This window comes from Eutrigla gurnardus (assembly GCF_963514095.1).
Source record: "Eutrigla gurnardus genome assembly, chromosome: 6".
Lineage (NCBI taxonomy): Eukaryota > Metazoa > Chordata > Actinopteri > Perciformes > Triglidae > Eutrigla > Eutrigla gurnardus.
In genome coordinates, this window is record NC_139920.1 from 9,418,637 (window position 1) to 9,562,815 (window position 144,179).

Below are 144,179 nucleotides of genomic sequence, written 5' to 3' on the forward strand. Positions count from 1 at the left end.
TGCAACCACTGAAATCTGCAGAGAAGATTCTGATTGCATCGCCTCGTATTCAGACTCTGGCAATTCATTCAAGAGAGGCTGAATTAAATCCCTCATCTCAATCTCAATTTGGTCCTGCAGGTCTACCACTTCTGCAGATTCACACCGTGATGACAGAGAGCACTGAACCTCTGTAGAGTCTGTTCTTGTAGATGGGAGGTCCAGATCAAGACTCTTCCAAACGGGACGTGGTGTCAACTTGCTTTTCATTTTCCTCATCAAAGCCTTCATCATGTTGGCGGCGTGACTGACCATTTGGTCGAGTCGGCGAGGGGGTGTGACGTGCGGGATGGATGGAGAGCTTTGATTGGCAGATAGGGCAACATTGACGCTGATTGCGATATCTTTCCCAATCAAGTCTTCCAAGCTCCTGGCACTGTTGCAGTGGAGTTGCTCATCAACATCCAGGACATCTCTGAAAGTCTGTGTGACTTTGTTGCACAGGGTGACCTTGATCTCTTCCTCAGTCGGACTGACATCCCTACTCTGAGGAACATGAATCCCTTCCCTGGCCTCTGCTTCATTCCTGCACCTCACCTCTGACAGGAACGCCGATGACAGAACTCTCACAATGTCCAGAAGCAGCTCTGCCAGACAGATTTTGGTGCTTTGATCTAGATAATCAGATTTCAACACTGCATATTGTTCCTCTGTCAGCCTTTTAAAAAAGGATTCGATCAGCGGGCGAATGCAGGCTGTGATGTCTGGTAGTTCCTTCATGGCACTGTGTTGATGAGTTGTGTGTAGATGCTTGTTGGCTTTCCTCTTCAGGACTTCTCTGACTTTGATGCTTGCTTTGCTTGTATTCATAGACTCTTTGCCACGTCACACCTGACGTCACGGGTTTCATCAAAGCCAGGGCGCTGTCGACATGAAAGGTCCACTGACGTCACGGTCATCAAAGCCAGATTTCGGATGAGCATGGAACACAGAACGCAGCGCAGGTTTGCAGCCGTTGCTGGGCAACGGCGCCACCGACTCGCCACAGCCGATGGAAACTATCGAACGATGATCGTCTGCTGCTTGTGACCGAAGTCAAATGTTTGTGAATGCAAAGCATTTGTTTCCTCTGACTTCTTACAGGAAGCTCTACAGCTCCGTTTACACACAACGGGCCATTATATATCATTTATCTATGACCATTATGATCAATATCGATCTCTGCGCTAGCCTAATTAGCCTACCAAATGTTTCCAGGACTGAAATGTTAACTTTGGATGAAGCCAGAAAGTTCCTGTTTCATTTTGTTGACATACAGTATTAGAGTCAACGGTTTTTACACATGGTGTATGAATCCGAAAATACTGTCAACAGCCACAAAACAATGTTTTTTGGCTGAACATGTATAAAAAAATCAAGCTTACATCTCTGGTCATTTCATTTGACAACTTAATTTCGAAATATGCACCAAATTCTTTGATTGATGCCATTTGCTGGTTTGTTTTAAGTCTATCATCTCGTTAATGTGGATTGTTTTAATGTTGTTTTCAACTTTAAATGAAGGTTAAACAAATGAAATCACATGATTGTTACTGAATTTTAACACCACTTATACATTTAAAGAGAGAGTGAATTTGACAGCATCCACCTGCATCGCTGTCAGCTGAGCTTCATGATGTGGCTAGTTGTATTTTCTGATGCATTTTTGGCACAGGAACTTTTCTGGGGATTAATGAAGTTCAAACTTATGTTATCATAATAGCCGTGTAGCTCTTTTTAGATTAATTTAAATAACTTGGAGACACCTTAACGTTCTCCAGCACCATCAGCAGGTCCAAATAAATCCAACACCAGATTTAGGATCAAGTTCATTGCAAGTTTTCACACAGAAGGAATTGTCCTTGGTGTTTGGTGCAACACTGTATTGTTTTAAAAAAACGGTAACTATGCCCCCTTAAATACTTTCACTGACTGTAGGTCAAGTCTAAGAACAAACCAATGTTTCTATTGTCTCTAATATTATACTACAAGGTACTCTGAAGGAATGTGTTTTGAATGATATTATAGTATTCCTGTTTAACTCAGCCTCGTCAGCAGAGGGCGCTCTAAGCTTTACACTTGACTGGTGATCTGGAGCTGACGCCAGTAGGAGTCACGTGACAAGTGAGTTTAAGTGTACAGAGGAGAGCTCCTGATCTGACCTGAATGTTCCTGTTTCCTACAGGTACTGTGCCATTAACAGTGGAGCCATACTGTCTAAATGGAAAGGATCTATACACTTTTAATTTGAATTAACTGGATCTTGGACGATGTCTTTTTTTAATATAAAATAAACTGTGTGAGGATTTTAACCTTTTTATTATTGCTTCATTATTCTTACTTTGACATTTCCATCCAATTATGCAAAATCAAGCAAACCAGTCAACAACATACATTATTCATTCTTTCAGTATGCCTTCGACCCAAAAACTCCAGCTTTTCATGGTTCTTTGGGCGGCTGTGGATCAGAGGTTTAGCGTTCGAATCCCGGCTCTTCCAGTCTGCATGCTGAAGCAGCCAAGATGCTGAACGCCCTCGGCGTGTGAATGTGTATGAATGAGTTAGCTAACATTAGATCCTGATGTGCAGGCGGCTCCTCTGCCATCAGTATGCATGTGTGTGTGTGTGTGTGTGTGTGTGTGTGTGTGTGTGTGTGTGTGTGTGTGAACGGGTGAAAGTGACTGAATGTAGTGTGAAACATCTTGAGTAGATATGAATGCAGGTCCATCTACCATTTTTCCCTCCATGTCTTCTAACAGCCGAGCAACATTGAAAGCCCCAACGCTACAAAGACACACTTTGTCAAGGGGCGCCTTAGAAGATTTGATGGAAACATCACACCAAACTTTGAGCCTATTTAAAGGCAGAGTAGGACATTTGGAAAAACCACAGAGAATTTGGCATATCACTGAATCAACAAAGTCCCGCCCCCTTCGTTCAGACCTGTTTAAAGCCGCTCCCCCAGAACGCCAAACAAGTGCTCGAGGTCAGCAGAGTGCAATCAGGAAGTAAGGAGTGACAGACAGGCAGGCCGTCCAATTATTTTCTCTGGACAGACTTTTACAGTTTTTACAGTCCTCCCAGATGACATTAAAACAAATGTATGTGGTTACCCACGGACTTCTACTTACATCGTTAGCAGATTTTTCCTCTCTTGCTGGCAGTTCCACATTTCAGATAAGGTGACTGAGACTTTCTCCCTAAATAAAAAAGAAGAGTCTGTACTTTATAGTCCTCACATTTTCAAAAGCTTGGTTTGTTCCTTTAGTTTTAGTGCATTTGAGGGGAGTCATGTTTTTCTTATTAAAATGATAATGATAATAAAAGTGAGATTCAGTAGATCTGCACGGTGCCGTAGTGGTTAGCACTGTCGGGTTCGGATTCATTCTGTGTAGTGTTTGCATGTTCTCCCTGTGTGGGACATCATGTCTCGTTCCATCCACCAACGCCATGTCCCACCACAGACTGTCCAGGAGTTGACTGCTGCTCTGGTCCAGGTCTGGGAGGAGATCCCTCAGGAGACCATCCGTCGTCTCATCAGGAGCATGCCCAGGCGTGCATACAGGCACGTGGAGGCCACACACACTACTGAGGATCATTTTGACATGTCTTGAAAAATCACCACAAAAGTTGGATCAGGCTGCAATCTGATTTTCCACTTTGATTTTCGGTATGATTCTGAATCGAGACCTCCATAAGATGAGGATTTTGATTTCATTAATCATCCTTGTTGTTTTGTTGTCAACGCATTGCACTTTGTAATGAATAAAGATTTCCAACTGGAATATGTTATTCATTGAGAACTAGCATGCAGTGTTTAGGTGTTCCCTTTATTTTTTCGAGCAGTGTATACATCAGCTGCCCTGCTCATGGAATATCGGTATCGGCCATTGAAAACTCATATCAACCACTCATTTTTAGTGTCAAACAATGTGTCAAACAATTCATCAGATTGATCACATTATTACAAATTGATTCTCCCGAGAGTCAATAAATATTAAATAAACAATCAGCCCTTCAGGATGGACAGAGAAATGCCTCCTTTCAGAAAACAAACCTGAGTGGCTGAGAGCAGGGAGGCAGCCTGCAGGCTCAGGGTGCTCTATAGAGCACTATCACACATCCTTCATAGCATCCCTGAGTGAACTACTGTCTGGCCAGGGTCGAATTCTGATGGCACCATGACAGAACACAGCTACACCCTTTCCAACATTTGAATTTCTCTAGTCATTTATGTTGAGACAGGATAGTGACAGACCTTGTCAAGGGCCCTCATACAAGCAACCATTGTACACTGGCAACTTAACAGTTTGAGGAGATTTAATGGCCTCCAAATCTTTTATACACCTCCATAAGTGTTTTCACTTGTTCTGCCTGATTACACTCTTCTCAGGGCTCTGTGTATACAGACATCAGACATCTCCCGTGCTTCACTGACTGTTTTATTGCATCGGTTAGTTGAGTGGGACAACTAAGACCGTGACTAGTCATGCTATTGTATTTTTTATATATTTTAACTTGTCAAACACAGATGCAATTATTCCCATTAACAAAATAAAAGGGAGACAGCAGTAAAATATTGGTTTTGTTGGATGATTTCTTTCCGTGGTGTTCAAGAGTGGAACCATTATCCACAATTTTAAAGTTCTTCCAGCTGTGAGTAGCTAGTAGAAAATTGTGACGATTACAAGCTCATAAATGTTGCATTTTTTTGTATCGAACTGTTTCGAATATACTATATATATAAACCACATGTACCAAAAGCTTTTTAGAATGAGCGTGAGTTATGGAGTCAAAAACACACTTTGAGAAATAGGTCTATAGGGATTTTGGTGACTTGTCATAGCAGGAAAAACACAGGTATTACTGATAAGATTATCCATGGTTCCACTCTTTTCAAGTGTGCCAGTAAACCATGACAGTAGGCTTTGAGGTGAATGGATATTTGTCTGGAAAGTAGACAGGGGCAGTCGAGCTGCAGTCAACATGGAAAGTTTCCAACAGTCTCCACTGTCTAACGCCTGCTGCTGCACGGAGCGCCGGTTACTTGTTTATTCAAAGTCTGTCAATATTGAAAATGACGCACGTTCAAGTTGCACAAACTCTGACATGCAAGCCCTTGGTTCCCCAGCAAAACCTGCCAAGTGTGAAGTAGATCAGATGGACGGTTGTCAAGACATGCAAAGGAAACATTCCTCGATTCATAGTTCGATGATGCTGCTACAGCACCACCTATTGGCCAAATGGCACTAAATTTGACATGGTCACTTAGACATCAGATTGTTTGCTGCCTATGAGAAGAGTCTGTAATATAGGTTAAATGTATTAAGCCTTTCTGACTGATAAAATCCACAACTGGTTAATTATCTTGTATATCAAACTAATAAAATGTCTCCATATAGGTCTGACCACCTGCAGCCCGAACACCTGTGGGTGTTGCAGAGCATCTGGAAAGCTTTGTGTCCTCCACACATCATTCTGTTCAATTGAAGAATACATTTAATGTTTGAACATGAACCTGACCTTTAGAGCAATAGCACATTCAAAACGGAAGAATACTTATTTTCCTAAAGCTGAGATAACAATGTGATTGTATTTTAATCAGTCAGCTGCAACTTCCATCCATCCATCCATTGTCTACCGCTTATCCTGTATTTAGGGTCGCGGGGGGGCTGGAGCCGATCCCAGCTGTCATTGGGCGAAGGCAGGGTACACCCTGGACAGGACGCCAGTCTATCACAGGGCCGACATGTAGAGACAAACAACCATTCACACTCACATTCACACCTACGGGCAATTTAGAGTCATCAATCAACCTATCCCCATCCTGCATGTCTTTGGACTGTGGGAGGAAGCCGGAGAACCCGGAGAGAACCCACGCTTACATGGGGAGAACATGCAAACTCCACACAGAAGGAACCCAGGCTGACCCGGGAATCGAACCCAGGACCCTCTTGCTGTGAGGCAACAGTGCTACCCACTACACCACCGTGCAGCCCACCAGCTGCAACTTCTGGCCCATTATATCAACAGGTTCAAATGTAGGAGATGTTACTAGTTACTTGTTGAGGACTGTCATGTGGTTTCATTATGCCCATATATGGTAAAGTAGATGGTTACTCACAGACGTACTGTTAGATATGTACTTTGTGGTGAGCGAGGCGCAGGTGCAGTGCACAGTTGCATAGTCACGTGCTCACAATCATTTGGCTGAACCTTGACCTTTGACTGGATTGTTATTCTGTAATACAGTCATGTCAGTCAGAGACTTGTATACATCATTTGGATTATGTCACATTTTAATATGTATACTAAGTAAGTGTTTAATAATGTCAATTATATTTTCTTAAATATTTATCCATCAAAACCAGCGCTTATTGGGAAAATCCTTTCGTAAAGCAATAGTCAATATAATAATATTGAGCCATATTAGCCAGCTGTACAATTTTACTATACTGAAATAAACAAATAAACCATGAACCTGTTACAGGCCATCATCATCTGTGGAATTACTGTGGTAACGTTTCTGCATTAAAGCTCTAGTCTACGATTTGAAAGGTTTGAAAAAAGCACTCGGTGTGTTTCTCGGTGTGTTTCCCGGTGTGTCTGGGACTTCCACAACATGTACAAAGCAGTAATAGTGTTTATTACGGCCATGAATGATGACACATTATCGGTGTAAATGCAGCGGGTGCCGGTCGGATTTCTCTCTCACCCCGACTGCAGAACGTCCCCGATCCTAAACTGCTCGGCGATCGCTCGCCACAATCCAGCCAATAGTAGCCATGCGGACCAGATGGCTATTATTGGCTAAAGTTTGGCTCAAGTGAAAAATCGTAGACTACAGCTTTAATAGTGTGTCCTTTAAATGATATCATTTAGTGCTTTTTGTGATTGCATTTCTTTGTTGTGGCACTGGCATCAATGCAACAATACAAACACATTAGGTTGCACTTAAGGAAAGAGTTAGAAAAACAACAAGCTTAGTCAAAACATTTATTACCGGCATTAATCAAAAAATAACTTTCTTCATACAGAAACATCTGCATTATTTGCCATTTCAGAATATGAATGTGGTAAAGTCCAAATAGTACGATCCACCTTTGTAAAGATTGACATGAAAAAGGCTCAATACACTGTAATAGTGTAAAACATGTCAAAAAAACACCATGCCACAACGGGCTCTCACAGCAGAGTGCTAGCTAGGACCAGTGTCTGGGTTTCAGTTTTACTGGAAACTAAAACATGGCAGTTAGTAGAAATGTGCTGACAAAGCAGTTATTTGACCAGTTTCTAATGTGCAAAATGTCTGTCAAGTTCCTTTCCCTCAGTTTGACCAGAAATGTTTCTCCTCTCTGAAATCCTACTCAAATCTTCAGGTTGCGTCCCATTAAATGTTCCTCCAGTTTTTAAAGATGGCCCCTGCTGCATCGAGAGTGCTATCTTGCTGTTTAGAGAAAGACAAATATTGTGGTTTTCAGAGAAATGAGCATCTCGGACAGTAATAATCATTACTGGAGGATTTTGCATGCGGTTTTGGTTCGTAACAGACGGTGTGGTTTTTACCTTAATGAAGCAAAGACGAATATATTTCTCAAACTGCCTCTTGGACTCCTCTCCAACAAACGCTGTGACTGGAATGGCTGCCAGTTTCTATATAGAATATTAATATTAGGAACAATTAAAACTGCAATGTGAGAGCAACTCAAGAGTTAAGTATTGTATATTGTGGGGAACCAAATCAGATTAATTCAAGTTATTCACCTTTTCTTTAATCATCCACTTCACAAACTTGTAGTCGTAGGCGTCGTCATCGGCCATATGCGACAGGTCCTGATCTACAATCAACACAGAGCAGAGGTGAGAACCCGGCAGTGTAGGGTGGGGGTCCAACAGACGGCAAGTTATATATGTAATTACATTGAATTCATACCATGGCATAATGTGATAAGAATGTTCGAATGTCATGAACATCACACAGGCTTTAGGCTACTTGAATCATTAGAGAGGCTTCCTTCAGGCATTGTTACATTTCCTTGTGCACAGTCATTTTTCTGAAGCAAATATTTAAGCAGCAAAACATTTAGCTTCTCAAATAATCAGTGAAGTTGTTCAGCTGTTACTCGTTCATGAATGTGCACAGCACCTCTCAGCTGTGTGCTTGGCAGCAGATGGACAGCTATGATCAGAATCTTAATTTTGCCCCAGATATACCTGCAATCTGTGCATCTCTGATATCTTAATGTCAACATGATACAACAAATTAGTGCTGACAATTATTGATATAGGCCTAATAATTTGAGGTCAGTAACCGTTACAATACTATGTAAAAATAACTACAATTTATGAGCAAGTCCTTTTGATTATTCTAGCTGTGTGCACATCTCTTTTATGCCAAAAAGACTTCCACAAAAGGAAAAGGAAGCAGCAGTGTTTCCTCGCTCTCAGCTCGCCTCCTCTCTCCTCGAGGGGCATTTTAAAAATTGGAAGGTCCTCCATGGGTGACAAGCACCTTTTGGGTTCTGTTTGTTTTGTTTGATATTTTCACACATCCATAAATCAATGAACACTCTTTTTACAGGGTCCCCACTCTTTTCTAGAGATCATTTCTAGGACTGTTTCAGTTCTGACCTAGCTGGTGTGACTGACAGCGATTGTGCAACAAATCTCTCTGTCTAATGAAAAAACATGCTGCCTATGTCTATGAGATCATATCTGTTTTGGGGAGCTCTGATGAACAGTAGTTTATGAACAGTAAAATAGGATCAATTTTCCAGAATACTTGACTTTTTCTCTCATTTTCCATGAATGTGTGGGAACCCTGCTTTATAATATTATATATAGTAAGAGTTTATCCAAGTACAAAGCATAAGCCACAAACTTAACCCTCTAAAAAGAGACATTCAGAATTAAAACGTGAATTTACAAAGTTATAATAAAAGCTTGTTCAATGATTTTGTTCTATATTTGAGAGGTCTAGTAATAGTTTCCCCTGGCAAAACTTGAGTTTGAAGATTTATGAATGTTTGTTATTAAGTTGCGCCCTAAAAATATTTTAATTTTACTTCCACTTATTCCACGCTATTAAAATACGCATTACGTACATTAATGCAAATAGGTGTTGAGGTGCAAATAAACGTTTGGATTCACAGTAAAAATAAAAAACTTTTAATATGAATGCAGAGTGACTTCTTTTGCATATAAACTGATCCAATCTGCTTTACATATCTGGTAATTCTCCCATCACAAAAATAATAGTTTCTCTGTGAGATTCTTAAATCTATTCATTTCCTGGAAGCACATATCCTCAACTAGATTACATTGAGAATGAACTCCCACACTACTTAAGCAACAGCACTGTAGATGCACTAGTGATGTCACTGTGAATGTTCAGTAACTCACTGAGAGAGGAGACGTCCACCAGCATGAAGTAGCCTCCCTCCGGGATGACGGGACTCATACCAGCCTCTTGCAGCATGGCAGCCATGCGGTCCCTCTTGCCCTCAAGTTCTTCTGCCAGTGAGGAGAAGTAGCACTCCGGCTGATCCATCAGCTCAAAGTTGTGCAGCAGGCCTTGTGCCACAGCCTCCTGAGAAGAGAAACAGACAGCTACACGTTTTCAGACTGAAAACAGAATTCCATTATCCGTTGGATTCCCAGGAACATGTGCAAACTCGCCTGTAAAGGTGTCGGGCAGGTGTACAGAGTGTTCTGCATGACGGTCTGAAGATGCCTGATCAAGTGCTCAGGTCCTACAGACCAACCAAGCTAGGAGACAAGAATTTCAAGTACGTGATGCAAGAACTGGCTGCTGAATATCAGATATTGTGTTGTGAATCCACAGAGTTCTTACCTTCCATCCGGTAACACTAAAAGTTTTCCCAGCACTGCCGATAGTGATCGTTCTATCCCACATTCCAGGCAGAGTGGCTACAGGGAAAGAAAACTAGTAAAACTTCAGGAAATTAAAACATATTTTAAGGCCAGTAAAATCTTTTCTGTACAAAGTAAATCCTTTGGTTAGGATGAGGTAGTTTAAGGCTAAATTTACATGACATTTCATAATGAAATCATTATTGTACAATGGAAACACAGAAGTTTGACGATCACTATTCATCATCATTAATAGACTCCTGAATAAACTCTGTTGACTAGTCTGTTTATAGCTACTGAGCTCACTGACTTGCAGTTAACAAGCCGCCCACTACCTTGGCCAGTTGAAACTGGCTAGGGCTAGCATGCGACCAGTTAGCTTGCCAGCCACGGTAGCTCTTTTTCAACTAGTAACTCCAGTTGGCTGAGCGACTTCCTGCTGTGACTGGAGCCTGAAGCAAAGGCTGCTGATTGTTTTAGAGGTTTCCATGCCTGAAGCTGTGTGTAAAGAATGGAGGATCTTCTATTATTTAGAAGATGGATGCTGGCGTTTGGCTCCTATTTACATTTTTTCATAAAGTATATTGAGCGTACCGATTTTGACATGTTGGTGTCCTCTGTAGATGAGCCACTCATAAACCTCATCACTGAAGCACAGAGTGTCGTGTTTAATGCAGAGGTCAGCGATCATCTGCAGCTCATCTCTGGTGAAAACCTGCAGGAGGACAGGAAATACTGAAAGCGCCCGTTTGTCCTGTCACGTCGAGTCAGGGAGCGTTGGCATCTCCCTGACATAACCGCGGATGACTGTGATGCATATTTACCTTCCCAATAGGATTGTTGGGGGTGTTGATGATGATGGCCTTTGTCTTGGAGTTGAATTTACTTGAAAGCTCATCGGGGTCAAGGAACCAGTCGCCGCTTGTGATTGTCTTCTTTCCGTCTTTCTAAAATATTGCAGACGACATTTTGCGTCACGGCTCCTTCAAATCTACCAACATAGTGGAGATGTGCAGCAGGAAGAGGAAGTCCTGTACATGTGGAAGATGTGTGCCATCATCAGCTTTAGGTTCAACTTACAGGGCGTAACGGTATCAACACGGGCTTGGCGCCTGCCATTCGCACCATCGGTACATAGCAGTCGAAGAAAGGTTCTACGATGATGACCTGGAGAAAGAAACATTGCACGAAAGGCATACTGTAAATACTGGGGGCAAGTTTAAGTAAATATGGATTTCCATGAATAGAAACACCACTGGGTGACACAGTGAGGGAGAGAAATGTCCTGACCTCGTCTCCCTCTTCCACCAGTCCTTGCATGGTGCTGAATAAAGAACCGTAGCCTCCGACTGTGACCAGGATTTCTTTGAAGGGGTCAATCTGGCGATGACAGACCTTCCCGTAAACCTGAGAAAGGGCCTTCACCAAAGATGGGTGACCCTTGCAAATCAGCAGAAGACATACATTATAAAAATGACATGCAGTAACCTATTTAACAACATATGCCAAAATATGTATATATTTTAAAAATCTATTTCTTCATATTTGAACTTAAAATCCAATTTCTTGGATCCGTCCATCAATCAATCTGAATCAGAGCTAAAGAAGGCGGTGAGTTCACCTGCTGGTCCTGTTTCACTAGGATATACGTCGAAATATGGAAGATAAATACTCGCTCGAGTTCAAGTGTTCCTGAGTCGGAGCAGCCAGAGTTGTTACTAACTTCAGGCTAACCTTCACTTTCATCATCAGCTGGCTGACTACAAGTAGGGACCTATGATGTGTAAAAATTAAAACGGATTTCATAGGGCAACTTAGCCTTGGCCCAGGTTAACAATGGATGGGTCCGCTGCCACTGAACTAAAACAACCCTGAATTGACAATTTAAAAAAAGCTAGACAGACATCTCCAGACTTACTAGACAGACTGGAGATTAAAAAAAAATCTACCCAAAGAAAAACAGCACAAAATGTCTAAACTAAACGTTCTCAGCCAAAGCTCTAGCTTTTCATTGATGTCAACATTTCTTGTCTCCTAAGCACAGCCAACAATGTGTTTTCCATGCATGCTGTTCATACATATTATCATATTACAAACATTTAGTAAAGACTTCCCACTTCCTTTAAAATGTGTAAATGACAAATCAAATCAAAGTTAAATAGCATCAAGAATGCAGGGCTACTGTACATTACATGCCAGACTTTCTTTGCTCTTGTCTAACATCAGGAAGGTGGCAGGCTTTCATGTATTAGCAGCACGGTGTCAAACAGGAACCTGATCAGAGGGAACTTAGCTTGAGTTGTAGCATTTATTCACTGACAAATAAACTGTACCCAAAATGCACTGCTACATTCACAGCTCTAACATTACTGCTGAGTTCATACTCATAACACATAAGCTCGCTCTCTGGACCAGATACTTGCTGACATTAAACACAATGGTGGAAACCCTGACAGATAATGTCTGTTTAGCTTCACACTGCAGCTGGTGATTATGATGATTCAACATGTTTGTTCATCAGGTTATTGTTGCAGCTTACTAGGCTCCATGGTGAGAGGTTAACGTCACCATGCAGTGGGATCTGGTGCTTGTTGTATCGGAGGAGTTTACGAGTACCTGAGCACAGCATCGATACATGCCTAACAAGGAGTGGTAACATGTACATCCATGCATTTATTCTAAATGACAGCGTAACACTTATCATAAGAACTAATGAGAGTTGTGGTTTGTTTATAGCACCCACGCATGGTGACACACCACTCTGCTGCACAATTATTATTTATGGGTAACACAGAAAGTATCATGTTCAATCCTTCAGAAACACTTTTTTCTTTTCAAATTGATTGATAAGAAATGTTAAAGGAGAGTTCACCCCAAAATACACATCTGTTTCTCTTACTGCCAGTGCTATGTATCAATCTATATTGTTTTGGAGCGAGTTTCATGTTGGTGAAAGATGGTTGAAAGAACATAGTTCTGAAATGAACCTGCTCACAGAAAGGTCTGTGGATTGTCTTGAGTAAGTTCCATTTTATTGGAGAGAAGACAGACATCTCTGCAGCAGGTAGCTCCAAAACCAAGGCAGCTCACACCAAAACAGTCTGGATCGATACATAGCACTACAGGTTTGAAGTAAAATATGGATTTTGGGGTGAACTATATCTTTAAGATATGTGATCTAGCAACGATTCGCTTGCAGCAGTGGACCGTGAGTAGGTGGTTCCAGTGAGTTTATCGGTTCTTACAAAGCCTCTGGTGTACTGGTTCATCCGGTCCACTGAAGCAGCCTCCGCTAGAGCCTCTTTGACGTAAGAAGGTGGAGGGATGTCTGGAAAGCCTTGGCCCAGGTTAACAATGGATGGGTCCGCTGCCACTGAAGTAAAAGCAACCCTGAATTGACAATTTAAAAAAAGCCATTACTAGACAGACAGGAGATTCAAAAAAATATCTACCCAAAGAACACATTTCTAGTAAAAACAGCACAAAATGTCTAAACTAAACGTTCTCAACCAAAGCTCTTGCTATTGATTGATGTCAACATTTCTTGTCTCCTAAGCACAGCCAGCATAGTGTTTTCCATGCATGCTGTTCATACATATTATCATATTACAAACATTTAGTAAAGACTTCCCACTTCCTTTAAAATGTGTAAATGACAAATCAAATCAAAGTTAAATAGCATCAAGAATGTAGGGCTACTCTACGTTCCATGCCAGACTTTCTTTGCTCTTGTCTAACATCAGGAAGGTGGCAGGCTTTCATGTATTAGCAGCACGGTGTCAAACAGGAGCCTGATCAGAGGTCCATGAACAGAACACTTTCCTGCTGTAAGAGATGAATAACTTACCAGACATTCTTGTCCAGTCCCTCGATTCTTTTGGAGTGTGTGTGCCGTGATGCCATTGTCTGCAACACAAAAACGAACTACTTTACACCTAAATAACATCTTAAGTGGCTATTTAAATTGTGTAATACTAACTACCTACTTGCTTGTCCAGCTAGCTGTGTGACAAAAGTAAAAGAAGCAACAACCGTTCAATTTGGTTGCGTCCATGCTAGGACTTTGGTCAGTGGTTTCATAACTGTTGAGGCTCTGTCAGTGCATTCTTTGAATGCACCATCCAAGCATTTAATAACAAAGCTACGGCCTCACTGCACTGCACTCAATATGCTTTAAAAAGTAGTGGAACTCATATAGATACCACCTCTCCACCCTAGCACCTAAAACTTTTTTAAAACTTTAATTAGTTCATCACGAACAGCATTTCCAGAGTGTTTATCTTCCGTATGGTGATGTATTTCTGAGTGAAACAGGACAGACAAATATTGTTGGGAGGAACCTGATTTTATTGTTGAAAAGATTATATCTCGACCTTCTCCAGCTCTCTGCAGCACCTCAGTTTCATATTGATTGATGGATGGATGGATGTCATGATGTTATTGGGTGAAATTGGTTGCTACTAGCTGATGTAACAATGTGTTATATTTTTGCATTAACATTTAGGATTTTGATATAAAACTACAAAGAAATTGTAAAAATTTTATATTTGCATTCATTTTTCTGCATAAGTAGTTAAATGGGTGCATAATATGTATTGGGATGCGATCTAAAAGGGTTAAAAAGGCATTTCAGCTTGACTTTTAAGTGGACTTACCTGTGAAGTGCAAAATCTTCTGCAGTTTAAGTTGGCTGAATAACGTGCAAACTTGGAGCAATTCAGGACTTGTCGTGCTAAATTCATACTGCACAAAGAGAAAAAAGATGAATGTTGTTCCGGTCATCTTGTCTCCTGTGACAACCTCTACATACATGCTCCTGTCACACTGGTCTATGTTGCTCTGTGTTCATCTACTTGCAGTGCTGGGAAGGTCCATGCTACTGGCATACTGGCGGATCTGTGGAGGCCAGATCTGACTAATACAGTGTATGACATATCTGTTTCGACATGCATTTGAAGGAAAATCCTGACTGATGCTTAGGTCAGTTTGAACTGTGGAACTGGAAATTGAACGCCGACGACGAACAAGGAGAGGGCACCGGAAAATAACAAATATATTAAGTTAAACAGTACCCTGACAAGATATAAAATAACTTTTTTTTCAACAGTATCAATTATTATTAGCGTGTCTTATCTATAACAGTTATCCGTTTTAATCGTTTCAATATGTTTGGGTTAAGTAGTGTTTTTACCCCCAACAAACAAACAAGAATGTATATAAAGGGGTAATTTTATGCTTCGGGAAATAGTGAACAGTTTTTCCTCCAGTATTAAAATGTCATTCAAAAATACATAACAGCAACAGCAGATGGAGCAAGTGTGCTCCACAATAATCCTGCGGTCTGTTGACACAGTTTCGGCCCTTTCCACGTTCCCTTCTGCTAAACTGAACTCTCGGAGAGTCCTCAGAAGATGTTTGTTGGGCCTCTGTAACGTTACTACGGTAAACACCACAGCGCGCTCCCGTTACACGCCGCCCGTCAGAGACGTTAGCTAGCATATTATGTTAGCTAGCTTTAGCCGACAGTGGCAACGTTATGTTATGGCTGTCCAACGAGACGGCACCTGCGTTAGCTTGACATGAAACACGGTGATAACAGGCGCTATTATCGTCACAGGCGCTATCAGCGCTGCTTTAAGCAAGGCTTACCATGTAGCGATAGACGTAAAGTCACCAACAGGACAGCGACCACTACTTACTTGTCGTGACACCGTGTAGCCCACACAGAGCTCCAGCGGTCAGGAGGAGGAGACGTGCCAGACTGCTGGAGCAACGGTGCTGCGTTCGAGGTCTCGGACATTGGCATTATTTACATGACGATGGACATGAACTGAGGATGCAAATATGGGTTATATTAAAAAAAATAGAGTACTTGGCTTATATTGTTGTGCGTATTTACTCTTCAACATTGGCTGACTATTTCTTCATGATGGTTAAATCAACAAAAGGACAATAAATAATAAAGGTCTGACATTAATTAATTTATATTCATTTTATTTTTTCAGAGCATTAGTTGTTGACTTTTAGTTGTTGAGACAATTCTACAAAGGCCTCTTATATTCCATCACCACGGTGGGACAGGGGTCATAGTAGTGGACTTTACACGGTAACAGTGAAGGCAGCATCGTCCCGAGGAGGATCATCAGTAGCTGGATGGACGGACCTCTGTACACTGAACAAAGCTAATTCTGTAATTCTGCCATCAAGCTGTGCGTCATTACAAGGTAAAGCAATACGTTTCAGCCTCCCCCACAGACATTATATTTATACAGTCCCTGACATACACAACAGGTAATGATGGCAGAAACGTTTCACAAAATTGTGTCCAAGTGTGTCCACATTTCCTCCGTGTTGAAGATAACAGCTGATCAGCGCAAAACAAAGGTTACTACAGTTTCAAGTTGGAAAAGTATGCAAAAAACCCTAACCTCATTGATTGAAATGGGATAGACCTCTAAGCCAGAGATCTTCAACAGGGGGTCCGCGACCCCTAGGGGGTCTGCAGAGTTACTGCGAGGCGTACCCGCAATTATTTGATCCCAAACTTTTTTTTTTGTCCAAAAATTAAAGTATGTCGAAAAATACACATTAACACGAATACAACCTATAATAAGCAAATATAAATCTTCCTATTTGTCAAATGTTATGTTGTAAAATTGTGATGTAGAAATGCCAATATAGAATTAAAATGTGTTCTATAAATATGTGAATCTGTCAACAATTATTATTTAATGGCTTAGCATTGTATACATACATCATTACAAAGTACTTTGAGGCATGGCACTATAAGCTGCAATACACATTATTATTGGACTATAATAAACAACACAATTTTTTATATGTAGGGGGTCCCTCCACTGTGTCACTTTCAGCCATGGGGGCCAAGACCTCTGCTCTAAGCAAAACACTACGACTGTTGAAGCACAACAAGAAGCCCAAAATGACCAGACGGACCACCAGTGAAGTCAATACGTACAAGTCTCTGACTTCAAGCTTGAGAGATTGCCCTTATGTGTGTGTCCTTGACTTAAAGTAAGTGTGATGGCGAGAGCAGATTTCTCCCCGTTAGCAGAGAGTTCTCCCGTCTTCAACACATATTGTGTGCATCAGTGTCTACAGTGTGTACTTTAGTCGAGCAGGGTCAAAACCTGAACACGTCACTGTTGCCTGGCCGACCTTGGCTGCTTTTCTCCTAGGAGTGTTGCTGCGATTCCAGGAGCACGAAGTAGTCATAAGTGGAGCCATCAAAGGGATGTTCAGGTCCCAGTCCAGCTGGTCCTAAGAAGAGGTAAGGGACAGCTATCACAAGAGTTTCATCAATACGTGCAAACATATACAGATCAGTCAGAGCCGATTAATCAATCAGCCCATGGGCGACTTGATAATCTATTAATTGTATCCTTTAAGCAACCATAATCATAATTCACAGGTTCCAGTTTTTCAAATGAGACTATTAGCGCCTTCCTGAATATTTTGTGGTTTTAGACTGTGGGTCAGACCAAAAAGGGAGTCTGTAGGAATACGATTGTGATGTCATTTTCTTTTTACTATTTTTTTAAATGTTCAGACCAAACGATGAATTGAGAAATTATAAGACAGATGAATCGATAATGAAAATAATCCTTTGCTACAGCTCTAGTATCAATGGTAGAAGCATGAGGACAACAGAAGGACAGAAAAGTACATATGTGTAGAAGTACACCGTGTTGTTGAGATAATGAGTTGGACAACAGCCCTGAAGGCTCTGCTCATGAATTAGCTGATTAATCATAATTCACAATTATTAATCCAAGAGTGCTCAGTGCAGTGAAGCAGTGGAAATAGGATGAGGCTTACTTAAAGTCTGACTTTTACTTGTTGGAAATCCCCTGTACCTCCTTTTCTTATCAATCAAATTGGGAAAAAGGAAATGTTCTCTGAAAGAGTCATTAGATGACATTTGTTCTAAATGTCAAACATTCATGGTTAATTTCCACAACTTACAAACAGCACCTTAACTCACAACGGAGTGGTTGTTTAATCGTAATGCTTATAAGGAAAACACACTTTAGAGTGTTTTTCTGACATAAATGTGTTGATAGCAGTGAACATGAAAACATACACCTAATTGCCAGTAAGAGCCCGATTAACCACCCCCGATGAACCATCTTCACTGTTTAGTTTAGACACAAAGTTCAGCAGCAACATTGTGGGAGGATGACATCAATGCTGGAACAGTCACAGCTGCACAGAAGAAGCACACACATCTATTCTGGGTGTGTGTACTTTGTCCTTTTAGAAGTATTTAGAAGATGAGTCTGCACAGTCTCAGATGAATCGATTTGTTACAATGAATAAACAATGAACAGTCGGTGTGAGAGTTACAGTTGTCAGGCTCTGATCTGCTAATATGTTGATATGCTCGTGTTTATGTAACCTGTAGTAAATATAGATAGATAGAATTATCAGTGAAAAAAAATTGCATGACTTGTTGTACAGCAATTCAGGAAGGTCTGATGGTGAAAGCTTTGTCAGTCTGTCAATGGTGAAAAGCGCAGGTGTTGTCTTTATTGAGAGAACAATGCTTTACCCTTTTATAATGCATAGTTATAGATGCATATATATATATATATATATATATATATATATATATATATATATATATATATATAGATGTATTAGTGTGTGTTTGTCTTATTGTAACTAGAAAATGTATTTCCTGCGGAAATACGTGGAAATGCTTTATTGCTGAAGCAACACTGAAAACAAAGCTGAATATTTGAAGAAAATATTAAAAAAGCAGAATATTTCAAGAGAATATTCAAAAAGCTGAATAAGTGCAAAAGTATGAAAAAGCTGAATATTTGAAGAGAATATTAAAAAAAGCTGAATATGCAAAAAGTTTGAAAATCTGAATAGCTGAAGAGAATATTAAAAAAGCTGAATATGTGAAAAGTATGAAAAAGCTGAATGCAAAATTATGAAAAAAGCTCAATATTTGAAAATAATATTAACAAAGCTTAATATCTGCAAATGTATGAAATAAGCTAAATAGCTGAACAAATATGAAAAACCTGAATATTTGAAAAGAATATGAAAGGGAAAAAAATGTTGAAGACACGTTGAAATGTCCTTAAAGAGCTGAACATTTTAATATTTGAATGTTCTTTTTGTTTGTAGTATTAGTAGGGTACTAATAGAAGTAGTAGGAGTAGTATCAGTAGTAGTAGTAGTAGTAGCAGTAATACTAGTAGTATTAGTAAAAGTAGTATTAGTAGTAGCAGTAGTATTAGCAGTAGTACTAGTAATATTAGTACAAGTATTAGTAGTATTAATAGTAGCAGTAGTATTAGCAGTAGTACTAGTAATATTAGTACAAGTATTAGTAGTATTAATAGTAGCAGTAGTATTAGCAGTAGTACTAGTAATATTAGTACAAGTATTAGTAGTATTAGTAGTAGTAGAAGTAGAAGTACTAGTAGTAGTAGTCCTAGTACTATTACAAGTAGTGGAGGTAGTATTAGTAGTAAACTAGAAGTAGTACTAGTACTAGTACAAGTACAAGTAGTGGACATGGTATCAGTAGTAGGCTAGTAGCAAAAGGAGTAGTAGTACGAGTAAAAGTTCAAGTAGTGGACGTAGTATCAGTAGTAGAAGTAGTAGTAGTAGTAGTAGTACTACTACAAGTAGTGGAGGTAGTATCAGTAGTAGGCTAGTAGTAGTAGTAGTAGTACTATTACAAGTAGTGGACATAGTATCAGTAGTAGTAGTAGTACTACTACAAGTAGTGGAGGAAGTATCAGTAGTAGGCTAGTAGTAGAAGTATTAGAAGTAGTATCAGTAGTAGGCTAGTAGTAGAAGTAGTAGTAGTAGTAGTAGTACTAGTACTACTACAAGTAGTGGAGGTAGTATCAGTAGTAGGCTAGTAGTAGTAGTATTAGTAGTAGTACTATTACAAGTAGTGGACATAGTATCAGTAGTAGGCTAGTAGTAGAAGTAGTAGTAGTAGTAGTCAGACAGACAGAGAGTGAGACAGAGAGAGATAGACAGACTTGTGTATACATTTTAAAGTTTAAATGGAGTTTCTAGGTGAAAGTATACCTGAGCAGAAGATGTTTGACAAAAAAAACTACAAATCCCACTGACTGCCCCTGTCTGCCGCTCCTGTCCGCCAATCAGAGCACACCTGCTGTCACTTCTAAAGATCAGAGCCACAGAGATCAAAGCCATCTACGCGCCTGTGTAACTGTCTAGAGCCTGTCTCTATTCCTCCATTTCGGCTTTGCGGAGGGTCCGAACAAAAGCTTCTCACGCTCACACCGAAACTCGTATCGCCAAAATTTCCGCACCGTTAGCGCTACAAGACTCTGCTGAAGACACTGATCACTTTTATTTTTTCCTAGTCTCAGAAATGTGGACACTAGGGCGAGTTAGAAATGCTGCTCATTTCAGGTTTCTTTGAAAATCTGTTTCTCAATTAGTATTGTAAGTCAATGGGGAGAAAACCCGACGTGGCCGCGCTTAGAGGTTGCTAGTTCAAATTCTGTAAATCTCACAGAGTTTTTGATCACATTGTGAGAGACAGGACAAGTTTGTCTACAAAATTGGAAAATATCACCTCTGTAGACTGAAAATTGTGGCCGGGAGGAGTTTGGAAAGAAAAAAAAGCTGAAGTGTCTTGGGCTGTTCTCACACTCTAAGCGATGATGTCACCCACTCTAGCACGCGCAATACACACCCATTATAAACTCTGATGAGGTCTGAAAAAACCATAAAACATAAACTGTGATTATAGAAAAACTGTAAAAGATATCAAAAAACTGAATAAGAATTGAATAGTTCAAAGTCTTGTAGGTTGTTTAAAGTTTAAATCGAGTCTGTAGGTGGAAGTATGTGAAACTAGTCGGAGTTCAAAGATGAGGATGTTAAAGAGGTTTTTAGGCTGATCTCCATAGGAATGCATTGAAAAAAAAATATGGAAAAGGCTGAATATATGAAAAAGTATGAAAGGCAGAAAAAAGGTTGAAAATCAGCACAAAAGAGCTGAAAAAGCTGAACATTTTGATAGTTGAATGGTTTTTGTAGCTGAAAGTATGCAGAAGCTAGAGACGGCCAAAAAACGTACGGAAGAAGAATAATAAACAAAATGGCCGAACAGGATAACATAGGTTGGAAATGCTTGAAAGCATTTCCACCAATAATAAAGATTAGGATAACATAGGTTGGAAAGCATTTCCACCAATAATAAAGATTAGGATAACATAGGTTGGAAATGCTTTAAAGCATTTCCACCAATCAGGTATTGCTCATGTGGCTCCCCTGTATATTCACACCTAAGTAGAATGCAAAGGGATGAATGACATGTTGCCCCAGTGAAATGGGATATTTGAGCAGCGTACAGTTACATTATAAATGTGCTTAATATGAGAAAAGTGATGACAGAGCCAGCAGAGTTTACGGGGGGACTGGAGGGGCGGTGCTACACTTCTGCAATGTCACAGTCTCATGCCGAAAAGCGCCCTAAATATTAAAATATGCTTGCTTATTGACCATCATACACCATGTGCGTAATCGCCATGAGCACACGCCCTCCTCCGATATATATAAGAAATTCTGTAGATTCAGTTTCATTCTCAGGAAACTGCACCATTTTCAGGAACTTGTGTAGGATTGCACACGGGAGTGGGGTCAGAAGATTGCCAACCAGGTTACATGAGATATATGTGTATATGGGAACAGCAGTGGGAAGCTACAGAATGATTTAAAAACATGATAATCATAATGGTGGACCCGCCCTTTAAAGACAAGCTGAAATGAAAAACGTGATTTTAACCGCACGTACTTAAATCAGCTAGTACCAACGAGAGAGAGAAGGTGGTGAGCTAATCTTTTGAATCATCAAATTCCTCCCGACCTTATGTCCTGCCTGTGTTTCCTTGTTTCCTGTTTTACTGGGAAATAAGATTGTCTGTATGCCAGTCAATCTGAATGAACAAGGAGACAGGTGAATGATGATTCATGGTTGTGGTTGTACCCAAGAAAAAAGTGGACCGTGTATATACTGTATATACTGCATATACTGTATATATACAGTATATATTAAAAAAATGTGTGAAATGTTAACATAAAACAAATACAATTCTGGTAGACTTACTAAATAGTTGGAAATATTATATTATATCGACACAAGCTGAAGATTCCGTGCCATTCACACCCATTATAACATCTGAAACTTCACCAAACTCAAACTGCGATATCGGGAAAACCGTATGGACCATCGACATGAATGTTTGACCCAATAAAGTCCACAGTCTTGTGAACGTTTTAAATGTTTAATCACGTTTGGAAGTTAAAGTATGGCGAACTTTTGGGGTGCTGAAGTCGATGAAAAACCAAAAAAACAATGTACACATGTTTAAGGGCAGCGGTTACTATGACAACCTGAAAGTTATTTTCTTTTTTTTTCATTTTGGAATGTACAATGTGCTTTGATGTCTTGATGTCTTTGATGACTGGTGACATCACGTGACCCTGGACTGTATAAATACAAGCAGCGACCAGAACTCATCGTGGAGTTTTTGGAGTTTGGAGAGAGAGAGAGCTTTAGAGAGATAGTGATTGAGAGTGAATAGATAGTGATATTTTGAACTTTTTGCAACTTTGTGAGAGGAACGAAATTTCATCTACGTTCAAACAGATAGTGACAGAACTTTTACATCTGGAGCGGGCTGTCTCCACCAGTCTGCTCTTCTCGTCCATCTGTTCATCGGCGAAAGCCAGTTTACATTGTACCGTCTTGTAAACTATCATTCCTGCAGCCAAGATGCAGCAGGGAAACAGCAGGACTCGTGTCCAACTGACCCCTCAGGAGACCATCAACCAGCTGCGTGAGCAACTGCGTGAGCAGAAGCGAATCAACGCTGAAGAGTACGGCATTAGGATGGGGCTCACTGAGGAGCTCAAACGGCAAAAGACCCTGAAGGAAATGCACATCAATTGGGGCAAGGCCATCCGTGGCGAACTGGAGATGCTCAAGAAGGCAAGTGAGCCAGAGACTCTGAATAAAATGGAGATCGCCTCTGCAGTCCATTGCACCGTGAAGATAAAGAAGAAGAAAGATCTTCAGAGGGAGCATGAGGACCTCAAGGTGTCTCATTTATTCCTCCAGGAAAAGTTTGAACAGCAGGAGAAGGCTATCCAGAGCCTCAGGCAGGAGAACTTTGAAAAGGAGGAGGAATTGGAGTACTTGAAAGTACAGGCCTCAATCAACCTGGAGACAGCCATTAATCTCCAGGCTGAGGTGAAGGTCGCCCAAGGCCTCAGAGATCAACTAGTTCATCTGCAAGAAGAGCTTGATCAGAGTACTCTGCGCCATGACCTCGCGAAAGAGGCCCTGATAAAACAAGCCTCCGCCAACCAGCAGTTGGTAAATGACCTCCAGACCGCCACGGAGGACAACAAGGACCTCCAAGCTGATTTATCTGAAAAGACCCTGGACCAGGAGCTGGCGAAGGAGGCCCTGATAAAACAGGTCTCCACCAACCATCAGCTATCAAATGACCTCCAGACTGCTGAGGAGGACAACAAAGACCTCCGAGCTGAATTCGTTCAGCTAAAGGCAGATCTCCAGGAGAGGACCCTAGACCAGGAGCTGGCGAAGGAGGCCCTGATAAAACAGGTCTCAACCAACCAGCAGCTCTCAGATGACCTCCAGACTGCTGAGGAGGACAACAAGGACCTCCGAGCTGAATTATCTCAGCTAAAGGCAGAACTCCAGCAGAGGACCCAGGAGCTGGCGAAGGAACCAGAAGACATCGAGGCTGTGAATGGTGCTGATCTTCAGGGAGCTGAGGAGCTGCACCAGAACTCACCCGACCAACTGGTGACTGAGCTCCAGGTCGAAAGCCTCGAGCAGAGTCTTCCTTGTGTGGAGCTGCCAGAGGAGGTGCAGCCCCCCAAGAAGAAGAAATCTCTTTTCAAGAGGTTCCGACACAGCATCGGTCTGCGCAAAAGGCGTTGAACTGGTGCTGTGTCCTAATTTGGCCCTAAATTTATAATTCGGAAAATAATATATGCTGTAAAAAAATACAGCTATATATTATTGTAAAAAAAAAGGGCGGCACAGTGAATTGTACTGTGTCGTGTGGGTTTTCTCCGGGAGCGCCGGTTTCCCCCCACTAGAAAAAAAACAATTTGGCCCCAAATTAAATATCTCCTCATCCCCTCCCATATTACCCCCTCCCCTGTGGGTGCTCCGGTTTCCCACAACCAAAAAAAAAAACCTTTGCTGCTTGAGCAGCAGCGAATCAATGCTGAAGAGAACAGCATTAGGGTGAACCTCACTGAGGAGCTCAAACGTGGAGCAGGCGATGGAGGCCCTGAGAAAACAGGACTCCACCAACCAGCAGCTCTCAGATGACCTCCAGACTGCCGAGGAGGACAACAAGGACCTCCGAGCTGAATTATCTCAGCTAAAGGCAGAACTCCAGCAGAGGACCCTGGACCAGGAGCTGGCGAAGGACCAGAAGACATCGAGGTTGTGAATGGTGGTGCTCTTCAGGGAGCTGAGGAGCTGCACCAGACCTCCGCCGACCAACTGGTGACTGAGCTCCAGGTCGAAAGCCTCGAGCAGAGTCTTCCTTGGGTGGAGCTGCCAGAGGAGGTGCAGCCCCCCAAGAAGAAGAAATCTCTCTTCAAGAGGTTCCGACACAGCATCGGTCTGCGCAAAAGACGTTGAACTGGTGCTGTGTACTAATTTGGCCCTAAATTTATAATTCAGAAAATAATATATGCTGTAAAAAAATACAGCTATATATAATTATAAAAAAAAGGGCGGCCAAATTAAATATCTCCTCAACCCCTCCCATATTATCCCCTCCCCTGTGGGTTTTACTCCGGGTGCTCCGGTTTCCCACAACCAAAAAAAAAAACCTTTCCGGGAACCATCACCTTAACGCGGTGGAGAGGTTTGCGTGTCCCTATGACCCTGAGGCCTGTGTTGTCTGGAGCTTTGTGCTCCTGGTGGGGTTTCCCATAGCAAATTGGTCTCAGGTGAGGGGCCAGACTAAGAATGGTTCAAAAGACTCCCATGAATAACCTAGGAAGAAGAGGAGTGACCCGGCCTGGAGGAAGCCCGGAGCTCCCGTCTGGAGCCAGGCCCAGAGGGAGGGCCCGTCAGCGAGTGCCTGGTGGCCGTCTTGCCACGGAGCGCGGCCGGGCGCAGCATAAGAAGAAGAAGAAGAAGAAGAAGAAGAAGAAGAAGAAGAAGAAGAAGAAGAAGAAGCGACGTGGCAGTTATAAGAACATTCACTTTATATATAAAAATAAATGAAGTTAAAATATTCCCTTTGATAGAAAAGGAAAAAACACTTGAATGCTCTGTCTGAGTTAATAGTCCTTCGGTTCAGGGAGTATTTACCCCATAAATATATAAAATAAAATAAAAATAATCACCAATCAGGTGTTTTATAAAAGAGTCTTTCAATTGTCCTTTCAAAATAAAAATAAATGGTTGGCCAGCAAAAAAAAAATAGAGAGCTCTCTTTTTATTTATGTTGATGTATGAATGTCTAATATGTGTTTGCCTGAAGAATGGTCAAGGGGGTGACGACCGTTGCTAATGGAAACACTACAGTAATAAGAGTCTATATCGGAGAAGCAACGTGTTCGGCTGCAGCTTCACTACATCCCTGAGCCCGCGATTCCCACTAGGGGCGGAAACCAGGTGGCTGTCGTAAAAACTGCCGTAACGCGGTGCTTAAAGGGCAACGCACCCAAAAACAGACCTGAAGCGATTACATGCAGCAAGTAACTGTAGTTACCTCTGGGTTACACTAGCAGCGCCGGCATTCTTGACTTCCAGAAAGTTTTGCCGATGCCCTTCCCGTGTGAAAGCTGTGTTTCTACTACAAGTAGTGGAGGAAGTATCAGTAGTAGGCTAGTAGTAGAAGTATTAGAAGTAGTATCAGCAGTAGGCTAGTAGTAGTAGTAGTAGTACTAGTACTACTACAAGTAGTGGAGGTAGTATCAGTAGTAGGCTAGTAGTAGTAGTATTAGTAGTAGTACTATTACAAGTAGTGGACATAGTATCAGTAGTAGGCTAGTAGTAGTAGTATTAGTAGTAGTACTATTACAAGTAGTGGACATAGTATCAGTAGTAGGCTAGTAGTAGCAGTAGTAGTAGTACTAGTACAAGTACGAGCAGTGGACGTAGTATCAGTAGTAGGCTAGTAGTAGAAGTAGTAGTAGTAGTAGTAGTCAGACAGACAGAGAGTGAGACAGAGAGAGATAGGCAGACTTGTGTATACATTTTAAAGTTTAAATTCAGTTTCTAGGTGAAAGTATACCTGAGCAGAAGATGTTTGACAAAAAAAACTACAAATCCCACTGACTGCTCCTGTCTGCCGCTCCTGTCCGCCAATCAGAGCACACCTGCTGTCACTTCTAAAGATCAAAGCCACAGAGATCAAAGCCATCTACGCGCCTGTGTAACTGTCTAGAGCCTGTCTCTATTCCTCCATTTCGGCTTTGCGGAGGGTCCGAACAAAAGCTTCTCACGCTCACACCGAAACTCGTATCGCCAAAATGTCCGCACCGTTAGCGCTACAAGACTCTGCTGAAGACACTGATCACTTTTATTTTTTCCTAGTCTCAGAAATGTGGACACTAGGGCGAGTTAGAAATGCTGCTCATTTCAGGTTTCTTTGAAAATCTGTTTCTCAATTAGTATTGTAAGTCAATGGGGAGAAAAACCGACGTGGCCGCGCTTAGAGGTTGCTAGTTCAAATTCTGTAAATCTCACAGAGTTTTTGATCAAATTGTGAGAGACAGGACAAGTTTGTCTACAAAATTGGAAAATATCACCTCTGTAGAGTGAAAATTGTGGCCGGGAGGAGTTTGGAAAGAAAAAAAAGCTGAAGTGTCTTGGGCTGCTCTCACACTCTAAGCGATGATGTCACCCACTCTAGCACGCGCAATACACACCCATTATAAACTCTGATGAGGTCTGAAAAAACCATAAAACATAAACTGTGATTATAGAAAAACTGTAAAAGATATCAAAAAACTGAATAAGAATTGAATAGTTCAATTAGTCTTGTAGGTTGTTTAAAGTTTAAATGGAGTCTGTAGGTGGAAGTATGTGAAACTAGTCGGAGTTCAAAGATGAGGATGTTAAAGAGGTTTTTAGGCTGATCTCCATAGGAATGCATTGAAAAAAAAATATGGAAAAGGCTGAATATATGAAAAAGTATGAAAGGCAGAAAAAAGGTTGAAAATCAGCACAAAAGAGCTGAAAAAGCTGAACATTTTGATAGTTGAATGGTTTTTGTAGCTGAAAGTATGCAGAAGCTAGAGACGGCCAAAAAACGTACGGAAGAAGAATAATAAACAAAATGGCCGAACAGGATAACATAGGTTGGAGATGCTTGAAAGCATTTCCACCAATAAAACACACTTGTATTCATATTATTACTGTTGTTATTATTATGATTATGATCAACTGCAGTGTAATTGATGAGTAAATTTGGCTGATGATGGGCTACTTGTGTACTTTTACTGAGGTAGGATTTTATATAACTTTCACTTGTAACTGAGTAGCCTAAGTTACTTTTTTATTGATGTATGTGGTAGATTACTATTACTAGGGGATGTGAGGACTTTTTCAAACACTTATAATGTATACAAAACTCCACTTTTGTTGAAAGGCAAAACGAGGAGCCAACAGATGTGTAAGAACCATAAAGGACAACGGTGCTGTAGCCGTGAGTGTTATTAGCAGAAAACCGCCCCAGCTCCCATCAGCTGTCTCCTAAACAGCATTCATCAGCAGCAGTGGAGGCTCTGTCGGACTCCTTTTTCACGAGTCCACGCCCCTGGTGCTGACACCCGGCCACATGCCTGCATGGTCTGGCCGAGGATCCAGGAAGGTCGGCGGACAGAGAGGAAGGGCCACCGCGCACATCATGATCCCAAAGCTCCTCGCGTGATCGCCGGCCACGCACATCCTCCGCTGCAGCTCGTCTAACGGAAGGTAAACCACTAACACTGCTATGATGGAGGCTTACCGGAGATTTACAGAGATAGCGTGTCTGGCAACTAGTTTCCTCCGCGATCACCGCTAGTTTACCTGGTAGCCTTATACGCACAGTGACCGGGGTTAGTGCGGAGCCTCGGGACCGGGTCTCCTCAGTACTGTGGCGGGGAAGCGGAGCCCCTAACCGGATGACTTATTGATGGTTTGTGCTGAACTCAGGATGAATCGCAGTTCTTCTGACTGTATTGGCACTTTTTTTCTTAGGAGCTAGTAAGCAAGTCTAAAAAGTGTGCCTCATTATTAGTTTTTTTCTGCAATGCGGCTCGTTTCTCTCTCTCTCTCTCTCTCTCTCTCTCTCTCTCTCTCTCTCTCTCTCTCTCTCTCTCTCTCTCTCTCTCTCTCCCCACATCCTTAACGAGACGGGACTTTGTGTCTGCCCGGGGCTGCTGGGTGTGTTCCCAACATGTCTGTTTTTGGATATCTGGGATTCAGACACATTTCCTGTCAGGAAGGGACAAGGATATGGCCTGGTCAGCTCAACTCAATGGCTGACTCATCCAGGGCAAAGACAGGGTTTTTCCTAATACCTAATACAAACTACAGGCTTCACACTGACCGCTTTTATTTTTCCACCAAGCCACCCTGTCATTAAAAGATTTGAACAGACTCTACAGTTATATACTGTATATATCTATTTAGAATTTTTGGGGTATTTTCTGAAAGCTATACTTTAACCTTAAAGGGACTTTTTCTCAATTTCACATAATGAGGTTCAGTTTATATGTCAGCCAACCTGAAACCGTTCTTTTGGGCTCGACGCATTTTAATAGACAGTCCACATTACAAACCAACACCCTCTCACTCCCAACTCGTCAAAAACCAACGCTCGGTCAGTGACCACTTAGTTATGTTCAGAAAAAAGAGTGCGGCTGACGTTAACTTGAGTAATGATGTGGAGTGACTCACGGCATGACGTGACAAAATGTCCATGTTTACTGTTGTATGCATTTGTATCATACACATAATGAACCGCTGGTATTTGAAGAGTTGGGATTGAGACCAGGTTGAACAAACTGGTGATGTGAGGTTTATTGTGAGACATTGTGTTTTTGGATCTTTACGTCAGAACATGTTGACCTCTGCTGCTTCGGTTTTGACTATTACTTTATCTGTTGTGAGTTTCTCATCACGGACGTGCATCATAAGGTGACCCTATGAATACAAAACACAATCTGTATAACCTTGCAAAACACCAGTGGAAGAAGTATTAAGATCCTTAACATACAAGTAGTAAGTTGTTAAACCACAATGTAAATCACTTAGTACAACTTAAAATCCATCATTATTATACAAGTACACATAATGCAGATAAGCTTGTTCAGTGTCTCCATATTATGTTATCGTACTGAAGCATTAATAGACATGATTTTAATGTTGTAGTCGGTCCAGGTGGAGCTCATTTGAACTACTTTATATAGTGTTGGGTCGTCTCATCTGCCAGTCCTATAACCCTCTATCAGCTGCAGACTGGTGCTGAGCACCACAGCGTTTGCTGAAGGGTCACAGGGGGGAAAAGCTGAAGTCTATTATAGCAGCTTGAAGTAATTACCTTCTGGTCAGTCATTTACCCTTATCATCCCATCACTGCCCTAACAAAAATATACAGATTTAGACAAGCTAACCAGTCCGTCACCACCACCTCTTGTCCGTCCAGTGTGGCTGAGAAGGCATGAACGTGTCAAAAACAGTCCACAGTTTGACAACGTTTGGGAAACGCTGATATTAATTCAACTTGTTTTGTGTGAAAAAGTGTTATCTTCAAAGTAACTGCAACAATAGTTGTCCAATATATAAATATTATATGTATATTTTAATGGTATAAAAGTCCCATTGTATAGTGTGGTGGAATACAAGTATAAATCTCATACAAAATAGAAATAGGCCTGCTCATGTAATATTCAAGTGCCTCACAATTGTACTTAAGCGCAGTACTTGTACATGTACCCTGCTTAGTTACTTTCTATCATTGCACTGACTATTTCTTTCTAGTCTGTTTCCAGAAAGTCGTATATATAACGCAGAGTAAGTAGATTATTGTTCCTGATGCTGCTGTTGGATTTAGCCCATCAGCCGCTGTTCCACTCGTTTCCTGTAACCGGTGTAATAATAAAGCATGGTGGAACTAGCGAGCTGCTGCACGATGGGGTAGTGGGTAGCACTGTCGCCTCACAGCAAGAGGGTCCCGGGTTCGATTCCCGGGTCGGGCCCGGGTCCCTTCTGTGTGGAGTTTGCATGTTCTCCCCGTGTAAGCGTGGGTTCTCTCCGGGTTCTCCAGCTTCCTCCCACAGTCCAAAGACATGCATGTGGGGATAGGTTCATTGATGACTCTAAATGTCCCGTAGGTGTGAATGTGAGTGTGAATGGTTGTCTGTCTCTACATGTCTCCCTGCGATAGACTGGCGTCCTGTCCAGGGTGAACCCTGCCTTCGCCCAATGATAGCTGGGATCGGCTCCAGCCCCCCCGGGACCCTGAATACAGGATAAGCGGTAGACAATGGATGGATGGATGGAACTAGTGAGCTAACTTTAGCCGGCTAACTAGCTGGCTATCGTTGAGGGTGCTGTAAAATAAACGAATGGCTGAATCCAGAAACAAATTAAATCAGAAGATTGTGATTTTTTAAATACATTTCATAAAAAATGTCAACATTTGCAGCAGCATCAATGTGGTTCATCACACTCCAGTCGTATTATTTACTTAACAGCTTCGAAAACACTTTCAAGTGTGAAGTTACTCATTCATAAACAATTTACAATAAACAAAATTCCATTGAGATGGATTATCTGAAACCATAGCACATAAAACTCTATGGACAGACACAACTGGAGCTAAGTGAGGAAAATGTTTGGCTGATCGGACCCTTCAACCGTCAGTAGACGGTGTAAACATGGCCTGACTGAATGGCTGCTCTCCATGCTGCTGTTGCCATGACTCTGAGATGGAAGAATCAATAGATGCCTTGTGTGAAAAACTTAATTGAACTATCAAAAAGCCACCCAGGGTTTTAACAGCCTATTCAACATACCTTGCAGCCAAACTCATTAATAATGAACTAAAGTTTGAGTGTAGATGTGTTCTGTTGACAGCACCTGTCTGTTTGATAGCGTAGAGCGGCAGACACATAAAACACTGAACATTATGGTCTGGCACCTTGTAGATTATTCATTATACCTGCTTCAACTTTTAGACACATAGGAGACATGTTTGTTCTTGGACAGTAATTACATTTTGTTGTTTTTGTTTCCACCATCCTGTTAAATGCATCATAAGATGTTTTACTTCAAAAATCAGCAGTGCTTATACAGAATCTTCATCGACGAGGCCTTGGGAGTTTGAATGACACTGCAGCTGACCTACTGCCACACAGATGTTGGAAATAGGACACTTTGCAGAAGGCAACCACAGTGTGTGAGCAGAAAGCTGCATCAGGGATACACCACTCATGCTGCTCCAGCTCAGCCGTTTACAAAGACAGGCCTTATCAAGTCTTTTAAGTGATTAATAGCTTGAAGACAAAAAGGGCAGAGTTCTGGCGTGATTCAATATTGTCAGCCATCGTGGTCACGTTGGAGTACGAAGTCAACGTCCAAACACAAGCCCTGAAAAATGACTCATTTATTTATTTGTTTGTGTTCGCTGACTTTGAAGCAATTACATTTGTATCGTGGAGCTCCGCTACAGAGGGAGTCATCAGTTTGAGGAAACATTCGGCAGTTACTGCTCTCTGTGTTTATACTGGGCTAATAAGGATAATGAGCTAAGAGGACGAAGTGTGACTATTTGGGTTTATGAGTTGGGACTTAACAAGACGAAAGCTGCGTTCACACCAAATCAGTGTGTCAATTAAATGTCTCATTTATCGCTGGTTACGTGATTGGCCACCATCACATAAATACAGTTTTTTCAACACCAGCAGGCTAGCATGCTCCGAATTATGTTTAGCAGGTATGTTTACAATGGTTACACTGTCAGTTTAGCGTGTTGTCAAGCTAACATTCGCTCATTGGCACTAAACACAGTACAGCTGAGGTTGATGGGAAAGGTCATTCGTTTTGGTATTGGGTCATCTCTCCTCACACCATTCGGAGGGGTAAACACTAGAAATATGCCGTTCATATTAAGTAATCCAGCAGAAATGTATGCAGCGCCCTGCTGGATGACATCATGTCAGTGTGAAGGCTGAGGCTGGGTGAACTTTTATTTTGGCAGAGCCTCCAGCTTTGCCACCTCCACCACTGTGTCCATGCCGGCAGACCGACTCCATTCAAATAAAAAGAAAGGCTGCGTTTTTTTTTCAAGCAGGGCTACAAGACGGCTTTATGACACACGGCTGAATGCTAACAGCATGCTAACATGTTTACAGTAACAATGCTAACATGCTGATGAAGGATGTTTACCATGTTTTGCTTGTGAGCTTGCTTGTAAACGTTTTCTAACAAGCACCAAACACAAAGTAGGCTGATTGGAATGTGATTCGTTTGTGCAGATATTTGGCCGTAAAACCAAACCATTCGACCTTATGTTGGCGCCAAATAAAAATGATCAAAGATAATAGCCTACAATCCATCTTGAGGGAGACATCAAAGGCTAACGACTTATTCTTGTGATTTGTTACCAGAATATCCTTTGTTGTGTGATTTCAATAACTTGGATTCAAAGCCATCTGGGATACATTTCCACTCTTTTGTTTACAGGCGTCATGATTCCTGTGATGGAATTCCGGCAGTTCTCTGAACAGCAGCCAGCGTTCAGAGTCCTGAAGCCGTGGTGGGATGTGTTCACCGACTACCTGGCTGTTGTCATGCTCATGATTGGCGTGTTTGGATGCACTCTTCAGGTCAGTAACAGTGCCGTGCAGGTTTTACCTTCAGGTGTTATATAAGGCTCTGTAGTGGCCCTTCCTGTGTGTGTTTCCACTTTCCACTGTAACTCTTTGGGCAAAAATGCAGCTAATGCACACAGCTAATGTAACAGGAGTCTAAACTACAACATCTTTATGAGATAAAAATAGTTGCCTCCTACATCACATTACATCTAGAGTCATTTCTGTCAGTAGAGCTCTCTGATGGGACATTGCTGTTCTGCCTCGTGCACTGGCAGCAGCTCAAAAGCACTCATTCGCTGCATTTACAACCTGGACTGTGTGCAGCAAAGGAAGCATTCATCCCAACAGGAGTTTACCAGTGGAAACATTTACCCACCCAGCCCCTTTTAGTAAACATAAGATTCCAAACTCCTGAGGCCTCATGCTTAACTCCTCTGTGTGTGTGTGTGTGTGTGTGTGTGTGTGTGTGTGTGTGTGTGTGTGTGTGTGTGTGTGTGTGTGTGTGTGTGTGTGTGGAGTAGGACCTTTTTGGCTCCAACAACACTCTGTAGTGTAAATCCTGGAAATTAGACCAAAACATTTTCTGAAAAACAGTTAACAGGATATTTATCAGAGTGGAAGTAGCTTTTATCCCTCACTTTAACAGTGTTTGGACATGATTGAATAGTTAGTTAAAGGAGATAAGTATTTATGGAGCCAAGTTTACATTATAAGTGAGAACATTATCAACATGTCATTTTTTGTAATGTCTCTATCGCCTCACACAACAACATTCCTTGGAAAATTGTGCAGATCGACCCTTCAGAGACCCCAGCTGACCTGATTTCAGTGTGTGGTGTGCTGCAGCACAGGTGCTTTGCCCTCATTATGGTCATAATGTTCTCACACCTCACAAATGGAGTTTGTTTGCATTTACATGCTGTAATAGTTTCAGATCATCTGGCCTTATAATGTGCTGAGTTTCGGATCAGACGGCTAAACATAGTGCATGAAATGTTGCCCCTTCAGGGCTGCGACCGTTTCCTGTTATTGCAGAGTGAAGCAGCTGTTATTCATCATGTACAGTAAACACTAAAGGACACTAAATTGTTTCTTATTGATGCCCAATCAGTGTTCAATCAGGTTACATGGGTAATCACTGTTAATCCTTGTATACGGGCAACGAGTTATGGAGCTCCTCGTTGGCATTATTGCAGATGGGAAGGAACTTCTGCTGAACCTGCTGGCATGTGAGACCATGATGCCTCAGGTTGGCTTTCAAGTTCTTCTGGGTGTTAAATCTGGCCAGCAACATTTCATTTCACTGTGAAAATATATTGATTCACAATGGAAATAACTTTATTGAAAATAAGGTGGCAGAGTGAATAAAACCATTTAAATTTCAAAGAAGGTTGAGTCATGGGCCTCCTAATATTTGTCCATTTAATCTCGCTCTCATCGAATAAGACAAACTTTCTTAAACCCCCTTTTAACAGTTGAAAAGAAAATAACCTCAGGGAGAGCAATACAATGAACTTTTTGTCATACAATATGTTGACAAGCTGCTGGCCACAACGAAACACTCCCTGTCTGAAGTCATGAGCATGTGTAGAAGTAGAAACCAAGTTTTTTATATACGCAGTCAAGAAATTGGCTTTCTCCAGGGAGGGGGGAATCAGGTGTCTCCAAGCAGGCCTTCAGACCAAAACAGTCCTGCATTAAAGTGTGTGCACTGGTGAGATGATGTCCTTTAAGTTTGTCTAATCTTTTTTGTTTCCCTCCCCCATTTTGTTGTAGGTAATGCAAGATAAGATCATATGCCTTCCTCAGAGAGTATCGCCGCTTTCGGAGAACACAAGTGAACTGGAAGTGAAGTCACCGTTACACCTGCAGTCCAATATATCAGAAATGAGAGGTCTGAAAACCGATCTGGATCTTCAACAGTACAGTTTCATCAATCAGATGTGTTATGAGAAGGCTCTGCATTGGTATGCCAAGTACTTTCCCTATTTGGTTCTCATACACACTCTCATTTTCATGGTGTGTAGCAACTTCTGGTTCAAATTCCCCGGCTCGAGCTCTAAAATCGAGCATTTTATCTCCATGCTCGGCAAGTGCTTCGACTCTCCCTGGACCACGCGGGCTCTGTCGGAGGTGTCCGGAGAAAACCCTGAAGAAAAGGACCATAAAAAGAGTGCCACTTGTAGGTCCAACATCGCTTTGTCTCCCGGAGAAGGAAGTCTGGAGAAGACTCAGTCTCTCCGGTCGATCCCGGAGAAAATTGTCGTAGACAAGCCGTCAGCCAGCGTTCTCGACAAAAAGGAGGGCGAACAAGCCAAAGCTCTTTTTGAAAAGGTAAAGAAGTTCCGTTTGCACGTCGAGGAGGGAGACATCCTCTATCTGATGTATGTTCGGCAGACGGTGTTCAAGGTGTTTAAATTCCTCCTGATCATTGCTTACAATAGTTCTCTCGTGAATAAAGTGCAGAATAGGGTGCGCTGCAAAGTTGACATCCAGGACATGACGGGCTACAAAGACTTTGAATGCAACCACACCATGGCTCACCTGTTCTCCAAGCTCTCTTACTGTTACCTGTGTTTAGTGGCGGTCTATGGGTTAACGAGCCTCTACACCTCCTACTGGCTCTTCTACCGCTCACTCAAAGAATACTCCTTTGAGTACGTGCGACAGGAAACGGGCATTAACGACATCCCCGACGTCAAGAACGACTTTGCCTTCATGCTGCACATGATCGACCAGTACGACCCGCTGTACTCCAAACGGTTTGCCGTTTTCCTCTCCGAGGTCAGTGAAAACAAACTGAAGCAGCTCAACCTCAACCACGAGTGGACCACAGAGAAGTTGCGTCTGCGACTGCAGACAAACGGCAACAACAGACTGGAGCTGCAGCTGTTCATGCTCCCCGGGTTACCCGACACCGTCTTTGAGCTGACGGAGCTGCAGTCACTCAAGCTGGAGATCATCAACAACGTCACCCTCTCTGCCGCGATCTCGCAGCTGGAAGACCTGCAGGAGCTGTCTCTTTACCAATGCTCTTTGAAGTTGCACACAACAGCTACCTCCTTCCTCAAAGACAACCTGAAAGTGCTCCGTGTGAAATTCGATGACAACAGGGAACTTCCGAACTGGCTGTACGGCCTGCGCAACTTAGAGGAGCTCTTTCTCACTGGGTCTCTGAGCCCAGATGCCTCCAAGAATATCGTTCTTGAGTCGCTGCGGGAGATGAAGTGTCTGAAAACTCTCTCCCTCAAGAGCAATTTGACGAAGATACCCCAGTCCATAGTGGATGTCTCCAGCCATCTGCAGCGGCTGTACTTCCACAATGATGGCACCAAGCTGGTGATGCTCAACAACCTGAAAAAGATGACCAACCTGATCGAGCTGGAGCTGGTGCGATGTGACCTAGAACGCATCCCGCATGCAATCTTCAGCCTGACGAATCTGCAAGAGCTTGACCTGAAGGAGAACAACCTTCGCTCGATAGAGGAGATCATCAGCTTCCAACACCTTCGAAAACTCACTTGCCTCAAACTGTGGCACAACTGTATCATGTACATCCCCGAGCACATCAAGAAGCTCGGCAGCCTGGAGCGCCTCTACTTCAGCAACAACAAGATCGAGATATTGCCCTCACACCTGTTCTTGTGCAACAAGCTGCGCTACCTGGACCTGTCCAACAACGACATCAGGTTCATCCCTCCAGAGATCGGAGTCCTCCAGAGTCTGCAGTATTTCTCCGTCACCTGTAACAAGATCGAAAACCTACCAGATGAGCTGTTCTTTTGCAAAAAGCTCAAAACGCTTAAGCTTGGCAAAAACTCGCTATCCATACTCTCGCCAAAGATTTCCTACCTAGCTCTGCTGACGTACTTGGATCTCAAATACAACCACTTTGAGGTTCTGCCACGGGAGCTCGGTTGCTGTCGTGCTTTGAAGCGCAGTGGCCTTATAGTGGAAGAGACGCTGTTTGAAACTCTGCCTTCTGATGTCCGAGACCAAATGAAGGCCGAGTGAGATGCCTTCTTGTAGCCGCAGTGCCTGCTGTTTATTCTGTGTACCACAACAGAGCTTTTGTTTCAGATCAACTCATTATCGTACTTACACTACTGTTAGCTGAAGTTCATTTTCCTTGACAGAAGGGAAATTTGCTTATTCATATATCGTCACAGAGATTGTGGCTGCAACAAGATGTTATTCACTTTTGACATACTTTGCAGCCACAAATTCTTCTTCAAGGAAAAGTCAATGCAGAGAGTTAGCTGAGAAGATCGACATCAATCCCATATCTGTATGTTAAACATAAAGCTAGAGATATTAGCTTAGCTTAGCACAAAGACCTAAGGCACCTCTGAAGCTGGATAATTAACACATTATTACCTATTACGTTTGTTTAATCTGCACAAAATCTTAATGTTATTACATGTTTTTACACTATATTTGGCCTGGTGCAGTTCCTCTTAATTAGAGATGGGGATAGCAAAAGTTTAAATGATACAGATAGCAATACATATACTAATAATTTCTTAAATGGTGATTTTTCAAAAATAATCATTTTTAAAGAAAAGAAAAAGATAATTACACTCAAAGGCAAATCACGTGACACCAGGCATTAATAAAAACAGTAAAATTGTTTTGAAAAGTTTTTGAAGAGGTTACTTTTGTGGCATTTTATCATCACAAATAATCTTTTCAGTATTTTGACCAAGGGTTGGTTGGCGCTTGGTTCTGATCAGCTCACTATGTCTAATGACTAATTTTATCAATATTTTTAAGGGATTGATAACAAATGAGAAGCTCAAGTATTGAAGTATAAATACAAGGATATCGATCCACACATCTTGATTAGTGAACTTTAGATATGCTGGCAGGAAGATGTTATTAATCAGAACCAGGTTAACTACTTCCCTCTTCTCTCAGTCTTTATGCTATATGTCTATTGGCCGTAGCTTCATGTACAGACACAAGAGTTACATCGCTCTTCTCATCTAACTCTCGGCAAATGCGCCTTTTTCACCAAACTGTGTTTATTGTCAGTGCTACATGCATTTGATTAATGAATGTAAATCTAAACCGAAGACCTCACTTAAGTTTCGGCCAGTAGCCTTACGTATGCTGTATTTTATAGATTTTATGTTGCCCTTATAAAGTCTTCTATTTTCTTCAAGAAACTGTTAATTCATACAGATTGCAGCAGGGGAAACACAAAAAGAAACAAAGTATATTCTTAATAAGTAGGCCTACATGTAAAACCTTGGCTAAACCTTTATGTATCATAGAAAGATGGTAATTTAAAGTGCATTAAATGTAAAGGACTTGTCATACTGGTGTTTTCTTTCATTTTGTTAAGTTGACCAATAAAAATTTATTTATTTAATTACATTTCTTAGGCTGAAATTTTCTAACAGGAAAATAATATTGATCAACAAGGACCAGTTAGACCAGTGTTGCTGGTGAAAGCAAATATTGCTGAAATAACTAAAACATTTAAGAAAGAAGTAAAATATAACCTATTGTGTTACTTAATATCCGGAGGAGGTGCACATTGCATGTTCCAAATTGTGTTGTGGGATTAGATATTATTTGCTGGTGGGGATTAATAAGGCAAAGAAGATTAGTCTATTATTATGCTCATATGAGGCACCGATGGAAAAATACAGTTATTGTCTCGAAGTGTCTAGAACAAAACATTGTAGTAGAAGTTAGCAGCCAAAACAAATAAACAAGCTCATTGCATGATTTTCCCTCCAAAATCTAGGATCTTGGGACCAGTCTTAGATTAAATAAAGAATCAGCATCTTTATTCACCAAATACAACGAAGGAAAGTACCCACATTTATATTTATTTTTAATACAAACATGTGCATCCAATGGTCTCAATTCTTCTAGTGAAAGGTTTCGTGTATTTTTAAATGTATTTTTTGGAATGACAAAACAAAGCTGTGGTGTAACTTTAAATTACAGCCCTGCTCTTTAGCGACGGTCCCTAACTCCAGCGGGTCATCTCCCCGGCTACTCTCCCTCGGTGCAGGCTTTTCTAACCGCCCCGTGCCCTCCATCAGGACTACTTCTGGTGTGAGGAACACCGACACCTGACTGTGCAACATCAGGACAAATTCATCCTGCACATTAACACAGACGTGTGGACCAACTGATGGGGAAACGCATCGAGGAGCAGCAACCCCGGCGAGCGTGTGAATAACATCCAGCCGGGTGCACCTCCAGCAGCTGGTGCCGCCGCGCCGCGCGGGGCTGCGCCGCCAGTCAGAGGCGGAGGACCCGGCCATTTAAACGGGGTGGGGGTAGCCGGCTAAGCTGCTTACAGCCCGGCCAGCAGGCCCACGGTTGAACGGATGCGAAGAATGGCCGGCGTCATCACCGCAGCGAGACATGGCATCTAGACAGAGCTGTTGTTGTGTTCTGCTGGCATCGCCGTAACCGGACCAGACCTCCTGAAGGTGCGTTTCTGACTGCCGGTCCCCCTTTAGGTTAGTCGAGGACTGCAAAGATAACCGCTGTGCCGCGGGCCCGATAGCAGGTAATGTAGCCGAGGGACAATAGCGGGGCTTCCAAGAGGGAAGTTAGTGCATCCATGTAATGTGAACGCGTCGTGATTTAAAGACAGACGTCTGTGGTGCGTTCATGGACATCAGCTCCGTGGATGCGTCTTGCTGCTGTAACCGGTCTCACCCTGCTGGCCTCGTTGACAACAATAGTGACCTTCAGGCACAGATGTTTTTTATTGTTTACACTTATGTCTGTGTAGGCCTATACATCTCTATATTTAGCCATATTATACCCATCGATGTGTGTGTGTATATATATGTATATGTGTGTTTGTGTGTGTGTGTATTGTATATATATATATATATATATATATATATATATATATATATATATATATATATATATATACATACATACACATACATACAGTACATACATATATACTTGTGTGTGTGTGTGTGTGTGTGTGTGTGTGTGTGTGTGTGTATATATATATATATACACAGTATATATATATATATATATATATATATATATATATATATATATATATATATATAAATACACACTCTAACTGTGACTAAGAAATGTGGCCTTGGAGGACACAACGGGTCCTCAGTGTCCCAAAATATATACTGAACTGGTCACGTGTTTGTCCTCGTCAACTAGAAACACTGACAGTAGAATATAATGCAATACAGTAAATGCATAAAAAACACATCAGAGTTTAAAGTGATCCAATACAAAGACATAAATCGTACAACGTACAGTAGTAAATACCTCTCTGTCAACTGTTTGATAGTCTTGAAAACATGAATTTATTACAAGACTGTTGTATTGGATTACATTGGATTATATTTTCTGGTCACTCAGTGTATCCCAAATAAACAGGATTATGACCAGACATTTAAACTCTGTTGTGTTAGCAGACGACTGCGTATACTGTTGTGAGACTAAGTTCATGTTAACACTTTGTTCTGCAATATTTTCATGAAGCTTAAACATTTTGGGAACAAAGAATAGCCAAAACAAATATAGCAGTCCTATTTAGCTTGAACAAGAGAGTGAAAGGTGCATAAATATGGAAATTCAACCTGTTAACTTTACTTTTTGGAATGAGAGAAATCAAGCACTGGTGTGAATTCATATTCTCTGTTGCAGGAATGTTCACCCTCACAGAAGTAGCCTCCCTGAACGACATCCAGCCAACCTATCGAATACTGAAACCATGGTGGGATGTCTTCATGGATTATCTTGGCATTGTCATGTTGATGTTGGCCATATTTTCTGGAACGATGCAGTTAACTAAGGACCAAGTGGTTTGTCTTCCTATTCTGGAGCAAAATCCAGGGGGGGCTGGAGGCTTCTCAGGACCCCACCCACCAGAGATGGCTGATAGTTTATGGAACAAAGAAAGTGCCATTGGAGAGCAAGCCGCTCCTTTAATGGCTAAAAGGCCTCCAGAGAACATCGCCCCTACACTTCCCTCCACACAGCCGGGTACTCGTGGGCAGCCTCAGCCTACAGGTGTCCGAACCAAGCTGGACTTTCAGCAGTATGTTTTTGTCAACCAGATGTGCTACCACGTTGCCCTCCCTTGGTATTCCAAATATTTCCCGTACCTCGCTCTCATCCACACGATTGTTTTAATGGTCAGTAGCAACTTCTGGTTCAAGTACCCAAAGACAAGTTCCAAAATAGAACATTTTGTTTCCATACTAGGAAAATGTTTCGAGTCGCCTTGGACTACCAAAGCTCTGTCCGAGACGGCCTGCGAGGACTCGGAGGAGAACAAGCAGAGACTGGCTGGTGCCTCCTCCCTCCTGAAGCATCTGTCCACAAGCAGCGAGGATGGGAGTCCTCACCAGTGCGCCCCAATGCTGACAAAATCTGGGGTCACGTTCTCTGCTGAAAAGCTTGTGAGTGAAATTCCCGCCATGACCATACTTGACAAGAAAGACGGCGAGCAAGCAAAGGCCCTGTTTGAAAAAGTGCGGAAATTCCGCGCCCATGTGGAAGACAGTGACTTGATTTACAGGCTATATGCCATGCAGACAGTCATCAAAACAGTGAAATTCATTCTGATTCTGTGCTACACGATGACTTTCGTTGCCTCGATAGATTTTGACCACGTGTGTGAACCTGAAATAAAGCATTTGACTGGATACACCAAGTTCCATTGTACACACAACATGGCTTTCATGTTGAAGAAACTCCTTGTGAGTTATATCGCTCTCATATGCGTTTATGGTGTTATCTGTATATACACACTGTTCTGGCTTTTTCGGCGGCCACTTAAGGAGTACTCCTTTGAAAAAGTCAGAGAGGAGAGCAGCTTCAGTGACATCCCAGATGTGAAGAATGACTTTGCATTTCTCCTTCACATGGTCGATCAGTACGACCAGCTGTATTCAAAGCGCTTCGGTGTCTTTCTCTCTGAGGTGAGTGAGAACAAACTTCGGGAGATCAGCCTGAACCACGAGTGGACCTTTGAGAAGTTACGGCAGCATGTGACGCGCAATTCTCAAGAAAAGTTGGAACTCCATCTCTTTATGCTTTCCGGAGTGCCAGATGCTGTGTTCGACCTCACTGATTTGGAAATCATTAAATTAGAATTAATACCAGAAGCCAGGATAACTGCTAAGATCTCACAAATGATAAACCTCCAGGAGCTGCACTTCTATCACTGTCCAGCCAAAGTGGAACAAACTGCTTTCATTTTTCTTCGGGATCACCTCCGGTGCCTTCATGTCAAATTTACAGATGTGGCTGAGATTCCTAGCTGGGTATACTTGTTGAAAAATCTAAGGGAACTGTACTTGGTGGGTAACCTGAACTCTGAAAACAACAAAATGATCGGACTCGAGTCTTTGCGAGACCTCAGGCACTTAAATATTCTGCACCTCAAAAGCAACCTCACAAAGATCCCGACAAACATAACAGATCTGTCGCCGCATCTGATCAAGTTGGTCGTCCATAATGACGGCACAAAGCTCTTAGTTCTGAACAGCTTGAAGAAAATAATGAATCTCGCTGAACTGGAGCTTCTTAACTGTGAGCTGGAGCGAATCCCCCATGCCATCTTCAGTTTGACCAACCTTCAGGAACTGGACCTCAAATCCAACAACATTCGTACCATAGAGGAAATCATCAGCTTTCAGCATCTCAAGAGACTAACATGCCTCAAACTTTGGCACAATAAGATCATCACCATTCCATTGTCAATCAGCCACGTCAAAAACCTGGAGTCGCTCTATCTCTCACACAATAAGCTGGAGTCTCTGCCCTCGTCGTTGTTCACCCTTCTCAAGTTGAGGTACCTCGATGTTAGTCACAACTCCATAGTAGTGATACCGCCAGAGGCTGGCTTTCTGCAGAACCTCCAACATTTTGCCATTACTGGCAACAAAGTCGAGGTACTTCCCAAGCAACTGTTCAAGTGCACCAAACTGAGGACCTTGTGTTTTGGCCACAACTGTATCTCCTCCGTTCCAGAGAAAATCGGCCAACTCTCGCAGCTGACACATCTGGAGCTGAAGGGGAACTGTCTGGATCGTCTTCCGGCTCAGCTTGCTCAGTGTGGCCTCCTGCGCAGGAGCTGCCTGATTGTGGAGGATCATCTCTTCGACTCACTACCCATGGAGGTCAAGGAGAGCATCAATCAGGAATCTAGTGTGTCATTTCCAAATGGTTGTAAGTGTCTAAGTGATGGACGGTAGTTGCAACTTACGTGGCGTCAATTGTCTGGCATTTCATCATAGGTGTGAAGCAATGTTTTTTTAAATCATGCCTTTAGACAGTAGTTCAGGGGACAGTATTGGTACGTTTCATGATGTTTTAGCAACTTATAAAATGAACTTGCCAAACAGCACATACAAAGTCAGTACCACTGGATAGACGTATATTTTCTTCTTTTCGTTCACTTAAAGTAGGAGCAGCAGCAGTTTAATCACTCTATCGTATCATTTTGAAACAACCCCTATTTTTTATCACTGTGATAACATTTTGCTATCCTCACATTGACTAGACAGACGTACACTTGATTGACCTCAAGGTAAAGGGACAGTTCACTTAAATTACAAAATTACACCATCTCACTTTCCTGTCATGGTATTGAGTCATGCAGGTTAGGGTAAATTTATGCCTCCACCCAAATAAAAAGGTTGTAAGTAGAATTAAGTCTGTGGTGGTCACAACAAGAAAATATTATGTTTGAAAAATGGCAACAGTTCCATTTCTTTCCAATAACAGTGTACCTATTACTCTGGATAAGACCTTGCCGTTTTTACACCTACATTTTATGAAACAAATATTAAGTGAAACCAGTTTATAGCGAGTGTGCTGATTATCCAGAGTGACTGGGACTTTGCTTCTGGAAGGAGTCGTTGCTATTGTAAATCCATACACCAAATTATATTCCCCTTCAAATGGACTGGAATAGAGGCAGACATCTCAGGATTTGGATAAATCAAAATGGTGGATGGATACAGCAAATATGTTATTTGGGTGAATTGACCTATAAAAAAAATATCGCCAGCTTCGCCCATGTGGTCGCAGGCAATATGACACCTGAGCAAACTCCCTCCTTAGAGGAAGGCCACAAAAAAAGGGTTGAAAGCTTCAGAAAAAGATAGTAAGTGGACCTTGAGTTAAGATTATTACTGCTGCTACTGCTTCCAAGGTCAAGACTTTTACTCTCCCACTACAGTATCGACCACTAACAAGGACATATGCTGCACAAACAAATGGAAGAAGAACTGTGCAGGTTTAACCTGAGTGTTATAAACCTTATGCATTCCAATTTGAATATACTTGTAATATATTTTATGCAACAAAATGATGACGGTTCCCATCTGATGCTTTTCTCTACTTCTTGAAATGTCTTGAATCTCGCTATTATTTTTGATACTGTTTTTTTGTTAAAGAAGTAGGTACTAGATTGTTTCCTTTCTTGTGTACAGCCAACCCACAATGACCTTTTTCTTTAGTATTTTACTGCCATGTAAGGGGAGACAGAAATAGCATTATCTTATTATTATTATTATTATTATTAATAATAATATTATTTCATTATTTTATTGTAAGCACTCAGATTTACCAAATGAAAAGTGCACTAAAAATCTAATCTATTATTATTATTATTATTATTATTATTATTATTATTATTATTATTATTATTATTATTATTATTATCATAAATCCTTTTGTTGAAATATTAGAAAGTTTTCACAGAGGGAATTTTGTTAGTGTTTTTTCACCATATACTGTCAATATCCATTAAAACCAACTATTTTGTTTTTAGGAATAAACTGTTACACAAATCAGGCTACGATGGTATACAAACAACTTCTGTAAACACATTCACTATATAGATAGAATGAAACCGTAATTTGTGGTGTATGTAAGTGCTACTGAAGTGGAGATTTAAGATGTAATGTATTGTAATATATCATACATTACAGGCGAATAGAGTAAAGACAAACAAATAGATATCACCACGAAACTCATGGCCACAGTCATTCTTTGTAATACACATTTTCAGAAAGCCAATGTTAAAATATGCAAATGAGGTGAATGCTACAGTGCAAATATTTGCAAAGCAGTAAAATATACCAAAATGTTTATTTTGGCTTTTTCTCCCCATGTCTGAAATAGGACATGTTATGGAAGTAAAATAATCACACACATCAAAATAGACCAGTGCATGAATATCTATTGTTTTTTGCCTGAGTTGTCTCGCCTTAATTACATTTCATTCTGGTAAACATTGTATTTATCATGTATTTTTTGTATGTATTTATGATCTCATTGTTTTTTATCTGTTCTTCTCTCTGCACAGCACTTTGTAAACCTGGTTTTAAAATGTGCTACATTAATAAAATAATAACTTATTACACTGTTATTTTAGCTATTATTCAAATCAAATATATATTTCCCTGCAAAGGTATTTTTGCACCAAAAACACATTTGGAGTTTTTCTACCTAATTGTATAATTTAATCTTGATGCCTAAAATACCTGTTTGAAACCCCATTTAATGAATTCTTATCTTATTTTTTTAATTGTTAAAGGTATAATATTTAGTCACATGGTCAATTGCTGTATGAGAGCGGGAGAGAGCGCAGTGAGGGACCAGTGTTATTTAGAACAACAGAAAAATAAACCTTATTTTCAGATTGTTTCATAGCGGTTACATTCTAAAGGAAAAATAAACACATAAGCACCTCCTCACAAACCTGCATGAAGGTGCTGGATTTGAATGACTGCAGCCCAAGGCATGCTTCATCTTCCTGTGGTCTGCCGGCTCTCTCTGTGTAAGGCTTTTGAGGTCTGTTAGCTTCAGTAGGCTGAAGGGCGTGACAGTGTTGGTGATTGATCTGGGAATGACACCCGTCTGCACACCCTCCTTGTTGACTGGAGGTTACAACCCCACACAGGGTGTAAATTATAATGTCTAACACATTAAAATAATAAGAAAAGAGAAAATACAGGCAGAGGGCGGAGTCTCTACAGATAGAAACCACAACCACACACTTCTAGTGATTAATGATTAATTGATGATTCTTTTTTATGAGTCTATATATTGTCTTTTTGGGAAATGTTGCATATTATACCTTTACAACAGCATACAATATCTCCTCATCATATGAGTTAAGAACTCAGTGTATCAGGCACTTTAAAAAAAAAAAACATTCTGACATATTATATACACATTATTTCATAGAAGTGTTTTTTGCTGGTAGTGGACACTAATAATGTGGAAGGTTGTAATAGCCAGATGTATTTCTCCCATTTTCTTTCCTTTTTAACATCAACATGCCAAACCTCAAATAGTTTACTTTACTACTACTTGAAACAACTGTTGTATGTTTATATTCTAAAATGAGAACTACTTTTCTGTCTATTCCCCATCTGTTATAAGAGCTGAACATGCCAAACACATTTTGCTAGAGCTAGTGATAAAAATAAATAAGTAGAGTGCATAAATGACCCCCAGCCAGCCGTTATTCTGCACCCAGAGACACAGTGGGAACAAACAGTTTGCTCACTTTTATTGTTTTGGACAGTGTGTTTGTCTAACAGCTAATGTAACGACCAGTACACACACTGATGGTAAGATTTGTGTGAAATGTCTCATACGGTGACTTTGAGCTGATTGCCTGCATTCATCAGCGCTTGTTTTGAAGACGCCTAACAGCCCATTGGTGTCTCGATGGGAGTTCAGGGATTGTGAGTTGTGTTCATTCAGACAACAGAGATGGTTGTTGCCGAGACACCCTGCAGAGATCGGCACTCTACTCTGTGGATTTTTCCAGTTATACTATCAATACAAATGAATAATATAATTTCACAACATACAGTGTTTGACAATTGTTGTATTTCACAAAATATATCAATTAAACTTTTGTACTGATCATGGGCAATCTGTGTGTGAGAAAGGCAATGAGGAGTCCTGTGCATATTAATATTGAGGCAGATCAACACTGGGATAAATTATAAGTGATTTTTGGTATTGGTAATCTTTATTTGATTGTTTTTGTATAATTAACTAATAACTATATATACATATATGTGACTATATATATATCAGCTACAAACAAGATCTAACACTCTGAAGGATCCCTGACTGAGCGACAGTAGGCCGACATTTAATGATTTGTGCACATTAATTCCACTGACTTCCATTACAAGTGAGGTTGGAACTGATGAAAGAATAAAGCAGGAGAGAACTCAAACTCAGATGAATTATAATACTTTAGGTTAGGTTTAGGAATATTTAACAGGTTTCTCTAAACCTGATGCCTTTATGAAACACTGTGTTGGAGACAGGAGAGAGCCTTCATTTCTTGAATAGTGCTGCCCTCTGGTGGATGTTAGCAGTTAATACATTTTATTGCACACAGATAGATAGGGTATATGACAGGTATTGGAATTAATGCAACATTGGCATTATTTCTAGTTGAAAATTGTCTTTTGAATTTACTGTTTTCTGTCAGCAACGCTCACTAATTGTGATCCATGTATGGAGGCTAAAGAATGCCGTAAAGTATATATAGATTTTGAATGCATTAATTCATTAATTAAAAGCATTTAGCATTTATTAGCACATACAGAAACAATTAGTTAATTGTTTAGTTGGGAACAGATATAAGGATTTTAGTGTTTTTTTAATATATTTGTCAACAAATACATTAATATATGCTTGATAACAAAATAAAATTGTTGTAATTATCTATTATCAATCTGTAATTATTTATTATTAGATTTTTGAAAACATTTTGAACAACAAAACATGTGTATTAACGCGCCTGTGATGATTTGCACATGTGTACAAACAGTTTGTAAGTGACTGACAGACAATGATCTTATATCTGCTTACAACAATATTATAGTGAGTTATAACCTTTTGGAGTATTTATATACTAGTTATGCTAAATAAAGTATTCCAACGGCATCCTCCATCCTCCATTTAAACGTATTTACTTTAGGAATACAGTCTCTTTTAGCCTAGCATGCTCTCAGCCTCTGTCACATTCTCACTCCATGTCGTCAAACATGTCTGAGTTACAAAAAGGGCGTATATCAGCCACCCAGAGTGGATTGTGACAATTGTTCCATGTGGCTCCCCGGCTCTGGGCCGGCAGGAACGCTGTCGTGTTGACTCTGGATGAGCAGCAAAGGGAGGACGCGTGACTTTAAGCCGGCCTGACACTGGCGATGTTAGAAGTGTGCCATCAGGTGGAGGAAGAAAACACATCGCCTACAGTCCGGCCTTCATTACTCCCTTGGAATCAAAAGACGGCCTTAGCACTCGTCACAAACACTTAGGGTGCACTCTCCCCGTACAGCACTGCACTGCCAGCCATATTTGTATCAAGTGGTCATCGTGGATCCAATACCCATCAGCCCATGAAGCAGACCTGAGGACGGGACTGAGCTAACATGACGTCAATTTAAAAGGCCGACTGGCTCCTCCATCGAGTGCATCTCTGCACAGCACACCGTCTGACACATCAGCCGCAGAGACACATTATTGCTTTAACGACCTGCTGTGCCTTCTGATGAGCGTCGCCTGCTCCGTCCTTGGCTGACAACAGATTTTTTAACAAATGCAGGTGTTTATTGAGGATAATAAGCACAGATTTAACAGTAGGACAAATTCAATCGGAATCTTTTTACTGTTGAGGCCAATTTATTCTCTTCCTGGTATTTCTGGTAATAAGACGTGAGCACTTATGCGGTGTTGAGTGTGGTGCTGTGAATTTTTTGGGATCTGTATGTGGCCTGCGACTCCGCCGATGGCCCGAGGAAACTGCAGATCTTCAGCGACAGCACTTTGTGAGCACTTGCACAGCTGATGAGCTGTAATTACATTTTAATTATTTCTGTAGGGCATCATTCTCTCTCGACCCCTCCCCCCCCCAAACCCCCGCAAATGAAGACATTCAGTATTTTGAAAACATTTGGTGATGAAACTCTCTTCGGTCCACTAATTACTGCAGAGCCTCGTGTCAGCGCACATAGACGGCAGCTTTGATGTCTTCTGGTCAGGATGATAATCAAGGGCACAGATCGCATGTGATAGGCTGTAATTGGGACAAGTTGTTTTCTTTTTTTAAAGGGGGGGGGGGGGCACCACATGACTTTGACGGCTGCTTTGCACAGCCACTGCTCCGAGACACTAACCCCACCCTCCCCCAGCCTGTGCCCACGGGTGAGGAAGCCTTGTCACTTATTAGGAGGCTGTTGCCATGAAGTGACAGATGTCCTGATGTGATCTGTCTGCATCTTTGGCCTCCATCTGTCTTGTTAGTACAAATAGTTAAGGATGGTGTGAGGAGAGAGCTTTCGTATATGTTAAATGTGTCGGTAGCTCTCGTTTCTGGGAGCTGAAACCGGCTCCCCTGGCAATCCCTCCACAACAATCTCTTCTTCTCCATCCGTTGTTTTTCAAGGTTTCTCTGCCTTCTGCACCACTTCTGCAGGCCCTGATGTTCAGGGTTCAGTGCCACTGAACCATCTCTGAATCTCCCATTTTTTTTTTTTTGCTCTGCTTTGCTCCCTGCTTGGCAGAGAGAGATTAGGGGCTCGGGTCCTGGGGTGCGTATCCCACCCTCTCTCTGGTCCTCACACCCTCCCTCTCTTCACCCATCCTGGGAGATTCAAATCCTTTTAGCTTCTTCCTCAGGTAAAATTGCCAAGGACCTTGTGAGCCCTAGGTTCCCCTGGAGGTAAAATCTATAATGGAGTTTTGATTTGAGCAAGAACAGCCTTGAAAATGGACTTCTTTAACCAGGTAGCTGCCTCGCAGAAGGTCAACAGTACTCCAGGTGGACACAACATGCCACAACTGTGTTAGAAAAAGGCAGAACAAAGGAACAGTTTTACTCCAAAGAAAGTGACCTGTCGACACGGTTTTAAATAAAAAAAAACTCAAACAGATGCATTGCTTTTGTGAAAATCGTTTCCAAATGGAATTATTCAGCTTCACAATATCTGCGTCAGTTTATACATAAATCCCTGCCGGCTGAATTATCTCTTATATGCTCTCATGTGCGCCTTAGATGTAAAGCTATATGTCGAATAAAATTCATGAAATTACCAAGAAAAAATTGATCAGTTTGCATTTCATCAATAATGTTTTTCTTGCCACCTTCTGTCAGAGATAGAGGGCACCAAAGCCTCAGTTTTGAAAGGACTGTTTAAATCATCATCAGCACAGAGGTTGTAATGTGCTTTGTGTATTTAGTGTTTATGGTATTTTGTCATTTTTATACTAACCCTGACCCTGAGGGTTAAAAGAAATCATTTATTTTGGATAATATGGTTCTATGACATGAGAGAAATCAGGTATTATTATTATCATTAATAATAATAATTCTAATAACAATAATGTATGTAGTCATCTGTAGCAGCAGCTGCAGCAGCAGTAGTGTTGTTATTATTTCATTCATTTCATTTTTATTGTTTTGAATTATTTGCGGACCCACTTGAAAAGGTACGGTTTGATATGAAAATGAACATACAGGAAGCTTCACCACAACACCAGATGTAATATAGGCTGCTAGAAGAGTGACAGAGCTAGAGAATTAGAGATTTCACACAAATATGCTTCATTACCACTTTATTGATGTACCCTCTGCTGACGTTCAATTATTCATCAGCCACTCAAAAAAAAAACTGTTTGCTCTGCCTCAATTTATGCTCCGTATCAAAACAGAAATCACATCCCTGCTGCAGCTATAATCTCAGTTAATCAGCGTCATTTAATGCACTTAGCAGCAGTGTTTCAAATTCAAATGAAACACTTGTGCAAAAGCAATCGCCGTCTGCCCTAGTTCTCATCGATGGTGGGTTTGTCAAAATGATGCAATTGGTCATTACCTCACATCAGACGCCTCCGAGACATAATTCTGCCTGACAGTTGGATCCCAGCTTTGACAGCCTCAAACTTGTTGAGTTTTCTCTAAATACTTGCCATTGCAATGAGTTAAACATCCCCCGGAGGCACCGCAGAGTTTTCCTTTTGAACAAACACCCGAGGGACGCCAAGCTGGGACTGCACGAGGAACTGGAGGTCTTACGGAGAGGGCTGTTTGGGTTTATCTAATGGTACAACGGATAATTTCTTCTGCCACTGCAGAGGGAGGGGAAGAAAGAGGGATGAAAAGCGGGATGGGAGTATGTTTAAGAGAGAATCTTTATCTGGGCTTAATATCCCATGCTCAAGCAGAGTGGAGGATTTTTTTGTTGTACAGATCTCTTTTGTCAGATCCTACCTACCCATGGAAGACCCAGGGGCACTCTAAGAACATACGCATCACCTAGATTTGCCTTCCAGCCCACTTCTCTCCAGCGATTGCACCCTCTCCCCGCTGGCTTCTTTGTGTAGAAGAGACGAGCGAGCATTTTAGAAATCAAATCTCCGTTTGTCGGAGTAAAACTGGAGCAGACTTCAATTTGAATAGATTTACTTCCACATAATTGTTCTGGGCACATACATGTGCAAAAACCCCTCTTCTCCTGCGCTACGCCTGGTTGTGATGAAAACAGAAAAATGGGGCTGAATGGGGAACAATCCTGTGTGTGCATCCCCGGCTGCACCATTGAGAATCCCGCCAGGGCGGCAGACGTACTCTTCAACTAGACTCAAACTTACGTGTGATCAAAACAACACGGTTCTAATCTGGAGCGTGATTATTTCTGCTGCTTGTATGTTTTCACGTCTCCAAAACAGCGACCGGCCCGAGACCTCGAACGGAGCGCGGCTGGTCTCTGAAGGCCGAGTCACTTTGCAAGGGAGAATTCATGCAGGTGCAGCAGTCATCATTGTCAAAAAGGAGTGCACAACACTGCTGGGACAAAGGAAGGTGCTGGTGAAAACACGAGGTGAGTGGAGCAGGCTGAGGTGGAGATAGGATGGGGGGGAGGGAGGGAGGGGATGGGAGGTTGAAGGGAGTCCCAAAGCTCCCTGCCAGTGATGACCAGAGTGTCCATCAGCGAGGTCTCACGGGTGCCCACTGAAACAGCAGCGCTGGCAGAACTAAAAAACACCCAACCTGGGAAAGTGCTTTTTCTCCCGCCAGACGCAGAGTGATGGATTGGGCCGGCCAGTGCACACAATGCATTTGTGAAGAGAGACAGAGAGGAGGGGGGGAGGGAGGGGGGGAGGCAAGGTCTGTCAGAAAAACACTTCCACTTTACTCCTAGAATGCACTAAAATATTTAAGAGTTCGATATTTATTTCATTATTCCACACATCAGATGTGAGAATGGACGTACACACAAATGGAAGCATACAACAAAATGTTTGAAGTCACGGACGGTCCACCAGAGCTGGTGGAAGTCAAGACAAAGAAATGCCCAGATGAATATTTAATACGCTTTTTACAGCAAAATCGGAAATTAACTACGATTAAACATCTCGACAACCGAGGGCCTCGGAAAGTTGGGGAGTGTTTTTCCAGTTTGGCGGCGTTGGGGTTTTCCTCTGGAATGATGGAAGTGCGTCTACTGAGAGGAACGCACCAACCACACCTGCCAACCTCAAGAGTCAACAGTATTGATTAAACCGCCGCATCCTCTCAAATCCATCCCCATTTCCTTTGAAGGCGAAAATCATCCTTGATATCTGCCAACAGCTTACTTACTTAGGGATTTCTTCCTTTCCATCTAGGTTGTATTAATTAATGCATGCTTTTCTTAAATTAGCCCTCTAAGGAGCTATAACTCAAATTCCCGTATTTATGAAAGTAATAGGTTGGAAAAAATGCTAAACTGAAATAATTATGCAGCCCAACACTTTGCTTTGAGAATAAACTGCAAGAAACCTGATGAAATATGAATGTGCATTGGGTGCTAAGATAGTTAAATATTTACAATCCTGTGTTAGTCCACAACCCCAGTAAAGATGCTAGTCAACTGCAATAATTGCTTTGCTGCAAAACTTTGCACTTGATTCATGGTTTCACAGGGTGTTACACAAGTTCAGAGCTTCTCCTTTTCTCAGCTGTGTGCCCATTAAAAAATATGTGTATATGATATTCAAATCTGCTGGTACAGCCTGTATACATGCAATTTTTCTACTTAATATAATCAGGCAGGTAGTTGCATCTTAAGCAGCAGCCCATACTGCAGTTAAGAAAGGCCACACTGCAGTAAGATGTTGAGGGAGCCCCCTGAGGGACTGATCTTATATCAGGAGACTGTATATTTCTACGCTAAAGAGGCTATTCAAACCCACCGATGCTTGAATTATTAAAGACGCTGTATGTTTTTCAAAGGCTTGATTTAGCTTTTTTTCAGGGGCGGGATATGTGCGGTGTTGGCGGTGCTTGGGCCGGTGGTTGTGGGTAGCGGGGAGGGAAGGGGGAGGAGGGAGTCGTGGGCTAGCAGAGGTTGGATTGTTTCTGTTTTCACCCCTCCCAACGCCGGCCTCGTCTGCTAAAATGGCCTTTTACTTTCTAAGCATGCTTTTACTGCCCTTTGAAGAGTTATTTTTGTTGATGAAAAGGATATGCCGCCTGGGTTAAAGCGAACCGCGGCTATTCACAAGGTTGTTTAATACTTTCCCCTCCGTTTGGCTTATAAATTTATCATCAGTAAAGTATACCAGTGGTCTCATGCCGTAGTACAGGCTTTAAGCTAAGTGGCTGAGGTTGAGTGAGCGAAGCGAAGGACAGAGAGGAATAGACGGGGAAAACGGCGGGATGGAAAACGCTTTAACAGTGGTTGATCCCGTTCCGAAGAGGAGGAGTGTGTACTCATGGTTTTAAGACATTAAAAGTCTCAAATTGGCTTTATCGATGGCTCTCTTGATTCCTAGATACAGTACAGAGGCCCCACTTGTTAACAACTTGTATGTTAATGACTTGTATTAGAAGTGATCAATGTACTTTGGATGCAAGCGTTTCCCATCGCTTTGAAGTCAACGCATTGATTGGTGAGAATATAACAGAATTAAACAATCGGTCCTCCTAAGTGCTGAGTGCCTGAGAGCCAGCTTTGGTTTCTATTAATAGATTTCAAAACAACATAGCTAATAGAACACAGATTACCATGTTAACAATGTAGACTAATTCATACCGTGTGGCAGGAAGTACAACAAGCACATTAGATGCATTTGCATCTCCAGCTCCACTCTACCATTAAAGGATACATGTCATGCTCATTTACAACTTGTGTTTTGGGTTTGTGCTAGAACGTGTTCCCATGTTCAACAAACACAGTATTGTTGTAAATACACCTGGATTCTCCATCTGTCTGAAGCGCTCCGTCTTAGCACCTGTCTGCCTCCTGAAAAAAGCCCAGTCCGCTGTGATTGGTCGGCATCTAGAAATAACCTCTATTGCTGCTTTCTACATGTTGTGAAGTCCCACATACACCTGGTAATCAAACGGCGTCCTGTCTGAGTTCATAACATCACCCAGAGGTGCTCTGTGAATTAAAAAAAATATATATTTAAAGCTCTATTCACTGTGAATAGCAAGACATAGCGGTAAGAACCCCAAATAAACTCTTTTGTTGTGATTTAATTGGAATAAACTGATCAAAAGGATGAAATAACACATCATGATCACAATTTGTAAAAAAAAAAAAAAAAAAAAAAGCCCAAAGTTGTGGTTTGTAAAGTCTCTCTGTAAGAAGACTTTAAAACAACTTTTAAAACGCTTGATTTCTGAATGGAGTTTGGATCGATTGGTGGAAGTCTATGCTGACACTGTAGCTGCTCCATCAACACTTAAAATGACCTTGTTGAAATAAATAGGGCAGCAACCTTGTTGTTTGTACCATAGACAGTCTCTAATGTGAGGTTCTACCGTAGAGCTCTGGGAGATCACAGACCGATGATGTTTCTGATTCACTGAAGACAGGAAGAGCATCTCATCACTGATAGGCGTCATGTGAGTGTAGAGGTTTATCAACTTGTGCTGAAAAAAATAGCGTAATTCGCCTTGCATCTATTTGCGTCTTTGTATTGACTTTGTATGCAATAGCGCCTCGCGAAAACATTTGTGAACACACCTAATATCCATGGACGACCATACACCTTACTACCACAGAAATATCCACCTGCTTTGTGCTAATGTACAGTTAGTAGTAATGTAGTCTTACTACACTGTAACCTAGAGGTAGTGTACGTTTGTGGCCGTATGTGTAAACGCTATGGCAACTCCATCTGGATCAATTCCTCTCCGTCCTCAACCTCTGCTACATGCCAGCAACTCAAGCATGCATGCGTGTATTTCCAGCAGCAAAGACATCATAGGCATCAGCCGAAGCATTGATATGTCATATGTACTATATGGACATACCTGCTCAGTAACAAACAGCAAACAGACCCAGTTAGCAACTAGCTGGTGAACATAGCGGGGCATTTAGCAGCGAAAGAGCTGGACACTTCCCTCTGGAGTGGTAGCAACCAAAACAGAGCTAAAAGGAGAGTTAATATTGCACTCAGGTTGTCCCAAACACAAATGAACACCGATGTTGCTCCGTGTCTGCTGTATGCGTGCTTAGTATTATTTAACCCATTTCAACTTTATGAGTAGACTGCATGTCAATGTTGCATATACAACTTATTTCTGCTGCCCCCAAGTGGACGAGGATCAGTTAACAAAGGATTTACATGAAGTGGAACAAAGTGGCAAAGCCCTAACCATGAAAAAAGCCTCAGACTAATCTGCACATATTTCGGCCATGCGGTTTAGTTTTCTATGATAGGCTTACTATGCGCATGTCACATTTGACCTCACTAACAACGCTTCCTCCATTCATTCCAGATGTTCTTGGTTTGTTATTTACAACTTGGCATAAGTGGTGCTGAAACCATCCCATTTGTTACATAAATACACAGAGCCTCCGCCATCAACCCCTCTGCTCTCTGTCCCCTCTGCTTCACCACTGGGTGAAAATACAGGATGCTGTTTATAGATGCTTTTCCAGGTGGAATATTGCTGATGCGCTGCCCACCCAACAGATGTCTCTCCTGAATTAGTTACCTCAGGACCCTCCCTGAATACCAAATCAGGTAAAACATACAAGTCGTGCACAATTCTGATTTATTCATCCAGCCTATGCCTCATGCTTAGACAATAGCATGCAAATCGAAGCAATTCATCACAATTTCATGGTATATATAGTATACAGTGGTATGGATATAGCAGTTTGATGATTTATTGATTATTCTACAAGGATATCATAGATAAATAAATGATATGGCCTTGAATTAAAGGTGATGCCTGCTATCTGACACATCATGCTGTTGGGATTGATATGATCGTTCTCTCTGAGACCCCCGAAACAAAATACAGGTTGCAGTTGTATTGCAGTGGCATGGCAAGGTGGTCTAGACTTGTTATCTGTTCATTCGTGGTTACATCATTTCCTCTCTTAAAGTGGGAGGGCATGAAAACAAGTGGAGCTCATGATATCATCACCTCCCCTCCTCGAGCCGACCACACAGCCCAGCCTTTCTTTATTGATAGTGGAATGCTTGACAAAACAGGGTAATTAAAGCAATAGTGTCGGTTGGGCTTCATTGATAAAGATTGGAGCCGATGCACCTCTCTGTGGTGTGTCAGCAGCAGAGAGCTCCCCGTCCCCTGGATCCCTCGTTCGCCTTTCATCTCCTCCCCTCAGCCATGAAAAATTCATCCAAGACCTCCAGAAATATTTATTGTAAAATCTTAGGGAGAAGTGGTAGCACTGAAAAATTCATGGCCTTATTCGCCTCCAACAGCTGTGGACCCCTTAATTAATTTGATTGCTCACATTAAACAATACATTTATTTATACAATATTTATCTCTCCTTTTCCTCAACTTGGTCTAATCAAACAGACACACATACAAGGATAGTGTGGTTTAAAAAAATATATTTTTCATAGACAGCACACTATGTATTTCTGTTTTAATTTGGTTATACTGCACATTTCTGTTTCCTTCCACACAGTAGCACTCTGTGGAAGACCCTGTAGTCTAGTAATACAGTATATGAGGAACAGCTTCAGCTATTTTGTCAAGATCATGAGTCACTGGAAAATCTTTTTTAAACACATTGTTTTCTAAAATAACCCGTAGAGCCTCACCGTTCTATTGTGCTGGTATTAATGCCATGGTAGCAGCTCTGTCAGCTGTTATTGTCAGGCTAAATGCTAATGTCAGCTATAATAACAGAAATGTTGACAAAGAACACCTTCATAGTTTAGTGTGTTAACGTACCATAATTAGCTATTTAGCACTAAACACAAAGTGCAGCTGAAGCTGTCTTCAGTTTTCCTGGTGGTGTATTGATGCCAAGCTAGCAGCTCTGTCAGACTGTAACACCGTGCTCTGAGCTAAATGCTAATGTCTGCAAGCTAACATGCTTACAATGACAATGCTAACATGTAGGTATATTAATCATTTTTAGCATGCTATTATTAGTTATTCAGCACTAAACGCAAAGTGCAGCTGAAGCTGTCTGTAATGTTGGGGGTATTTAGTCATGAACCAACTTATTGCACAAATTAAAACCATTAGGCTTCGTCATCTGGGGACCACGAATGTCTCTACAAAATGTCACGGTGATTCTCACAGTCGTTTCTGCTAGCGTGGCTAAAGAAGTCCTGTCACGAGATAACGGAAACACCACAATAGTTATTTATAATTTAAATAGAATTTAACATTTTGTTGACAGACCGTTAGATGAATTGTGATAACGACCATCTGTGCTCTAAGCTACATTCTGCTGGGATGTCCATCATTATGCACTGTTTGATGTGTATTTTTCTTCTTTCACATGTAAAGCTTGACACACACATAAGCGGGGCTGCTGTTTATAATGGTGACTGGTGACAGTCATGTTGCTCTGTTAGTGATCAAATGTGTCATCACAACTAATGTAATGCTGATATATACTGCAGGACAATCCTTGGGCATTTTACACTCCCCGTCTCTCATCTGCAGCACCTTGCAGCATCAAAACAGCTTCACCCAAAAACCAGAACGACAATTATTCACCACCTACCTCCAAACACCCATTCGGAATCATTTTCCGGAGTCTTATTATTTTGCCTCCTTAGGCTGTAACGTTTTGTTTCTGAAATTGGGATTTTTGGCATACACAAACATAAAATTATACACTTCAAGATTAGGTTTGTCATTTTTTTCCTCGACGCATTCGTAGCAGCAACCAATCTGTAGGAAGCCTTGACAGCTAGTAACAGCTCCATGTGACAGGTGTCTTCCTCCGCTATGTAATCACAGTGTGAGGAACCATGCTGTGCAAAACAGACAACAGTTTCCATAATGATGGAATATCCACAGTGTGCCGACTTAAAACGAGGACTCTTGAGGATGCTTCAGATGCGCTTTTTGAATCGCGTTTTTAAGTCAATGGCGGCGGAATGAGAAGCACAACCCTGGTAATAACACACTGTCTCCTAAAGGTTGCATTTACAGGAGAAGATGAGAGATAATGGGGCCCATCAGACCATTCATTACCCGCGGACCCAGGTATTCAGTCTTGCTGCCCACTGAGATTTGGTACCGGTCCAGTCCTGCACCAGATGTAAGTCCGGGGGGAGTGCTGGGTCAGGGTTAATGGCTATAGCATGGTATCATGTTCTGCTCTGCTGAAGTCCACCCTCTCGCCCTGCCAAGAGGGCTCCGAGGTCAGCGGGGACATTAGTCTCAGCCCCATTCTTCATTAGCCTTGCTAATTACGGGGCTCCTCTTCGGGGATGGCAGCTCATGCCTGGGACGATCCTCGCACTCTCCTGCCGCCTGTCTTTACTTTACGCCGCCATGGGCCCCGCCATATGCCGAGCTTCGGTTAGCTTCTATAAAAGAGAGCGGTTATTCTTGACTCGCCGCCTCTCCAGCTAGTTTAGACATATGTCAAGTCAACACATGTCCACACCCGAGATCACTTGCCGGACCACGCTCTCTGACATGAAGCCCTAGAATTTTGCAGGCTGACAGGCCGTGTTTTCAGCGAGGAGAAATCTCTCTTAAAGGTCCTTTGCAGTGTTATCGATGGAGGGGTGGCCTGTGACATTGCCTTTGGCCTCTATCGTCTGTTGTTGTTATGTGTAAGACAGCTCTTCTAGCGCCGGCGGTGCCCCGAGGAGCAGCGCTGCCTGCTGGGCGAGGTGTCAGAATGATGATTGCTTTCTGACCTTGGTCGACTCTCCATTACATCCATAATGAAACCTGCACTTCCTCTACAGCTGCCTCTAAATGGTAAAAGGTGCCTCGCTGTATGTCTTCGTCTTTTTGTTTCACGTGGTTGCTGGCATTTGATCCTTAACGGGTTCCCTCTTTCGGTGACCGTGCACCTCGGGGACCCGCCATGATGACAGAGTCGCTGGGTGCCTTCATTCATTCATTCATCTGTCTGCAGTCTTTGATTGGAGTCTTTGAACAAGTAGGAGCAACCTTTAAACCGAGAACAAGCCTGTGACCCTAATGTGGAAAACTAACCTCACTGTGATTCAAATCATTTTCCTTTCTCACTTCAAATAGACTATAAAATGTCATGATTTTGAGGAAACGATCTATAACATTTCTGATTTCCAATATTATATTCAAATCTGTACAGATGGCATATTGGACCACCAGCATATCAGATTATCCTCGCTAAAATAATTCATGCAGGGTTATTTACACAATAGTATTAAATGTGTAATATTTACATAATATCCATATTACATGTTTAAAGTATCATCTATACGGCTATATTGCGACACCACTAGTGGTATAGCTGGAATCAAAATAACTTTGTAGTAAGTAATGCACATCAATAAACATTGGTATAAAAGTGCTGGAGCAAATTAAAGTGCTATTTGTCAGCTAACACCTGGACAGAGTTACAGCACGTATTCACCCCGATGTATCACTTAGCTTTAGTTGTTTAGCATCAGTTAATGCCTCTGGGAACCATACATTTCTCTATATGTTTTAAACGTAACAGAACTAGAATTGTGGGGAGATAGGCGACCTGAAACGGTGAAACAATCTATGATTGGTTGACGGTGAAAAAATGTGATGCCCATCTTAAATGTAGTCCTGGAGGAAACTATTGTGTGTAAATAGTAGAAACACCAGCATGCAGAGAGTGACTATGTTAACCCGACTACAACACTGATGTGATTCATTCTCCAGCTTGGCTAGCTCCCTGAATCAAACTGAGCTACAACTGACTGAATTGACCTCTCAGTGTGAATGGTCTTTTTAACCGGTGAAATTGACCAACTATACTTTCACTAAAGCTTTGTTATTAACATTATAACGTGATTAAAATGGTATCTATTGACAAATATAATATTAAAAGGATGCCCCATTGTTCACCCTCCATCAGAACAGCAAGATTTACTCTTTCTCTCGAATGAATCACTTCCTGAGAAGAAAACACGTGGGCGGCAGGTCAGTTTCCAGTGTGTGTGTGTGTGTGCGTGTGTGTGTGTGTGTGTGTGTGTGTGTGTGTGTGTGTGTGTGTGCTGCCATCCTGAGCTCTTGGAAACAAAAGAAAAAGAGATGAGTGGTTATTAACAAGTGAGAAAGTGGTGGAAAGGGGAGCTTTTGAGCAGCGCAGAGGTACCATCCCATAACTTCTCTGCACACAGGCCTGTCTGGAAAGCCCCATTGATCAGCTCCGAGTCTCTTGTTCAGCACTAACCGCTATCCCTCATCCCAAACTGTCACAAAGCCATCAAGATCAAATCCCGCTTCTTCATGGCAGGCCTGAGAGAGCGTTTCCCTCTGATACCATACAACCCCAATAGACAGGGGAGCGATAGAAAGAGCCCAGTAGAAATCTAGAACTGCTGCCACATCTTTGGCAACCATTACTGCCTTTTTTTGTGACACGGTTTTTGATATGTCACCTTCTGATCTGATGCGGGTTTCTGCTGGTCTCGCCTCGAGGGGTCGGGGGGTAGGCTGCGCTTGCAGAAAAGTCGGCGAGAAAACGAGCACTTTGCATTCAATTGCTCCCCGTTTGGTACTTGTTTCCCCGCCGCATCTGAGGAAGAGAGCAGGCAAACAGATATCCAGAGGAGCCCGCTCTCCTTTTTCATCCCCCATTGTCAAGTTAATTTACAGCAGCATCTTTCTGGATGCAGGATGCCATGTGAGTTATTGATTATTTTCCTCCCGCTCTCAGAGCCATCATCCCGAGCCTTGATGGAACAATGAGGGAGGGTTGGGCCCCAGAGGAGCGGTACGTACAACTCTGTACACGCCACTTTACACTTGTAGTCACTGTCGGGAGCATACAGCAGAATTCAATTTACACCGCTTTTAGACAAATGTAAACATCAGGCATGCACGGCGCGAGTGCAAATCTCAGTAGTCCGGGGTCATCAGACGCAAGCAGGCAGGAATGTGATTTGACTTCCACTAAAGGATGCGCAAATTAGAAAGGAAAGATATGTTTATGAAAAGTAAATTCTCAGAACAATAGCTGTGAAAACACTTCTTACTGGTTGGAGCGTCGACACTGTTAGAAAAAAAAAAAAGACAATTTATAACAGCAATGTGGCTAAAAAAAAACCTGGCATGCACCAACACATACAGGGTTGGGAAGCAGTGCAGAGCTCCCTTTGAATTGCTGTTGATTTGAAGATAAGTAAATGAATTTTGCTCCTTAGAGGAAGACAGACTGTGAGGGTATCTAGGGGAGAGATGAAGCCGACTTTCAGGAGGAGAGCGAGGAGGAGTGACCCGGTGAAACACTGTCAGAATGTCAAAAAGCCTCCCTGACTCAACTAATCCCCCTCGCCTATGAAGTAGTCCGTCCTGTGATTAACTGTCTAATGAACATGCACAAAGACAGCCAGGAAATAGGTCAGAATAATGCTTCTTAGGCAATTTGATAAGACTTTTGCCCTCCGATGTCGTACAGATTAAACATTCTTTGGCGATTCCCTCAGAGCCAAACATTTAACCAAAAGATTAAGCCAAATAAAACACTTGGCCTCCAATCCTAAATCGCTAATATCCATTCATCAGATTTTACCTGAAAACAACTGGAGCTATTAGATATTTAGTTTTCAGATTATTTCCTGCAGCAAATGTCGATTCTATGCCTTTGCATGCACTCATTTTCAGTTCAGATGAACAATATGTTGAATTGGGTCCGGTGATCGTATACGACTGCATCGCACTTCTCAGCCTACATCAGCGTTTGCTAACAGTTGGCTCAATCGGTTTTATACTGTGTCATCAAAAGAAAATCAAACAGAGGGATTGTTGCTTTTGATGTGAACAGATTAAACCATCAAAGATTTTAATTGTTTCTAAAACGCTTTCAGATCTTTAGTATTCCCTTTGCTGAGACTGTCTTCCATCTGTCTCCCAAACGCTACCATGAAGGGGGATGCAACACGCACACACACACACACACACACACACACACACACACACACACACACACACACACACACACACACACACACACACACACACACACACACACACACACACACACACACACACACAAACAGAGGACTGAGTGTGAGGCTCAGATAATTATGCACAGCTCATTCACTAGAGGGTAAAAGTTGTGGTACTCCAATTAATTTCTGAACTCAGATAATCGATTCACTATTCACGTACATGATATAGATCAAACCATAAACACTTCATTTTTGATTAATTCTCGTCACATTAGCACATTGATGAAGCTCGAATGAAAAGGACCACCCCCCGAGTCAAACACTTTTTGTGAAAACAACTTGTGAATTAATTACTTGGAGAAAAAAAAATGAATGAAAATGAATTCTGCTTCACACATAGAAGGTGAGTTTCTGTGTGTGGTTAGCCTAGCTTAGCATATATACTGGAGTTATCGGGAAACAGCTAGCTTGGCTAAGAATAGCATGATAACATGTAACTGCCCTGATATCACATAAGCTTATGTTTTTTCATTCATGTTCATGTATGAGAAAAACAAACTCAATATACTTTATAAACTCAGAGGGCACAGGAGGTTTCCATCAGCGAAAAATAATGCTGTATTTGTCCTAAAATGTAAAAACTCAAATCGGGGTAGTAGTTTTTATGTTAACAACCTCGTTGGCGGTACCTCCTCAGATCCCTAAACACAATATAATTCCAGCTCTTACTTAAACATGCTTCATTCCAAAGTCAGAGCGTATCCATGACTGAGGGTTTGCCTCCGAAAAGCTCTCAACATGGCTGATCCGGCAGCTAGCAGCTAACAGAGAAGTCTGATATATACCACTATATCTTCACAATGCAAATAACACATAGTCTGCTGTTATATTAATGCTCTGGATTTCAAATTTAGCATCTTTAAAGAAAAAGTGGGTTTGGGAGTCAGGGAGTCAGAATGTCAGCTGTATCACAATTCCAATACGACATACTAATAAAATACTATATTGTAGAAATTATCAATTAACAATACAATAAATCCACATGCTATGTTCTACACTTTAATCCTATAGTATAAAACATGACCTCACAATGACTATAACCCTTTCGCCACCTCTAAAAATAAAAGCCAAATTGGGGCAATTAGGAATGTAAAAGTTGCTGGAGTGGTAGAAGTGCCGAAACTTTGTGCTGGCAGTAATCTTTTCTCCACAGCGGGTCTTGGCCCCGGCTTCAACCTCTGTCTTTTATCTTCCCTTTGTTGGCGTGGCTGCGTAGAAGCAGAGGTTCAACGCATCTCCTCCCTCCTCGTGTGGCTCCACAAAGATGATTGCCTTCTAGTAACAAGCCTCTGCCCCGCATCACCGCTACCATCACCACTCTACCTCACCCCACCTCTCCCCCCTTTTCTCCTGCTCCCTTGTTCCCTCGCTCTATGCTTAGCAAACATCAAAGGGACCTATCATACCCCGATGGTTTAAATCTTTTAACAGGGAATAACAGCCGGAGTACATCCAGACCCCTCACGTCCCACAGTCATGTCACCATGTGTTCCTGCGATGATCGCCAGGGGAGAGGCTCTGGCCGGGTGGAGATCCTTTCTGGTGGTTCGTGTTCTCTCTGCAGGACCGTGAGGGGGGCCCCGGCACTGTGATCAGGGGCCAGGCCAAATTCTGTTTGAAATGTGAATGGGCTAATTTTCATCAGCCTCCCTCATGCTAGGGGAGGTCCCAGGTGCCACAGCATGCCAAGGGTCATCATTAAAAGACGTCTGCCTTCAAAAAAAAAAAAAAAAAAAAAAAGAAGAATATATATATATATATATATATATATATATATATATATATATATATATATATATATATATATAAAATCAGGCACGCCACTGCATCTTGTGGCAGTGTTTCTCTATTATTCTTTTATTATTTCGCTGTTAAATTCATAAACATTAATGAACAAAATTTATACAACCCACATGCTCCCTCTCTGAGGCTCCCGCACTTTTTCTTTATCTGATTTCTTTCTTTCCTTTTATTTGGCCCTCTTTTCTCCCCCTCTCCTTGGCTGATGTATAAACAAACAAAATAGTGACTGAAAAATGTGGAGACGACCTAGCTGGAGATGTGGGGGGAGGTTCACATCTGATTTGAAATTCAGACGGATTCCATGATCAAAGGAGGCTCAATATCTCTCAGCTGTTCAAAGGGACTTGTATAAAACAAATGTGATGTGACCAAGTGTAGAGGAGCACTCATTAAGAGCTAAAGCAGATAATGACAGGTAAGATGAGGAGATGGCGCCGTGCTCTAATTCTCTCCCCCCACTGAACAGGCATTTGTTTGCTTTTGCGTGTGTTTTTGTGTGTCTTCCTCACGCCTGCGTTTTTTGTTGCTTTTGATATTGATTAGGGAGGGAATCGGAGAAGAGGTACACGAGGGTTTCAGACACCGCTACCCTGCTCCCTTTTGTCGGAGACAGCCCTTGAGTTCTTGCTGTTGTTCTCTGCCGTGCGCCAGCGCGGGGAGTTTGGGTTGCTTTGCACACAAAGTCACAAGGAGCTAAACGCCTCCCTTTAGGGTCTGCAGGGTATAAACCGCCCCATTGTTTTCTCTTTTGTGCTGTTAGGAGAAGTGAGCGAATGTGAGTTTCACACCCACCTCGTCAAGGCTTCCTATAATAAAGAGCAACTTTATGCATTTGCAACTAGAAGAAAAAGGCATCAATCTAATGAATCGGCTCCGGAGAGAACGGGAGTCTCAAGTGACGATGCTGTTCAAAAGTAATACATGTACTCCATGTTCTGAGGCTATAATCCACGCCAATAGAGAAACAATAAACCACAACAAAAGAAGATATTATTAGGCATTAGATGTATGTTTGATGTTTGGCCCTGCCTCTCTGTTTTCGGGTCCTGACCTTCAGCCAGCACACGACTCCAAATGAGCCAGGCCAGTTTTGTAGTCTTTTTGTGCTCGGAGGAGCCATGAAATATTCAGGCTCAGTGCTTCCCTGAGACCAGGCTGGTGGCGGTGGCTTTGTTAGCACGCCTCGCCCTGCGCTCGCTGTCCACTGTCCACTCCTACACCTTGAACCCTCGTCTTCAGGGGGTGAAGTCGAGAGTCCACGCCCTCCCAACATAATGTCCCATTTTCTGCTCATATTCACCGACGTTTTTTTTTTTACTCAACGAGAATTCTCTACATGCCGTCATGCAATTCCTCCCACCTCATTGCTTAGTAGCGTATCTGCTGTATGGCTATTTCCAGCAGGTAAGGGTGTGGGATATAGCTCTATGTGGACTTTGTCAATTCATCACCAATGGCGAGGTCCTGCATTATACACTATGCTGAGCAGGAGAGCAGGTTTGTTTTATTCACAACCTTGTGGATTCAAACAGATTGCTCAGACTGGGGAATTGAAGCAGATACTATCATACAGGTCCAAGACATGGAGAGAGAACAGGTAGGAATAAACTATGTATAAAAGCACTGGTAAGCTTCAGCCCCAGGCAAAGCTACATGGGCTACAATGTTAGCCTCCCCAAAGCCACAATCAATTCTTGGCTTCACAGTATCCAAATGTTTATTTTTGCTCGGCTGAAATATAATGACAAGTCCTTCTGAGATACAATTGTACCCTTGGCTCGTGGTCAGAGTTACCTTGGTCCGGGTCTGGCTTCAGAGCAAATCTAAACATGCTCTAAATACTGACAGTTTGAGTCTCCGGTGTTCGTTACAAATGGAAAAATGTGAAGGATTCACATGGTTGCTGGTGTCTATTGTAGACCCGAACACACACAGCATCTCTACACCAACAACTCAAATCACTCCATACAGCAAATCCTGCATGTCAGATCTAACAGCTGTAACATATTACTGCTCTATCCCTCCTCTATAAAATAATGCCCCATCACATCCAAAAAATATTATCATCTCATTCAAATTCATAACACTGATGGCTTTCAAGCATCATCTGTATAATCCTGGAATAATTTCCCCATGCGTATGTTCATATCTGGAGTCATAAATAACAAAATCCTCTGTAAAAGGGCAGGATGTATGCGTCGCTGTGGCGGCGGCGTGTCCGTCCTGTGTGATGTATCTGCTCCGTCTAGGCTGACATGCTCTTAATCCACCCTGATGAAGGGATGCGCTCTGTCGGTTAGCGGGGGCTTCACCGAGGCGGCGGGCGGCGCCGCAACCCCAAATCCCACCTCCACCCCAATCTTTCCCTCAGCCTCAGACACACTCCATCCATAAGCATCCCATTAACCCCAGTCCTACCTGAAGAGCCGAACACGGCTAAATCAATGACTTTGTGTATGTGTCTATATGAGCTTTGAATGTTTGTGTCTTTGTCTATGTTAATGCATCACACCTGTACAAATGTGATTAGATCCCCACCTGCCCGCCCGTCTTTTCACTGTGTTCGCTGCATTATTGCTGCCGGCTCCTTGTCAGCTTTGCTGTAAATAAGGTCTACGCTGCTTATTAAACGTGGATACACCCGAAGTCTTTGCTCCTTCACTGCAGGGCCCCGTGGGCCCTTTGTGGGCTGCGGTCCCCCGTAAAACAGCATGGGGTCCCAGGCTAGGGTTGGGAGATTCACCTGCTTGGAGCTGGTGTTACCTTCGGGGTTTGAGTAGAAAGGAATACATCACACACACAAACAAATGTGCATCCATGTGTAGAGGATGGTAAACAGAGACCATTCTACCATTTTGAGTTCCACTAATTCCCCAGATTCTTAGCGTACCCAAACCCTAAAACCTGAACTCTGACCTAGACGAGGACACGGTCCATATTTATGAGTTTTACTGCTGTGAAAGCAAATTTGGGAAAACAAATTGCTCTCAATCAGACAAGCAATCCCCGCTCAACCGGCTAGAGTCCAGAAATACTCTCCACACACAGACACACACACACACACACACACACACACACACACACACACACACACACACACACAACCAAACAACTCGTTTGAATAATCATACATTTTCTCAAAGCCATGCATTGTGTGCATCTCAAAGCAGACTCTCCCACAGGAGCAGGCTGCCAGGCAGGCACTGATTTATACCGGCAATACGTCACACTCGCACCAGGGGGCAGTATGTGACCTAAAAACATGCACTGACAGAAGCCAATGCCTTGACAGGCCCATGCCGGAGCTCTAAAAATTAAATGAAAATTTGAAGTCAAATTGATGTTATCCTCTATTAAAGCAATCCTCACAGCACACATCAGCTCCTACGAGCCATGTACGCCGCGTGTGAATCCAACGGCCTCTAAATAATCGTATGTCGGCTGCAACAGGACAGCACACGGTCGCAGGATTAGGGCCGACAGTCCCTTGTTCTCACTGCATAGTTTTACAGATATTTCACTATTGTGTTGTGAGATATATCTCTGAAAGGCCGTTGTCTTCGGGAGATGAGCACACAATGAAGCTGTGCTAAAATATTTGAAAAATATATATATTTCTTTTAGGATTTGAGACTGCAGGTGTGCACTAGAAGTAGACATGTGCATTTCTATTATATTTTAAATCAATTTAAAAGTGAATAGTGGCTGCAGATGGATCACATTACATCTCCTTAACATAGCTGCATCCAGTTTATCCAAGAAATCCTCTACTTTCTGTTTGGTGAAATTATTGTATTTTCAGGAGCTCTCTATTTTAACATGTGTATCAGAAACCTTTCTCCATCACCAGCAAGCAACCTGAAGTGGTTGCAGAAAAACAAATGATGAACGGCACCAAACATCCGTTTACATTGCCGTTTAACATGCAGGTGGGCATGACCACGCCGCTGACACGTGCACCGGTCTATGAGCAGAGTCAATTAGGAGCGGCTGCAGATTATTTCTTAATTAAATAGGGGCTACCTTAACCACAAAGGTACAGCGGCTTCACACCTCACAGTGCAACACTAACAGCTGCCAGGCCTTGTTCTGCCGAGAGAGAGGGGGCTGTTCATTAAGCAGCGCTATCTCTCCTGGGCTTGTCCACCTGCCTTGATCACGTTTGCATTAATAATGCATCGCCGAGTGCAGTAATACAACCATTACATTCGCTGCTCTTCTCAGCCTCTCGCTGGCAGCTCTGCCACCACAACATGGGGGGAAAATTGTAATCTTTTTCTCCTTTATCCAGGGCTCCTCTTATATTGCCACCCCAAAGAACACATTTCTGCTGTGTACACACACCAAAATGGCTTTACCCTTTCTCTTTTGGGTTCACTACACTTTGAAAACAATACAGTAGGCACCAGATGAAAGTTGACCATTTGGAGTCACAGTCTGAAGAATCTTCATTCCTCCACAATTCTTTATCTTTTATTACATCTAGCTATAAAGCTATATAACTCAAATGTAGATATATATCTATATCACAGCAACTAAGGAACAGGAGTGTTTGTTTCTCAGAGAGAGAGAGAGAGAGAGAGAGAGAGAGAGAGAGAGAGAGAGAGCCGACTGATAGGATTCACAGCCGCAGACATGCCTTTCAAGGTGACCATGAATTTTAATGGTAGCAGGAATTGTTTGGGAAGATTCACTTCAATTATTGGGCTGCTCTGATAGGAATAGATTGTTGGAGATTTGCATAGATTTCAAACACCTGTAATTAAATCTAAATGTGACGTGGCCTCCCTCAAACAGCGGCTTTACACGCAAGAGGTCCGGGGGAAAAAGGCAAAAAGAAACCCATTTCCAGGGATCCCATTCTGGTTAAAATTCACAGAATAATTGTCTTTGTATAGGAGAACAGTATATCCAAACAGTCAATAGGAGAAACGGGAGCAGTTGCAGGAGCAGGCCTGACTGCTTGCTGCTAGGGTAAATATTACGTATTATTTTCTAATGTAACACTCCTAAGCCTGAGCTCAGATTTCCATTTGGAAGCAAACATTAAGGAGATTCAGGAGCCATCCAAATGGCCAAGTAATTAATGTTACCACGCACGCCCAAGATATTAGAATGTTAACAGTGTTGGAGCCATGTGATTCCGAATACAGAGTGAGGGCTTTATTACTGCGGCCCAGACAGGGGGTGACATCCCTCCTAATTGGGGACATCAGAGTTCCTGCTGCTGCGTCTTATCCTCAGTTCAGATCGCTCCCTTTTTTTAATTTATTCACTCTCCCCTACTCCCCCCTTCTTTCTCCTTCTCTCTCGCTTCTTATCACTGGGATCTGCTCTCATTAGCAGTCGGCTGCCCCCCCTCCCTCGTTTGCATTTCAAGTGGCGGCGCTGTGGAGGAGCGGCGCCGCGTTACTGTCAGGCAAGGAGGGGGGGGGGGGAGAAAGAGAGAGAGAGAGAGAGAGTGAGAGAGAGACAGAGAGAGAGAGAGCGAGCGGGAGCCGTCGCACGCAGTCGATGCTTCATCACGGCACCGCATCCCGACATCTGGGGCCGTCTCTTTTTTTTCTTCTTTTTTTTCCCATGAGCACCAGTGTGTCATTAACAGGATTAATCTGGGCCCTAATTTCCTAATGATCGCTGTTTTAATGTATGTGAACGAGTGCAGTCTCTTGACTCATTACCACCAATTTGCCTGAGACACACATAATCAGACTCTCTAACAACCCAGCAACATTTATTTTTGCTAATATGATTTTTTCCCCCTCCACTGTGGATAGAGCAAACACAGTTTAGTTCAGCTGAGTGGATTCCCAATCAGTGCTGACTGGAAGCTTTACCAACACCGAATGAGAGAAATCTCATTTATCTCTGTGCGGCCCAGCAGAGGTTGTTTACCGTCCGTCGTCATGACGTAACGGCGCCTGGCAACCGGCACACAAAAAACATGGCATGACCCCGAGCGACAAAAAGTTTGAGAGTCAACAAAACCCCACCAATGGTATGAGTTTGAACACACACGACAGGAAGTGGTGGAGGCCCAGTCAGTAAGCCCACTTAACCATGAACATCAAGTGCACCATTGACTGGGGAAATGGTCGGGGTTTCGTGGTGCTACCACACCGGCCAATAAGCACACAGATGTATTCAAGCCTCGGGGCAGCTGCAGGGCGGACCTGTGAAACCTGGCCATGGTGAAACGTCTCAAGTATCTTCACCCAGGAGGATCCTCTGTGGCTTCTGTGACAGTTGACCTTTAACCCCCCTGAAGCCTCGCGGCGGTGGAAAAGAAGTGGTTCAAGTCGCATGTTTGCAGGTCGGCGGCCCCTGTGTGATTTCATAAAGCTGAGCCTCGACAGAAAGTGAGGATGACACAATCTTCAATATTAATGTTTGACGTAGAAATACGCCGCCCATGAAGCGTTTTTATAAACGCTAAGAGTTTAACGAGCTTTATGAACACGCAAAGGTACAATCTGGGATTCACTTGTTTTTTTATAGGTTTATTGCTCATTATATGATAATTCATAGGACAATATATTTAAGTCAAATGCCCTCAATTGGAGTTTTTTTTTGTGGCAGATTCTTTATTTCTTTGTCCAGTTTGGGACGGAAGACAAAGTTCTTTGTTTGACATGTAATATACTGTATTAAGATATGTTCTTGTCTGGTAATAAACCACAGTATTTCTGCTACTTCATATCTGGTGGTGGAAGATGTTTCTTCTTCCAACATATTAGTAAGAGGTCCTTCATCAGAATGTCACTAAAAGAAAAGAAGTGTCACCAAAATGTATTTAAACGCTCCTTTCCTGATTGTCATGTTATTATATATATATTAGACTACTGTACTCCAAATACTGATAGTAATTTGCTGCTTCTACGTTGGTGTTATAGTTAGTCAGAGTGTAGATCATTTAATATTGTTGGGTATACAATACAATTTATAGGTTTATAAAACTTAAACTACAAAATCCTACTTTTAGCTGTAAGTTAAAAGCATTTGAGTAAAAAATCCACTATTTGCTACCGAGATGTAGAAATGTAGTAGTATAAAGTATGTAGTAAGTATAAAGTACATAGTAAGTATAAAGTACGTAGTAAGTATAAAGTATGTAGTAAGTATAAAGTACGTAGTAAGTATAAAGTATGTAGTAAGTATAAAGTATGTAGTAGTATAAAGTACATAGTAAGCATAAAGTATGTAGTAAGTATAAAGTATGTAGTAAGTATAAAGTACTACATACTTATACTAAGTATAAAGCGGCATATGCAAAAAAACGGACTAAAAATAATTAACAAAGTACAAGCAGATTTTCCAACAGGAAAGCGTCACGCTGCTCCTCCACATTTACTGGCGTGTCAATAAAAGCAATCAATAGTCATTTGGGTCATTCAATATAATGCTTTGTATGCAGCTCAACTGATGACAGACCGCCATGTGCATCACATCTGACATTAAATAGGGCCGAGATTTAATTTCATATTAATTAAAAAGGGATACAAAGTAACAAATTATGATAAACAACAAAATGCCAAATGCATGATTCGAACATTGACAGATGTGCCGACCACAACAGTGATGGAGAACACACCCTAAAATACATTGCATATTCATATTCATAATAAATTGCAGCATGTAACAACTAGGATACTGTGCTCGCAGCACACGTGCAAATGTGAGGTGTCAACAGAGGAAGCTAAATCTCACAGCTGCCAATAATGCAACACTCGGGACCCCAATATTTGAAAACGCGTGTGAAAGGCATTTAAACATAACTGATATCTGATCTCGTCTGTGACGAAATATTAATTAAAGTCCTTTAAATGCCAACCTGTTAATTGGTTTCACCTGCATACGAGGAGCAGACTTCATTATTAATATTACCCCGGCTCACCCCTCTATCCCCGGTAAAAACTCCCGGTACGGGTAGAGGAGTGCAGGGTAAATATTGAATCTGGGACTAAACTCCTGCTGCACACGGCAGAACAGAGGAAGACGACGTGTAAGGATGGAGGAGCTGTCCTAATTAAGAAGCTGTAATCAGGCTTGGAGCGAGGGGGTTACTCCCTGGGTGTCATTCGTGATATTAAACCACGCTGTCCTCCTGCTTCTGTTTGTTGTGCTTCTCTGGCTGGAGCTAATCCCTTTTAATATCGCCGCAAATATGCAAATGGCCGTTTCAATATACCAGACCTGCGAGAGAGATCCTCCTTTAATTCAGCAAAAGTTAAGAGCAGGACCTTGTCAGTCAAACTCCCTTTCCCCTCATAACAATACTAATGTTTTCCCATTACGCACAGTCCAACTAATTAAGGTGAAGTTTGAGTGGAGACGGCTTTGCGGCTCCCAGGAGAGCACGGAGACGTGGCTTCTTCCACTCCTCGGGCTGGCCTCGGCTGGATCTCAAAGTTATTTGCTCGCACTCAAAGTCCTCATGAAATAATGCAAAACAGGAAATGCACATAACGTATGGGGCGAGTCCAGTCTAGACCAGCTCCCCTGGCAGACGCAATACTCTCCACGCCGAATGAAAAGCTCAGCATTGTCGTCTGTGAATAGATGCTGCAGTTTGTGAACGGAGGGGTTCGAAAGGCCAAGTACCCCACAATGAGATAGCAGCATTTATATCCTCGCGACACAATTCATAAATAATGGATGAATCCGTAGAACTCTCTAGCACCCTGCGCATCTACATGTCACAAGTGACTCAATGATGATACCATAAAGAAGAGCTAAAGTGGTTTAAGGTCTATTCTGTGGAAGTCTCGGGATAAAGAGGGCTAAGAGAACCAAGGGACATACTTCCTCTAGTATTCCCCTGCTGCCTGTGAGGAATACTAGAGGAAGAAAAACTCTGCTCTCAGCTGCTTAACCTCCCGACTAAAAGCAACCAGAACACTGCTACTGCCAGCTGACGGTGGGAGTTTCACAGCCACAGGCCGGCTTCCTGCTCAACTCTCGCCTCCTTTCAGTAATGAAAGCACAAAGAATCGGATGAGACTCGTATTAACTTCCTAAAGCATTCCAAAGCAGAGCAGTCAGTCCTGGACAGCGTTAGCAGGAAGTAGCTTGGTTGATTGTTGGGTACGGTGGCCCAGAGAGATCAACGCACTGCTGCTTAAGAAAACACACAGACAATCAAATGAAGACACTTATTTAACAAGACATCTGCTCAGAACTTAAACATGGATTAAAAACACATTCACCACAAACACAGACACGCGTTGAGGTTGCAAAGCTAGCGATGTACGTTTTGAAGTTTCTGGAGATTTCTGCATCACCAAATGAAAACTGCTTGGACCACACAAACAAGTTCATACCAGGCGGCAACCTAAACAGTTAGTGCCTTAAACTTGCATTCTCCCTACTGGCCATCAGGGGGCGACTCCTCTGGTTGCCAAAGGAGGTCCGATTGCATGGAAGACTGAGAAAATGAGCTTACTTCTCTCATGATTTATTATGTCAATAAATATTGTAAACATGAGTTTTTAGTCTCAGTTTCAAGTCTTCTTCCATACAGCATGATGTTCATTTAGTAAATTATGATCCATTTAGAGTCAAACAGACCAGAAAGCAGGGGATGCTTTAGGGGCGGGGCTACCTAGTGATTGACAGGTCACTACCACACTACCAATCCAATTATCTACTAGATGACTTTAACACTTAGAGTTAACTTTCTTAACAGCTTCACACCAGAATCCAGATGGATCCAGATTCAGTCAGGTTGTCGCTCTGCTGCTTGTGTTCATCAGATCCACCCGTCGCTCTTCCACAGTCCAAATATGGACACTTCCTTCACTGGATGCAAAAACCCAAGATTGGCGACGGCCAAAATGCAAAACTTGAGGCTTCAAAACTATAGTCCACAAACCAATGGGTTTGAATAGATAGGCAGAGAACCAACAACCAGCATCCTGCTGACCCAGAGCAGCTTCTTAGATAAGCTGACATATGGAGATCATTTACCTCTGGTAAACACAAAAGGATAATAAAGTTTGCTGTTTGGTTGGGACCATGGAGCCTCCACGATGTTAAACACTAAGTCTGGTCCACATGATTGGAAGTTCCCGGTGCTAAAGCTCAGTTGGATTGTCACCTCTGTTTAACTGTGTGGGGGATGTGAAAATGCCAGTTATGTCAAACTGTAAAATTGTTTAATTTTCTGGTTTTGCATTTGTGTAAAAATGTCTCAGCACTAATTTTCTCCAACAAAAAAAAACACACTGAACGCCCCTCAAATTGTGAAACATTAAGCCAACAGCACTTGATTAATGAGTCAAAAACAACTGTTAGTTCTTATCATAATTGGATATTTCCATTCTCTGTATTTTGTTGCTCCATGTTGTCAGGTTGTTTATTTTTCATTTGCTCGTGTTTTATCTATTTTAATTTTATTCACAGAACTCTCAAGGCCGTCATGGCGGTGCCTTTAGTGAGTGCACTGTGCATTACGGACCTAAACAAAACCACAACAGATCTGATCTGATAATGGGGATTACTGTGTGAATACCTGTCTTTGTTTAGTTACTTGCAGAAAGCATTACACAGATGTGAATCTGCCTGATTTCACAGTTAACTTCGATCTCTGCGAGATGTTAATAGGCATCTTTTCTGACTTGACAGTTGCTTGAAGGTGTTACCTCTAACAGAGAGCGATGCTGGGCTATGACCTGTTGTTAATGGTAGTCAGATGCATCCCTATAGGTGCGAATGAGGTGAAAATGAGGATCGGATGGAAACGGCTGAGACCGTGTAGTCGCTGCATGTCAGTGTGACATGTGCTGCTCTAAACAGATTTAGGCTCAATACAGAAGAAAAATAAATACATCTCCCAGCCTCCAGAACAGAGCACGCCTGCTTCTCCCCTCAGCAGCAGCTGTATTCACTCTGGCAAGGCTTTCCGAAATGCATTTTAACTTGCTGGGTAAACTCAGCCACCCTTGTGCCCCTTCAAATAGCTGTGGAAAAAAAAAAGAAGCTCCTTCAGTGGCTGTTCAATTATTGATTGACAGTAAAAAGCTTGTGGGTTCATTAAGATCATAGATGTGCTGGGGGTAATGCTCCAAAACTGGGGTAACTGCACAGCACTTAGTCACAGATGGCCTGGTAACAGCTCAATAGCTGGGAGGAAGGAGCGCAGACAGGAGCCTCGGTATCCCACTGAACCTGGTATTGGTGTACCATTAAACACTGAGCCAGACTGTTCCTGCTAAGGATCTGTGTATCTGCTTGAGGGGAGCTCAAAGCAACAGCCACAGACAGCCTCCTTAAGGATGCCACATAAACGTCACCTCTTACAGCGCTCTTGTTAGAGAGGAACCCTCCGCCGCGCCACGCTGCATGTGATTTAAACCCTCTGTCTGCTACAGCGCATGAATATCCATACGGGCGACCCAATCAAAGCGTGGCCGATTCCTTCCCGAGGGCGCCGAGCGGGAACGTGCCACGGCCGACACACGCAGACCCACGTCCACACACTGAATGTTGTTCTCTGACAATCTGGTCCGATGGGCGCCGAGCCTCCAGTCAATTAATGGGGGGAGTTTACGTGGAGGAGCGAGGGTGGAGGCTGGCTGCGACGCAGTGGAGGCAGGTAATGGGCCGCTCAATGGAAGCACGGCGAATATGAAACAAGAGAGTACTTCATTAAAAAACCTGCTATCTAGGTCACATGAACTAACTGCATAAAGATCACTGAATTATTAACTATAATTGGGGCACCTAGTTTAAAAAGATTGAATCAAATGAAGGAGCTTCAATCGCGATTTTATAAGAAAGGTTTCTGTTTACAACTCCGGCACCACGAATGCCCTTAAATTAAATTGGCTCACGATATGCTTTAAAAAAGCATAATGATCGTTGGTGCCGAGCTAATAATCAAAACGTGGATATGAAAAGATGTTTTTGACTTGGAGGACTGTATGTTGATAATTAAGTCAGAGAGAGGACTTCTCCGGTCTCCCCGAGGTCGGCCAGGTTAAATTGAGTTGAAAATGAGATTTTAGCATCCAGTGCAATAATAGCGGGGAGCTGAACATGGGTATGATCTCTGTTAATAGAGTGAGAGCACAGGAGAATTTGGTGTTACGCTGTGAATAGAGGCAGAACAGGTGGAAACCAGGATCCCTTTCATGAACAGGCATGAAGTCAATTAGACCGGTGAGAGGGAGTGTGAAGAGTGGTGGGAGGATCATGTGCTCGGAGGAGGAATCTGGAGCGGCGTCTTGGTAGAGGTCACGTGACTCGGATAAAGCAGACTAACTGTAGCCCCGTCAAAAAAAGTGATTTAGCTCCAACAAAACACACGTTGAATTGTCCGTTGTTCATCACGTAAATGCTTCTTTTCTTCCCAATTAGGCTTTTAGTCAAAATCTGGGTGAAAACAGGCGACGTATGGCAGCAAACGGGGTGTTCATCTTAATTTGGGGTTTTCCCAAGATAAGCTTTTCATTTCTTTGAATACAGTGCTAGCCACGAGTTGAACCACAGAGTCAAACCGTTAGCTAAACTGCCCTTTCCATAATTAGCTTTTCAAGTATTTAGCAACTCAAACAAGCAGCATAGAGTGTCATGGTCGAGCTGAGTGGTTCCAGTTAAAAGGAAAACCAAGTGTCTCTTCCTCAGCCGTCTACAGTCCATTGTTTCCTACTGAAGAATCACTACTTATTAGTCGGATCAATTCAGTGTTGGGTTTAGTTCTTGCATTGGATTTAGGACTCACGCGTATTCTCATTGCTGATTATTTTCTCAATTATTAAGATGGCTACCAATGAAAATATTGAAAAATGCCCATTTCCAGGCCGAGGTGACATCTTTAGATGTCTGTCTAACCGAGAAAAAACAAAAAAACAAATGACATTCAATTTGCTGTCACAAAATATTGCAAAAATCAGCAAATGTTCACACGTGAGAAGCTATCCTGCATATTTAGCTTTTTTTTGCCAAAAAATAGCAACATTTTTGGACTCAATAGGGATCATAGTAAAAATTAGCCACGATCTTGATTTCACAGTATTATTCAATACTTTAATACAATAGTATTATTGCTAGTCACACTGTAAATGGCCACTCACATACATGAACAGCAGTGGAATATTTGCTTTTGTTGCTCTGTGCTCAAACACTTTGCTCTAAATATAGTTTGTGACAAAAGGTTGTCATTAGTGCGATAAATGTCACGTTGTGTGCCGTGAGCGAACGTCGACATCGAGTCCCTCACACATCGGGATGAAGTGAATCACTCGTCCTCTCCGACGCGTCACCACGTGTGTGCAGAAGAGGTTGTTTACGCGTCGCCGGGGGGGTTACCGAGTGTCTTTCAATTAAACCCTGTTGTCTTTAACATTCCAAATATGCCATTAAGCTAATTGGCGAGACGAGTCTTTGTGATCCATTGTGGAGGATGATAGGGGTGCAGGCCTCATCAGTCCCCTCTCAGCCCAGTTCGTTGGCCTTTCATTGTAATCTGCTTCACTAGGCGCACTCTGGCCCTCCCCATTAGGACTATCCCCATAGGAGAGCCTTTCCCTGCATTACACTGTAACAGGCTTGTTAATAATACATTAATGAAGAGCTGCTCCTCCAGATTAGGTGGTGGCCCCTTGATAATGGGGAGCTGGAGGAGGGCCAGGCAATCACCTCACTGTTGTAATCTAACCTTGGGTTAAATAAGCTTTTGTTAGTGAGAGAGGGAGCGAGAGAGCATGAGAGAGAAGGGGGAGGTGGGAGGGTGACGGGGAGCACTCGCCCAAGGAAATGTAAATGACTCTTTTGTCTCAGACATGGGTGAAGATATGGAAACGGCGAGGAGGCAGAACTAAAGCTCTGCTGTTTGTGGGTTACCGTCCATAACTGTGTGGTGGAAACACAATTACCAGCTACTTTAGGAGATGACAGGTGACTGTTGCTCTCTGCCTGTGAGGCGCCAAATACGGGGCCAATGCAGCACCGTCAGCATCATGTGCGTGGCAGCAATCCTTCCTCGTATGCCCCCCCCAGTTCTCCGTGAGTGACACCAGATGTACTGCTCCGAGTTTGGAAAAGCTGCTTGCAAATGTATTCTGATGCTAGCAATCAACAAACAATAAAAACAGGGGGTGGGGGGAGAAAACGCCAAAGAGTTTGGCTTAAATATTTTAAATAGCTTCCGCTTCTTTCTGCATGGCGCTCCGCTTTGCAGGATGTATATACTTGTCTTGTCTGCGTGCTGCTCTGGCAGCATCTCTCCCCTTGTCTGTCTCCTAATAGAAATCCTGATAGAAATATCAGAAGGAGATTTTAATCACAGGGGTGTTGTGCATGCTTACTTATCCCAACCACAAAGGAAGAAAAGGATTTCCAGCCGACGCTGTCACCCCTCTCGTTCGCAGCCGCCTCTGTCAGGGAGGAATGTGCCTAAAGACACATCTCCCGTTCAGGCGATGTAGCACTTGCCAAACTGCAGCAAACTTAACAGCAGCCGAGAACAAACGGAATGAGGAAGCGATAGGAAAATAAGATTGAATGAAATGTTTCCTAGAGTCAAATACAGTGCGTGTTAGGGGGGAGCCTTGAGAGAAAACATTGAGGGGGAGAAGGTAAACACAACCATTACGTTTCTAACTGAGACAGAGTGCGCGGGGAATATTGGATCATGCTTTTGTCTCCCCCTCCCTAACCAGTCTTTGTTTTGTTTTGTTCCTGAAGGTGTTTTGATGGGGGGCCAATCCAGTACTCAAGTATTTAATTTGAACTGCCGCGGATGAAGGAGTGAAGCCGCGTCGACACGCGTCTCTGCTCCTTCACCTCCGACACACAGATCACGGCGCGCCGTTACTGTAAAGTTACCGCGCAAGAAACCCGACTAAATCCGAGACACATCTTCTACTTTTGTCCGTAATAAATAAGTCACAGCACAAATAAAACTTTGGGGGAGTGGATTAAAATTAAAGAGCGGCTGCCGGAGTTCAGTCAGTCATGTTCAATTAAGCCCTTACAACCAATGTTCTTTCTAAAGTTGGAGTAATTTGAATCTCCCTGATGTTTTCATACAGGCCTTTTCTACTTATCTCCACATAAAAGCGGCAGTTCAGAAATTGTTGTCCCAGAGTAAGTTCTAAAAGACCTTCAAATCATTAAGTATGAGTTTTCAAAGAGCTGCCGATTGAAAGCCAATGGGAAAGTCCTCACACTTTTATCTTGGATGTTAAAGAAAAAGATGAGGATCTTGAGCCTGGGCCTTTCAGATAAATGAATATATTTAATTTTTGAAAGAATCACAGAGTTGCCGTCTTTGGTCCTCATGCCTACTGGGACCAAGGCGTGAAGAAGTCAAAGTCCCCCCATCTCTCACCCTGCTGTACTCATAAAGAGGAATAGGGCCTGAAACCTCACTGGGCCTCTAAGTTGATTTATTTATCAGGTCGACTCTGCTCCCGAGTGATGGCTGTGTGTGATGGATACCCAGGGGTGGGTCTTCGCGGAGCACTCCCCCCTCCTCCCTCCTCCCACCTCCTCCCCCCCTCGCTCCCTCATCATGGCATCAGAGCTCACGCCTGACACCGGGCTTTCATCGAGGGGCCACAGCTCGGGCCTCGGCTCCTAATGAATGCCGAGCCGGGCGGCGGGCGGCGGCTGCTCCCAGCGTTTGCAAGAATGTGAGTGACCAGGCTATGGAACACAGACAGGTTAGGTCTCACATCCCCACCGGGTCCCGGGTGGCCCAGACGTGGCGCTGCGCTGTACGTCCTACCCATATGCCACAGCTGTTTGTTTAGCCCTGAGAGAGCTCCCTGTCACCCTGCCAAACCTGCACTCCGAGAGACTCCAGGAAAGCACACATGCAACACAACAAAACCCAAACTCCCTCATCAACCCGATACGGAGAGAGAGACAGATAGATGTGGAGGAAAAGTGTGAAAAACACTGGCACTGCTTCCCCTGGAAAAACACAACTTTTAGGCCTCCCGCTGTCGAGAGTCCTGAAAAGACCTTTTGTTATTTGTTCCAAAATGGCTGCTGTTGGTTACAGAAAACACTTGTTTGTTGTTGTTTGGTTTTCGTCGCCGTGTTCCAACATGTTAGCGGCGCGGGGACCCGCTGATAGAAGGAACATCTGGCTTTTGTGCATAGCTGAAAGAGCACACATATATTATACATGAGGTTCTGTACATCTGCCAAAGAGCCGGCCTGTATGTTCCTCAGTCAGAGCAAACAGGAACACATCAATACCACGCTTTCTCCGCTGTTTGCAACTAGCATTTCACTTTTAATAATCATATATGATCTCTGTATCTTCTAAACTGAATTCTCACCTCGCTGTGTTTCGTTGGGTTTAGGGGCAGCCAGAGTTAATATTGAGTTTCCAATTAGGGGAATTCTCAGAGAAACCAGATGGATTGCTAGCGGTGCTACAGGCAGTAATCATACCGGCTCGGAGGTAAACGAGCTAAAACCATCAAGTCTTATCAACAGGAAATATCTTGTCTGTTTCACTCTGGATTGTGTGCTGAATGCAACTAAAGACGCGAGCACCAGTCCGTCTCACATGAAAGCCCGTGGCAACACTAACTTGTTTTGCATCAATGAATGGCCACTCAGGGACGACGTATAGACGACTGGCCGTGCAGAAAGAACATGGATGTTATACAATGCATGAAAATGCCTCAACGTGGCATATTTGAACACTAAATCGTCCAGTATAACAGGCATGCCAACCATCTGAACACTCAACAGTCATTCCTCTGGGATCGGAGTTAGTGAGGTTCCACTCACCATCTGCTTCCAACTGTTCTGATAGCAGAGACTCGCCCATCTTCTCAGAACCAGCAGAGGGAAATAAATGAAACCAAAGCAGCTCAAAGGAGGGAGATTAAAACTGAAAACTACAGAACACAGTGGTATGAGCAGGCTGAAGTAACAAAGGGACTCAATCATTAGCATTTGGTTGGAACATAATTCTGGCTTGATTGTTCTGTTTTCAATATAAATAACTTTGCAAACTGTTCACTGCAAAGTATTTGATATATTTTCCTGCAGTATCTAATCATGGCAACTACAGTCTAATTAGGATTGTCCTGGCTCAAAGGAAACAATATTTTATGGAGGTTTACTTTCATAGTTGCCAGTTGTTCTCTTTTAGCAGCAGAATACTGACGGACGGTAAAATTACAACAAAACATCTAATTTCCAACATGGATGAAGCTTTTCAGGCCAACGTCATGGGTCAACATTAACTGTACTGGGGGCACTGAGTTTAATTCCTCCTCCAAATAAGTGGTGCAGTTATTCTCGATTAACTAAATTGTCTGACCGCTCATGTTTGTTGCCATGTTGGACCTCTTTTTAGGGATTTTTAGCATTCTGAGATCGCAGCAATTAGACAATATGAGCTGTAGCTTTGGCTGAGGCAGGTAAGGTAGTCTAAATCAAGTGGGAAAGTTTGTATGACGTTCCTGCTTTGTGTTTTCACAGACAGCGATTCCTTGTTGAGTCATTTGACCACTCGGAGTGCTGAATCCTCCTCATATTAGTTTGTATGTTCGAAGGTATTTTTACACAGAAAAGTAAGTGTACTGCATTTGCAAAAAAGACAGCATTCATTGACTTGATCATGTTTTTTGTAAACAAACGTTAACTCTCGCACTGTTATTTATAGCACTTGGCATGGCATGAATTCCAGCTCCACCACAGTCACGTTGCTTTGAGGAGGGCGGGGCAGAACACATCGTGAAGTTCGTCATAACCCTGTCGCACTTGCTGAGCAGCGTCTGCACATGTGGAGCAGAAATGCTCCCTCGTGAGGATGTTCTGAACTCTCGTATCAGGTGCACGAGCCTGTTTTTTATGTTGCCAATGCCATAGCATATGTTCTACGTGCTCGTGTTAACATGCATGTAGCTGTGTTTATGTTCGCTGGTTTGGAGACATATTAAACGGCGTAGCATCTAACCAGAAGAAAATAAACAAAAGACGTGAAAATGACATTACATTACATCTTCGGGACGTAGCTGATTTGAGTTTGTGTGAGGTTTGAACACTGATGATTTCCGCCACCTGTTTCAGCGTACACAGAGAATGTCTTGCATAAAGAATGAACAATGTTTTTTCCCAAAGCAAATGACCAGCACACGAAGGCTTGTTGAAGCAGACATGGTTCCTCTCTACTGCAGTCTCCACTCACACTCACGGGCAAACAATACAAACTCTAAATAGATCCTCAGTATCCTTCAGTACAGCGAGTAATGCACCTCCCTGTTGGCGTTCAGTCCAAGACATGTCATCCTGTCTCCTGACATAACGCAGCACACCTAGTGCCTTATGTGTCACATCTTTTTGCTGTCAACTGGTGCGAGTGTGGTTCTCAACATGTAGCACGATGTGCACTTCTGTTCTCACAGGAAAGTTTCACTGTTGCCTGCCGTCTGGCCGGAGTGTGATAATTGGGTAATGAGTAAATAAACAGCCGGAGCCTCTGTGTTCAAGTGTGTATGTTCAAGGAAATGTGGCTAAATGTTCGACGAGAACCAAACACACACACACACACACACACACACACACGCTCCTCTCTGACACGACTGAGGTAAACTTGTCAGAGAAGGAGCAGCTATTTGGGGGCCATCTTGTTGTGTGAGCCTCGCTGGCTGAACTGCAGGGAACAATGACAGGAAGGAAGCCGACTGGAGGTGAGTGAGGTGTGAGAGCCCTGAGAGTGTGCATCCAAGCCCTAATTAACTCTCTGCTGCTTCCTCTCTCTGGCATGCCTGCTTCCTGGGGCACATGCCAGTTACACGGATGGTGTGTGTTTATGCATGTGTGTACTGTACGTGTGTGTGTGTGTTTGCAAGCACCATAATATCACTGTCACCACCGTTTGTTCCTGTGCCCCCGCCACCCTCCCTCCCCCCCGTGCGCCTGGCACGCCTGCCCTCCTGTGTCAGGTTTTGTGAAGCCTCCCGAAGCCACCGGATGGAGCGTAATTACCCTCTGCTCGCCGTGAACCCTCGTCCCCCCAAACAAGAGATTTCTTACACTGTATCCATAAACAAACCAGCAGCCCCCCTCCATCTGCTGCTGCTCCTCCCGGTGTGCCACCCACTCATTATGGGTCTTCGTCTGACTGTAGACCTGGTCAGAGAGTCTGACAGCAGCTTTTTAATGACATCTCAACATGGTAAATGTTCTCTAACTATACTGTCTGGTATAGTAGGTTCTGACCCTCTTCTGAAACCGGGAAAGTCCACCTTAAGTGCGGCCTGCGACAGTGTGCTGCTGCTCACTGGGAATGCATACGACTAAAACAAAAACAAGCTCTTTATTTATCCCGGGATGCACCAGCCGCATTGGCCCCTCTTTTCACTAAGCTTTAAGTAGCCTTGTCATGGACTTGATGCGAGCCATTAAAGGCAGTGATGAGGCACTGCTCCCCCCGCCCCCCCCCACACTCTGACAGCCGCACTGTCGCCGCCAAGCTTTAATACATGACTAGGAAGGCGTCCAAAGACCAGAATAAATAAAGGAGAGGAAAGATGAAATGCGTGCGGCAGCGAGGCAGACAGCTGAACAAACGCAATGACTTTGAAAATTTGCGTAACAGCTCACTCTCCCCACCACTCTTTACACAATCAACCATGTAAATTATTGAGATATCATGAAAAATAAATAGCTCGGTGAGGAAAAAAAGGCCCAATTATGCAGTTTAGCTGCATAGATCCGTGTTTTCAGTGACAAATGATTGTTTGTGGGGAAAACAGTCTAACGGATCCTGGACTGTCTCGGAGCGTGGAGCAGATCCAAAGCAAAGAGGGCTCAGACCACCACATAACACAGCTAGCTGCCAGCCTTTATCTCTCCATCCAACAAGTTTATCTAAGAAATCAAATCAGGTGAACTTGACATGGCTCACTTCCAATCGCAGTCAGGGTAGCGGCGTGGCTGCGGCGGCACCATCTTTGAAGCATTAGCTGAGCGAGTCCTGCAGAAGGGAGAGTGCAAAGGCTGTGTTAAATGTCCATTGTTTTAACGGTTTGAGGCTTTATCCCTGTGTTCTCCAGTGGCGCTTCCTCAAAGAGTAATGCCCTGGGAGTCCAGGCGCTTTGAGCTGGGACTAGCCCTCTTCCTCTGGTCCTTACATGTGATCTCCTTGATTTTAATGAGGCCACATGGACCCCCTGTGATGTGCTTTGGAGGATGGGGAGATCCCGCGCTCGCTCGGAGGCCGTGATGGTGGTTGAACACCATGACCCCTTCTCCCCCACCCCCCCGTTTCAGCCGGGCCTCTCAGGCACTTCTAATGTTTTATTAACCAGGTTCACTGGTTCACACTCTTCTGAGGAAATACAACAGCCTGTCAATCATCTGTCTGTATAAAGTGCACTGTAGCTTCACAATGGAGCCTGCGTGTATCACATGCGCTGGATCGATAAGAGATCTTTCTGACTGCTGCACAGAGGATGTTGACAATGTTGCTGCACCTGAATATTAAACAGACCTTGGGAGTCCTCTGTTTGCGTTCGCAACCCGACAGCAGTAATTAAACCAACCCACAAATTAGTCTTGTCATGTAAGCGTGATGAAAATGTCTAATTATGCTTGTAGATGTAATGTGTTAGCAGCCATGTGCTGCTGCTGAGGCAGATTGACTTGTGGTTTAGTGGTTAGCAGCATCAGAGGCCTAAAGATGGGGACAGGAGACTGTCTGTCTGTCGGTCCAAAGATATCTGGACAAATACAGGCCAGGTTAACTGAAATGTGATATTCATAGTTTTAAAGGGATAATACTTTTTTGAAATTGGTGACCCTTCTTCTGAAGAACAAATCAAATGAAAAGGTTATCACTGAAGCCACTCCTTGGTGGAGGCATGAGCTGTACTTTGGTGAAAACATTTCCCCAGGAAAAATGACAACAGTATATTAGGGCCATTGTAAGTAAAGTGTGAGGGGGGCAAGAATAAAGTCGCAAATTTACAAGAAAAAGTTACAAATGTACGAGATTATAAAGTCAAGTTATGTAACTCCCCAAGGATATACACATTTAATTTTCTAATTATTATACCACAACACCTCGTTAAGGTCCTTATGGAGATGGCTGTGGATGGTTATTGTTTACTTTATTTATTGGTGCCAAATTGTCAGTTTATGGGTGTTTATTGATCAGTGGGAGTTTTCACGTGTTGTCAACTGCAAACATCCTGTGTTAGCGGAAACAAGCGATGTTGAATGTGATAATTGTATAATATTGCATGATGAGACCTGTTTATATCGGCTATATGTAGCAATTCAACATTAGAAGAGAAAAGCAGCTAAAGAGACCAAAGTAAAGCAAAAAAGAGTGAATATTGTTGGACAGAAACCCCCAAATGAATGCCAATGCTGGTCAATATCTATAAGTGGTTGCAAACAAATTCACAAATTATTTTCTCTAGAGTCCATCTCCCTTTTCTTAAAAATACATTCATAGATTCATAAATCCTTGTAGTTTTAATGACTAAAAGTCTGTTTGTAATCCGACTACTTGTCAGGCTCCAGGAATAGATTAATCATGAATTCATTGTTATTTCCATTAAACAAGTTGTGGTGAGATTACTTTTACAGCTCGGAGGGGGTGCTCGCATCTTTAGACCGTGGAAACGTCTTCCTGTGTGTGTGTGCCTCCATCTATTGTACGACTTGTAAGACAGAGAAAGAAGGCGTGTCAGTGTCACAGGATTGTGTATTTTAAGTGTGTCTTTTCCATTGTGTGCGTTCACACACGCTTTGGAAAGTGGCACCGAGTCAGACGCGACACCATTGAAGGGGCGACAGGAAGACAGGGGTAAGACACAGGAGAGACGGTGCAGGCCTAGGAAGGATCTGAGGCAGGCCTGTCATGTCAGCATGGGGCTCTGCACCTTCTCTGACACAGCTATACACAGAGACAGTGTGTGGGCTGCTTAATTGTTCCAGTCTTTGCATTTTCACCTTCCATTATGGAAATACCCAATATGGCTTCACCTTGACACTTTGTGTAGGTATTAATTATGAAAAAGCTATAAAGAGAGGATTCATGTCTTTTAACCGCACCCTGGTAAAATACTGCAGATACAAATATGCCCTTCATGGATTATATTACTCCACTTAGTGTAGCACTTAACAGGAGTCGTCATGGTGACACTACAGGTGGAGGAAGAAGTTGCATGAATTAAAAAAGTAAAGACATTAAAAGCTAAATTAAACGTAGTGGTATGTTTGTCATTTGTCATATGTTAAAAGAGGACCTCACCCATCCAGTATAAGAACTGGATGTGGTCACCATGACGTCACCCAATGATTTCTGGACTATGGTTTTGAAGCATCAAGTTTGGCATTTTAGCCGTCGCCATCATGGATTTTGGCCGTCGACTTCCTGGCAACCAGAAGTGACATGAGAGGGTGGAGCTAAGTACAACCAAACATTGAATATGCTATTGTTACTTTGATGAAACACACTGTGAACGGGTTAAAGCTGTAAGAGGAAATCACGGACAACACGTGGTAGTGACCTGTCGCTCACAAGCTAGCCCCGCCCTCAAGCATAACCTGCTTTATGATTTATTTGACTCTTAATGGATCATCATTTACTAAATTAACATGCTGTATTAAAAAAGACATGAAACTAGAGGTTAATATCATACACTCATGTTTACAAAGTTTACTGAGATAATAAATCAAATGAAAAATTAGGTAATTTTCTAAGACTTCTATGCCCTTGACACCAGAGGCCCAGTCGCCCCCTGATGGCCATTAGAAAGAATGCATGTTGCTTATGATGATGCTTATGTTAAGGCACTTCTGCTTTGGCTTCACTCCTCCAAAATGGAGGATTCCTCCAGATCTAAACTGACTAATCAAAACATTGGCACAGACGTGCTTAAGCTTCTCAAAGTGGCCAGTCAGACTTCAAAATGACATTCGCAAGTTCATTTTTGTTCACCATCAACGTCTGTGTCTGTGTTGTACGCTGCTTTCTGGCTGAAGGTCAGCACCCATCGTGGTTAGTGTTTAATGTAAATATGTACCTATATAACTTGTCTGATTCCGGTTTTGAGCGTGACGCCTTCTTCGCCTTGTCGTGATGTGCCACTGGGCTTATAATGGACCAGATCAGCCACTGGTGACGACTGTTGGTGAGAACCACCGGCTGTTTTCCTCCCAACGGGCTCATTCCACACTCCAAAACAGAGATGAGATTTTTACTCTATCGGAAGGGTCTTCAAACAGTATTTTTCAGTTTTACAAGAGAAAAGACTTCAATGATGAAGACGGACTGATTGATCATGTCCCGCCTCTGATAAACAGCGGTGCTTGCCTATAAGCTCTCTAAGGAGAGTCTCCCACACTGTGGAGGGGACCGTGGGTAGTTTCCAGCTGGACTTTTACAGTTGAAGCAAGCAGTAAGAATAGCCATGGGAAGCCTGTAAAACAGCTTTATAATGTGATCTGTGGCTGTGGAGAAGGATTGCACAAGCTGGTAAAGATACTAAGTTAAGGCCATTTTCTCGTTTCAGCCACTTTGGATTTCATCCAATTAAAGAGCAGCAAGCAGCTCTCGGTTCTCTGGACTGAAGGCAGACTGGTGCCACAGTAATCTATAGAAACAGACTCTGCATTCACATGTAGTCTGTGGGCAACGGGTTCGGCATCAGAATCATTCTGGTCCCAGTTTGTAGTCTGATTAGTATTGATCAGTCCCGCTCAGCAGGCTTTGGGTGAATGCAGGTAAACAGTCAGTATGGGGAACTTTATATTATATTCTCTATTTGTTGGCTTTAATTTTGTGGAAGTGGCCAAAAAAATGCAAACAAGTAAGGACTTTTCTTATACTGTCTGAGTTTGTACCTGTATTCACCCTTTCTTAGCGTCTGTCTCTTTAAGGCGAGTGGTCAAAACTGTTGTATCACATGTTTATGGTCTTTAGGTTGGTAGCCGTTCCAGATACACAAATGGATGCTTTAAAAACTGTTTCATGATACATCCCCTTTAAATTGACTCTCATTATAATCTCCTAATTTACTGGTTCTGTTCAGTTAACCATCAAAAACCTCTGGTGCTGCTGAATAAAACCAGATTGCCTGAGTTGAATCTGGAGGCTGCGAGTTGAACTCCCTGTTATTCTGGAGGAGTAAATACACAGGAAGTAGGATGCAGCCATGAGTAAAAGTATGCTAGTCCTGCTGTTAAATCCCTGAGGAGTTTCACAATGTGTGCCACTTGTGAATGTGATTTCAATTCACAGGCATGTACAACAAAGCCCCGACGGATTCTAGCAGGAAATGGAAGCTGAGACCACATTAACATCCTCTCATGTATCCGGCGTGAGGAGTCTCTTCACCGTCATGCAGGAACCACTCATACAAACAGATTACTTCTAGTGTCGAGAAGGAGTGATTTAGGAGTAAACTGCATTCACCAGTTTTGTCATATATTGAATTTTCTCTTAGGTATGAACACAAATTGTAGTCCAGACCTTGGAGTTCGAAAACCGTATAAATACACTTCATAATTATGTCGACATCATCCTGTTTGAATCTGCAATTTAAATGGAGCGCTGCAGGGTGAAGCACAGTATTTTTTCAGGGCTAACCTGGAAGTTTTCATCACACTGGTCCCCTCGACAAGAATAGGATTATTGCAGAAAATGGGCTCTTTGGCAAACGGCAGTTTATTATACTTACACATTTAATTCAGGAAAATAATGTTCACAAATGGCAACATTTATGATTTTTTGAAGTGTGAATGCAAAGGAAAAAAGCTAACGTTAAGCTAAAAACCAACTACACAGTATAAACAATGAGGCTATGAAGGCGGACGAGTCAGCGTGATGATGTTGTGTAGTCTCACTCAGCCACTTGTTACAACCACCTTTAAAACTTCAAAATTTGAAAGGGGTATTCATAATGTACGTTATATAGTAGAAGAAAACATTCAAATCTCTTTAACTTGTGTTAACCTAGACCTTATTTCAGGGGTCGAACCAAAAACCCATGACTTCAAGTCGAGGGAACCGCAAGTGTAAAAATGCTGACTCATTTCAGGACTAATTCCTGCAGCACTCTATTATAGCTGAATATAAATCTAAATGTATTAATTTAGCTTAGAAATATTAACATTAATTTAAATTGGCCATTGATGTTATCTATAAAACATCAATATGAACATCTAACACTGCATAATAACTTAAATGATGTGAAGTTTTTCATATCCGACATTTCCTCTTCATGCCAGTGACAGTACACGACATTAACAGCACTCATTATTTAGGTTGATCATTTAAAAAAACACGCAGGATTTTAGTCCAGGAGACAGCTGCTCATGTCCTTGAGCAGCTAAAAGTAAACGTGGACATTTTGTAACACGAGTCACTAGTCACGTGTGTCACTTGCGAGTCCTAAACCTAACTTCCTTTGAAGAGTTATGATGGTATGTATGAATGTTGGCGCCACTGACCAAGTGTCGGTGTTTGACGTGTTTGGAGTGAGAACGTGTTGGACCTTACTTCAAGGAACTTGACCTTTAATATATGGGACAAATGGTGCTAAGTGTTCTTATATGCTATTATCGAGCATCAATTAGGCTACTTTACTAAACTCATGAACACCTTCATTACGCTGGGCATTTACATGTTCATATGAAGTTAGGAGGCGTTGCCAAATCTGAGGTGGCACACTCATGTGTGAACTTTATCAAATAAAGGTAAGATAAGAACATGCATGAGGTTTTTGCAATACATGTGAGGACATTGTATTAGATAATAGTACTTTCATAGACCCAACTATCCCCAACAGCTAAAAACAATTGTGACAACATTGTGCAGTCACATCGGTCCTCATAAGTACAGATTTACCGAACACACACAGCGGCTCACAGCGGTCCGAGGAGACGCCTGTATGAAACATCTGTTTCGGTCACGCCAGCTCCTCCTCAATCACACCAACATTTGAATCCACACAAGTCATTACCACTCCACTAAAGCAGCAGAGACGGGGGCACACACCTCCACAATTCCCCTCCATCTAATATCATTTTGAAACTCACCCACACCTGCTGGATCGGGTCAGTCCCGACACGACGGCCTGTTTTCAATTGTTATTCTAAGTGGATCAAACGTGAACTTAAAGAAGCACTGAGCATTATTGAGTTCAGCTCATCTTTCTCCACATTCTCAAACACACACTCCAGATAGCTATGTCTTTGCTTATGCATTTCCAGTTTCCCTCAGCTTCTGCTGCTGATAGGTGCTATTAAGTCTGAAAATGTATGAAAACAGCCCGCTGACAGATATCTTTGTCAGTCCAAGGCCATACGTCAGTACAAACAGAGCCGGTTCCATTTTATTAAAAGAAAAAGACCTCTTGACTCCACTCAGGCTGTAATATTTTCATATATATGTATTATTCCCTAAAAGTATTTTTAAATTCAAACAGTGAAGGTTGTTCTTTTTCTGCGGTAACTACAGATGGGACTATTTTGGCACCGTGTATGTTATTTTTAGAGTGTAGTATTGATATTTGATGAACAGAAACCGTCATAATATGAAATAAAAGTAAGTATAACTTGATCCAAGTTTATCATCCATCCATCCATCCATCCATCCATCCATCCATCCATCCATCGTCTACCGCTTTATCCTGTATTCAGGGTCGCGGGGGGCTGGAGCCGATCCCAGCTATCATCGGGCGAAGGCGGGGCACATTCACACCTACGGGCAATTTAGAGTCATCAATGAACCTATCCCCATCCTGCATGTCTTTGGACTGTGGGAGGAAGCCTGAGAACCCTGAGAGAACCCACGCTTACATGGGGAGAACATGCAAACTCCACACAGACGGAACCTGAACCCGACCCAGGAATCGAACCTGGGACCCTGTGAGGCGACAGTGCTACCCACCACCGTGCAGCCCTTGCTTTTGAATCACTTATAATCATAATCATAATACTAATAATAATAATTATGTACCTGGACTATAAGAATAAAAAAAAACACAAACACATCTAAACATTAAAGCATTAGGGTAACATAAAACGTGCTGTAATAGTGAATCTGAAAGAGGCCATAATGTGCATGATTTGTCCTGTTTTTCTTTCAATAAATATTCCATAGAAAGTAAACAGATGAAGACGACAGTAATGGCCGGAGCGGCGAGTTTCTGCTGTGGAGCCTCTGTGGGAGCCGAGAAGAGGCCTTTCTCTGTGACAGGTCCCACAACAGTGTGGTGAAGGGCAGGCTCAGGAGAGGAAAGTGACATTTAGGAAGAGCTAAAACAATGCTCCAGTAGTGCTTTAATGTCTCATAAGACGTCCTCTAAACATGGCTTTTCCATCTGAGAGCATCTCCATGCTGAGTCAAGTGCACTAACTGTGCATGAAAGAGTCCGTTCCCTCAGGACGAGACTGCCTGATACCCGCAAGAATAAACTGGCCTTTAACTGTCGAGCTCCACAGCACAAGATACGCAGACTAAAGGGACCAAACAACACCGAAAACCAAGGCTTCACATCTGCAAAGACCAGGAAACCTCGACCAACAGTGTCAGGAGGAAATCCTTCACTCCCCGCTCCTTTTTATTCATGAAATGTAATGAGATAAATATGTTTCGGATGAACATTTATTCAGAGTGCTATGTTACTGAGTTACTGAATAATTATGGCAAAATATATCAAACTTTATTTTAACATTTTCAATAAAAAAAAAACACAGTCTGGGTTTTGAGATCAAATTGAAAAAAGACAACATAGAAATGATGTCAAACTTTTACATATTGTACTGAGATGAATTTTTCCCATCATTTTGACCTGTGAGTTTGTTCTTCTGCTTAAATGATACAACTGTTCCTGTTTTATGAAGAACATCATGGTTAGATATTTTAGGAGGCAACGTTGCATAAAACAAAAGCAGTTATATGGTTTGAATCTTTTGTTTTTGTACTTGTAACAATGCACCAACGTACTGTTATAATTATATATTAGCAATAGATGATTTATTTAGATTTATTTGACTTGTAATTTTGACTCATGTCATAATAACATAAGTATCTAAACATGTTTACTTACTGTGTTTATTTATTATATTAATCATTTCTAACTTTTCATTTGTTTTGTGTCATGTGTTTCATGTATTTGTTTCTTGTTATCTTTTCCTAGTGTATATGAGATAAATTACATTAACATTGTAACCACATTACACACTTAAGCTTGAAAATACAACATAGTTACAATTTTATGGAAGCCCATCCGTGCCAGGACTAATATAAAATATTATATATTATATATAATAAAATCAAAATGCTAAATATAATTACTTATATAATTTCAGAGGTTTATTATATAGAATATAATATATTTATAATATATACACAATTATAATATACACATTCACATTTAGTATCTGATAACCTGGACTTAGTGTCTGATAATTTTGACTCATGACTCTCGTAATTACTGCCAAAGTATCTATCCATCATTTTAATTTACGAGTTTATTGCATTAGTGCGTTTTCTTTTTCAGAGCAGAACTCCTTCCATAGATTTACTGTAAATGATTGCTATGGCAACCGTCACTCAGTGTATGAGCAGAACAACAGAGGACTAGAACCAAGAAGTGTGATGACTTGACCTCTGAGTTATAAACACTGTCGAAGGTTTGTTGCAAATACTTTGCCATGTACTCCACATTTGAACTAATACTCTCCAAGAACGGCCCTTTCTCAAGGTGAGATTAAAATTAATAGAAAAGCGCGTCGCCCCTCCGCCCCGATGGGCAGCTCACAACAGTTTGGAACGGGCTGCTCAGGAAAACAAATATTTTTTGCCAAGTGGCTGTGGTTGTGAAGTACATACGTCCCGCAGCTCTGATTTTACATCCTGTCACATGAATGATTCAAAGCACTCAATATAAATATTAAAAGTAATAGCTTCACTATTCAGCTATTACTCCATCATTCCCTGAAATCATCATAAAACATTCAGAGCCTTTTAGAAAATTTACACACTTGAATTTGATGGCAGGGAAAGGAGGCTGTCAGAGCGCGAGGTCCTGGAAGCTTAAATAATAGTGGAAAGCTGTTTATGGAACATGCTTTATTTATTCATCGTCTCGGAGTAAGGTCTTCAGTTTATATGGGGAGGGAGAAACCGAGAGACGGAGGGAGGGTGAGACAGAGAGAGACACACATACAGCAACGGAGACTGAGGGAGAAAATCAAAGTAAGACCTATCTGGGGGAAAAAAAGAAGCTGAAACATAACTCTTCCCACAGTGCAATAAAAGAGGGAAAAATGCAGAGTCCATGAGATTCTCGGTACAAGGTCAATCAATGGAAGGACTCCGGGTCTAGGAGCAGCTAATGGATTGTGAAGACGCGTAGCGGGGTTATGAATTTTTAACCAGTTCCTCCTTCAGCCCAGACCTCCATAAATCAATGACGACTTATTGGAGAAGATCAATTATGCAAACTTAAAAACATTTAATGACAGATAATGAAGAGGTCCCCGGAGGCGGCCTGGAACCTGACTCGTATCCCAGGAATCCTTGGTGGAGCCTGACCGCGGCTCTTAACACAACTTTCAAGGCCACAACTTAAACACCTCGCCTGGCGATTTAGCGGCGGATCGGCTCCTCGGCGGGAACAACCTGCGGTGGAGATTACTGATGCGGCTATTAAACCTGAATCTGTCAGAAATGTTACGGCGTTTTACACGCGGCCGTCAGAATGAGCAGAACCTCCCTGATTATTATCAGTTTGATGTTCCTCTAAAAGACGTTCCCCTCGCAGAAGAAAGACGTGGCCACCGCAAAGAGCTCAGCGTATTGTTGGCGACATTTTTCCAAAGCTCATCATGGAAATGCCCTCGGGCCCCCCCGCACGGTAGCAATCTCAAATCACTGAGCTCGAAACAATGTTAAGCACAAGAACGCACGTTAAAAGACTCCCGCAAATCTGTCCCCTCCTCTCACAATGCCTGTGACCCCGCCGCCGCACGCTTTCATGTCGTCTGTGTCCTTCCAACGATTCATGTTTAATGTATCACTTCTCCCTTTACTTGTCTAGCCATCAACGCTGGCTGTTCAAAAGATTGTACGCCGGCTTTACTGCTTGTTACATCTCCATCGGAAAGTAATAATGCGCCATCTGCTTTTTAAATTCTGATATTAAGACGCCTTTAAACAGGTGTTTAGGATCAGCCAGGCTCCAGTCGTTTGGGCGTGATGGCTTCCCGAACACCGAGGCTGAGTCCGTATACCATTCCGGGGGACGATTCGCAATTATCGACTTTGCTCAGAGTGTGTGCACACTGCTGAGGAACACAGGAGACGGGGAGCGAGGAAGACACGGATGCGAGGATGAGGGGGGGGATCAAAGCGGATCCAAGCAAATGCATCATGGCTCAGGTCATTTGTGTTTACATCGAGGCAGGGAAATTCATTTTTTATTACTCTAGGTACTGTATCAATCCCGTTGACAATTCTCTCCAGATGTTTGCGTGTCTCCCAGGGGCGTCTGAGCGGCATCTACAGGGCTGATGGAGAGACTTATAACCAAGCTCACATCTGTCCCTCTCGCCTTTTTTTATTTTCTCTGGGAGAGCAACCTTTTCATCACTCTGACAGTGGAAGAGAAAGTGCTTTCCGTCTGCACCGAGCTCCTCTGTAAGTACAGTACGTTGTGGAAGAAGTGTGTGCGTCTTCCATGAGTGACGTGTGTTTGGGTCGCCCCGTCCATAATGCCAGAAGGTCACTTTTCCCCCCTCGTCTCTAGTGGTTGAAGGAGGTAAAGAGGCACTTAGCTGCTGATGGGCTTTACTTCAGACAGGCCTCGCTGCTCATTTCTTTGCCCCATTTCCTCTCCATTTTCCCCAAATGTACCTCTGAGACATGTAATCAGATGATTACATGGAATGACATTTCATTTACTCATTTGCTGTTTTTGTGCCACGTCTCCTCTTCATTTATTAAATCCATGTTCCAGACTCACTGTGTTTAGTAAATCAAAACTCACGTTGCTGGGGTTTATATTTGTCCTGATTTATTAGTTGGTTTCAGAATCAAAGAGTCAAGCATCATCATGGGATGACTTGTATGAATAATTTAGAATGTCATTTTAGTTTTTTTATTTGAATGACAGGAGGTGAGAAAGCCTTCAAGAATCCAGGAAATATCCAGGTTCTAAAGTATCCTCATAATTAAGAGGGAGGCGTTAGAGCTACAAGGAAAGTCTGAAGTGACTAAGTCCGTCTTGGGGTTTGTGCAGGTACATCTTCACGCTCCACCGGTCTGGTCCAGACAGGAGAGATGACCCAGAGTCAGGCCAAAATGTTTACTGGCAGATGTGTTTTAAAGGAGCTCTCCTTAGCTGGTCATGGCAGCGGAAAATACCCTGCTGTTCGGTGCATCTGCAATTCGCTGCTCTTCCCAATTCCACCTACAAAATCCTGACCTTTTAGAGAAATGATGGATGAGCTGGCCACGCTACTGTTTCTTCCCCTTTCTCATCTTTTTCTTTCTTTTTTCTTTTTTCCATTCCATTGAAGATTGAAGCTCTGTCTATGTTGGGCTCCGAGGCAAATGCTGCCCCTCCTTTTGCTCACTGTTTCAAATCACTTTAAAGTCTGATGCAGCTTTGGCCAGAGCCCTTTGGCACTTGGCTTCTGTGCAGCGGTTCGCGTCAGGAGCTACGATTTGTGATTTGCAGATGACATGAGCAATGCCTCGCTTGTGGCTGTGGAGGTGGTTTTTATAAAGCAAAGTCGGTAATGTGCGATAGGATGTGACTGGGGCTTCGCACCACCACTACTGATAAATTGATTCAGTCGGTAAAAATGCAGTAAAAACAGAGTCAACATGCCGTTTAAGATGCAGAAGTGTATTTTTGTATTTAAGTGTTTACTGTGTCTAATATTTCTACACATGCTCTGTCCGTTGTGATGCTGTTCATTATAATCCAAGTTGTTTAAATTCTGCAGCATAACGTCTGTTTCAACAGTTCTCATTAGGATATTCTCCTGAAGACCGTTTCTTTCTTCTTTCTTCTTCAGAAACACAATCCTGCACATAAGGCCTCCTGCTTGGCTTGATGGACAGTCACTATTTCAGACTCATAAATATGTTTAAAGCTAAAAGTGGGATTTCATCTTTTCACATCAATATTATCTGTAACATTAATAAGCATCATCAGACTTTAGGTTATCAAAGACATATATAAAATTAGTTATAAAATGATAATCTGCGTTTTCAAGCCCTTTCCGAGATTGAAAGGTAATCATTATGCATGCTGACTCTGCTTTTGACCGCCTGAAAAAACTTCACACACTGATGAACATCCTTGTTCAACAAACAAATGTGTACTTATGGAAAGACCTCCAACGCTCAGTAATGAACTGACAGTTGCATCCTGTTTGTATAAGCTAAGTGTAAAAACACCTTGTGCATTATTTCTACAGGGGTATTGTTTTATCAGGTGTAATACATCTATGATGCTGTATTAGGCCCATTGTAGGTCAACATTTACGATAACGTTTTTTCTCCTAAATTTACAATTCTTTTCTCGGAACATTGAATTTGATACATTGTAGAATATTTCGGATAGTGAGACTTGCTTATATGCTATAAGTACACATTCAACACTAGATATCGTTTTCTAATAGGCCTACATCTAAATAAACAGGTCTCATCGTGCTATTTTATACAACGTATCAAATTCAGCATTGCTTCTTTCCGCTAACAGGATGTTTTCAGTTGCTATGACAACAAGTGAAAACTACCGCTAGCATATTAGTGAAACCGCTCAATCAATAAACTCCTAGAAGCTGACAATTTGGCACCTATAAATAAAATCAACAATAACCGTCCACAGCCATCATCCTAAGGTCCTTAACAAGGTGTTTTCCCAAGTTGTGACAGAATAATAGAAAAATGAATGCGTAGATCCTTGGGGAGTCACATTAGCATAAATAATGGTTGATTCCATCATAGCATCATCATTTACTGTACAAAACACTAACGTGGCTAATTTGATAAAGCAACAGAAGAGAGTAATATAGACTAATACACACAAGCACCATAAACATTGAGTCCGTGTTTTTTTCTATTAAAAATATGACTTTATAATCTCTTAATTTGCGACTTTTTTCTTGTAAATTTGTGACTTTTTCTCCTGAATTTTGCCCCCCTCTCTCGGCTTTTCACCTACAATGGCCCTAATAAGCGATCATACACATCAGATCAAGTCTGCATGGTTCTCTAGAGCCGGCTGCAGATGATATGAACGGGTGCACATACAGTTTAAAAGTCAGAGAAAGGATCTAAATAATAAAGCATTGTTCTTTCAAGTCAGTTGCCAATATCAATGAGTTATTATTTTTGCAGTCTACAAAAAACAATCTAAGGCACATTTACAGAATACATTTTATTGAATGACAGTAATGAAGTAAGATATGAAATAAAATACCCCCCCCCCCCCCCCCCCCGTGTTAAAGATAAGTACGTTTTTGTCTGTTTCAATGTGAGTGCTATAAATTAATCATTGATCATCCTTCTGAAGTTTGATTATGACGAGTTATCACTGCAGATGATGCACCCCGGGTGCACATGATGAATTAATGGCGTTAGCACTATAAATAGCCCCAGCTGTACCTAAAGGTTCTGCATCATGACGGGATCGGTGTGGTTGGAAACTCATCCATTCCATAGAGTAAAGCTGAAGGAGTGATGAACATTATGCTAACGGCTGATTTAGGGACAATCATAACACAGAGCCAATGCCTAAATAATGAACATGCATATTTCTGTTTTTTGTGTTTTAGTCGTGAGTTAACACAGAGGCGACCTCATCCCTTTGCTATACGGGTTAAACAAACATTATTAAGAGGTGCTGTTAGCCAGGTTGTGTTACCATCGGACAGACTTAGGCTAGCCGTTTCCCCTTGTTCCCAGTCTTTATGCTAAGCTAAGCTAACCAGCTGGATGTAGAGAGAGAGTTTGGTATCTTCTCATCTCTCCCTCTCTCTCTTTGACTATTTCTTGAACAAAATTGTTGACAGTATATTACTGATTCATTTACACTCTTCAAACGGTAAAATCAACAGTGTTTGTGCACACGGACCTCTAACTGCACCGCTCAACACTCGGCATTCTGGGAATTGAAGCGTATCTTACTTTGGCCAACAGTTCTCCTGAGAATACAATATGCCCAGGGCATTGTTTAGTTTGAAAAACCCTCAACAAGAGCTTTTGCTGGATTCTATTGGTCCCGTCTCAGAGATGGAATTGACAGAGTGTGTGAGATAGAGCAAATACAAGAGAGAGAGCCTCGACAGCGTCCCAGACAGTCAATCCCCAGTGACTGTGTCCACTGATAATTTACTTTTCAGGAGGAGATGTGTTTACCAAGGGTTACAATTGATGTGCTAAAATATTGATAAGGGACATTTTATAAGCTTGGGAAGAGGTGGGACGATTGACCCCATGCAAGGGCTGGGAGGGCAGAGGGAGTGTGCAGAGCCTGCTGATCGTTGCTGTATGGACATATGAGTCAATACTGCAAATACACAGCAGAAAATACACACCAAGAAATGTTTCATTTCAGCAGTATACTTTGGGCATATTAAGTGCTTCCATCCTTCTACTTTTATGTAATTTTGTGCAGAAAAAACACAGCAAATGTATCACAAACATCAGTTTTTATGCTTTGCTGAGGCTGAAAATTGGTGCGTAAGTAAAAATGGAAACAGACGTAGCGATTAAATGATGACATACATGAAACATAAACGGCACAAATATCAGATCTGTGTGGAGCGATGATGAGACTGGTTTACATAGTAGTTTTAGCACCATAAAAAAAACACAGATTTCACATTTTCCACCATTGGAGGCTTTTTTTAACATAATTTTGTTGTGCCCTCTTCTTTGGCAATGAATGAACCGACTCTTAATATTTGCATTACAGTCATGGATGAATAAACATTATTTAGCTTTTTGTTTGTTCGGTTTTCTGGGCATTTGATTTAAACTTGTACTGGATTTGGACAGAAACCTGGCCAATGTGTGTTCAACCAGTAATTCCCTTTCATTTTCAATGTAGTGTCATTGTAATGAGAAACACAACAATATGCCAACATGAACATGTGACTTTTGAATCCCACTTTGAATACAACTGAGCAGGTTTATTTTATGCTCTAGTGCGTATAAATGCTGACGATGGCAATAGGATCTATCAAGCTGTGGCTTATATATTTGAAGTGCAAATGTAATGACTTGGTAGTAGTGATGGCTGTGCTGGTGACACATATGGCCTGGGGCTAGGTCATCAACAGTGAGTCCTTCATTGTAATGCCTGCTCTACAGGGACCCTCGGACACATACCTCTGCCCCTGCAGCCGTTACAGAGCAGCCAAGCCCACAATCCCTCGCTGATGAGACGCAGACGCCGCCTCCTTTGTCCACTGGCCTTGTGGATCAGGAAGGTGTTACTCTGGCTGTCAGAAGGGCTGAGCAATATTGACTTAAATAGCTTGACCTGGCTCGTCCCTGATGGCTCTACCTTTCCACCCCGACCTCTGAACTCTTCCAGTCGCTGCATCCTTCTCGCGGTGTGTTCACAGTGGAGCTGGAAGCCTGCCCAGCCTGCCCACCGGGTTGCCCTTTGTCCAAATAAATTAAACCGCGGGAAGGGAAGGCAAGAGTAGAGAGAGAAGAAAGGAATCATGTCTAGACAGTTTAATTATCCAACTCAGCTTTCCGAGGCCTTGAGAAACAGCAGGTTGGATTTGGTCTCCTTCATCCCAAACTGCCGTAAACACGTCCCCGACCTCCACCGGCCGACCCAGAGAGGGAGGACATGGTGGAGGGAACAGGGGAGACCGGGTCCCTGGATTACAGCTGAGAGGAAATGAATCCATGTTGAGATCGTCATTTTTAGGCTATGGTATAAGGCTCTTTTACACCACGATTAGAATGTTCATAAACGAGGAACCAGAGTTGGCGACTGAACCGTGGAAAGACTTTTATTTTGTTTCTGTTGAGTTTGAATGACGATCAGCAAGGAAAAGCTACTGTTGTCTGACCGGAGTCTGCTGGCTTTGAGGAGAGCACATTAATTGCATGCCGTGTACGTTTATGAATTATAATATTTGTCCAAACCGCTGTTGATTTGATTTATGATATATTCACTTGAATGCACGTCACACGTCATGTAGCATCGCACCAGAAAAAACCTTGTGTTTAAGAGGGAATAAATCTCACTGAACTACTTTATCTAACCAGGAAGTATGTAGTAACCTGCTAACAAAAAAAAATAAAAAAATAAAATCAAAGTTACTCACTAACAAGACAGGAAAGTGTGTAAAACAGGGTAGCAATTTAGTCTAATCATTGAAGTTATTTTAAAACTAGTTCCAAAAAAAGTGTTCCTTAGTAAATGACATTGAAAAAGCTTTGAAGTGATGGGTTACCTACTATGTTCTTTAACATAGAGCATAGTTTTACTGTATATTGTTGCTGGATAACACAACCTTTGGATAAGCCTTCAATGAAGGGAGACGCTGTTTAACTGTAGCTATAAAATATGTGAATGTTAAGTTTACTGCAATTTCACTTATTTATAAGAGGAAAGGTGTTGCATTGCAAGGAGAGCAAATCTAATTTAATTCAGTTTACAAGCTATTATATTGAGTGGGCCCTTGGTTTGAACACCACATTTTGAAGATAATCGATCACATTTTATTGTGACTGTGTCATGGAGTGTGGGAGCGGCACTGGTCTTGGTATTGGTCTTGGTTTGATCTCAACCCCTCAAAGTCTTGGTCTTGTCTCAGTCCAAATCCACTCTGGTCTATGTTGCGGTGGTATTGACTACAACACTTCCTGAACCATCTGAGAAGCCATTATTGGAAACTGTTTAGAAAATACTAGGCAGGTGATTGGATGAACCATCTGTCAATCAAACATTTGCCAAACCAGTCAGGAGAACGAGAGCAAAATCTTTTCCATCAAGAGCATTCAGTTCTTTGCTCTTCTTTCAAAGAAGACATAATGATATACAATGCTGTCGCAGCATCAATGCTAACCTCTTTTAGGGCCCGCCAGTGTTGTTTTGAACTAATATCTCTGTCGCCTCACACACACTATAAACCATGCTGGCCGCTGATTGGTCCAGACACAAACGCAGTGCTTGAAGCCTGACAAGATGTATTTTCATGTGATCTTGTGATCCTGCGACCATCAACTATTCCACTGGTTCCCAGTATGATGAAATGATTAACAATGATGTGGAATCAGGTTACATTTATGCTAAATTCATCCCTTATAATCATAGTTTTCATATTCAGGGAGGTTAGCGTGAAAAATTGGATTTAAGACGAGGCAATGCATTGCTAGTTTGTAGAGTCGCTCAATACAGAATGTAAAAAGTGATGAAAGTGTTACATCTCAGCTACTTGCTTGGTCTCTAATGCTCGACAGTAAAGAGTTTTACACAGCTGTGAAACCCAATCCAATGCTATTTAATAATTACTACACGCAGGTGTATCATTTGCAGAATATGTGAGAAATAACAAAAAGAGATATCTGCCTACTTTTGCTGAATGCATTTGTTATAAAAAAAATTAACAGCATGGTTAGCGTCTTAAAAAGTCCTAATACATGGTAATCATGGTAATGATTTTATTTCATATTCAACCTTAAGGTAATTTCTGCTTCAGGACACTATTAGTCTTCATGTGCGGGGTTTACCATGTATATTTAATCCTTCTCCCACGTTACTGCACGCACTATTTTATTGATTCCTTCTTCTTTCTTTCTCTTTGAGGGGCCTACAGCTGCATCGGCTGGGAAGCATTTAAGAGACGCTGATAATAAGCTCAAGTATCTTAGGGATGCCCTACAGAGAGAGAGAGAGCGAGATAGAGTGAGAGCATCTTCGTCCTGCGCTGTCGAGCTGGAAGTAACCGTATGCAGTTAACACACCACAGAGATGATCAAAACACCTCCATCCTGTCAAGCTCCGGCTCCAGCGTAGGACATTAACGTGGTGAGCGTGTCGACATGGTCAGGTGAGAAACAAAAATAGCTCCGCTCGTACTCACGGTGAGGATGACACGTACGTCGGGGAGGCTTCTCCGCTGAAGGGCCATCTTTTCCTTTACAAAACTACAAAACACATGGGAGAGGGAAATAGTGACGGAGTAAATTGGACATCCAAAGTGATATTAACACTGCTTTACTTTTGAAGTTGCTTCACATGTGTAATATCAGCCGACATAAAACAGACAAGACAGGGCTATCACAGATGTGTATATGTATATATATATATATATATATATATATATATATATATATAATCTGTATCCTTTTCAGTGTCATACATGAAGAATCAGAAGGAGCAGACTTCCGATGCTGCTGTGGAAATTAACTGCAGTGCTCCCACGACTGCTCGCTGTCTACTAAGCTTGCGCGTGTGTGGACAAGCATAGCTTTAGGGTCCAATAATTGTATCCTTGATATGTCAAAACACGGTATTCCTTCAATATTGTGCTGAGACTGAGCCGTCACGCTTCCAGGTGAGAGGTTGAGTGTAGATTTGCCCCGGCTTGTGAAGGCCCTGGGTCATTCTGCGCCATGAGCTAATTGTGTATATTATCACACTTTTTTTTTTCTTCTTGGTGTTTGTGAAGGCCGCGGCAGCGAAACAAGCAGGACGCCCATCAAAAGCATTATTCCCAGGTGTGGAAAGCTGTCACCTTCGTATGTGTCACTTTTGTCTCTCTGCCTTGTCCCACTTACGGGCCCATTGTGCCCGGGCAGGTGAAATATGTGCCACCTGCCAGTGCTTGCCCGTTTGGCCGTGGGATTGATGGAACACATTCTGGGAGAAGGTGATGGGAACTGACAGGGTCTTTACATCATTCTGCGTGGAGAAGACGGGGCAATGGCCATCAATCAATACTATTTTCACGCACTGAGCAGAAAAAGACGAGGCTGATTCTATTTCCGAAACTTTGCCCTTTACCTCTCTCATGCTACAGTAAACAGAAAACAGAGGGAAATCAATTAATTTTAAAATTCTTTTTATAAAGGACTTCTATTTCTTGTCACACAGCTGACATTGGTTTTTGTGCAGGCAACATTATATATACACACACCACAATGAGAGTGACAATTATCAGGCCAGTAATACTGATGACGGCTTGTTTTGTGGTTATTTCCTGTCATAACAGCTACTAACCAAGAATCCTGGCAATTTTATGCTACATTTCATTGCTGACTGACCCATAAACCGTGTGATGAGTGCAGAGAGCTAACTGCCACACCCTGTTAAGTGAAGGCACGCACCAATGGGTGCCAACTTTCCATTCAGACCACAATCTAGTATGCACAGTGGCAACCCCCCACCGTCTTTAAACCATTTACCAGCTCTGCTGACAGTCAGAGCCGGGAACACTCACTGATACTTCCTGGCAGGTCTCAGCCCTGGAAAAAAAAGCCCCTCACCTTCCTTAAAGAAACACCAACAGTCCAGCTTTAAATTTCACTTTAAAAAAAGAGAAAAAAGGATCTAATGCTTGGGTTAAATGAGTGCTGCAGGAAGGAACTGCAATGCCGAGCAGAATCCAATCTGTTGATTAATCATCTAGCGTTACAGGCAAGATGACTTCCGCTCCAGCAAACCGTTCATGGAAAAAGCTTTTTTCATGCTTTATTTAACAGAGAGTCATTTTGATTAGTGTGGAAAGATACTTTGAGAGGCACAATGACTAAATCAGACCTGTCAGAGGCTTTTACTTACTGAGGGGAGGATATTGACAAGATGTGCAAAGGCAGCCGAGGAGGTGGCTACTCTGGGCAGAGCAGCGCTGTCTGACAGATAGCAGAGTATTTTTCTCTAAATTAATGTTATATCCATTTACAAATAAGAAAATATTAGTCTTCTCCTCAATACTTTTCAACTGTGTGCTGAAATAAGACCCATCTCTCTTAATGTACGACAACAAGAGACTATTTACTTAGCTTCAGTCATTCTTTCATGTTTTTCATCCTGAGAAAACACTGAGAGAGAAAAAAGAAAAAATCCAAACTGACGCCCTGCCTTAATATTTGCCATTCCCACAATCAATCAATCCTCCAGCCACAACACGAGTGCTCGACGTTTATGGGTTTTGCTCAGTCAGACGGCTTGACTGCTTGCTATCGATTCACGCCCCGGCCTCAAATATCAATACCACTTCTTTTGGGTTGTGTGACAAAAAAAAAAAAAAAAAATCATCTTCATCGATCACAGCAGTTGGTGAGCAGGTGGCTCTCTCGCGGAGTCCCACAACAATAGGAAACACCGGTTGGTACGCCGCCCAAAATGTTCGACAGGCAATTCATGGTCCAGTAGGTCACCTGTCAGCCGCCGCCAACGTCTCTGAAGACGCATCTTCACTGACCTGTGGCCGCCATTAAGACGAACGCCTCACCAACCCCTGCGTGCAGACATGCAGGTGCGCTCGCACGAAAGCACACGCTCACCTACCGATCCGCCTCGGCTCAAAACGCGTGTTTAGTGAGAAAAAGAGCATAAAAAGTGTGTTTGGCGATGAAAGGTCAAGTGGAAGGATAACGCAGAGGCTGCATGGGAGGAAAACGTGTTCAGTGGCTGCTGTGATTCGACTCATCTGAAAATCCATGTTCTTCTTTTCTGAAACAAACTACAAACGGGCGGAATTTCCGTCAATGTTAATTTTCGGGGAAGCTCAAAGTGGGGGAAGAAATGGAAATGGCTTGGTGAATTCATACATAAATGAAACATTCATGCCAGATGAAAACAGCAACACAGTTACTGTATGTCCCGTATTTGTTTTCACAGCAATCTAACTTTGAATATTTATAAGAGGGGAAAAGCATTGCATCGTAAGGAGAGCCATTCTAAATTAATGCACAGTTTACAAGGCTATTATATTCAACTGGGCAGAGTCACTGAAGCATTAAAGGATGAACCGGGCACAATTATTCTATTCTCTGCATGCTAATGCTTTGAAATATGGTGCGGATGAATTAAACATTATCTCTAAGCAAATATCATATTAATGTTATTATTGAATTAAAAATATGTTCAGTAGATTTCCATTCACTTTAATATCACTGTGACAGTCAATTTGATAATTTAATTCAAAGAAAGAAAAAGAAAAGATTATGAATATTTAAAAGTTTTAAAATATCAAATTTCATAAAAAGGAAAAGACATATTATAATTATGCTTAGGCGTACTCTTTCATCTAATCTACTGTTTACTTAGTCCCCCATCTAAACAGTGATTATGGAAACAATGCTGAGGGTCGGACTGTCACTGTAATAGAGAAGAAATGGTTCAGGATGAAAAACTCGCCACAGCAAGGCGATCGTGACTGTCACGTATTACATATTAAATCAAATAAATATGGATATTGTTGTGTTTTAGCATTAAAAGCCAATCTAAATGAAAGCTGATATCATTAGGCTATATGAATACTATATATAATATAAAGGTTGTTCTTGCAGGAGGCCCAATAATCCACATTTAATTAGTCTGTAGGTGGTGTCATTCTTTCTATGATTTTGCTTTCCCAAAACCATCAAAAACAAAAGTATGAATGGATGAAATGGTGTGTTTGTCTGCCCTGACATTAGCTAGAAAGCTAACTAGCTTGCTCCCTACAGTAAGCTAACTAACCTGACAGCAGTAGGAAGCTAGCACATGGGAAGCTAACCCAGTTTAACCAGAATTAATTCGTTATAAATCATACAGGTATAAAAGTCTAATGAAGGACTAGTAAGGCCACTATGTGGGTTGGTAGTTCCCCACTGTGTGCTCCATGCTAAGCCTTTTCTTTAGTAATGTTAGGAGAGGAAATCTACCGGAGCGTCCTGATGACCTCATGGTTTGATACCAGGATGTAGCGGTAGAGTGTCCCTCTCTCTCTTCCCTCGCTTCCTGTCTGACTTGATTCTTTCTAAAGAAGCTGAGAAAGACAAAAAATAAGCTTATTGAAGTAAACTAATAAGAGTGGAATGTGACATGTGTGATAGAGCAACAATGCTGTTTCTTCATTAACACGTCTGCTGCTTCAGCCTCTGCCTTTTAGCGTGGCTTCTTTAACAGTTCATTATGTTCAGCTGGAAACTGTAAAAAAGCCAGTCTGAGATTGTGTTTTCCACCGACTCACGGCGCTAATGTTAGCTTAATTACCTAGCGAGCCGCCGTTGATAAAAGCCGGCGACGGTTGTCAGCTGGCAAACCTGACGATCATTAGCAAGAAAGGAGGAGCCCGTTTTTGTGCGTCTCCGTCTGAAATCAAGAAGCCGATGTTTCAAAAAAAATTGGAGGAGTAAATCTGCCACCGCTATCATTATAAAGTGCATATGATGATGTGAGAACGGAGAGATCCACAGGCCTGGGAACAGTAACTGAAGGGTCACTGCTGCTCACAAAGGTCACTAACAGCCTCCTCAATTGAACTCTAAGTCGACTGTAAGTGTAGGAATGAAGCGCTGTGGTGAACCGGCTGTCAATGAGGGCTAAAGGTGTCACCACCACCACCCTTAAGGTGCAGTATAGTCTCATTAAGGTGGTGTTAGCAGCTCGGAGAGCAGCACACAATCAACAGTCCCTGTTATCGGTATCAGCGTTATTTTGTTGCCGTCAAGGGTGTCGGCCAAGTTCTCTCCCTTCACGCTTGAAGAAGGCAGCGATGGGAGACAAAGAGCCTCCTCTTCCTAATCATCATGATAAACGATGAAAGCACTTTTCCCTTTCCAAGTGTCATTCTCGCGTGGAGAAAAATCTTTTCCACTTTAGATTGGGCTGTTTGAAGTCGCTCTCTGTCTTCTTGTCTCATTAAACATAAAAGAATGAAATAAAATTCAAATGAACTGTTTACCCTGTTACTTTAAAATGTGTAATTTACCCTCACTCTGCGAGAAGAACTCACAATTACGGTGGGTTGGCTCTCCCAGATCCGTTTAGTGTACTTTCTATAACAAACCCCTATTAATCATTTCAGAGATCAAAGTGACACTGCAGAAGAATTTTAAATATTTAAATCTTCACTATTCAAATCTTATATCAGATCAAAGAATTTTGCTTTAATTTTGCGAGGCACATTGCCAGTAGATACAGAGGCATACACAGAGATGCACACAAACTCCAATTAAATATTGCAAATTTCAGTAAATCTCCATACATTTTCATATCTGAGCAGGCCTCACACTGAGTGCATCTGAACCGCTGAAGAGGAGGCAGCTCCAGACGAATTGATTATTATGGTCTGTCCTCAGATGTTATGTGGATGACAAGGAACTTAAAAGTGCATGCCATTTATGATGGGTTGACTGTTTAAGGGGGTAGCACAGCACAAAATATGTAACATCTTATATGAGAAAGGTTTCAATATGTATTATGTATATTAATATGCCACCGTTCTCCCTGGTGTCAAGACAACCATAGATACAGCCACATTTACCGGTATTTATTACGGCATTCTTAACTTTTTTTTTAATGAATCTGGAATCTTTTCGGATGTCTGCATATGTTCAGTGTGACCTCTGATGTCACACCAGCACATCTAAATGGCATTTTTCTGACCATTACTTGTCCATTACTTTGATATTTATTATTATAGTTAAGTACTTTTGCCAATACTAGGTTCTCCAATTAGTCTGCATACTTGAAGAGTATCTGGCAGGCTGTGTTCCCGGTGTTATGGCTGTATGTGTCCCTGTGCTGCATCATTCAGCGAGGTTCACCGGCCTGGGGAGGAAGTCTTTCACAGGTCTGGTGCCAGCAGGAGGACAGGAGGCCTCTGGAACAGGGACTCAGCCTATATGATTGTTATGTGTTGTTGCATGCTCTCATGTTATTAAATGCTATGGATTTGATGGTTCTAAAAAGTGTCTTTTGCAATTAATGTGGGTCAGATTGTTGTTCGCCCCAAAGGGCTGCCCGGGGGCGGGGCCTAACAGTGGTTAAAAATCATCTCTGAGTGCCATCAGGCCCGTCCCACTGTAGTGGCAGTCAAGGAAAGATGAGGGGGGCTATAGTGCGGACAGCAAGACTATTAGAAGTATTAGATGATGTTGTTCAGGACAACAAGACAGAGAAAATAGTAGTGCACAGAATTCAGTTTGTAATCCAATTAATGTTAGTGTCACACACTGTTTGTGAGCAGCAGAGCAAAACATAAACTACATCATGTATACATCATTGTCTCTTCTATCCTTTGGTCTGAAAATCAATGGAGATCTGCCGTCTTTAAACACGTTCAAGTTCATGAGCTGTATCTCAGGGGAGAGTCCACTATTGGAAAATAGATTTAATAAAGAAAAAAGACATCCCCCACAGTCACATCGGACACAATAAAGGAACATTTGAAAGTGTTCAGCTCCGTTTACACGAGACGCTCCGACACTTAAACAGCCATTTAAATGAGTCGGCTGCGTCGTTGTCATGAAGCTGTCTGAGTGGCTGCTGTCCAGGGTCCTGAAGTCTCTGCCTGCCTCTGTGTGTGTGTGTGTGTGTGTGGAAGGGAGGGAGCGTCTGCTTTTTGTCGGAGCCATCCAAATGATATGGGATTGTCATGGTTTTCACTTTTCCTCCTTTGGATTTGGATTGAAAGTTATTATGAGTTCTGTCCCTCAGGAAGTAGTGGAGACTTTTTCCTGCTCTCTTCTTTGTGGTAAAGTTCTTAATTTATGCCATGATTAAAAATTAAAAAAGATTCATCCGGCTCTGGTTGCATTTCATTCGTGCTTAATATTTAATAAAACAATATGGCTGCAGTATTTGAAAGGTCCGTTGATGAAGAGCGAAATACACGTGACGATATCGGCTTGTGAAATATATTGATTGATCTTTACTCACACAGGCCTCAGTTGCCACATGTGGATTGATAAAACACTGCACATCAAACAGTTCAATGTCTTTAACGTCTGTCATGTTCCATGGAAAGAAATGAATGAAATGGAAAATGAAAAGGAGGTTGCTGTAACTTCAGAGAAGTGCCTCATCCAACATAAGGGACATTACGGCTGAGTGAGTAATGGTAAAGTGGAAGAAAGCAAAACGATAGAGAATAATCATGGGACGATATGAAAATGATGTTGGCCAAAATGATTGCGATTCAGGATATTATCCCAATAATCCTATGAATATGCTTGAAACTGGTACTCATCATGATATCACTTTACATTTAGTTAAGACACAAATACTTGATGTGATCGAGAATGATCAGAAACCATAAGGTCTCTCTGCAAAAAAAATATGAATTTTTGTATCCTCTATATCTTTACTTCTTCACTTCTCTACCATCTTAGTGAGATACTTTTTTCAAGTCACCCTTGAAGATCAACTTATTGCGAGTTATGATTTTCTTGGTGTGATCTTGTATAAAATCCTAAATCGTCCCCAGTTGCACACTGCTGTTCCATGTTAACATGCTTATGTTTAGGAGGAACAGTGTCACCACTGTCACTATCTTTGTTCATTGTGTTAGCATGCTGCAGTGTGCTAATTAGCGTGTAGCACACAGTCCAGCGTCCCATCTCTATAACAGAACCATGTTTACCAGCCCAGGGAGCGGTGATGTCATCGGGGATTCGGCATTTCAGCAGCGTCTGGTTCGTTCCTGAGAAGCCGTGGCTCCGTGATGCATACGGGCGGACTGTTCTCACACTCCCGATGGTGATGATGAACGATATCGAATCTTCCTGCCGTTGATCTTTTCTTCACCTCTCCTCTCTCTGTTGTAGAAGTAGAATGGCTGGTAGACTGCTGGCCTGCTCTCAGCCCCAGGACCATCAGACACAAATAACATTGAACACTAATACTGAACTAAGGTGGAACCGTGAGTTTAAAAAGTTAGTTGAATAATTATAGAATAATAGATAACAACGTGGGCGCTGCTGAAACAGTTGCACGCTGTATTCAGATCTGCCTCGCAGAAGAAGAAAAAAAGAGTATACGCAATACAATCGGTTCAATTGAAATATATAACCTTGTCTAATTAGAATGTGACTCTATATGCGTGGCGAAGTAATTGCCGTTGTGTCTCTGTCAAGCTGTCTCATTATCAGCGCAAATTGGATGGATCTCAACCAATCAGATTAGCACCGAGCGATCAAACTTCTCAGAAGACGGGAGCCTGGCAGGTGGAATACCTCCGTTTTACTGGAGAGGTGGCCATGCAAATCAGTCAGCTGGCACGCTGCTCCGAGGAGTTCCTTGTGAAAATTGCATCGAAATTTCTCAATAACGGAAGGCATGACACCTCTTTGAAAAATGCAAAAGTGAACAGATGGATGTGTGCCACCAAAAGCTCTCATTGCGGCGGGCTAATACCGTGCCTTTGACTGCAATCCGTGCTTGATGTTATCAGTTCATCTTCTTCTATTGTGTTTTCCCTTTTCCGAATGGGAGAAACATTTTCCCTGTGGATTGGAAGGTTTTCATGAGCAGGCAGATGGAGAAAATATTGTTGACATTAAACTGTTCCTCTTTAAGGGAATTGTTGTGACAAGGTGGAGCTCCCATCACTCGAAATAGCAGCTGTGTGCTGTTTACAAAGAGGCCCAAAGCAATGTTTGTTTCCATTGAAACGGTGGCAACTTTTTCTGTCTTTGTAATGAAGCAGCTTCTGGCATTTTATGTTTGCTCTCATATCTATTGTCATTGCGATACAAATATTTTTGCAGCAACAGTGTTAGTGTTGTTACAAAATTACATCTATAACCGCTGTTATTATGATGCTTTTTAATTATTACCACAGACTTCCTGTTTTTTCTTCATTAATGTTGGGGACTGAACTGAAATTATTGGAGGAGGAGAGTGGCTAATAAAGCTTTATTAAAAATGTAATCATATTATCAATAATAGTAATAATAATTATTATTATTATTGTTATTCGTGTTAAATCGGTACTTAAAACCTTGATCTTGGTGAAATGATTTTCACAACAACCAGATTTCAAATAAACAGAATATTTCAGTTTTTGGACCTAGCAACCGAACAGTTATCAGCACAGTGACAGGCTGAAGCTCTGTGCAGCCAAACATTATGCTGAAATTAGATATCCGGCATGGGGAAAATGAAAAAGACCAGACATTGGTCTTTTATTTAACATGTACACAACCTTCCCCCTTTTGGACCCCAAATAACCCGACTCATTTCCTACAGTCCCTTACCTTGGAGAGAGAGGGGGGAGGTGTGTGTTTTTTTAAGGCAGTTAAAGCACAAACCTGGCTTTCTTGAGCGACCCCTTGGGAGGAGCTGCAATGATTTGTCAGTGTGAAGTCCAATCAATGAACTGGCCTGGGCTCTTAATTACTGCTCCTTTTGCCACCGTAAGGAGAAATCAATGATGTCAAGTATTCAAAGCAAGAGTCAAGGCTGCTGCACACCACACAGAGCAGGCACACTTCATAGAGCCCCGTCACATCACAACTACAAACGCCTCCTCCTGCTGGAGCTAGCACAGCTCCTTCCTCTCCACAGCTGATTAGGAAGCAGTCCGCTCAAAGGTAATTTTATAATGACGGTAACACCATCTCGAGTGACAACATCCATGTTAAACAACCGATCAGGTCGCCACCAATCAGTATTGACGTGATAATGTATATTGAGAAATATCTTTTGTTGAAGAGATGTAACTTCCTTCTTCAACCTTCGTTCTCACTGTTAAACACAATAATTGTAAGTAGAGTTCATCATGAATTTTTATTCTAGAATTTGTTTTCTAGCGATTGCCGGAGCCTAACTCTGCTTCTTTCAGCTGAGCAGACCGACCTCTGAACTCTCTCTTTTCTCGTGGACTTTGCCTGAGAAGCAAGTCTCCGAGCAGCCTCCTCCAAACAGCCAAACAAGCAACCGCTGTGAAGGCTCAACTCATCCTGGCCTTCCCTTAAAGCTGCTTTTCCCAAGACACAGGATCACCTCTAGCCGAGACGCAGCGCTCACTAGAAACTCCTCCGTTGCAACAGCAGCTTGAAGGACAGCAATCTGCCTTCATAAGCATCGACTGACGACAGCAACTTTACTTCAGAAAGACCAACCAAGCACGATGTCTCCTCAAGGACTGTAACATTCTGGGCTGAACTTGGCAAAGAAATGAATGGCCATAAGTTCAGCATATAATGTGATGATGTTTATGTTCCAGTGTGATGTTCTGTTTGATGTGTTGAACCGTTATGATTTTGCATCCTTAGCTCAGTTGTTAGTGATGGAGAAACAGTTTGAATGCTCACTAACTAACTGCTAACGGCAAAGTTACATATGTTACATAGTACATACAGAAATCTGGTGTAGGACAGCCACACGGCCCACCATCTCAAACAACTTCCTCCGCTCCTCCATCCTGAACCAGATGACTCAGCCCAGTGTCGGCCATATTTGTTTATTTCAAAGAGGTCCTGGCAGTCAACACTCACAACCGCCATTTTAGGTTACTTAGATGTATTGTACGTTTCAAATTCCTTCAGATGTACTAGATGTTAAAGGTGACTTTACCAACAATTATGAATGAATAATTAATCGAAGTTCCTAATTGATAGTTTATCACATGAGACTAATTTAAATTGTGAATTGGCTATTTTCCCTTTTTAAAGGGTGTTGTCCTGATTGATTTAATACAAATGAAACCATTTTCTAATTATTAATTATTTCCAATCATTTAGACCTTCAAATAGCCATATTCCAATATTGTTCCCTCCTGAAGCACAACAATGGTCCCTTCTGGGAAGATCTGAGTTTTCAATTCAATCTTTCTATCTCAGGACATTTTACACATAGAGCAGGACTAGGAAATTATTATATATTATTTATTTGTTTGTTTGTTTAATAGGGACGGTGCATATGTATAGACATCAGTATAAATACACAATGTAAATATGCTAGAGTTAGCACAATGGCTAGTCTATTTAGTGAATATGCTCGTGGAAGATCCAGGCATTCTGGTCTTTGTCCACAACGCGGAGTCAGAGCGTCGACACTTCAAACTGAAGCAGAATCCCTTTTATTGGCCACGTGACTTGCAACGTAAACCTGCATTACACATGTGTCTTCCCTTACAGTCTAAACTTCTCTTGGTCTCCGTTTTTTCCTGCATGTTCCACGGTGACAACATCAGCATCCGAATCCCACTCTGAGCTCCAAATGTAACAGATTCAATAAAACATTTATATGGTGGTCATACAAAGACGGGATTCAAGGTCTGACTCCAACACTCTACAGTCAGATTGAAATCACGCTCGCCGCTTCTTATTTTTCTCCCTCGTCCTTATTAAAACCGTCCGTCTAATGGCTACTTTGCAGGCTTTACTATGGCAGATGATGAAATTTTGATGACCAGTGAACTCTTCCGCTTTCACATTAGGGCCCCACAAAGCTGAACCTGAAATCACATGATGTGCATATCATCCATCCTCATTAATGTATGCATGGGTTCATCCACGAGAGAAGCCGGCTCTGTCTTTCACGCTACAACACCATCCAACCACAAAGGAAGAGCATCCCGTATGTACTCTGGTAATGTGATCCTCTGTTCTCTCTCTCCAAGCACACAAACGGCCGTTCAAACAAGAGCAGGGAGACAGTTTCCTGTCATCAGTCCTGAGCTTGGTGATACATTCCTACTGCTGATCAAATCACATGTGGACATTATATTCATTGGTACATGGTACTGTAGCACCAACTAGTGTAGCACCAAAGCATGGTGTAGTTAGTAAGCTAGCTTGCTTACTAGACAGTCGTTAAATGAGTACAATTGAACAACTTTCATTGTTGTCTCAGCGTAGGAAAGCAACTTTGAACAATAATAAAACAAAGTTTGCACTGCATGACTTTTGTTTACGGTTTCTGGACCGTTTGAGTCCTCGTTGGTTCGATCCGGACTGCAGGACACACAACCTGCCTTCTGAACGCTTTTGTTTGCATGATGATATCACAGCAGCGTTGACTCTGCAGGAGATCACTTTCCAGGCCCCGTCATGTCAGCATCCCTAACAACCGTGTTAACACAACCATTATCACATCGTGGACCGGCCTGGACCTCCTTGTATTCATTACTACATGCATTAGCAGGTACATTATGTTGAGCAATGACTCAGTGGCAACAGTGATATGAGCGGGACGTTCCAGCAGGATTAATGGTAACAGACTGCACCAAATCCTACAGGAACGCTTCCTATGTTGTACATCAAAAAGTATCTTGAATTAACAATGTAAATGTATCATTAGCACATTAGAAACCCACTGACTGTAAGGGAGAATACCATTGTTACACTAATTGAATTAGCAGGTCTGTTAAACATGCATAAATAGTGGGTGCACTCTAAGGACAACAAGTGAATCTCGGCAGTGATTCTCTTTGTTGTCATTTCATTTTAGAGGCAGCTTTATCAGCCAGGTCTACTCTCATTTCCCCTCAGCTTCTCTCCCACGCATCCTCTCATTAAGGGATGCTCCATCTTATATTTACCTGCATGTGTGTATTTTTAAGGTACTTTGGGAATATATTTTCTTAACAATATATTCAATAAATTGCAGCTTTGGCTGTGGATTCTGCCAAGTGGGGCCTGAGGATAACAACGCTGGTCTGTTGATATGACTGCTGACTGCTGTGGATATTCACCATCCGTAGAGGATAATCACGTATGTTATGACCTCCTAACCTTTACTATACTACCAACTTCAGAGCATAATTCCTCCTATACACAAGAAAGTTGAGAATCTAATGGGCAGATTGCCATGTTTGTTGCACAGATTGCCAGGATGTGTTGCACAAGTTTGTCACCTGCAAGCCAACTTTGAGCATAGTTCTCCCTAATTTAAACTCAAGCAGTTGGCCTCTGACTCTGCAGTCACATCCTGCCTGATCGGAATACTGTTCTGACTTTGCTCCTAACAGACTTTCATCGTGGTATCATTAGACCTTTCCAAAGGCAGACATTTTGACCTGTCTCTGTTAAAACACACAGCTTTATGTAATAATAATGATGGTGACATCATGAAAAGTAAGTCATGGGAATGAGCCGTTATGCACAGCATTATATACTTTACTTTGTGTAAAATATAAATGAAAAGAAACAAAGGTAAATAACATAGCAATAATACAATTATGATAATAGAAGTACATTTAAATGACTTATGACTACTACTCATGATGATGATGATGATAATAATAATAATAATAATAATAATAATAATAATAATAATAATAATAATAATAATAATAACAAAAATAATTTTAGCATGGATGTTTTTTGTGGCAAACTTTACTTTGCTCCACAAATAAATGTACTGTATGCATACAAAAATATATACAAATAAATATTGTATCTGTGCGCTACAGTATTGACTTTTCCTAGTAAACATTTTCCTACTGATAACGTTGGACTCTAGAAAGCTCAGTGTCGTTTTGGGGGATTCTGGGGATTGACTCACTTTTGGAGCCAGCCTCCTGTGGCCGTTTAAAGAACTGCAGTTTTTGTTTTACACTTCCACGTTGGCTTCATTTCTGAGCACCGGAGGTCTCCACTCGGTCCTGACCTAAATACAAAGGTTGTCTTGAGGTTAATGCTCAAACTCCCTCCACTCAATAAGAGAGCATTAGTGCGACACATAATTAATTGGAATAAAGGTTGAATGTATAACTGAGTACACATCAAGGAAAATATTCTACATGGTGAAAAACAAATAACTATATCCATTAAATAAAAGTCTGCAGTTACTGCAGTTATCTTATATTAAAAAGGCATGCAGCAAATCACTGCTGTTACATGTTTTTTTTTTTTTTTTTTGCACATTTACTTACTCTGTATTATAAAGATGCTACTGTATGTTTCCAACAAACACTCATATGCAAGATCAAACCAATTTCTTGGTTTCCTCTGTGGAGACATTTGAATTCTCAGCTTTATCGAGCTTTCCAGGAGCGTCTCATTCTATTGTTTTCCTGAGAAAAGAAATAAATAATGAAAATGAATGTGGCTTTAAGCATCAGACTCTCAATCACACACTGCTCCTCTTTCGTCCCCACACAGTGCCTATGGCATGCCCCGACTTGCTTTCTCACTGACTTCCACCAAACAGCGAAGGCCAGGGCCAAAATAATTTGTATCTGTTCAATAAAACATTAAAGACCATCATGCCATGTCCTGCTCTCTTTCCCTCCCCCTCTCCCCTTCTCCCCTGCTCTCAAAGGTCTTGTTAATGTTTCAAAACTGCACATAAGACAGAGCAGCCAGACGATTAATTTGAAAGATACCCACAGGGTACCTGCAGGATTTTTCTTCCTCCTCTTGCTTCTGTAGTGTTAACACCTAGCTTTCTTCAGAAACGCGAGTGGAGGGGTGGCAGGCCAGGGAAGGGGGTGAGGGTAAAAAGCGTACAAAGTGTACCCTGCAGTTATAAAACAGAGCGCTTTTCAAAAACAGCCTTTTGATATGTGAAATACGCTGAAGTAAAGTGGGATAAATGTTTTAAATGCAACAGATATTTTATTTGTAAGAAGTGTGACGATTCCATATATCCACACTAAGTAGCACATTTTCACTTGATGCTAATTCCGCCTGTTTTCTGCCTCCTTACCATTCCTAATAATACCATCAGCATACTCATTTCCACAGTATTAATCTCTTTGAATTGGCCTCTGTATACTTTAAATATGCTGCTGTCCTACATCTCAACGTGAAGTCATAGCACTTTCGCAAAATAAGCTTAGAAGCATTTGACCTGATTCAATTTAATTAGTCAAAGAGTAGACATCACTTGAAGATTAAATATCCCGTCTCGCTGACTCAAGGAAAGCAGTCTTGAAATATTTAGGATAAATGCACAAGATAACTTATGTTTTAAATGCACGACCTGCAGGTCAGAAGAGGTGTGACAGAAGAAACAGCAGTTGAATCTTCACGGAGGATTAAATAAGATGTAATTCCACGTTCTGCCTTATTGACATTGTGTTTCTCAGTGCGAGTTTGGTTATTCCACAGTTCCTCTTGTAAAGCAGCTCTAAATGCTGAGCTATGAAAACTAATGCAGGGTGCATTCATTTTAGATAAATAGTTTAAGCTCGGGTGAATAAATGATTTATTTAAACTCATAAATAATTTCATCAAAATATCCCAAAGCCCTTTTTGCCTCATTGTACATCATTCTCTAAGTATGCTAGATGAGCCCTCATTTATTTTCAAATATCACACCATGTCTCTTGTAAATATGTATACTGGTCTTTCTACTTATTTATTTTACAGATCTGATTTTAATATTTCATTCTCAGCATAAAGTTGTATTTGTTTCCAAGGGCACGCTACCATGAAATAAATATCAGAAGTATAATTCCCAGTCTTAACATATTGGAGGGCATGAATCATTAAAGAGAAACAGATTTTGTACATAAAGCCAAGGCCTAATTTTTCGGAGCTGCGCAGTTTGAAAATGTTAATCAGTAAATCTTTCTGGTGTTTCTAAAAGGCTGCGGCTTGACAGCACAGTTTAGGTGGATGACTGGAGGGTTGCAGGCTCACACCATATGGTGACAAACCTGGTCATGTCGCCCCGGGCCGAGGATTTACTGTGGATTGCTTTCGTAAATATTCCTTTTAACTCCATAAAAGTGTGCAACACAGAGCTAAAAGGGAGAATTAAGTGTTTAGACTTTGCCAGGAATCTCGGTTTGCACTAATCTTGTGCTCAAGAAATTATATTAAAACGCAAAAATGCAAGTGTGACACTGAATATCAGCCATTATATACAGTAGAAGAGGTTTAAATGATAAATGTAATGCCTCAGAGTTGGTAATCTGTTGAGGCAAAAAAAAGTCAACATACATTGAGCCGTACATCTCAGTAGTTGACTTTTCTGAGGAGTGAGTAGGAGGAAGTGTTACAGTACAAGCTAGCTTAAATGTCTGTGCTACTCGGAGGCAGACGTCTCTTCCCGAGCCGTTGCTGCTGTATAGGAGGATTTCAGACAGTGAGTGGGCCGCGGAGCATCACACATGTACAGTAAACAAGCCACGGCGTGCCCTGAGTGGGACACGGCATCCACTTGACTAGCGCCAGCCTGTTGCTGCTGGAAATGACAAACTATTGAACTCTATAAGCAATAAGGCTGCAAAGTGCTGGAAACATGTTTTCTGATGAAGAGGGGAACGAAAAGAGAGACGACTACTTAGCTGTCTTACTGTGAGTCAAACTAAAATATTGATATAGAAATGTGTGGTCCAGACAAGTTTAGCCTAGCTGAGAACAGTTAGCCTCTGTCAAAAGTGAAAAATGCCTTCCAACAAAGAAAAGTGTCTTGTTAACATTCATAACTAGTCAGCTAGCTGCCAACATATTCAAGCATCCTGTGGGTTTGATTCCACACAGCCGAAGTCCAAACAGGTGTTTTCTGATCAGACTCTCCTCAGGACTGTGTGGGCGTTTACACTGTGCATCCTCGCATCTCCCTCACTCTCCTGCCAATTGTGTTACCACGGCTTTAACTACATGGCCTCTTGTATTTGTGTTTCTGTGTGTCAAACAACCAGTAAATATGCTAGGCTAACCACCTTTCCTGTCTTTGGGCGAACGTTAAACCTGCATTTAATGATGTTTTTGGCCACTCAAGGGCAGCAAATGAAGGGTACAACACAACACGGACATATTGTCACCTTTAGGGTGTATTTTGTAGACCTGGTAAATTCCATAAAGTCCAAAGTCCACTCTCTTTTCAGCTCAGTTTTGGTCTCCACCAACTCTTCAGAAAAATATCTGGTACTATAGCTGCTAAATACTCAACTCTAGCCACACTCATACAAGGTATCTATATGGATATCACTGTTTGGGACTATAACATACCTACCAACGAAAGTCTTGTGATTTTTGATACTTCCATCCAACTCCACCTCCTCCCTGCTCAGACTTTGTTGCTCTTTATATGCCACCTGTCTCCCTCCTTTGCTCTCGCCACCACTGCAGCCATGTTGAGCTTCATAGTATGAAGCGTATGGCCTGAGGATTTGGGCTGGATATCAATACATCTGCAATATGCTGATATTGGCCAATTTATCAGTCCAGCTCTACGCTGTTCATCAGCTATCGTTTGATGCTGGGAAGGTAAGTTCAGTGGGTTGATCAGGTTTTTTGGGGGGTAAACAACTTCCAGCTGCGCCTGGAAAGGAGGTTGATGAGAGTGTGAGAGTGAAACAAAACAGTAAGTAAAATGCAAACATCTGAGGCAAACTGCAGAATCAGGAAGTAAATCACTAATCATCACTAATAGTGAGCCCTTTCATGCTGCTTTAAGCTTGGCTCAACACATCTTCAATCTCCCAAAAACTAAATTTGAATTCTTTGACAGCAAGCAAGTTTATTTTTCCAAAATGTTCTAACACAGATTCCCCTGTAGTCACATTTTGGGTTAATAAAGTTGAGTAACTGTCAATTAGTGGTGCACATCAAACACCACACTGTGATACTGAAACAGTCAATACGAGCACAGGACAAACTCTGTTGCAGCAGAGAAGACTGATGAAGCACAGTGTCAGTAATAGCCGATGTATCTGCTCAGCTAAAAATAAAAGGCCTCTTCCTGGAGCAACGACATGTTTACTGTATAAAAAATACATAAGTGGGAGTAACGAATGGATGGCACATTGTAAATCACATAATGGCCATTTTCCTGGGTGTTACTTATGCTCAGCTGCGTGAAGAGAAATCAAATATTCCGATGTTCTCTCCTGCCTCTCAGTCTGATGTGTGAGCACTGAATCGTTAAGTTCACAGCAAGATGTCCGCTGTGGTGTGGGACCCGAGAAAGCCGGAGTTAGTGCATTTACACCATGCAGCGAGAGGAGATAAATACCTTTCCTTCCAAAAGGTTTACCACAGAGCCATCAACAAGCATCAACAGTGAGGAAAAGCTCCCTCCGGCAGTTCAACCAGTCGGTTTGTCTTGGGTTGATGCATTCAGATCTATAGCTGCAGCAGCATTGGTGACGGGGCTGTGATCACACACTTTTCTCTGCCACTGTTCCTAAATGAGCTCCCGCTTCTTTTAAAGTCAACTTTGCCCTTTTGGCAATAAAAATATTAAATCAAACCAGGCATTCACATACAGTACATAAGCCGTGTGGACAATAAAATATTATATGAAATTGACTGCCATGCTCATGAAATGATCTAGGGATTTTGATCCATTTTAATGTGCCTTTTCTGTCACACTAGACATTTTCAACATAGACTGTCTATAAGAAGTGGAGGTAGTCCTTGGTTTTAATGGGTTGAGATTATGAAGCTTTGACTTCGGCATTTTGGCCGTCACCATGTTGATTTTTCGCAACCAGAAGTGACATGAGAGGGTGGAGCTAAGTATAACCGAATGCTGAAAAAGACATTTTTTGGTGACCAAAAAAGTTACAATTAACTTTAACTTTTCACGAAAACAAGGACAACTCACAGACCAGACAACACCACGGTAGCGACCTGTCAATCACAAGGTAGCTCCGCACTATAGCATCCCCTGCTTTATGATCTATTTGAGTCTAAATCATGTTGTATCGAAGAAACTTGAAACAAAAAGAGATTGAGACCATAAACTCATGTTTACAATGTTTACTGACGTAATAAATCAAGTGTAAGTAGGGTCATTTTCTCCTAGACTTCCATGCAATCACACTTCTTTTGCAACCAGAGGGTGCCGTCTTGTTTTCAGAATGACATTGTGGTCAGCTTTCTCAAACTATATTTAGAAATGTTCTGTGCTTTTTGCATTTGTTTTGTAACATTGAATGGTAAAGGAGAACTACTACTGTAAAAACAAACAAAAAAACACTTCTAGGGTAGCCACATTGTTCAGCAGGTCAGTTGAGTTTGTGAAGAAAGAGACTTGGGACTGATACCTCTGCCTTGGAAAGGTTAGTCAGTTTGGTGTAGATGCAGAAGCATCTTGAAGATCAGATTACATTCGGTACAGTAGCTGAGGCACATCATGAGGACATATAACAGAAAATCTAAAATATTCTGCAAATATGAAATGCCCTCTCGTTATAGGATCTATTCATTTTCCCCAAAAACACATACATCAAGCTTTTATCCAGTGATGCATTATGGGAAATGTAGGATCCAGTCAAAGTCAAAGCTCTTTAGATACTTGAAGCTAACCACACTCTCGGGTTGTACGTTCCAATACCCATAATACCAGTGATGTGCCAGACAACGATTTAATACGTCCAAATACATATTATGTCAAATGCAGAAATCCAAAAATACCACAATGCCATCCAGCATCCGGTCCCATGTTGCAGTGCGGAAGCCTGCATGGTTTCTAGGCCCAGAAAGGTCAAATTCAACATGCAATATTATGACAAAGTAGAATGTCAGTACTGAATTCATACTACATGCAACAATACATTACTAGCAGTGGAACTGTGAAAACGAATGAAACATTCTGACTGGAAACATAATCAGTCTTAGGTAGAGGTGTAACTTCATGTCATCATGGATGCCAAAACCACATCACAGAAAGTGCATGAACACAACAATGTGTTGACGTGTGTTCCTGTGCCAGAACGGGGTCATCATAAAAATAGATCCCTCCTTTTGTTACTTTCATTCGCTTCTTTTACAGTCGCCACTACAACGTATTAAGAGCTCTTCGAGCCAGCGAGCTGCATATGAAGGGCTAAATGTCAAGTATTTTAAGTTGAGGGCACTCCAGATGACTGGAGGATATTAGGAAATTAATTATCCTGTAAAGTACATTTTATTGCAGGGAGAAACTGACACATTGATTAATGAGCCTGAAGGTGTTTGCTTGTAAGAATATCAATTAATTTTTTTTTTAACATCCAAGTGGAGTCATTAAAATGAATGAGAAGACCTTGACTTAGCAAACCCAACAAACACGCAGAGAACCACAGCGTGATCACAGGGAGAACAGAGCGATGGAGGGCTGCGCGGCGGTTGGGGAAGCTCACGGGTCACATGGTTGGCCCGCCCCCGATGTCTTCCCCTCCTGCATCGCTCCACATCAAACCCACATGCGGTGCCAATTAGCAACACGGCTGAAGCACCGGGGACACGCACTACCTCTCTTTATTTACCTCGTTAATGCAGCTCAATCATCTCCATCGTCCCCCGTAAAAGGACAAAGCAGGGAGGAAGAGGAGCGGTGTGAAGAGGAGAGGGTGGTAGATAGATGAGTGAGAGCATATTAAAGACGGGCATCGCCCCCAAACAAGGCTCCTCTGATTAAAGCCTCAGCAAGTCCGTGGATGTGAACCGGCCTTTCCCTCTCTCAGCGATTCACTTGATCCTTTGTGTTTGGCTACCTGCTCGGGTTGAGAAAAGCCTTCCCATAGTGCACTGCTCTCATTATGTAAGACGGGCTAAGGTTGCATCTGGGGAACACACTGGGTTTTCAAAAAAGTCTCAAAGCCCAGCTCAATTACAACAGAGAGCAGGGTGGAGGATAGGGAGGTGGGCCGTACCGGCCTCGGCCCCCGGTCACTGGGGAGGGGTCCCTCCGTGGGTCTGACAGTACAATGAAGAACAGGCCAGGTACCAAGGGCAAGCTGTTTCTCAAGACTACAGCACCAACTGTTTCCGCCTGCCCTCGTGCTCGACCTCGTGCCATCCTGTTCTCTAAAACTACGCAGGCAAGAAGCTGCTCACAGACGAGTTAAAAGCACCGCGGACACGCAGCGAGAAGGAAACGCAGAGGCCGATGAAGAGCTTTCACAATGGTAACAGACTGGAAATATTAGATTAATATAGATTAATACAGATTAATAGATAAAAGGTTTTAATACAACATATAATTTGTCTTATTTGCATTTTTTTTAATGAAATGATGAATTCATATTTTAAACAGGAACATTCCTTTTATCTCCTGGGCAGATGTCTTTTCGTGAGCCTATAAGTCTTTGACAAATGCTCTAATCAAACATAGTATGGGTGAACACATTTTATTTCTTTTATACAATAACAGACATTACTTTGATCTTCACTTTAAGTGGAAAGCTATGGGGTCAGTTCAGTCTCATTAATAATGAATGCACAGCAAAAGATTCACAAATGTATTTTGTGATTTATATATAAATGAATCTCTTCTCACAAATACATTTCAATACACACACAATGTGTCTTGTTTTAAATCAATGTAATATACATCTATAAATATATGAATTCAAAAAATATTTGCAATTTTCATCAAAAATGTATTTGTATTTGTTGTTATATTTATACACAAACTGTTGAACTTGAATTTACAGGATGCTTTTCATTTGTGAACTTGTTTGCATTTGAGTGTGGATTTTTGAGACTCTCCAACGTGGCTGGATTCATGAATGCATTTTTTTCAACAAGGAACTCTCTGTAGCCAATCAGATGCCTCCCTCGTTTTCAGCCAATCACATGACTGCATTCCCACGAGGGGTAGCTCACCATGGTTGCAGTCGAATAGTCAAAAAATAAGGTCCTAACTCCTATTCCTATCTCCTATTCCTTGACCTCTGGGGAGAACACGGGGTTAAGGAAAGGCGATAGGAGAACTCAAAAGGATTTAGGAAAAGTCGACCGCGGTGCTCAGAGAATCCGACCGGACTTTCACTAAGCTACGTCATTATAATGCTGCTGATGACCGGCACCGGTGATTGACGTGCGTCTGCGCTGGGGAAACTACAATAATGGACTACAAAAAGCACGTTGTCCACTTCTCCCCATGTTGGTTTTATAAACAGCTCGTTCACTGACCGGCTTCAGGTCCAGCAGCTCCTCCTTCCTGTTTGACCGGTTACTGTATTTACATTTAATTTGTGGTTTTAGTTTCGTTTAGGTCAAACATTTGTAACATGATTGAAATAAAAAAAATATATAATTAAATTATTATCACTGTCCACACACATTTATCAACACAATTCCAATGACTATATGTCTGCTTGAAAGTCATTGTTAAATATGCAAATGCACACATCGTTTGTTTTCATGAACGGCCGAGGTGTGCGGCACTTTAAATGTTGCTCTCGCAAAGAATTGTGGGTCGGCGTAATCTCCTTTCCTTTCGTATAGGAAGGTCTGTTGCATCCTATGCTAAAGGAGCTCTGAAAGGATCATTGGCTCCTTTCCTTCAAATTAAGAGAATTCGGTAGTCAGCACTTTGAATGTAGTAAGCAATTTACCTATTAGTTATTATGGTTTGCTTGTAACTTATTTTTGCATGCATTAACAACAGGTAAGCTTTAGCAAGCAAACGACCGATACGGTTATGTTTTCTAATGTTAGTAGGATCATATTATACTAGCTAAGTTAGCTTATGATCCGTTGTCTAAAAGCATTATGGCTAACTAGTTAGCTAACGCAAATGCGCAAAACACGCAGAGAAAAAGCTGTGCTCTGGCCATGGTGAGGTATCCCTCGTGGGAATGCAGTCATGTGATTGGCTGAAAACGAGGGAGGCATCTGATTGGCTACAGAGAGTTCATTGTTAAAAAAAAATGCATTTGTGAATCCAGCCACGTCAGGAGAGTCTCAAAAATCCACAAATAAATACACTCCAGTTCACGAACAAATGCAAACAAGTTCACAAATGAAAATCGTCTTTTCGTCTTTTTTTTTTTTTTAACAATATATTTATTGTTTTTCTTTTTATATACATACACATTAACATAGAACATACAGTCACAGGGACAGTGACAATATGAACATCCCTCCTCCCCCCACCCTCAACAGTACAAACATTCAAAGAATGGAAAACAGAAGTACGTACAAACAAACATAACAGATAAATAAATAAATAAATAATAATAATGATAATAATAATAATAATAATAATATATACATACATACACATACACACATAATATGGAAAAATAAATAAAACACAAAATCAAAAGTGGTCCTGTTTATTCATACCGCAAGTGCAAATTTAATCGTTAATTCCTGTCTGATCACTCTCCAGAAACTGCATAAAAGCATCCCATATCTCTCTAAACCTGTTTAGTTTCCCTTTGGCCACATATGTTAATTTCTCCAGTGTCAAGCATGACGCCATTTCCCGTAACCACATTCCGTATGTAGGGCTGTCCAAACTTTTCCACCTCAGTGCAATAGCTCTCCTAGCCTGAAGCAAGGATAGATCAATAATGGGAGCATTTTTGCGACCCGGTGCAAAATTATCAGGATAAATACCTAATATACAGAGCTTTGGCGCAAGTGGGACCACCATGTTAGTCATACGTGATATCATGCAAGTTACATCTTTCCAAAATGACTGAATTTTTGGGCATTCCCACATGCAGTGCAGCAGAGTGCCAACACTATCATTACACTTAGTACAGCTGTCGGGAATGTTGGGGTTGTAATGATGTAGTTTTACAGGTGTCACATAAGTTCTGAATAGCCACTTGTATTGTATGAGTTTTAGTGCTGTATTTATAGTCTTTGTTTGTGCCTTTAAACAAGCATTTTCCCATTCATTTTCTGTAATGTTTATTCCTAAGTTGCCTCTCCATGCATTAAGTCTACAGTAAGAATTGTCCTTCAATTTGGATCGTGTCTTTTCGTCTTTTGATTCAAGTTTAACAGTTTGTATATAAATGTAACAACATACAAATACATTTTTGATGAAAATTACAAATATTTTTTTAATTCATATATTTATGGATTTATATTCCATTTATTTAAAACAAGAGACATTTGTGTGTATTAAAATGTATTTGTGAGAAGAGAGTAATTTATATATAAATCACAAAAAGCTGTGAATCCTTCTCTGTGCATTCATTATTAATGAGACTGAACTCACCCCATAGAAAGCTACGTTATTGTGAAGGAATATATATTTTTTAATAGAAAACTATACTGTCACTTAACTTAAAAAAAATCACATATGTAGATCGAGGGCAATCATACATTTCGGCACATAGATCAGGCGTGCACTTGTGTTATTAGTAGTACAAGCAGGGAGGCTGAAAATAATTCAGGTCGTTTCATATATTCAGCTATTTATAGGCAGAGAGGATACACGTTTGGATCACAAAGTAGCTGTACTGCCTTTATTACACCTACAACTCTTTCATAAACAATCTTCTCGAGACTTCATGTAGACTCAATATATGTGCGAGCCTCATTCATCCTGTGTATATGGAGCATATCCAGCAGATTTTAATACATTCAGAATCAGGTGCATTAGAGCCTGGAAGCCATTAAGAGACTTTTAGTGTCTCTTGTTGTCAAAGAAGTGGATTAGGATGGTAGTGAACTCCTGCCGATGCAGAATAAACTCGTGCTGGAACAGCGGCCCGACTGACTCCATCACTTCCCTAAAACGTCTCTCCTGACAAGACAGGGCTCTGCTTTGGGCCCATGCTGCTGCAAAGTACGGTATATATTTTTATGACATCCATCATTGGTGGATATCCACAGACAATAACCACAGCATTACTCACACATCGCACAAACCCACCACCTCTTGATACCAGGCTTGTTTGTGTCTCCATCTCTGTCAGGGGCCTCACCACTATAAGCCACTGCAGACGACTCCTGAGGGCCAGGTCTTACCTACATGGAATAACGGAGCAAAGCCATCTTAAATAAGCAGATACTTTAGCGGGGCCCTCCGTGCAGCAGAGGATCATTATTTTGAGGTGGAGAAACCCAGTTTGACGGATGAACCGCGGCCGCAGAGAGCCACATCACTGATACGCCACATAACAAGATCTCAGAAGAGCGAAACACCGACTCATTACATATCAAAACAGACTGGGTGGAAGGATTTATTTGTTTTGTTGCAGGGGTGATGACTCTATTTCATGGGAGCCAAAGCCTTGCACAAGACAGCCACAGGTCCAGGGGTATTATCACTGGCCCCAGTGATGACTTACAGAGTCCAAAGCAAGCCCGCCCCCCCTCCAAACTGGGAATAGCACGGGATCAGCAGAGATGTCAGACCAATTTAATGGGTGAGTCACTTAGGTGTTATTAAAGTGTGCCTTTTTGCCGGCTGGGAGCAGTGATGTGTTGTTAAAGAGCAAACTTCAGATAACCAGCATGGAGGAACATTTCTCTGTATGTACCCTTAACTTAACAATTGTTAGTTTTAACCTTTTTTTTTGTCTTTATGTCTTCTAAACATTCTTAGTCCTTCTTTCATTTCTGACTGTATCAGAAGCTGAAATCACTCATGCAATACTGCTCATTGTCAGATTAAATTTACGGAGTGATATTTATTTGAAGATATGACATCCTGTCGAAAGCAGAAACACAACAGCAGCATAAGGCTAGTATTGCATCCACAGAGCCTGCTAATGTTATCATGTTATTAGCGTATTACTCATATTTCATCCCAGTTGTTTTGGTACCAATTCTTGTTGACTGTAGATACATTTAGTCAAAAAATCTACTGTGGCACTGATTGTGTCATTTTCTCTGCACCGTTATTTAGGTCACTGGTGTCACACTATTAAAACGTGATCAATGGCAGCTGGTGAACTTTCCATATTAATATAAATACATATTGTATTGTGAGCTAATTTGTTGTCATTTGAATTCCTCTGGTAAGAGGTGATGACATGTATATACGTAGGGCTTTTATTGTGAAAGGTAAGAACAAAAGGAGGGGTCAACGACGCCGTTGTCAATGTGGAGCCAAAAGGTATTTCCCAAATTAATGAATAAAGTAAAGTACTTTGTGATTGTTTGTGTTGTGATGCTCTACTCCCATGAAATATATGGATTTATCTCAATCTCTCGTCCATCTGTCATTCTTCCTTAAGCGCAATGCATGATGGGATATAGTGCTCGGGTAGTGACACTAGATTTTAAGATGACACGTTCAGACAGCACTACAACATGGCAAACTCCCTACATAGTCCACTATATACAGTGAGTAGTGAGTGATTTTGGACACAGCCTATTTCCTTCTGTAACGTTAGCTAGTTAGCTTACTGGCACTTAGCGTTACATGCTGCTTATGAGTCCAACAGGGGGAGCAGCTAATGGACTTTTGGCCTCCAAGGAAACCAAGTATGTTCCACACACGTTAAATCAGTCTGCAATAAAACAGCACCTAGTTTATTTGTCCATTATTACCACTTTAACACTATGATTTTATTTGAATTCAGTGATACAATTATACTTTTTTTCATAGACCTAACTCTAAAATAGAAATAGAAAGTGAGTGGAGTGTTTTTCAGATGATCTGTTGATGAAATCAGCACTACTACCTGCTTCGGACCTGCACCAGCTGTTTCTTAGTTTAGGACTGATTTGATGCATCCTGCAGCAGCACGTTGATGTAAGTGTGTAAACTAGTTCAGTGCCTTAGCTTTCAGGTTCTGGTCCCTTTCAGGTTTCAGTGTCATGCCAGCACAAACACAACCTTCCCTCCGCTCTGCCCCGGCTTAAATGTGCAGTTTAGAGGGCAATAACTGTACCTGCGAGCCTCTTTGTAGCCCGACAGAAACAGGACCAGTGGAGAGAAGGGTCTGAACCCGAACGTCCGTCATCACTGATTAATGTCTCATCTGAATCAAGCTGCCATTTTCCACCATTGCTCTTCCTCTCAACGCTCCATCCCTCTCCGCACTAAGAACCTGGTGATTGTCATCAGATGTGACGGCGATGGTATTCCCAGGGTCAGCCTGTGACTGCAGTTTAACCTTGTTTCTACGCATCCTCCCCCTCTGTCTTATCGGCCCGCTGTTCATTGTGTCCCTGTCTACTACTGTGTTCTGCTGGAATAAAACAACACTTTTATGATCCTTCTAAAGGTGCGGTCCATCTGAAGGAAAGCAAGTGTGGAATAATGGATGGAAAATTACGAGCGTGTGAAGCTAAATCACACCTGGTGGAACTGAAGCCACAAATATATCAGCGTGAGGGAAATATCACATCATGTTGTTATTAGCACTAATTCCAAGGCTTTATGACTTCCACCGCTAACATCTTTTCAGCTGCTACACTGGGGGGTTGTGGGGAATAAATATGGACTGCAAAAACAGCACAACTGTGTTTATTTGCCCCAAATAGCTACGATAGCGGATAAGAGATCTTCGCTCTAAACACTATAGGATGTAACCGGTAGCCGTGAGCGTGGGAGTCTGAGTGTTGGTGTGACAGCTCCGGCTGATGTCAGAGCTCACCAGGCACTTATTTCTGTTATTCTCTCTCTCTCTCTCTCTCTCTCTCTCTCTCTCTCTCTCTCTCTCTCTCTCTCTCTGTACGTTGCTAAAGTAGATTCATTAAAGTTGAGCTGAAATGAAAAATGCCTTTTAGATCACATCCCTGGTCATATTCAGCGTTTTTTTAAAGGAGTCATCCCCAGGAAATCGCAATTTCTCTTGTTAAAACATGCATATCTGTGTTTGACCTCAGTTGAAACTTGCCTGAAAGGCTTGAGTTTGAAAGTGGCGCCGTTTTTTCGCTTCTGCTCTTTTTCCGAACAGGAATAGCACACAAGGGTGTGCATTCCTAAAGCACGAGATTTTGATTCTGCGCCTACGGTGACGTCACCGTGGAGGCTACTTGCATAAGCCCACCCCTCTTTCACCACCCAACCCCCCCCCCCCCGTCCGCTACCTGACGTCCTGCTGTAAACGTGTCTCTTCAACCGTCTCTGGCTCTTCACTCTCCGGTTCGGGTTCCGACTCTGGTTCGTACATAAATGCCTGAATTCCGTAAGGTTCGTCATTTAGTGTGTGCGCCATGACAGGGGGCTGTTTATGTTTTGGAGTCTGCATGCAGGCAAGCCCCCCCGGCTCTGTCCTTCCTGCGGCGAATCAACGCGCGCCTCATTACATATTATACAATGCACATCCGGACCAGTCAAAACCTCGCGCGTAATCTCGCGTGATAAAATCGCGGTACGAAAAAGGGTCAGAACAAGCTCAATGTTTGATTAAATTTTTTTTTTTTTTTTCTAATAAGTTTTACGAATTGATCCAAAGCGATCCAAGGGGGGCTGGATACGTATAAAACCAGGTTATGACTCCTTTAACAATGATGCCAACACAATCATGACATCCGTCCATCAGTCAGTCTGCAGCTTTGGTTCTGCACAGAGATGGAGAAGGTGGTGAGCTGATCTTTTCAACGATCCAATCAAATTCCTCTCAACGTTATGTCACAAATACATCGCCATACAGAAGCTAGATTTCAGCTCGACTTGAAACCCTGATTGTGTGTTTCTTTTCCAGTACTTTTCTACACTTAACCAATCCTTTTCCACAGTAGATCAGTCACTATGAGTATATTGTATATCTACAACGCCATCTTGCCGATTGGGTAATTGGATCAGAAAATGCTATCGTATGGACGTTTTCTCACTTGCAACTTGTCAAATATAGTAGCTTGGTGAGTAGCGCTAGGTGTCCGCCAAGCACCCGTCTAGCATCAGTTTTGCACATACAAGGTTGCCTCTAGTGGCAGTAGTAATTACAACGAGTAAAGAGGAAGTCAGGTGACATAGTCGGCATAGGGAGGAGGCCGGAGTGGACTGATGGACCAAACAAACCCAGAAGACCACTATTCGTGTCCCACGTGCAACCAATCTATGTCTATTCATTTTAACTACGCAGGTTGACTCCTGCAACGTACATAACATACAACTTTAATAAGCAGGTTAAGTAACAAACACATGGATTTTCTCTGGTTAGTTTCTCAACCTAACCAAGACGTTTTGTTTGGATTCACAACGTGAAACATGTGTTCAAGTCTACTGGACTACCCTGATGCAAAGTGACGATAATGCTTCCTGATGAGTGTCCGTATGTGATGAGTTGAATTAGAAGGCAATAAAAATACTATTATTGTTAAATACACAATATATGTCTTCTTCTTTACCACCCATGCACACATAATATAAACCTCTCTTTTAACCACAAACTTTGCCATTGAGTAACTTCATCCTTTCAACTTTACTTCTGATACATTTTCAAATTGACTTTCAAACACTCTTGACTTCAATTAAACCGGTGGGGCCTTTGATTTAAGTTGCAAGGTAAGAAAAAACTTCTGTATCAATCAATTTGCCTCACTCCTTTCATTTGTGAAAACATGTAAAATATACTCTGGCACCTGATGGTGGGGGAGCAAGGCTAAATCAAAGTGTATTAATAATTAACTCTAATTAGCAGCGTAAGGGAGAGGTGATGCCTGTTTTCGATGGCAGCGCTCGACTCCTTCCTGCACCTCTGCCTGTTCTCGAGATCATCCACTGTGAGAGATGACAGGCTCCAGAGAGAGGAAGACAAACGTTTCGCTGAGGAAAGGCGCCGGGTCAAAGAGACAGGAATTACTTTTTTTTTTTGGATCTTCTTTTTTAATTTATTATATTCCGTCGACAAATGTTCTGAAGGGGAAACAAAGAGAAAGCAAATAAAGAGACAAAAGTGTAGCCATTTGTTACAACTTCAAGTTAATTACGGAGCTTGTTGTGAGATGATGGGGGCACCTGCATATGTAGGTTTTAATTGAGTGAGAGCATTACGGGGGCAACTGCTGAAAAAAGGAGCTGAAAGGAGCCTTAATTAATGTCTCAGCAGGGGTGGAGGGAACATGGAGACGGAGCTAAAACCCTCACAGGCCCAGAACCAAACTGGAGCTCCACTTGCTGGGAGAGCATTTCATTTCAGAGCATTGCATCATCGCGGATTATCTAACAAGCACAAGTGTCACTAAGCCAACAAACATCTCTTGGACCTGGAGGCGTAAATTAGTCTCTTTCCTCACATCCAAAGTGTACAAAGTAATAAAACTAAATTCACCCAGTTCCGTTAAAAAGCAGGAACGTGCCTTCACCGAATAGCTTAATTAGAAGTGGATGTTTGTGCAAAAGCACCAAGCAGATCCTACATTCCAACAAAGACAATTCATCTCAGATTTGGGGGGGGAATCTGATTACAGTTCACACTTTGACCCTCTTTGCTTTGATGAATCGGGCGAGTCACGTATGCGGATTTTGATTTATCTTCCTGACCTTTTGTATGCAAAGGAGACACATTCTGTATAACCATAATGTGACACGTCAGAAAAAGAGGTCAGGCCTGTGAGAAAACAAGCCTGCCTCCTCCTCTCCGATGATGAGTCTATTGTTTTGCCTCAGCAGTGGTTGCTGCTTTATTGCTGAGCACTGGAACTTTGTGTTGTCTCCGGCTTAAAATTCAGGCCTCGATGTGAGGTAGCCGATAATCTGCGTTTCCATAACGCGTGGGAATTGAGTAGATATGAATGTGACATTTATCCCGCTTACATTGGAGCAGATTGACATTATCTATCATCTTTAAATACGCTTCTGGGATTTTGAAAACAACACCTTTTGTCTTTTGTTGGTTATTTAGGAAATATTTGTTAAAAAACTAACAAATTATACTACACTATGATTTAAGTGTCCTACATTTTATATATAGAGAACTGCTCATTGCTGTGAGTTTGGACAGTTTGGTCATTTGAGTCGACACATCTGGACCCATAAAAGAGAGGAAGCTGATGGCAGCAAACCCAAAACTGAGGGAGCTGCCAGTGTTTCAGTCGGTGTTGAAATTAATCATACACTGTATATAAGAGGTGGACGTCACACATCCATTTGTGGACTGCTGTTGTGAAGCCTCGACAATTTAGACCATAATTCATCCCTGTTTATGGTCTATTTAATTCTAAATGGACCAACATTTACTGAATGAACATCATGATCTATTGAACAAGACTTGAAACCAGAGATTCATGTTTACTGAGATAATAAATCAAGGGTAATTCGGGTAATTTTCTCATAGACTTCCATGCAATCAGACTTATTTTTGCAACCAGAAGAGTTGCCCCCTGGTGGCTATTAGAAATAATGATAGTTTAGGGCACTTCAGCTTTGGCTTTTCAGATCAGGAGGCTGCCACCTGGGTTTAATAGGAATCAGTGCTAACGTTAGCAAGCTTGACAATTTAGCTTCCGCTTTCTAGGTAAAAACTACAGCTTCAAATGTTTCTTCGAGTACTGTATGTGCAAACACAATATTATCTTCTTTTGAAAAAAAAATGAAATGTGCATGAGAGCTTCAAAATCACAAATTTAGAATTTCTTTCATTAAAAAGGGAGAATGGAAATTTCAGTTTGAATTTAAGAATCACAAATATGTAGCTAGGCTAATGGCTATCGCTATCTAACTAGAAAGATGTGTAGGGATATGAAACAGGAGTCTTTTTGCCTCCTGGATTACAGAACATACATACATTTGCATGCTTCAGCAGTTCATGCATCAAGCAATACATTATCTGAAATCCCAAATCAAGCCAGGATTATGCAGAGGAGAAGTGTGAACATATGTGTGTGTTTGTGTGTGTGTGTGTGTGTGTGTGTGTGTGTGTGTGAGGGGATGGCAGTGAGCGCTTTAAATATTAATACCTTTTTTTCTTGCCATACTTCAAAAAGGCGACAATAATGCAGGTTTGCAAGGAGGCACCTCCTCTCTGAGGAGAGGTCTGTGGAGGGAACGAGATGGAGAAAAAGGAGAGTGTCCTGTCATAATTAAACATGCATGGGCACTTTTTTTCACAGACGCTTTTTGTTCCACTGGCCTGGGTTTTGACAGGACGCCAAAACAAGCCCAGGTGGGACAGGGTGTGCAAACAAGCTTGTGAGTACAGGCATGAAACACACAAATTAGCACCTAGACCAGATGAATATGCAAGGGCTGGGATCAGGGCCAGCATGCCATTCCATGATCAGAGCACACAGCCAAGTCAGGTGAAAGTAAACAGGCAAACAAAGACGAGGCCTGCGTGTCTCCAGGTGAATCTCAGACTCTGAGGTTGATCTTTACACAGAAATATCTGATTAACTCACACATGCTGTTTTACTCAACGGTTCGTATGATAACTCCCCAACACGACAACACAACCTGCTCAGGCAACAAAGCTACTAGATTAGGTTTCGGAAACCATTGAGGTTTGGGTTACAATAGGACTTTAGTTATGGAAAATGTTTGTTACGTGTTGTTGTTTTATTGTGTTTTAAAATAAAGTGAAGTGTTCTAAAGATGCTATACTAAATACATGTATTATTATTCATATTCCTACAAAGCTTATGCAGGCAGCAAGAGTGAAGTACGCAACACATAATTAAAGTAAGTCACCGTTGACTTTTGGTTTGACCTGGGACACGGACAGTGGCCACCTGGGTTAAAGTCCTGACCCGTCTGTGTACCCCACCGGACTTTGTCGCCCTTTAAACTACGCCGCCTGACTTACGCCGCCTGACGCTGCACATCAGGATGTGTTAAGTTACTGCTGGTAGGTGGACGCACCAACAGTGAGCCTGGTTTTACTAACTTTATCATGAAGCCGCTGACAGGCAGGCGATCACCCTCCCCCGACATCACTCATTTATCAGGGAGAGAGAAGCTCAAAAAGCACTATGCAGTGAGTTAAAAAACATGAGATTCTGGCATTTGGTATTTCATTCAGCTCTGCTCAACTCCATCCTGCTACTCCAGTAATTGATACAAGAGAGTCTGAAACATTGGTCAGCAGGCAGCAAACCATTTGTGAATACAGGTCTGCCAAGCCTGTAAGAAAAAACAATAACAAGCCAGGATATGCTGGGAAGACAACAGATGGATGTGAGAGTCCAGTGATGGATGTGATGGGGGGCTGGTGGAGAGCTAGAGGAGGGGGGGGGGGGGGAATTAGGTTGAAAAAATGGATAGAATGGAAAGAGAAAGGAGACGAGGGACGGAGCTAAGGAGACAGATTGAGAAAGAGTGAGTGGTCGGCTCCGAGTCCCACAAGAGAAATTGTAAAGTAAAGCTGAGTGAGTGAGCACCACCAGTCCAGGGACATCTCGCAGGTTTTTCCAGGCCGGACACTTCGGAGTGCATGTCCGGTCCCCCCAGGCTCTCCAGCAGCCAAAGCTGCTTCCTGTCATAAGTAGCCTTCCCAAAGATGAACAGCATCACCTCGGCTACAGTTAGAAGGTCGAAAAATTGCTCCCACTGCACAAGGCCCTCCTTCCCTGCACATCATGTGACCTCTCCCCGTCCGCCCAGAGATGTTTGCCTGCTATCGTCGGTCCACTCTGGCCTCTCAAAAAGGCAGCTTTTACACTTCTTAACTCTTCCACTTGGCGGGACACGGAGACCAGTGCAGCACAGCAGACCTTTTTCCACATGAGTTTACCCGTTAAGGCTGTTCTAAAATAAAGCCCTCTTAGGCACACATGAACTGAGGGTGAATTATGGATGGGGCCTTGGTGATGAAGTTGTGGGATATCTTAATGACACCCAACACGTCTCTTTTTGACTCCCCCGCTGCCGTGAATTAACTAACTCTCATAATTAAACTGGGGGAAAGAACAAGCTCGGTCATCAATAAGTCATCACTGGCAGCTTCAATTTACTAGCCTGCACTCACTGATTGTGTCGTCTAAAGTGATTTTGCACGCTCCTCTGGGCGGGTGTACACTCTGCCCCGAAGCCTCATTTCAACACAGCACTCAGCTAATAATGAACACGAATGAATAACTTACATTAAAATGCTGCTATTGTGGATGAACCACAATAAGCAATGGTAAATAATAAAATAAAATACATAATATAAGACTTCCAATTTACACGTTAAAAAGCTCTGTTTCTGTAACCTGTGGCTATGTGGCAACACTGTTGCCTCGCTCGCCGCTCCCTCAAGGCTTCGTCGGAGCTTCGTCGAACGGCGAACACGTCAAAGCGCGGGGAACCGAAGATCAGTGTCCTTTGATTTGCATTCGAAAGCCGAGAAGCCGCTGTCCTAAAGAAGTTTGCGGTGTGTACCTCAGCACCCCATCTAACATTCATGTCTCCTTTTTATGCTTTTATCACCTCGGATACGCCCCGACTCAGCCAACCATGCACGCCCGCCGTTATCTGCCAGTTCCAGGAACATCTAGCGGCTCGCCAAAGTAAAACACGTCCTTTTATTTTTACCATTTAGTGACAAAAACATCAAGGCGGATTATATATGGCTGAAATGTTTACCTCTGTAGTAGCTTTGTTTTCCTGCTATATGAGGTTTACTCTGTATAAAATCCTGGCAAATGCAACGTTAAATTAAAGGACATTTTTGCTCATTTCTTAAAATGCATTATAATGATTTGATTTAGCATTTTAATTAGTTAATTAATTAATTAACAATTTAATATTAATATTAAAGTCATAGCAACAACAACAGTTTTTTCTGTTTTCAACCCAATCATAAGCAAAATAAATGAAAGACACCTTATTGTGTTTGCACAGTTAAAGCGTGTCCCACAAGCTTGTGCTTGGAAGCATCCGTAGGGCTGGAGGCCTCGCTAGCAGAGGCTGCAGCCAGCGTGTGGATGTAAAGTCAGGATGATTGAACTTGGCTGTCTTCAGGGAGGGGGGAGTACATGTGCTAATCCTAATCAGGACCTGTTCCCTGCCATGTAATGGAGTAGGAACAACCCAGAGCTGCACGCTGGACACGCTGAGGCTACATTAGTGAATAATGTTTTCCAGCATGGGACACCGTTTCTATTACGCTCCACATGCAGGAGGAAGAGGAAGCTGTCACTGTGAATTAACCGCAGAGCATGCCATGCAAACATATCTTGTGTAATTGGAGTAAAAAAGTGAGCGAAGGGGACGGAGGAGAGGGGGGGAGAAAGGCTTTTTAAAATAAAACTCGGCTCTTCTACATCACCGAGGCGGTATGTTTGAGACATTATGAAGCTTTTAGCAAACTGTCAACCTTCAGGACAAAGAATTCTTACACTCCATCCTCCGGAGGCTGTTTTATTTACTCATTCTGCAGCGGTCTGTGGCTTGCCAGAAAGAGAAAAAAAAAGCTTCTGCTGGTATTTGTTTGCTCTGAGCGCTGCTGCAGTGTTTCTTAAAAAAAAAAAAAAAGGAGAGACCAGTTTACCTGATTATATCGACAGCTCTCCTGTAAAATCTCCTGGCATTAAAGGTCATAAACACAATGTTTTCCTATTGTCTCGCTGAGTTCACTTCCATCTGGAAGAGAGTAAATCTCAGAGCGGAATCACTTTTCTGACAATAATTTATAAATTATGCACCACTTGTGTTTGAATTGAGAAAGGCTTTCATATCTCTTCCATTAACTCAGATTAAGATTTCATACTGATGCTGGGGAGAATGCTAGCAATATCCCCGTCTCATTTCAATGAAATTTTTATTAGTGCTTTTTTCTGTAGTACACTCCTATTGGGATGTCTGTGAATCTGAAGCTTGGCTTTGGACATGAACTCCCCTCAACCTGCCTGCCAGTGGCTCAGAAGGTTTCAATATTTTATGGGCTCCGGCTAACTCAGCCGTGAGATTCCAGCTGCAGAGATTTAACTCTAATGTAAAAATTGTGAACGGATGAAAACTGGGGTGTCATAAGTAATACATCTGTTCCGAGAGAGGTCGCGGTTACCATCCACGTAAGGAAAAAAAGAAAAAAAAAGAACTAATAATAAAACAAAATAAATAAAAGAAGAGAGGAAAAGAAGGCATTTAGGAATGAACACTCCACACTATTCTTCCCTTTGTATTTCCTAATGGAAAAGACCTAAAGCTACAGGGCTAAAATATAACAACCGTAATCTCCCAGTCCTTCAATTGACTCCTGATTGTGTGCACTCTTTACCTCTTTTTGTGCAGCCATCAATAACAGCGGTCCCCTAATGTCATCCCTCTGAAGAAATGGGCATCACGCCACTTACACTTTATAGGCCAAATCCATTTCTCTGAGCATCTCGCCTTTTTTTTTTTCTCCTTCTTTCCGGCTATCCGAACGGAATTCAAAGCATTTGGAAAATCTGTCTATTCAGCGTTGGCGTCCCGGTGCATTCTTCCCCAGAACCAACTGAGGTCAGATGAGATGGGTCTGATGAACTTTCCAATTTCTCCCATCCCTGCAATCTATAGCTTTCTCCCTTGAGCCATGTGTTGTCCAGTGTAGTCAAGACTGCTTGTAATGGCCCTGCTAACAATGCACTCTTTGTGCTGGATAAGGAAAGGAAAAAGCCTGATGCCGAGGGGCAGGAGGCAGAAGAAACACTTTTAGTGCCTGCTTATGTATCTTTTTTTCATTCCATTATACAAGTGGACTCTGCTGGAAATATTTGTCTTGACAGTAGTTTAGCATCGCCCCCCTCCCCCTACTCCTCCACCCTCCTTGGAAGATTAAACTATTGAAATTGTCATAAGCACAGATGCCACGCTCTTTTGTGCTGCAGCGTCCTAAACTAACATTTCTTAACTAACTTGTTTGTTGGCTTTTGAAGGAAAGCTGAAAGTTGTTGTTGGTGTTTTTTTTTTTCTGGGGTAAAGATCCTTCTGAAGCAACTCTCAAAGGTGCCCACACTCGGCAGAGTGGAACTTCTACGGAGGCATACGCTTCCCTCACACTGTAGTTATCGCTTCTTATTACCAATAATAACATTGCTCCTCTGGGAGCTCAAGGGTAAGTATGCCCCCTAGCACTCCAGCCCTTTAACACACTCACCATACCGGACTGAATGCAGTCCTCACACTTACAACACGCCAGCTGCTGAACATTCTCATGAGGATTACTGTATGTGAGAGATACCACCACCACGTTTATTATATGGACTATCAAATCATATATGAGGATACTGACACCGGCGCCTGTGTCTGTTAAAAAAAGCAACAAGCTGACGCTGAAGAGACTGAAAACAGTGATAACAATCTGCTCCACTAATAAGCTTCCACTGCAGCAACGACTCCTCCTCATCAGGAGAATTTGTATTGGGGTTCAAATGAGCTCAAATCATTTGAAAAAAATAGAAATTCAGACTTCATTTTTAAAAATATATATTATATGTATATACACACACATACATATATAAAGCAGGAATTCAACCTGCAGGTCCTAGAGCTGAAATAGCATTACAATCTATCTGCCGTCTGGTGATGTATTTCACGGAGAAACAGGAGAAACAGTCGAGACGTAACGTTGGGAGGAATTTGATTTGATTGTTCAAAAGATGAGCTCATCACCTTCTCCAGCTCTGCAGAGCCCAAGCTGCAGATTGATGGATGGATGGATGTCATGATATTATTGGTTGAACTTGGTTGGTACCAGCTGATGTAAGCACGCGTCATATTGTGTTTCCCAGGATAAAAAACGATTGAATTTGAATTGAAAATATTACAAAAGAGATTTTTTTTTTGTCATTTTTTCTGCATATGTTGTCAGATGCACACGATGATGGGGGATGTGATGTAAAAGGGTTGAAGAGGCATTTTTCATTTCAGCCCGATTTTAAGTGAATTCTGGACAGCCGGTTACATCCGTGCGTCTGGACGTCGCTCCCTAACCTGAGGAATAACACCTCGACACCAAGTGTTGCCATTGAGAGTTCATCAAGTGCTGCTGCTGTCCTGTTGCTCTCATCTGTCTTTGCTCCAGTCGGTTTTTGTGAAGCTGCTCTGTTATACTTTTATTATTGTTATTAATTTAAAATGTCATGTCACTGTCTTTGCTCTGTTGGACCATTATTTTTTTTACTGCTGCCCGTGTCTGTGTTCTGCTTGTGTGTCATTGATATGCCTTTCAACATGATCATTGCTTTAAACCAGTTCCTAGGTTGAATTTGGGTGATCAACTTCTCTCCAGAAAACTCATTACATATTTACTGTAATATCTGTTAAAATTCATGTCCCTGAGATATAAAGTGAATAAATATGGAAATAAAAAACAACCTAACCAAAACATCTAAATTGTTCCCTAAAACCAACAATTAAAGAAAATGGACAAATTGTTGAAATAGATAGCTAAAGGTAAAATTGACTGTTAATTGTTAATTGACTGATTGAAATGAGGCAGAATTGACTAAATCAAGCTAAACACTGACAATCCGATTGTATGAAAGGTATTAATTAACATCTACTTTAAAATCAATTGAGATGAACACGTTTGAAATGTGACGTGTGGTGTTGATGAATCACTGCATGATGAAGTGTCGCTACAGAGAAAAAGAAAATGTCTGAGGCTAACTATTATTATTATTTTGTCTATGAAATATCTCCTTTCTCTTGTCAAGTGTATTTCTCTGAGCCAATTTAAAATGGGTTTTTTAATGTATCATTTGAAAAAGAAAAAGAAAAAAATTCAATCCCAGTTGAATTATCAGTATTAAAGCAAGTCCTTGTTGTGGATGTGGTAGAGTAGCTGGTGTGGTGTGGCGCTGTGTAATTAGACCGATGTTGGCATATATAAAGGCAGCAGAGAGACAGAGGCCAAACAAGTAAATGTCCAGGTCACTGTGTAAACACGGCTGATTGTCTGGGACACCCTTGTTATCTAAAAGTCGTTTCCATCATTAACACAGAAGGACACACGTCTCCTCTGGGAGTAGACGGACAGCTCCGGGGGTTAAAAGGCACATGCTGAACTATCAATAACTTCCACTAATTGTATGCTTTGTAATTAGAAGCATAATCAATTATGAAATCGTTTGTTCTGCCACTGGGATGACATGACAACGGATAACATGTGGAAATCTGCCATACAGTGAAATCCAAAATAAAAGTGTGAAGCAGCGTTCGACTGCACAATATTATATGTCAGTAAAAAAAGCATTTGCATTTTGGAAAGGAGGCTTAACTTCGCTTCGCCAGAGAAGAACTTGATCGTTTGACCTCTGCATTGTCAAACTGCAACTGATGCGCTTAATCGTCAGCTGTCACTTCCTATCTTAATTAATCCTAATTGACTATTGATGCGACACAACTGTTAGGCTTTATAATTAGTATTGCAATTTAGACCGGATAATCTAACAGGGCAGTCCAATTACTCCGGAGGAAATAGAGAGCTGTAAGGCAATAATTATGAAACAGTCACTGCACAATGAGAGAGAGAGAGAGAGAAAAAATCAAGAGCCTTTTTCTATTGAAAGAGAAATCCATGCATACATTAAACAATAAATGACAAAACACTACCACGGCTGATCTCATCAGCCATTCAACGTATGAGAGACGACTAATTGAATTGATTGCTGCTATCAATAGCAAACAAATCTGTTGAGTTGTCCATGCTCATATAATCTGACCTGATTCCTTCAGCTGTCACTATCTGTGAGAAAGCTGCCACGCTACGCTTTTCCAAAGCTGTCAGGCCGGGGCGTTTACACGTCTTTGTGTTTCCATCTTGATAGGGCAATTAATAAAATATATGTTAATAGGAGCTTAATTGTTTTACAACAGTGGTTTGACAAGGCTGAGGGAGAGGAGACTTGTCAGCGATATGAACTGCGTGGCTACTCTCTCAGCAGCATCGCCCTCAGCCGAACATATGGTCTCCTTTCCAGGCTTTAACTGTACCACATAATAGGAGCCTGCTGTTTATTTTTGAAACATTAGTGATGTCACTACTCCTTTTGTCTCCTCAAGACAATAGCTGCTGTCTGTCTCCCTGCCTTGCAAGCAAGACAGCCCCCCCTTCCCCTCCCACCCTTAAAGATGACATTTGAATAATAACAACAAATCCATCACTAAAACCCACAACCCGTCTCCATTGCACACATAACAATATGACCACATTCATAGCCGTTTGTTTGAAATTACAAGGGTGGATTTTAAAAGCCTTGTTTTGTTGTTTGTTGTCATCTTTGATAACTTAATTAAATTAATTAGAGATGGATGATATTATAGTGAGCTTAAAATCTGGTAAGCTGTGATACGATTTCCAGGGACCTTTTGGCTTTTAATGCTTTATTTTTACAATGTTTTTTTTAAGACCTTTTACTAAATATATTAAGGAAATTAGCTGTGACAACAGACAAATAGATTACGCTGTGTGACATCACAGAGAAGTAAATTGGTTATTAGTGTCTAATTTTACAAATTAGACATTTGGCAAGTATAATCACTTAAATCCAAATAAAAATAAAAACGACACTCAGCAACTGCTCTTACATCCATACATAAATTATGAATAAAAGCTGTGTTGGTAGTGCTTTGAAAAGGATTCGCTAATATGAATGCTTTCCTATCAGTGTTTATGTGGCAGCGCTGTGTGTTTCAGTGCAGGGCGATGCCAAGTGATTCATACACAAATGACCTGAGGGAGGCAGCAGTGCAGCGAACAAATGTGAGCACAGCATCTCACACTCTGAGTGTGCTTTAAAGGCCATTTACATAGTGAAATCTAATTACCCTAGCTCTATGAGAGACTATTTGATCTCAATCTTAAACAGAGCAGAACATATTATTAAAGGGGGGAGGGGGGCTTTTCTTAGATGAAGGTGGCTTACTGAACAGAGGAATCAGCTTGTACACAATTCAGCATTCCCCTTTTTAATTATTTCCCAACATAGATGAAAAGGGAAGAACACTGATTTATTTGTGTCCTGGGAGACAATCCGGGCTTTTGAGACATGAAAACCAAAAGAGGGAACTTGGGTGGACAATAGTGGGAGAACAAAGTCTCCCTCGTTCTGTTGTTTCTGCTTAAAGGCAAATGAAAAAAGTTCTCAGTGTTGCTCTATTAACAACCTGATCTCTGAGCAACATGCTGTTTTTGATATCAAGCACCAACGTAATCAGAATTACAGCAGCGCCACGTCGTTCATTAACAGGTCCCACAGGTGACGAATATCAATAATTCATCACATTACCAGCAACTCACTTTTCTTATACTTCACGAGCCTTTAACAAACAAATAAATAGAAATCATACAAATTAAACCCATCGCCACCGACTTCCTGCCGAAAGCACTGAGCAACTAAACGCTGTGAACAGATTTTTATTACATTGGAGTCAATTATTTTATATTTATTTAACCAAACAAAAAGCGTAATAATAATAATAATAATAATAATAATAATAATAATAATAATAATAATAATAATAATAATAATAATAACAATCTAAGATTTGACGAATTTGAGTATAACGTTTATTTTAAATGTTTGTATATTTTAAATGCATGGTACTATTCTCTCTTATCCTGCTTATTTTCCAGTGAAAACAAAGCATGAACGTGTGCTATATTTTGGGTTATTGATGAATTGCTTCTCATCAGTACTTTCGGTGAAAAGCTGGCAGGACAGGCGGCTCAGATACCTTAACATGCACGTCTTAATGTACAGTATGGTGCAATGAATGGACCATAAGAGAGAGGATACATGGAAGTGAGCTTCTCTCTGTATAGAAAGGCCCGTCTCCAAATGTTAGGTGTGCGCGTCATTGCTTACACACACACACACACACACACACACACACACACACACACACACACACACTTGCTTTATGCCCTCCCTCTGTTGTGCTAATACAAACCTAATTCCTCACTGACTTCAGACTCCGTCATCCAGAGGATGTTTTTTCCCCATTACTCCAGGATCCTCTGGTGCTTCCAACTTGCCCTTATTTTGTATTACAAAATTAGAGCTTTCTGAAAATGACTGCTTGTAAAAAGGTCTGTGCTCTTTCGCTTCTTTTTTCCCAGCTCTTGCAAAAATCACATATAATTGTAGACACTCCATGAAGATTTTAGCTTTGGCCTTTAGTGCGCAGTAATACAAAAAATGATGGGGAGGGGAGCACATTTCCTGCCTGAACTTCTTCTCCTTCTCAATCTTCGGGGAGAGAGATGCTGTATGTGGGGCTATTTGGATGTTTACTACCACGATACAAAATTAATAGCGAAGTTGAATTACCTCACTGCAATTACTCTGTTTTATGGTGTAATCTTGACTTTTACAAACTGATGCAAGATAGACAAAAGTAACAAAACCTCACTAGATTTCAGTAATATCAATGAATGGCAATGCTTTCCCTCCACCAAAGATATCCACCACATTGGGATCATTTACATACATTACAGGGAAAAAAACTGATTGTTGCACAGAGCACGTTATTCAAATCTCCCCTCAAACAAAACCACACCAGAGTGAAACCTTTCTGCTTTTCCCAACACAACACTGACTTTCTGAGGACCCAGCAGAGAGCTACATGATCATAATATCTGCCGGAGCCTATGGATTTCCTGTATAGAGAACTTGTTTGGTAGATGTTGGCCGTTGGAGTGGAGCATTGTGAAACCAGCGTGTTTCTAGATCTAATGGCGTCACCGGGGAACACAATCAGGATGACTTCACTGTATCATCCAGGGTGGTGGTAAGCTGCAGCGAGCCCTCCTCTATTCCCTTAAAGCAAC

At 41.9% G+C, this 144,179-nt stretch overlaps 3 protein-coding genes across 5 annotated transcripts; 2 read left to right on the top strand and 1 right to left on the bottom strand.

The window, feature by feature from the left end:
• Positions 1-7,000: 7,000 nt before the first annotated feature.
• On the bottom strand, positions 7,001-15,671 carry LOC311014964 (kynurenine--oxoglutarate transaminase 3-like). Of its 2 annotated transcripts, none has more exons than XM_084011937.1 (14): positions 15,591-15,671; positions 14,547-14,634; positions 13,739-13,797; positions 13,137-13,281; positions 11,182-11,331; positions 10,972-11,058; positions 10,716-10,838; positions 10,486-10,606; positions 9,872-9,948; positions 9,697-9,786; positions 9,421-9,607; positions 7,783-7,856; positions 7,585-7,671; positions 7,001-7,465 (listed from the first exon to the last, which is right to left on the bottom strand). In XM_084011937.1, exons 2-14 carry the CDS (start codon positions 14,631-14,633, stop codon positions 7,409-7,411), a joined length of 1,344 nt encoding a protein of 447 aa, XP_083868063.1. In that variant the 5' UTR covers position 14,634; positions 15,591-15,671; the 3' UTR covers positions 7,001-7,408. The 2 variants fall into 2 exon arrangements, with proteins under 2 accessions (XP_083868063.1, XP_083868064.1); XM_084011938.1 differs by having other exon boundaries at positions 15,541-15,639.
• Positions 15,672-27,754: 12,083 nt separating this feature from the next.
• Positions 27,755-38,070, top strand: lrrc8c (leucine rich repeat containing 8 VRAC subunit C). Its single transcript, XM_084012274.1, has 3 exons — positions 27,755-27,901; positions 32,660-32,802; positions 34,567-38,070. The coding sequence occupies exons 2-3, from the start codon at positions 32,665-32,667 to the stop codon at positions 36,802-36,804; spliced, it is 2,376 nt and encodes a 791-aa protein (XP_083868400.1). The 5' UTR covers positions 27,755-27,901; positions 32,660-32,664; the 3' UTR covers positions 36,805-38,070.
• Positions 38,071-38,262: 192 nt separating this feature from the next.
• On the top strand, positions 38,263-44,306 carry lrrc8db (leucine rich repeat containing 8 VRAC subunit Db). Of its 2 annotated transcripts, none has more exons than XM_084012272.1 (2): positions 38,263-39,245; positions 40,456-44,306. In XM_084012272.1, exon 2 carries the CDS (start codon positions 40,458-40,460, stop codon positions 43,011-43,013), a length of 2,556 nt encoding a protein of 851 aa, XP_083868398.1. In that variant the 5' UTR covers positions 38,263-39,245; positions 40,456-40,457; the 3' UTR covers positions 43,014-44,306. The 2 variants fall into 2 exon arrangements, with proteins under 2 accessions (XP_083868398.1, XP_083868399.1); XM_084012273.1 differs by lacking the exon at positions 38,263-39,245 and adding an exon at positions 39,259-39,275.
• Positions 44,307-144,179: the final 99,873 nt, after the last annotated feature.

Coding starts and splice junctions, on each gene's coding strand:
- LOC311014964 (XM_084011937.1), bottom strand. CDS start 14,633: ATGAATTTAGCACGACAAGTCCTGAATTGCTCCAAGTTTGCACGTTAT. Junction 9,608..9,696: donor CCTGCCCGACACCTTTACAG/GCGAGTTTGCAC, acceptor TTCTCTTCTCAG/GAGGCTGTGGCACAAGGCCT. Junction 7,466..7,584: donor TTCGTCTTTGCTTCATTAAG/GTAAAAACCACA, acceptor TTCTCTAAACAG/CAAGATAGCACTCTCGATGC.
- lrrc8c (XM_084012274.1), top strand. CDS start 32,665: ATGATTCCTGTGATGGAATTCCGGCAGTTCTCTGAACAGCAGCCAGCG. Junction 32,803..34,566: donor TGTTTGGATGCACTCTTCAG/GTCAGTAACAGT, acceptor ATTTTGTTGTAG/GTAATGCAAGATAAGATCAT.
- lrrc8db (XM_084012272.1), top strand. CDS start 40,458: ATGTTCACCCTCACAGAAGTAGCCTCCCTGAACGACATCCAGCCAACC.